Consider the following 144,179-nt stretch of genomic DNA (forward strand, 5'->3'; position numbering starts at 1 on the left):
TTAAAGAAATGAAAACTGACACACCCGCAGCACCCAAAAACATACTGTGGGAAAGAGTAAGATTGATAAGCAATCAATTTTGTCCATACCTTTTTTGGTACTCTACGCGAAATACTGTCATGTTCCCTTTCAGCTGATGAACAAAGGCATGTGACAAGCCCCAATATTCCATTTATGTTATCCATGCGAATAAAGGTATATAAACTATGATTCATAAATAAAGAGGGTCTGTGTAAGGCATACCCTGGAGGTGTAGTGGTTAAGTGCTACGGCTGCTAAAGAAAAGGGTGGCAGCTTGAATCCGCCAGGCGCTCCTTGGAAACTCTATGGGGCAGTTCTACTCTGTCCTATAGGGTCGCTATGAGTCGGAACTGACTCGACGGCAGTGAGTTTGATGTAAGGCCTGCACATTTCACAGCCTGTGCATCACAGATGTGACCAGCTTTGAGCAAGCCAGCTTCATCTCTCTCCTTGTCAACCACCTTCCTTGTCCAATACTACAAGAGTCCTAAATTAAAGATGAAATGGAGCCCAAGTAGTAGCATGGGTTTTGGACGTTTATGTGTTGAAATAAACACGACTCTTACAGTGTTATAGACTAGCTCAGAGACTTCACTTATGAAACATATCAAGACACTTTGGGGATGTCATTTTCAGTCCCAGAACTTTATTTCTAAACCAATTTTAAGGATGCAAAACTTGAAGCACAAAAAAAACAAAAACAAGAGCACAAACAGCTATGGTCGTCTATGTGCTGCTAATTCTAGTGGCCAAGAGGAATTCTACCAAATGCCAAAGGATGTCCCTAAACTATAGACAGTTAAAGGCCCTCTTGCCCTTTGACACTGTCATCGTCATTGTTTGCTTAGCGGAACCCACCTGTGACGTTCCCATTCAATGAGCCTCTGGTCTTAACTACCGAAGCATCTCTTTTCGTAGAGGAAAAGACTAGTAATAAATACTTTAATATAGTGAATTATCTAATATCCTTTACCACCATCCCAGAAAGTCTTAGTAAATATTAAAGGTGAAGTGAACTATTAAGACAGTTAAGTGAACAACAATGCAAACTTTAAGGATTTTTATCTTTTGTTTGCTGCCATGACCTCAGGCTTGGAATAGTGCCAGGCAGTGGTGACTCAATAATGGTGATTTATTGAATGATGTAACCCTTGAACTGCACCTTCACTTATTACTCTCCCATCTCAGAAACTTAGGACTTTGATCAAACCCAACTGGTTACTAAGGTTGGTGACTAATTCAAACAGGGCTCGCAGACTGTTAACTCCTAAGTCTTATGACATGAGGTACTTAGGCATCCTAAAGCCATTACCTAGACAAAGATAAGTTACCCTAAACTCTGTCCTACAGACTAGCTCTGGAAAATGCAAATTCATGAGACAGAGAGGAGAGAGACAGAGATGAGGAGAGATCGGCACCCATAACACAATATATGCCACTGCTTTTACACCTATTCTGAGGCCATACTCGGGAAAGACTTTATTTTTCAGCTCGTTTCACTTTTCCTTGATCCTCTACTTTCTTAATGGCTGCTTGGATTGCCTCCTGGTCGCCCAGGAACTGGTGAGGTCCAACAGCATGCAGGTTTTCATCCAGTTCCAGGAGAATGGGGACACCAGTAGGGAGAGTGATGTTGATAATGTCTTCATCTGAGATACCTGTCGATTGGGAGAGGAAGGGATAGGTGTTAGCAACAACCTAGGAGGAAGTTCTGTCCGGTTGTTTAACTGCCTATTTACTTAGTTCCGCATGTTTGAAACCAGACCAGGTATTGTGAGGGAGTCCAAGAACTTCCTAGAAATCCTAGATAGAGTGACATCATCAAGTTCTAAACCTAAACCTTAGGGCAGTAAATATCTTTTGAGGCCATCTGTTCCTGGCTGTTCCCTATCCTGGCTGTTCCCTATTCAAACATTAAAAGAATAACAAATGATTCTCCCCATGCCCACATTCATGTCACTGGTTTTCCACAGAAATCACTTAACCTTGAAAAATTTAAAAGTTAACCCCCCAGGTGTCTTTTCTGTTCTTTTTTTCCCCCTTTTACGTGTTGTCCCCAGGTTTATCCTAAAATTAGGACTTCTCCCAAATCTCTGAAGCTACCTCATCTGATTGGAATACCGTTGGTTTCCCAGCACTAGGTAAGCTTGGAAGATGCTGGGCTAGATCCAGCCAAGCCAGAATGCTCCCCCGGGATGCTTAGAATCGACAGCCAGAACGATCCAGGAAAGGAGGTTGTGGCACACCTTGTGAACGGACCTTATTCTCCTACTGTCCCAGCCCGACCACTAGGAGAGCGAAGGTGTGTGTAACGAACAAGTCACCTTCAATCCTTTTTGAAATATAGCTAAATTATACGTAATTTACCTTTGACCATGAGAGTTGGTATTGTCGTAATAGCGGCAGTAATATTGTTATTACCGTGACTACTATCAACAACAAAAAGCAGAGTATGTGCTACACGCCAGGTGCTCTTCTAAGCACTTTATCTGTAGTAATGAATTTCATCATCACTGTAACCCTGTGAGGATAGAAGCTTTTCCAAGATTGCACAGAGAGTAACTGGCAGAGCCCGGATTCTAACCCAGGTGTCCGTACCTAATACATATCACGCTGTCTCTCAAGTGCCTCAAAATGGGCAAAGGCAAGGTAGGTGAAAAGAGATGCTGTTGAGCAAATTAAAAGGCAACTGAAAGCATTACCTACTTTAAGAACACACTTTTGATACAGAGATTTCTGAATTCTAACCATATGCTTCTGTTGTATATTAATAGAAAGGCCCAAGGTCAAGCAGTTCAACACATTCTGAGGACAGTCCAAGGGTTCGTCTCTCCTTGGGGGATAACAGTGGCAGAATAAGTTATTACCAGTTAGTTATCAATGCACTTTGTCATTTTAATTGGTCACTGGTCATCCACGAGCCCCAACCAAGAGCCTCAGAATCACAGTATTGGATCTCTACCGCTAGGTGATTCTTTAACTAGAATTTCCTGTCTAGGCCCAGAGGAGCTACCAAAGAACTCTCACTTACCAACTATACATACCCAGACAGATGTGCAACAAGGGAAAGACTCAATCCTACCATGGAAGTCGGTGTTTCTTGTAAGATCACCGCCCCATCTTCTCCCTTAGCACGCCGTCTTCAATATACTAGCTATCTAACTTTAGGTAAGTAACCCTCTGGGCCTCCGTTTTCTCTATCTTGTTAAAGAAAAAAAAAAAAGAGAAACACTCTCCCACCACCACCATTGCAAAGGTTGTAGCACAGGAGGGATGGATTTAAAAGAGAACAAACATGAAAAAAAAAAAAGTGTAGCACTTAAGTGTTTCTTTTTTTCTTCTAGACAGAAAGTATTACCTACTTTAAAAACACCTCTTTCAGTTCTAGGGTAGGCTACTCAGAGATGACTCTACCCTGCCAAGCCCCTACCCTGTTTCCCCACAATTGTATTCAAGCAGGATTACCACCACAAATGAAAGCTGGTGAGAACAGATACATCCGGAGCAGACAGCCAGCCGTTTAGCTGGGATATGACTGCCTTGGATTCTGAGAGCCCTCATGGGCTCCATCAGGCCAGCCTATCAGCTGGCTGCTGGCAGCTGCCACAGCCTCCCCTTGGACGGAAGAAGGAGAGTTCAGCAGTGTGTGGTATACAACCAAGCGACCCCCAAATCCGGAACACGCTCTGGAAGTCCCAGGCCTACCTCACTTAATTAGCCAGTAACTGAGGCTCTATTATGTGACTAATACTCTGGGGAAGGATACTCGTGACCTTGGGCATGACTTGACCTCTACTGAATTATTTCTTTGTTTATAAAATGAGGAAGATGGTGTCTTCTAGCACCTCAGTTCCCCAATAATATTCTAAACAGTTTAGAGAAGCAGAGGCGCTTCAGAGGGCTGAGAAATAGAACTACTGCTTACATTCACCTACTGTGCAAGGACACAAGAATGAAAGTGATTCTCTCCATGGCCCATTTACATCACTAGGTTTCCACAGAATTATTTAATCTTGAAAAATCTGAAAGTGAACCCCAGAACACCCTTTTCTGTTTCCCCCACCCCTTTACATTTTTTCCCCAGGTTAATCCTAAAATTAGGACCTTTCATTAATGTATGTCCCCAGATTTTATCTGTCTCCCGAGTTTATAAGCATATTTGTTCACTGAAGGGTGAGAAAGAGAAAGATAAATTCTACAGATTTCTTCAATTAGTCTAAATTTCACCAAAAAATCAGTTAGAAAACAACTATTTTAGCAAAAATGACCATGTTTGACTACAGTTTGCTAAGGGAGGCAGCAGAAACCACAAATTAAACTCTATCAGCGTCTCACACTCACCACTTACAGCTTGTGTGACTTCAGAGGACCACCAACTGTTTATCCTCATAAAAGTACTAGGACTCTGGACATTATTTTAAGATGACTAACCAGGTCCCCCATTGTCCTCTCTCACCACTTCTATTCAACACTACTTGAAGTTCTAACTAGGGCAACTAGACAAGAAAATGAAATAAAGGCACCCAGATTGGAAAGAAAGGAATAAAACTATTTCTATTTGCAGAAAATCTTAGGAAGTCCATTAAAAACTATTAGAATAGACAGGTTCAGCAAGGTTACAGGATATAAGATCAATACACAAAAATCAATTATACTTCTATACAGTAGCAATGAGCAAGCTAAAATGAAATTGAGAAACAATTCCATTTACAATAGCACCTAAAGAAAAAAATACTTAGGAATAAATTTAAGCAAAGAAGTATAAAACTTATATTCTGACAACTACTAAACGTTACTGAAAGAAATTAAAGAAGACCTAAATAAATGGGAAAACACCCATGCTCATGGATAGAAGACAAGTTGTTAAGATGACAATATTCCCCAAATTGATCTACAGATTCAACGCAATCCCTATCAAAATCTCAGAACTTGCAGAAATTGATAACCTGATCTTAAAATTCATAGCGCACCTCCTCAAGGCACCCAGAATAGCCAAAACAATCTCGGAAGAACAAAGCTGGAGGACTCTCCCTTTCTGAATTCAACATTTACTACAAAGCTACAGTACCGAGTTTTTACTCAAAAAAGTGCACTTTCTATGTTTGTTTGCCAACCATGCCCCCCTCCCCACAAGGTAGTTTCATAAAGGCCACTATGCCAGTTGTTTTTCACATGTTGTTGTAAAAATAAATTTTAAAAAATTAGCATAGTGCACTTACAAAAATACCTTGCAGGTGAAGGGCACGGCTGGCAAACAAACACAGAAGACACATATTATTTGTGTAAAAATACAATAATCAAGAGACTGTAATACTCACGTAAGGATAGATTATAGATCAATGGAATAGAATTCCAGAGTCTAAAATAAAACCTGACATTTATGGTCAATAGGGCCAATACGGGAGCAGACTGCCACATCTTTCTCCCATGGAGCGGCTTGTGGGTTCAAACCACCAACCTTTCGGTTAGCAGTCGAGCGCTTTAACCACCGTGCAACCAGGGCTCCTTTATGGTCAGCTGAAATTCAACAAGGATGCCAAGACAAGTAAATGGGGGAACGAACAGTCTTTTCAAGAAATGGTGCTGGGACAACTGTATATCTACACGCAAAAGAGGGAAGTTGGGCGCTCACTTCACACCATATACAAAAATTAACTCAAAATGGGTCAAAGATTTAAATGTAATAGCCAAAACTATAAAACTCTTAAGAAAATATAAATCTCCACGGCCTTGGACTAGGCAATGGCTTCTTAAGTATGACACCAAAAGCACAGTAACAGCAACAAAAATATTAGATAAACTGGACATCATTAAAATTTTAAAAATGTTTATGCTTAAGGGATACTGTAAAGACAGTGAAAAGACAACTTACAGAATGGTAAAAAATCTGCAAGTCATATATCTGATAAGAAACTTGTATCTAGAATATATAAAGAACACTTACAACTCAGTAATAAAAAGATAAGCAACCAAACTTAAAGATAAACAAAGGATCTGAAAAGACATTTCTCCAAAGAAAGTAAACAAATAGGCAATAAGTACATGAAAAGATACTCATTAGCCATCGGGGAAACACAAATCAAAACCACCATGAGATACAATTTCACATCCAACAGGATGGTTATAATCAACAAGTGAGATTATAACAAGTGTTGCCAAGGATGTGAAGAAATTAGAATCCTCGTACATTGTTGGTGGGAGTGTAAAATGGTATGGACACTTTAGAAAACCATCTGGCAACTGCTCAAAAGGTTAAACATGGAGTTACCATACGATCGAGCAATTCCTCTCTTAGGTACACAGCAAAAAAAAAAAAATCAAAGCCATTGTGTCGGGTCGATTCCGACTCATAATGACCCTGTAGGACAGAGTAGAACTGCCCCATAGGGTTTCCAAGGAGCGGCTGGTGGATTCAAACTGCCAACCTTTTGGTTAGCAGTCAAACTCTTAACCGCTGCGCCACTGGGGCTCTACAACATATATACCCAAGGGAAATGAAAGCATATGTCCACATAAAGACTTGTACACAAATCTTCATAGCAACATTATTCGTAATAGCCCCAAATTTGAAACACCCCAAAAGTCCATCAACTCATAAATGGATACATTAAACGTGGTGTATCTTCTATACAATGAAATAAAAAGAAATGAAGTACTGATACATGCTACAACATGGACGATCCATGGTATCATTATGTTAAGTGGAAGAAGTTAGTTACAAAGGACCACATATAGTAATGATTCCATTTATATGAAACGGCCAGAATAGCCAAGTCTATGAGCTAGGAAGTAGATTAGTGGTTGCCTAGGGCTGGGGGTTCAGAGCAGGGGTAGGGAGATTGGGAGATGATGACTAAGGGATATGAAGTTTCTTCTGGGGGGTGATGAAAATGTTCTAAAATTGATTGTGTGGTGATGGACGCCCAGCTCTATGAATATACTAAGAGTCACTGAATTGTATACTTTAAAAATAAAGCTGTTCGAAAAACATGACTAAAAATGACTAAATAGACCCAGAAAGGTTAAAACCTGCTCAAATCACAAGACTATTAGGCAGTAAAATTGGGCTTGATTTTTTTTTTTTTTTACTTTTAAATCCCAGGACTTAAGGGCTGGCAATTTCCGCCAGTGTCAAGGGAAGAGGGGAATGTTTACAGGCACGCTCTGCCCTTGTAAAGGGCCAGGTACTAACTGGACAGAAAGACCCAGGGTCCCCATGTTTCTAGGTCTGGTAAAGGGCATGAACAGATTTGTCTGATGCCCTTGTAACAGATAAGACACCGGGATCATGGTGGAGCAGGTTCAGAGGTTACAGTCTGTGACCCTAGCAAAGAGCTCTCGGTCTCCAGCAAGGAGCTAGGGAAACACGTAGTGCTGACTCGAATGACCATGGCCTCAGAGCTAACCAGCTCTAACAGGCCCACTCTTAAGCTCACGCTTGTGGCTTAGCTAACAACCTACTTTTGTATGGACCCAATCAAAGAGTCAACTGAACAAAGGCCACCAGAACTTTAATAATTCACCTAGAAAAGGAAGGACAGCGCAATAAAAATGTTTCCAATAAATAGAGAACTTGACATGACTACTCAAGCCATTCACAAAGCAGACTAATTACTTACAAATATTTAACATACTTAGACTGGCTAATCATCAGTCAAGGAGACCCAAATGACTGAAATTTCAAAATAGCAAATTAGGAAAAACCACAATGAGGCCATTACTCATTATTCAATTTTGTCATAAGCTACATTCTTCATTCTAAGAAAGCTAAGCGAGCAGAACTCCTTGGGCTAGAAGACGCAGCTGCACTGGACTAAACCAGAGGGAATCAACGCTGTATTATTTAAAATCCTACTACAAGCTCATTCGCTGGAACATCATATGAAAGGTAAAATGAGGGGCCACATATCACACCCCCTGTCTGATAACTGGCCCGCATGTTTTGTACAGGGACCAAGAAATGTTCTCAAGGACAACATCACAGAGTTCTTATCCTGCACATACCCTTCCCCACCACTCCCCCTCTGTGGCCACCCAGTCATGTACCCCCGACCATTGTTTTTAACATGCTGAATCTTCATGTAGGGACACCTGGGGGTTAACTGCAATCAATCTGAACAACGGTGAGTTTTCAAGTAAGAAATAATTAAAGAAGCTGGAATTGTTGCCCTGAGATAATCTTTAAATCTTAAACCATAATATCCCCTGAAGCTTTCTTTAAACTGAACAATGGGTTAACTTATTTAGTAAAGAATGTTTGCCTTGAGCATTGTGCTCTTTAGAAGAGCCATCTATATGGGATCAAATTGACCACAGCAACTCGAAAGGTTAGATAGGAAGCTTAGGGGGCAGTGAGTTCGTGTTAATGGGCAACAACTTGGGAAAGGAGGTAGGAATGGTTGCGCACCTTGAATGTAATCAATGCCACTGAATTGTACGTGTAGAAATTGTTAAATTGGCATATGTTTTGCTGTGTATACTTTCAACAATAATAAAAAAAAGAAACGTTTAGATGGGGGTAACTCAAGGTCAAAATAGTGGAAAATTCAAACACCCTCATTTTCTGCATACAGGACTAACTTCAGAAAGTCAGATCTGTACCTACAAGTCCCTTCCCCCAAGTGGCTGTGGCAGGGAGAGGACCCAAAGGCAGACTGGAATGATCACACTACAGTGCTACTATAGCACTCATGCTTTGCCTCCTGCTGGGGGTGGCTGTGCAAGGACTTGCCTCTCCCATAATTATCAGAAGCTCCTTGAGGATCCAAATTCGTTGCCTTCAAGTCAGTTCTAATTCATGGCCACCCTATGTGTGTCAGAGTAAAACTGTGCTCCATAGGGTTTTCAATGGCTGTGATCTTACAGGAATAAATCGCCAGGGCTGTCTTCTGTGGCTGTACTGGGTGGTTTCAGATCTCCAACCTTTTACTCAGTATCTGAGCACAAACCGTTTGTACCACCCAGGAAACTTCCTTGAAGACAGGGACCATGTTTTACTCATCCCTGCCCTGGTGATGCAGTGATTAAGAACTCAGCTGCTAACCAAAAGGTTGACAGTTTGAATCTACCAGCCACTCCTTGGAAACCCTATGGAGCAGTCTTACTCTGTCCTATAGGGTTGCTATGAGTTGGAATTGACTCCATGGCAACAGGTTTGGTTTGGGTTTGGTATTACCCCTGCTCCTAAAACAGTACCTTACCCACTGTAAAAACTTAGCAAATGTTTGCTAAACTGTAAGTAATGTTATTAGGGGTTAGCTGCTAGGGTCCAGCAATCATTAATATAACATCACTGCATTTATTATATGAATCTATTTTTACATATAACTAAAGGCTATAAGGAATAAGAAAATAAATTCTAAGACATAAAGCCCAGATAGGAAAGCACTCCAAAGACGTGGCCAGAGCTGTAGGACTGGCCAGATTTCAGAAATATCAAAATGAAGATGTGAATGCCACAAACTAAGAACCTTGGGTGTGACTATTTCACCTGGAGGTGCCATTCCCCTCGCATCTAGAATAGCGCCTGATATAACGGGCCCTCAGCACAAAGCTGAATGGAATGAATTCTAACTCTCTGGATTTTCAGATTGAATCTAGTCTGTTACTGCTAAAGCCTTGATTAAAGACTCTGTTCCCCTTACTACCTTAGCCAGAAAAAAGGACTGAGAACGTTCTTAGCCTTGAATAAGTTAAGTCTAGTGCTCATCAAGAATTAAATTAAGTTTGTCTTCTACATATTCTTTGGTTTTCTCCAAAGTGTCTGCTCAAAATCACTGGACTTCAGGAAATACAAAAAGAGATGCTCAGGGTGGCAAAGAGCTCTGTTACAGGATAAGAGGAAATCCCGTTCTGTAATGCATACACTCATTCAACTGTGATACGCCATCCACTTCCCACCTCCCCTTCCCAATCAAGGAAGTCCCAAATCAAACCCCACTGACAGATGACCTCTGATAAGACTCCCATATTGCTGTCAAAATAAAAATTGAAACAAGGGATGCTGAGTTTCACAGATGATCTATTTTGAATGATAATTCTTTAAAGTTTGAATACTCTATACGCACAACTTAAAGGTATGGTAGGGGAACAACTGGAAATAGCTGACACATAAGTCCTTATGGAAACTTCCCCTTGCCCTTTGATGTTACGTAGATTTGCCCTCACTTTGAAATGACTGAATCAACTCCTAGTCACAACAAATTCTTCGTCACAATCACCTTCACTTGCTGCTCCTACAGCTTTTAAATAATTGAAAAGGTTTCCAGCAGAACCGCAGGCACCTGGCTCCAACTTTACAAACTCAACTTAAAGGCAGACTCAGGAACAGGTCTCGTTCGTAACCTGGGGACTGCCTGTATTTGAATAGTGTAACGTGACAGAACAACCTCTAACTTAGAATAGGGCAGGAGGAAGAGTCCATTCTACATTTAACTTTACAGTTAGAAAAGCCTATAATTTTTAAAAATTTGGTTTCTATAAATCATTTATAGTTATAATAAAGCTTAATCACACTACTAAGTATTTGCGTCTCAGAAGAGAGGCCTAAATTTACCACTCCTGAAAATGTCACACTAAAATACCAAAGGTGATGGCCTTGTCATCCTTGTCCCCACAGCTTTAGTGGGGCTTCCAGCTGACCTTTCCTCCCCAATTCTCTAATTTCAGCTCCCCACTTCTTGGACCCGTTATGTATCCAACTGCCCAGCAATTCTTCAGGGACCACTTCTGTCCTTCATGAGTCTCTGGCGTGCCACTCTTGTTCCAACCTTGAAACTGCCTGGTCCTGTACTTGAACCCAGACTAAACAATCTACTTCCTCTGGCAAGATCCAGAGGAATGCTTCACTTAGTACCTGGCTTCTCCTTCAGTGTGGGCCAGCAGAAAACAAACAGGAAGTGACTATGCCAACCACAGAGAAAGAAATACACGCCTGTCTGGAATCTGGCTGATTCTCAGCCCGTGTTATCATTTTTATGGTGGTGCTTTGTGAGAAGTGTATCTGAACTAGTCAGAGCTGGGCCCTTCCTTATCCTGCCCAATAATAGCACAGTAGAGGTAGTTTTTTACGTTTATGAAAGTCAGTAAAGCACTACCTAAAGTAGGAATTTTTTTTTCTTACTATATTTCACATGTCTATTTTAAGTCTTCTTTCTTAAGTGTTAAGAACTACTATCAAATTAAAAGCAAAGTGACTCCTAGAATTACATATAATTGAGAGCAGAGAGATGACATAATCTGACAGAGGAGAGGCCACCCTCAGCCAAGAAGCCTATCTTAGGCACTGGCCTGCGGTTCCTCCGTTTGCAATTCTTGCACAAGGGTGTTGTCTAGCTCTGAATGTTAACACTTGACTCTCACGGTTCCATCACCTGTGTTGGCTCCCGGAGGTCCCTGTTGACCCACTCCTAGACCAGGTGGCTGTAAGAAGGAATAAAAGCAGAAAGGCGTCCCACTAACCCAAACTGAAGCCACTGCTGTCAAGTCGATTCCAACTCATAGCTACCCCACAGGCTTTCCAAAGCTGTAAATCTCTGTAGAAGCAAACCACCACATCTTTTCCTAGAGGAGCCGCTGGTGGTTTCCAACTGCCAACCTTTCAGTTAGCAGTTGATCACCTGAACCACTGCGCCACCAGGGCTCCACTGAAGTCCCACTAAAGCTACAGAATTTGGCAGCGAATGAGCAGAGAGAATTCTGCTGATAGGGTGAAACAACTTTTACTAGAGGAACTCATAACTCACAAGTAACATTAGCAAGACTCTGTAATGAAACTTCACGTGCCAGCAACTGCTACGTAACCCCTCATGAAGAAGGCCTTTAAAAAGTTATTCTCTACCGTGACCGTGGCTTAGGTGCTAAATAAAGTCAAAAGCTCCCAAAACCTTGAGAAAGCACAAGAAATGCCCACCAGGTTAGTTTTCAAAGGCACAGGTATGTGTATGTAGCAGTCTTCATTTCATTCTGCTAATGCACAAACTAATCTAATCTACTATTTTCTGCAACAGAGGCCAAGGTTCCAGTTAAGGGTAATGATGATTCCACTAGAAAAAACACATCTTTTTAGTTGAGGTGCAGTTTACATACAGCAAAACGTGCCGTTTTTGGTATCCAGTTCTGGGTTCTGACAGACAGGAACAGTGGTATAACCACCACCACGATCGAGATACAGAACCCTTCTAGCATCCCCCAAAGGCCCCTCAGACCCCTTCGCAGTCTACCCTTCTCACCATTGATCTCATGTTTTCTGTCCTGATGGTTTTGCTTTTTTCCTGAATGGCTTAAATGGCTCATACAACACATAGCTTTGGTTTCTTTCACTTGCCGAGATGCAGTTAAGATTCATCCCTGATGAATCTCATCCACAGTGTTGTAGTGGGTTCAGTAGTTTGCTCCTTTTTATTAGGTCAGCTTCTTTAAGCAAAACAGATTAGGGATCAATGATCGATCAAATGAAATAAAAGCATGACTTAGTTATACCAAACAGTGTTAAACCACAGCCTTCTAGTGAGCTCAGAGCTTAGCCCAGCTTCCTAAGTTAAAGAAAATATGCAAAATGCCTAGAACTGTGCCTGGCACAGCATATGTGCTCAAAAACAGAGCCACCTGTGTGACAGTGCTAGGGAGCGCCATTCACAGACCACAATGTTATAACAGTTATAACAGTTTAAGACTCAATTATTTTCATCAAATTACCTTTCTACGGGTTACCTGCCAAGGATGCTCTTGACTCAGCTTCTTACAACACAGTATTCCAAACAGAATAGATGAAAGAAAGGACAACTTTTCAGAGAAAATTTAAAACAAGTCCAGGTGGTTATAATGTGTACCATGTGTGGAGGCTCGGGGAGCTGGGTTTTGGGCAGAATTCATGACTCCAACATGATCATGATCATGACCAGGTCATCTGAGGGCTCTCTGGGTTTCATTTTCCTTCAATAACACCTGTCGTCTTTCCCTCAAGTGGAAGAAGTGTCAGTCAGGGTTTGACTGCCTGTGGGGTTATGTCATAACACCAAACACTTGTGAAACAAGGTAACTTCTTAAGAACCCATACTTCCCATTGTTGAGGTATAGACAGTCTTCGTAGGAAGAGATCAGGCCCTTTAAGATTTCAGGATAGGCCAATATCTTGAGTTTTTTAACTAGGTCATTGTTCTTAAGCCAAACTTACAGTTTGTAAAGCTAAGAAAGTGTTTTTAGGATACTGATAGTGGGCAGTCATTGATCCTATCAGTTACCAGACTTCCTCCCAGCAGTAGGTAAAATGCTGTAAGTTTGTCAAGCAGTTTAAGGACAATATAGGGAAATCACTCCAGTTCCTTGAACAATCTCATTTTATAGGGAATAAACTTATGCATAGAGCATGACTAGGAATGAGATGAATCTACAACCATAAGCATTTTGACTTTTATAAACAATACAAAGAAATTTAGCAGCTTTTGTGTTTATAGGAAATATGGTAACTCTCTCCAGTCAAGCCTATTTCAGGGATTTCTCCTGAACACTAGCGAAGGCTAACACCCTTATAGTAAAGTGCTGCTGTAATTGTCCAAGCTGGGCATTTTTGAGAGTGAAAGGAGGTGTTAATAATTGCACTGGGACAACAGCTATGAACCAGAAAATGAGGTGTGTATGGTCATATAACTTTACAGTAAAAATACATTGGCATGTAGTCCTTCCCCAAAGAGGAAAATCTAAATTATCCCCCTAAAATAAAGATGACTGCTTAATTGTTGGAGTCTTGGAAAGTTAGCTTTTCACTGAATTTGAAGTGCTAGGTTTCGTCTGGAGCCCTGGTGGTGTAGTGAGTTTACCATATACCACCGGAAGCCCTGTAACTTGAGCTCCTGAAAGTTAGACAATAGCATCACCACTGGCGTTCCTATTCGGTGAGCCTATTAATTTGTAATACATTTTTAAAAGGCTTAGATCTCACATTTTTTTTTTTTAAGCCCTTTACGGCAATGGGTTTGGTTTTCTTTGGTTTAGATCTCCCAAAACTAATAGCAAGGACCAGGAAGAAAGAGCAGACGCTATTTCTTCGGCTCTTGGGAAGGTCACCAATGCTTAAGTCTTAATGGCTTTGACGTAGAATACTTGGCTTCTTAGGTCAAAATAAGGAATCACAGCAACATCAAATGCATCTTACCAGTTAATGCCACCAGGGGGTACTAGAGGCCAAAAAGGAACACAGTCGTACTAGGCAGGAGCAGCCAAGATTACAAGCACCCTCACGCTTTCTCCCATCTACAAATCTCAATCCTCACACGCACAGTTTTCCAGCCTGGGGGCCTGTTCCTAACTGCATGCTCTGGCTTTTCTACCCACTATTCTCCCTGAATGTCCGCCATCCTTTCTGGTTGCCAGTCCTACCATTTCCGTTCCCTGTCTCCCTCCCACACCTCCGACACCCTTTTTCCACAGACGTCCTACTCAAGTCTCTTTTTATAATTTACCTCTTCCTGCTTGGGCACCAGAGTTTTAAATTAGTCATCCCCCAAATAATAACATTTCCTATCAAGCCTGTTTATAGTGATAGGGTTAGAAGGAGTTATAATTAAAGAATTATTAATTACATCTTTTTAATATCGATTTACTAACTTCAATTTCATTCATCTCTGAAAGGTCATTTAGCTTCCTATATCTAACTTAAAAAAGACCTTTAGGAGCAAAGCTAGATCTGAGTCACAGGACTAATGCAAAAATCGCTGAAAAATAAGCAAGCCCACTTCCGCCCCAGTGGTCAAAGTGGTCTAATTTTTTTCCCCCACACACATGTATTTCTGCTTTGTTATTACTTCTATATTAACTCATGTTAATTCACCTTAAACTTCTGTTTTCTAGGCCAAACAATGCCAAATTCTCTAACGTTTCAATCCCATTGATTATTTTTACTAGCTTTATAGAGATGTAATTCATATACCCGTTCTCATCAAGTCAATTCTGACTCACAGTGGCCCTATAGGTCAGAGCAGAACTGCCCCCATTGCTGTCCAAGGAGCAGCTGGTGGATTTGAACTGCCGACCTTTTGGTTAGCAGCCAAGCTCTTGACCATTACGTAGCCAGGGATCGTAGTAATTCATATACTAGTTATTAATCCAATGATTTTTAGTATATTCACAATTCACTAACTTTGAGGTTCTTCATAGAGTTGTGTATCCATCACAATCAAATTTAGAACTTTCATTAACCCCCCAAAAATCCCTATACCCCTTAGCTGTCACTCTCCAATTTCCCATCCCCACCGGCCCTAGGCAACCATCAGTCTACTTTGCCCATTATACACGTTTACCTATTCTGGACAGTTCACTAAGGAATTCACTAATCTGACTCTACTGAGTGCCTTTGTTTCCTAAATAGATCAAGAAGTTGGCAGGTAAGCAAGAAGGGAGTATCCAGAATGAGCAATGATTCAGGCAGGGCTTCAAACCAGTTCTTCCTGGCTCAGTCACGGCCAAGGAAGCGAAACCGGAATAGACCCGAGTTTTCAAAATTTGGGTGAACTGAAATGATAACCAGAATGGGAAACATTAGGGATCTTGCCCGGCTACTACCACCAACTGCTCTGACAGGGATCACAACAGTGCCCTGGACAGAGCTGGAGAAAAATGTATAACAAAATTTTAACCCACAAAAAAAACAAAACAAACCAACAGACTTTCTGGTCTGAGACTGGAGAAGCCCCAAGAGTATAACCCCCAGACACACTTATAGCTTAGTAATGAAGTCACTCTTGAGGTTCACCCTTCAGCCAAAGACTAGGTAGACCCATAGAACAAAATGAGACTAAATGGGCACACCATGCCAGGAGCAAGGAAGAGAAGGCAGGAGGGGACAGGAAGCTGGTAATGGGGAATGCAAGGTTGAGATGGGCAAAGTGTGGACATGTTCTGGAGTTGGCAACCAATGTGACAAAATAATATGCGTATTAATTGTTTAATGAGGAACTAGTTTGCTCTGTAAACCTTCATCTAAAGTACAGTAAAAATACGAAAAAAAAAAATTAGATTCAAAGCCCTATTGGAAACTTAATCCCCTTCTTAGAAAACAAGGGCAGTGTAAGCATTATTACAGCAACCAAACCTCTTGCCCACTGTATTTTGAGCAGAGTCTGAAACAGTGGTGCCCCGCTCAAGTACGGCGGCCAACCACACCATTTTGAATGTGTGTCACTCTTCACAAACCTGCCAATAATCCCATCTCATGCATCATGCTCCTGAAAGGGCTCACTATGCCTCTTCTAAGTCTCCCGAGTCTCCCGTTCCAGGGCTTCAACCTGTTATTTTTCCTGTTCTGGTTATCATTCTGGATCACCCAAATTTTAAACATTCAGGTCTGTTCTGGTTTTGCTTCATCAGTCATAAATGAACTGGTTCAAACCGGTTCAAAGGCCTGGACTGGGGCTGCAGAATAGTTTTCAAGTGATCTGAAGCTAGGTGAAGAGTAAGTCATTCTAACGAGCAGGACAAGCTTTTTGTTTTGTTTTTTAAAGGGGGCTTTCCTAGTAAATAGGGGGAAGAGTACAGGATTCTGAGGAGCTGGCATTTTCTTTAGGGAAGGAAGCCTGGCCACAGGGAGATCTAAGTTTCACCTATAGAAATATGAGCTGGTGGGTAGGATAGAATTTCTTCTGGCAGTAACTTTGAAATTCTGAATTTTAGTTTGTTGCTGCCCTAAGAGGAGCTTCAACTATTCTTCAAACAAAGTGCTGTATTCCATTAACATGATAACGTTATATATCATTTAATCAAATATATGACTATTCTGAACAAAGAATAGAAGCCTTTATATAGTTGAGTAAATTATATATATATATATATATACAGATTAAATGTCATGTCTAGCCAGTTTTCAATTACCAGTAAAATCTGTACACTTCTCGGTCTTTGAACAAACTGATGTATGAATAACAGATGTCAGGTATGTGACTAACAATTTAGCTCTTGGCCATGTTACAGAAATTAGGAAAAGAACACACAGGCTAAAAAATTTACATTAAAATCTCAAAGATCACTTCATTTTGCTACGAACAGCCTATTTTCACTTATTTTACATACAACGCCAACCTTTTCGTTGTTTGCCCAGCCCCCTAGAGAAAAGTAAAGCAGAATGGAAAAGGAGTGGTGGAGAAGGTATTCAAATACCTGAAAACTAACTGCTGACAGTGTTAAGAGACAGGAAAACACTAGGCGGAGCAGATCATTCCAAAAGCAGAAGGCTCTGGGATTACGTAGTAAATTTTTTTTAGGGCAAAATCCCCTGAAGGGTTCACACTGCAATCACTGATGCCCAAATTGGTGAGCTTGAGTTCTCAAAACAATTAACGTAGCTCATTACTTAGGAAGAGGGTAGGAATGCAGGGCATTTTGGAACACACTTAGACATCAGGATAAAGGATTAAAACAGTGACTCTTAAGGATATTGATTATCTCCACAACTTTGGAATCAAGATAAACAGTAAAGTCTTCTTTTTTTTCCCCCTTCCCTCTTACTTTCTCCCAATCCATGACTAAACCTGATCTGGAAAAAGGACTGAACAAGAAAATTAACTCAGGAAAGCTCTGTCTGAAAACACAGCAATAATTGTTTAAAGTTGGAAGAAACTGAGCGAAACTGAAGTCTAAATAATTTACTTGAAAGACTTCAATAAACTTAATTTGGGCACTACTTCTACAGCTGCATCTTCCCTCCCTAAGCTATCATCTTTCTACAAAAGCCACATAATCCCACATAATCCTTTAGATCAGTGTTTCTCAAAAGTCGGGGCTCCCAAGCAGCAGCAGAATCGCTTGGGAACTTGTTAGAAATGCAGCTACTCGGAAGACTGACTGATTCCAAAACTTTGGGGGTGGGGCCTGTCCACTTGTGTCTTCAGGAGCACTCCAGGTGATTCTGAGGCTTGCCAAAGTTTGAGAACTACTGCTTCAGATACAGTCAACGCCGGTAAAAGGCACTGGCACTGGATTATGCTTTACAGAATGAAGTGACGATGAGAGATGGGGAAGGGAAGCCTATTAGGTAAAAGGTACATTATTAGCTTGGAAACTATGTCCTTTCTGGGTGGAGGCCAAACTACAACACTTAGCAACCTCTAATAAGTAGTAGGATGAAGATGGTACCTTCCAGATGCTTCAGGAGTGCCCTACTGCTATTTCCATGAGCGGATATCAGAATGGTTTTGCCACTTAATACTTCCGGAGCAATCCTTTCATTCCAATAGGGAAGGAGTCTCTCCAGAACATCCTTTAAGCTTTCGGACCGTGGCAGCTGATCCACAGGGACATCGCACACTTTATACCTTCGGTCACTGTAGATCTCCTGATAGTACGGATGGGACGCCTCAATGGGAGGTGGGGTCACATCGTAGCTTCTTCTCCAGATCCTCACCTGTTCTTCGCCATGATTCAAAGCCATTATCTCTCTATTGAGACCGATCAAGGCCCCATAGTGACGCTCGTTTAGACGCCAGGAGCTTTCCACAGGAACCCACTCCTGCCCTAGCTCCTCCAGGATCAGCCAGGCCGTGTGGATGGACCGATTCAGGACGGACGTGAATACGAGGTCAAACTCAAAGTTTAGCTCCTTGAGTTGCTTCCCACAGTTCCGCGCTTCCTCCAGTCCTTCGCTGTTAAGTTTTTGGTCCACCCAGCTACAAAAGCGGTTTTCCTTATTCCAAGCACCCTCGCCATGTCTTAACATAATAAGTTTATACTTGGACATGGTGGCTGAGCTTCCCTGGCGTTGCAAGTGGGCCAACGTTCAGTTGTAACAGTACATCTAAGAAGAGAGGAAACAAAAGAGTAAGTTATAGTCTTCATTCAACTGACTAGCAAGGAATGGAAATACAACTGTACAATGGCAAGCTTCCAAAATAAACTGGAATTCCTTTGAACGGTTTTGATGTCAGACATCTGGAAGCTCGTCCACTGCTGCCAGTCATATTCTAGGGCTAATTAGTTACAGGGAACTTAGTTGACTTAAATTTTCTGATGACTGGATAGCATGTTAATTGTATGATGTAAAATAATAGAATACCTACTTCATTCTAATGGCAGGCTGCATTTCCGCTAGATAAAAAGGCAGTTTATGCTTACGGCAGAGAGGATTTAATAGGATTTGTAGCTGTATAAAAGGATGACTAGGGGCTGGGAAGTCCCAGCTGACTCTGGACTGAAAGCATCCTCACATTGTTTTTCCTCTAGCGGAAAAGCAAAGATCTACCAGTCTCACCTTCTTGTTATACAGGATCATTGAACGTGTTAACTCAGGGAACCACCACACATATCTGGGATGTCACTGACCGGTGGCAACTAGTTCTTCAGTGCCACTGGCTGTACCACATTCAGGAAAATCTCAGGTCAGCGCAAGACGTCGGTCTGACATCCAGACAGCATTAACATGATTTAAAGTGCCACTGACACCAAATATGACAGTTGCCTAAACAATCTCTCATTTGTCTCAAGATAGAGCTTTCGGCTGGATTAAATCCGGATGCAAAACAAGCTATCAAATGCGGGCAGCTGAGAGATGCTGCTGGAGGAAACAGATTAGTACAGGCAGGTTCAGAGAGTGAGAAGAACCACGCTGATAAGGAGGCCCCACCCCTCTTCCCCAACCTCCAGGTCTCTATACACACCAGCTACATCCTTAGCAGGAGAAGAATCTAGCAAAGTGGTACAGGCCTTTCTGAACTCCCCAAGTTTATGGGGCTGGTCCAAAGATCTGCTGGTCCCCGGGAGAATCCACAGATCTGGCCGCACCAGCCTCCATTCTCCTGGGTGGACAGGTCTACAGGGACAAATGTTGCTCCGTGTACACACGCGATGCTCCCCACCTCCACCCAGGACGTCCGTGCTGGGAGTGAAGATTATGTGAGCATCTGGGCCTGGTCCTCTGCCACTGTTGGCAACTCCCATTAGCTGGAGATTTTCTGTCCCACTTATAGTGATTCACCCACAGTTACATAACACTCAGTGACAAAGTTAAAAAACCCCAGTGCCGTCTAGAGTCTAAATCTCATTCCTACCTTCCTTTAGTAACTCCTAGATATTCTGGGGGGAAAAGTCCTTCAAGAAGGTTTCCTATCTTAGTGGAAGGCAGACAAGGGTACTGAGAGAGGCAATCAGCTGGAAGGGGTTTGCAAGCAATTGAAAAGGCTACAGAGTTTCGGCTAATAACCCTTTCTCTTTAAGCATCACCTTTGAAGCTTTAGTTCATGTACATCAGGGAAGCACCACGTGTTGAGAGAAGCCTGGACTCAGCAGAAGGCACCCCACTCGACTGATAAATCCCAGTTGGGGACAGGGGGATCAGGGAGGCAGAAGCGGGAACAGGGTGACAGGCTGCTGGCAGTGTTCTGCTGGCTGACAGTTTGTGCCCAGAGGCACAATAACCCTAAAGCAAAGGAGGCTTACGCCTCAGGGCCCCATACCCAAACAGACCCTTCTAAGAGCCTGAAAGAGGCCAAGCCATGAAGTCACATGGCAAAGGATGCTCTTTTTTTTAATTTCCAAAAAGATGTTTCTGTATTGTTTTTCCAAAGAGCCCTAATCCAGCAAGTAGTAGAAGCTTCAGGCCCCACAAAAATTGGATTCACCCCTGTTTATAACCATTTATTGTTTGAGTTTTCTTGGAGGTGGGAGGGCGGAGAAGAGAAACTTTTCTGTTTCTCAGCTGTTCTTCTACCACAACCCTTAGCTTTTCTTGGCAAGCAAGATGCCTCCACAGGCTAAGGAAGCTCTCCTCTGCCTTAGATGGAGATGGGGAGGGTGAACAATGAACAATTTTGCAGGCAGAGGCACTCTTCATCTTTTGATTATGAGCTCTATCAGGACACAGGCAAGTGGAGCAATAACATCACAACACTCAGCCACCCACCACCAAGCTTTGCTGCGCCTTAACGTTTTGCAATATTTTTTTTAAAAATAAATCAATTTCTGTTTTCTTCTCAAAACACATATGCAGAGGAATAGTACTACAGGCACAAAAGATACACCCTTTCCCCACTCTGATGATCAGGGAATGGATACACTGGGAGGTGACCAATCGGTGTGTCTACCTCTGGTAAACAAGAAGCCACTTCCTTTCCTCCTCCTTGGTGCTATCATCTGGCTTTTCCCCTTTAACTGCTGAATAGTAACAAATACGCTGAAGTTGATAGATTTAAAGTTTGCGATCATTTTACAAAATTCCCATGCATTGTAGCTGGTATTCCAAGTGTTCACTAACTCCCAACCTGACTATAACACTGTCATCAGGTTGATTTAAGCTTTAAGGTAGGGGCTGCAAACTCAAATGCCTACAATGGCCGGACAGATGGGTGAAGAGGAGTGAACCTGGACCACAGGGAGCAGGGAGAGCTGTAAACTGCATAAAATGGACAGGCTGCTGACAAAGAAGACTTTGTGTATATGGACAACACTTCCATATGACCTGGTCCTGCTGAACCAAGAGCACCACTCTCAGAGCTTCTTGGAGAACAGAGATGAGGCTGCTGGAACCAAAGACTGGGAGAACGCAAGACTTAGAGTCAGACCACGGGAAGCCTGTAGGTTTTGTTTTTATTGTTAAGTAAATGTCTTTAAAAACCAAAACAATCCTTTCAGATCCTAAAAATTCCTATGATAAATAAAGGGGGTAGCCACTCCTCAGCTCCATATTGTGCTAGCAGACGGGAACACACATTTTGGGAACGCACGTTTTTATGTGGATCTGGTTTAGATACTGGCAATCAATTTGAATATATTTTGGAAACGCGAGCTAAATAAAACTTGTCTGCTGGCTAGATTGAATCTGTGAGGCTACGACTCCTGATTTAAAGGCAAATCTCCCCCCAGGCCACAGGTAAGTTCTGTGAGGCCACTATCACCCAGGAGATGGACAGAATCCAAGCCTCTGGGCCTCTTATCCTAGCTTTCCTGTTAGTATCTAACGTGGCCCTTTCAGAGGGCAGACCTTTGAACCCCCTGACATGCTTTGGGCTTCCTTCTCCCTGGCCCAAACTCACAGCCCTCCCTCGCCCAGCCCTCTGACCCTGCCTGCTGCGCTCCTAGCTCTGTAATCAACTCCCACTCAGCTTGGGAGCCTTCCCAGGTGTTTCAGGGTTCCAAAAGAGCTCCAGATGAACTGAGCTAAAAACTCACCCCAGATAACACTGCTTCTCCCTCTAGTGGGGAAGTTCATGCCTCACACCTTAGGGTCAGGGTCAGGTGATGGGGCAGGCAGGGTCCTGCTCTCTCAGTGGAACTTGCTGGACTAACTCTCCACCCCCCATACCACCATCTTGTTGGTGCTGTTCGTCGTTTTTGTTGGGTGCTGTTTAGCCGATCCCGAGCCCACGTGAGAGCAGAACTGCCCCACAGGGTCTTCTTGGCTGTAATCTTTACAGGAGCAGATTGCCAGGTCTTTCTCTGGGGAGCTGCCAGGTGGGTTCAAACTGCCAATCTTTCAGTTAGCAGCTGAGCTCTTATCCATTATGCCACAAAGGCTCCTTCCCAAATCCAAACATGTTGCTGTCATGTCGATTCCCTAACGGTAGTACTGCCCCCGTAGGTTTCCTAGATTATAATCTTTATGGAAGCAGACTGCCGTATCTTTCTTCCATGGAGCGACTGGTGGGTTTGAATCACTGACCTTTCAATTAGCAGCTGAGCGTTTAACCATGGCACCATGAGGGTTCCTTCCATGAGGGCTCCTTAAGAAAAAAAAATCCAAACCCGTTGCCGTGGAGTCGATTCCGACTCACAGCGACCCTTTAGGACACAGTAGAACTGGCCCACAGGGTTTCCAAGAAGGAGCTGGTGGATTTGAACTGCCGACCTTTTAGTTAGCAGCCAAGATATTAACCACTGCCACCAGGGCTCCTTAACCCGAAAACCCGCTGCGTCCAGGGCTCCTTAGGGAGGGGAAAAAGCTTTGATTCTGAGAATCACCCTATATCCCAGCTGTTGCTCTCCTGCTTTCCTTTTTTACTGCAAATTTCTCAAAGACGGAGCACATCAAAACCCTCAATTACTTCCTGTTGGTCTTAGGAGAAGATTTAAAATACTTAATGTGACCTGCAAGGCTTTGGTTTAGTTTCTTTGAGCATGTCTTGTTCTTTCCTGCCTCAGGACTTTTGTACATACTGTATCCAAACCAAACCCTCTCCCGTCAGCCCCTCCCCTCTCCACTGCCACCCTAGCTCACCTTGCTCTAGGTAATCTGTATTCATCCATTAGACCGATTCTGTCCAATCGGAATATAATGTAAGCCACAAATGCAAGCCATATATGTCATTTTCTTCTAGGCATCTTAAAGTAAGAACAGGTGAAATTTATTTTAATATATTTTATTTAACCCTATATCTATATGTCCAAAATATTTCAACCTACGATTAACATAAAAAATGTTAATGCAGTATTTTACTTTTTTTCCCCACACTGTCTTTGAAAACTGGTGTGTCTCTTATACTTAAAGCACATCTTGATTCGGACTAGTCACACTTCCAGTGCTCAGTAGCCGATCTTACTGGACAGCAAGCTTTAAAGCTCAGCGTAAATGCAATTTCCTCTAGGCCAATGGTCTCAAACGCTGACGTACCTCAGCGTCACCGGGAGAGTCGCTCACAACAGGTTGCTGCTGGGAGCAACCCCCAGATCTTAATTTAACAGATCTGAGGGGGCCTCAGAATCTGCATTTCCAACAAGTTTCTGGGCGATGCTGACACTGGCGGTCCCAGAACTGCACACTGAGAACCTGTTCTAGGCAGGCTTCTCTGCCCGTCCTTCTTACCCACCAAACGAGCTCAGGCTTGCTGGTTACATACACTTGTAGCTTCCCGCTCTATAACATTCAGCATAGTTGTGCTGGGTTACCTGTACAATGTCTGTGCACTGGTTAGACTGTAAGCTGCATGAAGGCAGGTCTGAATCACTGCTGTATCTCTAGAACCTAGCCTGATACCTGCCATATTCTAGGTACTTAGTAAGCACCCTGGCAGCACCATGGTTAAGTGCTTGGCTGCTTAGATGTGTTAGCTGAATCACAAGTCAGTTGGACCAAAATGACTAGATTGTGTTAATGAGGCTGAGGCTGACAATTGTAGCAGTAACTGCCAAATAAAAAGTCAGTTGGCAGGGCCGAGATGGTAGGAAGCTTTTAACTGAAGACTCTGGGTATGAAAAATTGTGAAGCAAGGGCCAAGAATAATTAATCACTATATTGTTGTGTCCTTTACAGTTTAGTATGTTCACGGCCATAATTACCAACAGAGACTCCAACTGTCTTGCTCAAAAACATGCGGCCACTAAGTGGCAAGGTAGGCCTGCTATCCAGGTCTTCTGCCTCCAGTACCTACGCCTTTCCACATCCCCACTGAAGACGGCAGAGCCCTGAAGACTGCAGCGCCCTGCTTTGAGGATCCAGGCTCACTTGGCTTCACTTCAGAGGAGCATCTCCAGTCACAATTTGTCCTGCCAACCCCAGGCAGCCGTTTCACAAAATGCACCCAAACGTGGTGAGCATGGAGGAGGGCTCCGTACATGCATGACTGCTGCTGAGAAAAACCTCAGGGCACAGAGTCAACTCGGGCCATAGTCACCCCAGCTTATAAAGAGGCAGCTTGCTAGGAATATATACAACTACACTTTTTAAAACCAAACCTCAAGCTTTTTTTTTTTTTTTGGTAAAGCCCACCACCCCAGAATTGGTTCTTGAGGTTCCTCTTGTATTCCTCAGCAAAGGTTACTGGCACTTGAATTCACTAATTTTAATCAATCATTTACTTAATACCAAAAAGAGCCAAATTAGTTACCTAAATACCATCCCCAGAGTTTCCTCCCTTATAAAATTTGGTCTGGTTTGAAGGAAAGTACACTATACAAATGAGTCTTTTACAGGACTCTAGCTCTCGTCTCCCGTCCCCTCCCTCTGCTGTTTTTGCTTCCATCTAGCCATTTTTTTTTTTTTTTAGCCATTACCTTTTCATCCCCTGACATCTAACTTGCCCCTTGCCCACTCTACTGAAGGGGGCTCTGGAGAGACTGCCCATTTGTTCTTACTAAACGAGACGATCTCTCTCAGGATGCACACTGCTTTGGCCTGTAGCATTTGATATTGCTGACTACTTCCGTCAATGGAAAAAATTCTTCAAGATTTCAGTCCTGCATATCTCCAGATTTTCTGTGATTATGTTCTGGTCTTGGGTCTCTGTATGTTCCTATTGACAAAGACAAATACTATGATGACAATGCTATTAGTCATTGCCACTAACATTCAGAGAGTACACCCGGTGTGCTTGGCATTATTCTAATCCTCAACCACTATTCTATTAAGTAGGTACTATTATTACCCCTAACCAAAGGGTCGGCAGTTCGAATCCAACAGGCGCTCCTTGGAAACTCTATGGGGCAGTTCTACTCTGTCCTATAGGGTCGCTATGAGTCGGAATCGACTCGATGGCCCTGGGTTGGTGGGTTATTATTACCCCCATTTTACAGATACAGGAACTTAGGAAGAGAGGTTAACATGACCAAGGTAACTCATGTGGTAAGTGACAGAGCCGGAATTCAGTCTCAGGCAGGCTGAACCCCACAGCTTATGCTGTGTCTTGAGCTACTCTGCTATACTGCCACATTGGCACCCAAGGCTCTGTATGCAGCCCTCAGCTCTCAATAACTGTTCCTATGGAAAACCCAACTATTCACTACCTTAACCAGCTTAGTATGTTCACGGCCACATGAATGATATCACCAAACACTCAGTCTCCGAAATTTGGTCCATTAACTCACTCTTTAAACATGTGTGGCAAACCCCCTTTGGGCATGGCACTATGCTAGGCCTGCAAGAAGCATGGAATCCAACATGGATTATGTCCTCAAGGAGCTGGTGGGAGAAGGGTGACATATATGTGTGTTTATCACTAAAGCAGAAAGTCATCTACACCATGAGAAAGCATTTCATTCATAACGAAGATGCACAAGGAAAGACTACTTCTGAGTAAGGCTTCTTTGTGGACATGGCATTACTTACGCTGGATTTAGAAAGAGGTATTAAGATTTATGTTTGCAGAAAGAAATTCTAGTCTAAGGAAACAGAGGTCAGGAAACTGGCATATTCAAAGAATGGTGTGCCCACTGAAAGTGGCTGGAGTGTAGGTGAGGTAAGCAAACATCCTGGTTCATTTGGGACAGTCTCACTTCAGGCCTGTTTCTCCAACATAATTATTACTAGGACCCCCTTTCACTCTTAAGTATCCCCATTTGGAAAATCATAGGTTCAACCTAAGTATAGGGTAAGACAGGAAGTAGGAGGAGACAAGCCTAGAAAGATAAAACCTTAGAGTGGCCCAACGGGGGCCTTGTGCCAAAGGATGTAAGTCCTTCTATAAATCTGGGACATTGGTAAAGGTTTAACAGCACGCATTTTAGGAGCATCAGGCAGTACTCACAGACACAAATGAGTGACTGGAAAAACCATGGCCGTGAATACTAGTTGTGAGGCTTTTGCAATAATTCAGGTAACATACATCTGCTCTTCCCTTACCAACTATATTGTTACCAGACATTTTGCATTTATGACAATAGTAGAAAAATCTACTAACTCTTTTGTGCATTAACAACATACATCCGGCAGCTATGATCACTGAGGTGAAAGTAACACTGGCTGTGATGGTTAAGGCTATGTGTCAACTTGGCTGGCCCGTGATTTTCAATGGCTTGGCAATTATGTAATGACGTAATCTGGCAGTTATATAATGATGTAGTCCTCCTCCATTTCTGCATAACACCGATTTCCGTATAACAACCTGGGCTTTGGAACCCAGCCATGTCGATAAGTGAGATGTAGGTGCATAATGAAGACCTGGACAAGGATAATGGCTGCTAAAAGGGGAGGAAGCAGATGACTGTGAAAAATGCTTAGCTTACTTCAGGTACTGGCCAACTTTTTTTTTGTATGAAGCCAGATGGTAACTATTTTAGGCTTTGCAGATCATGTGGTCTCTGTCACAACTACACAACTCTGCCATTGTAGCTGAAAGCAGCCATAAACAGTACTTAGATGAATAAACATGGCTGTGTTCCAATAAAACACTGTCCATGGACACTGGATTGACTATGCGAAGGCATTTGACTATGTGGATCATAATGAATTATGGATAACATTGCAAAAAAACAGGAATTCTAGAACACTTAATTGTGCTCAGGAGGAATCCATACATACATCAAGAGATAGCCGTTTGAACAGAACAAGGGGATACTGCGTGGTTTAAAGTCGGGAAAGGTGTGCTTCAGAGTTGTATCCTTTCACCATATTTATTTATATGTTGAACAAATAATCCAAGAAGCTGGACTGTATGAAGAAGAACAAGGCATCAGGATTAGAGGAAGACTCATTAACAATCCGCGTTATGCAGATGACACAACCTTACTTGATGAAAGAGAACTTGAAGCACTTACTGATGAAGATCAAAGACCCCAGCCTTCAGTATGCGTTGCACCTCAACATACAGAAAACAAAAATCCTTACAACTGGACCAATAAGCAACATTCTGATAAACGGAGAAAAGATTGAAGTTGTCAAGGATTTCATTTCACTTGGACCCACATTCAACACCCATGGAAGCAGCAGTCAAGAAATCAAAAGACACGTTATATTGGGCAAATCTGCTGCAAAATACCTCTTAAAAGTGTTGAAAAGCAAAGATGTCATCTTGAAGACTAAGGTGCTCCTGACCCAAGCCATGGGGTTTTCAATTGCATCCTACGTATGTGGAAGCTGGACAATGAATAAAGAAGACCGAAGAAGAACTGACGCCTTTGAATTGTGGTGTTGGTGAAGAACATTGAATATACCATCGACTATCGACTGCCAAAAGAATGAATCTGTCTTAGAAGAAGTACAACCAGAATGCTCCTTAGAAGCAAGGATGGGGAGACTACACCTCACATACGTTGGACATGTCAGGAGGGATCAGTCCCCGGAAAAGGACATCATGCTTGGTAGAGGGTCAGCAAAAAAGAGGAAGACCCTCAATAAGATGGATCAATACAGTGACTGCAACAATGGGCTTAAGCATAACAATGATTGTGAGGATGGCACAGGACCAGGCAGTGTTTCTTTCTGTTGTACCTAGGGTTGCTATGAGTTAGAACTGACTCAATGGCATCCAACAACAACAACAAATGGACATGAATTCAAATTTCATATGATTTTCACACACATGAAATAGCTATTCTTTGATTTCAACCATTTAAAAATGTAACAACCAATTTTAGCTTGTGGGCTGTACAAAAACAAACAGTGGGACAGATATAGCCCACAGGCTGTAGTTTGCCAAACCCTGGTCTAGCTCGTTACTGTCCTCACATCTAGTAATCACAACAGCATTCTGAGCTTTTAGCCACACATCTTTGCATGGGATGGTCCCAACATTATTAAATCACCAGATTTCATTCTTGGCCAGAACTGAGGGCACCACGAATAATGGAATCCCATTTATAATTGTTTCTATTCTCAGAGAAGACAACACTGAACACATTTAAATCAGTCTGAACACCTGACTTTTAACTGAATTATTGAGGAATGTGTTCAAGATAAAACTCTAGAAAAAAAGAAAATTCAACTTGTTAACCTCCTTCAAGAGTGCTGCCTGCCATTTTGACACATTTTCCCTCTATTAGACATCCTCATAAGTTATGTCATGGTGCCTCATGTTTCAGGTGAATGTATACTTGCTCAGGAGTAGGTATTATGCCCTGGCAATAAAGAAACAACAGGTGATGCAAAGGAAACGTGCTTTGCAGGCGACTTGTATTTCAAAGACTTTTCAATACATGCACGCATAGAAATTCCATCTAAACTGACTGCTGCCTCCTCCTCCTGTTCCTCATTAAACAATATAATTTCACATGCCCTTCCCACTCCCAGAACTGAGGGTCTTCCCATCTTCCGAACTAACACACTCCTAGAACTTTGCTTCTGCCATTCTTTAAGTGTTTTAAAAAAAAAAAAAAACTCATTGCCATTGAGTCAATTCCGACTCATAGCAACCCTATAGGGTTTCCAAGGAGCAGCTGGTGGATTCGAACTGCTGACCTTTTGGTTAGCAGCCTTAGCTCTTAACCACTGCTCCACCAGGGCTCCACCTTAAATGTTTAGAAATTAATAATGTTTGAGAAACTCTAGTATCCCAAGTCATGAACAAGGGGAGAAAATTACAGGATAAAGTTCAGCCTAAAAACTTAGCTTGTCTTTCATTTCCATAAACTGAAGAAGAAATTTGATCAATGACACAATGTTGGAAGTCATATAAAATGAAGAACACAGAACAAGAGTCACTTTAATCCAAAGCTCACCCTTAGATATTAATCAATCAATTGCTACCCCAGACCATCAGAAGTTTTCATTGGTCCAAATCCTCACTGCATGTTTCTGAGTAACTCTTAAGCCCCATTTTATTAGAATTCTAACCATAAAAGATGAACTGGCTATTATTTGAAGACAAAGAGAGGTTACCCATATCTCTGATAAAGTTAAAAAGAACAATGGTAAAGAAAAATGAGATCTGGGGACTCAGTTCCTTACAGCTTTTAACATCTTAACATACACACATATACCAAAATCAAGCTCGATATTTAAAGTTCAAATATGACTGTACCTAAAATAACCGAATGCTATTGTGCCATAGTCTATATCATTTTTGCTAAAGCTTTGCAGTTGTTTTTCCATTTGTATTTGCATTATAAGAACATCTCCTTACCACAAGCAAATGCTATCATTGACAGATGTTTTCCAGGCACTATTACCCTCTCATTCTCCAACCTTAAATCTACTAACATCCTCTACTGATCACCTGTTACAAGGGCTTACCAAACTGTAGCAGGTAGACCCTCCACTCTGGAGAAGAGATCTGTGCCTGTAATGGCATGCATATTTGCCTGGGGCGTGCCGCTTGTTCCAGCCTGCACGTCATCACCATTGTGCACAACACCTACTCAGGACACCTCTTTTCCATCTCTGGCTCTTTACTTCCCCAAGGTAGGAGCTTTGATCAACACAAACTATTTCTACCACATCCCAAAAGTTTGGAGTCAAAAAAACTTCAACATGAGTCCCAGCACTGCTACCTATTGACAATGTGATCTTGAACAAGGTATTTAAACTCTTTGGATCTTGGTTTCCTTACCCATAAAGATGAAAATAAGGAAACTACTGTTCTCAAGGAGGTATGAGGAAAATTAAATGAGTTATGGTGAAGCACTCTGTCAAGATTTAAAGGTATTCTATTTTGAAAGGAGCAGAGCTTGACTAACTCACCAAGACTGGCCCAGACCTCAGGCCCATTGGAACAATCCTACTTTGCGGATAGTATGAGTAGAAGCAAAAGCTGGGAATAAAGTAAAATGAGGGTGAGGTAGAAAAGAAGGGAATAACTCAGGTAGCAAAGAAGGAGTGCAATCAAAGGTTGGATGAGATGATGGCAAGATACAGTCCTAGAAGCATAACAAATGCTAAGCAATATTCTACAATCCAAATGTTTCAGTTATGTGGTTTTAAAATTAATTTGCATCTTACAAAATACAATTGTTGCATTCCTACGGCCAAGTTTCAATGAAAGAGTTTTGTTATTCAGTAATACTTTCAGTCCTGTTTCCCCATGTAAACATTCTCTCACACCAGATTTCATTCCAAGGATGTTCAGGAGGCCTATCAGTTCAACCATCTGCATGTCCTCTGTTCTCCAGGCACCAGACACACAAAGATGAAGGCACAGGCAAACCTAGATGCATCAGTCATTACTTAAAGTGAAACATGCTAGTTAATCTCAACCAGGCATAGGAGGCAAAAGAGGAAGAGCAATTGACAAATCCACCCAAACACTAACAGTGGTTGGCCTCTGGGCTATGGGATTAAGGATGGCATTTTTCTGCCACATGATATTTCTGTACTCTCCAAGTTTTCTACGATGATCCATTTGGTTTTGGTTTGATTTGGTATAAATATGAACAGAAAAGAACATGAACTATCCTTAAAGCTGGGAACTTTTATTTGCTAAACAGATTAGTACAGAATTTGCTGTAACAAGATTTTGCTGGCATATTCTGGTGGAAAAACATCTAATCTTTATTTTAAAATGGACTTTTAATACAATAATGGGCCTAGGAAATAATCTAATGCAACACCTAGTTTTTAAAGGTGCCAACGTTAAGAGCCAGAAAAGTGAAATGATTTGTTTAAGATCTCATAAATAGTAACAGCTTCCGGACAAAAACCCAGGTGTCTTGACTTCTAACTCAATGCTAACTTCTACCACATCATTTGATTGAATTATAGTTCTCTAAAGTCCACCACTACCTGAGGAGAATCTATAGCATGCAAGGCACTGTAGGAATATAAATATGGGTAAAACCTAGTCCCTGGCCTCAGGAAAGACATTATAAAAGACAAACTGACACGTGCTCTGCCTTCATTATAGAAGGCTTTACTAACTCTTGATGAAAGACAGCATTTGATTTTTATTCTCCTCCTCCTCCACTTCCTTACAATGAAAATAAGACCGAAGAAGAATTAACGCCTTTGAATTATGGTGTTGGCTAAGAAAATTGAATATACCATGGACTGACAGATAAGTGAACAAGTCTGTCTTGGAGGAAGTGCAGCCAGAGTGCTCCTTGGAAATGAGGATGGCCAAGATTTCATCTCACATGCTTTGGACATGTTATCAGGAGGGACCAGTCCCCAGAGAAAGACATTATGCTTGGTAAAGTGGAGGATCAGCGAAAAAGAGGAAGACCTGGACAAAACGGATTGACGGTGGCTGCAACAGAGGGCTCAAACATAACAAGGATTGTGAGGATGGCACAGGACCAGGCAGTGTTTCATTCTGTTGTACACAGGGTTGCTATGTGTTGGAACTGACTCAACGACACCTAACAACAACTACACTTTCCAGAGGGACTCTCTGCATTCCATCAGTTAACATTCTGGTACCACTCATTCACAAGCTATAAATCCCCCATAATTTGAAGGGGAGAAAGCAGGGGACTGTGAGTTATAATAAGTTAACTAACAACTTATTACCCTTCAAAACTTAACCGGGAACTTCAATCGAGCATTTCTATCGACCTTCTGCAGTGACTATCACTCTTGCCCCCAGAGAACAGAGGGAAAGCCACTCATTTTTTTGGTTTTAGTGGTCTAAGAACCTATGATTTTGCTGCAAATTTGTGTGCTACCTAAAACCACTGCATTTACACGCCTTCACTGGGGCTGTTCCTTCTCCTTGGGTGGCATTCAGGTTTTTCTACCTACTTACACTTTTGAGGCCAGGTCTGACAGCACCCTAAAAACAGTAGCATAGCCCTGAAAATACACAGAGCTCCCTTCCAGGGAACCTCACTACTGAAGAGGTTCTGCCACCCTGTGCCTGAGGCGCCCCAGGAGAGATGCGTTCATCACTCCTCCAACTTCTATTTGTTCTTGCCGTCAAGGCACCTCGACCAAGTCTGAGTCCTCCTTTCAGCTGACAGGACTGTGACTCCCAGAGAGGTTCACTGTGACAGGGGCAGTAAAGAGGGACCAGCGGGCTGAATGAGCGTCGGAGCCAGATTCCCACCAAAAAGGCTCTCCCGGGAGTAAAGGAACTTGCCTTCCCCGCACTCCAAAACCCCCCACAATGTCAATAAAAAATGGAAAGGTTCGCAAGGATAATATTCTAAAGACTCACCTGCAGAGAGGCCAGCGACAGCTCCTCCGGGCCGCCAAGGGGCCAACGCCTCCGAGGACTCATCGCTGCCGCCGGCATCAACGCTCTTTTCTAGCCGGGAGCCAGAAGGGGGCAGGTCCAAGGGCTCTTCCTATTGGAAGGTGGAGCTGTCACTCAGCCACCCAGCCGGCTGGGAGCGGCGGCCCCGCCCTACGCCCGGGGACCGCCGAGGTCTTTTCCGTTTCCAAACCCCTGGGGTAGGAAGTGGGGCTCTAATTGGCTTGCTGCGGAGACGAGCACTCAGCTGGACCAGTGAGAGGCTAGCTTCGGGGCTGGTGGGCGGGCTTGGCCCGGGGAAGTAGGGAGACCAGCCCGTGAGCGTCTCCTGGGCAAAGAAAAACCACAGGCCTGAGGAGTGTCTCAGCGTTTTGGGTTTTCAAAAGTGTCTTTTGCGTCTTGAGGGAGAGACCTGCCAATGAAGAGCGTGTCGGTGGGAGCTTGGAAATGATGAGGTGATGTTTCTTTTACTTCTGGCTTACTTAGGGATTGAAACCTGGAAGTGAGGCCCGACAGTCCTGTCAGAAGAGAGCGTCCTTTACATAAATGCCTGGTTTTACGCCTTAAATCTTGACTAAAGCGAAAGCTTTTAAAGAGTCCACTTTATTTATGGACAGCAATGTCTCCTATTCTCTTATGGCTTTTATAGGGACTCCCCTCAAGCAGTTTCCTGACACTCTTTCAGTCGGGGAAGAAAAGTGATGATTGTCATTCACTAAAAGCTTCTAGAACTGAGGGAGGAGGACGAGGTGGAGTGAGGAGGAGGATTGTAAATTAGGAGGCTACAGTTACGGAACGGGAGAAACCTGTGGAAATACCCGAGGGTTGGCAGGAGGCCCTATAATCTTCGAAGCTGGCTTGAAGGACCAGGCGAGGTTTTTTGAAGCATATATGTCAGAACTTTTGGGTAGGCGAGAAGGATAAGGAGTGGTGTGTTTGGTGACCACAGGGGAAATTCCCTTTCTGGGTTTCTAGAAGCTGTCCTAAAAGAAAAGTCCTACCTACTGTTCAATGGCTCCCTTTGAATTTTTTCTATTCCATCCTCATGGCAAGTCCAGTAGGCTTGTGACTACAAGGAGGTTCTCGAAATAATGATGTATAAGTTTGGAAAAGATGACCTTTTTACATTTTGAACTATGTCATACACTGAGTACATTAAGATTTAATCGTAGCTCATTCTATTTCTCGTTTATCCTTTCTGGAGGAAGATTTCTCCTGGGATCTCAAAGAACGGCCCATTACTTCTGAAAGAGACCTGATAGTTCCTTCCTCTAAAGTGATAGATGCTATTAAGTGCTAATTGAAGTTTAACGTGGTGCAAGAGTGGTAAGATTCATTTGTAAGGCAGCTCGAGGATGCTTCCAGTCTCGTCGGTTCTGAGGAATACAGCTTCCAAATCCTATCACTTGTCCACTTGCTGTTTTTCTCCATAGCAGATGAGAACAATGTGATGAGAAAGCTTTTGTCCTGCAGTATAAGGTCAAAGCTCTGTACTCAGTGCCCACACCATCCATACTCTGGAGGATAAAGGCAGCCATTCACAAGTGGCAGAGTCTGATGGCGTTTGACCTTTAGAAATACTTGCTCTGGAATTAAACACCTGCTTATTTGGATTTAGTTTTTAACTGTTTAATGGAGACCCAGGGAATGCTGGTTTGTCACATAGAATGTTAACAATATCAAACATCACCTCCTCTTCAGAATCACTCCTGAGAGTATTTGGTGTATGAATAAATGACTTTTATATAAGATGGAAGTAATTTAGTCAGTGATTCTGTCGAATAGAAATTAAAAGGCAATTTTAGCCAGGAATAGATGTGGTCTTTGTAGAACAAATAAGCGCAGACACTGTTGTCCTCTGTTTTCCAAGCACCAGACACACAAAGATGAAGGTTTTCAGCAGTCGTTACTTAAAATGAAATGTGTCACTTGATCTCAACCAAGATTCTGGAATAATTCCAAAACTCACTGTTGTCCTATGGCAAAAGTGTTTTCTGTAGATAGCTATAATAATAATACCACGTCCTGGACCCTACTTTCCGGTCTATTTGATGAACTGTCTCCCTTATGAACTTCTAAATAAAGAGATCTTGGCCCACGAAGATAACCATAGGTCTGTTTAAGACAAAAATGAACTCCAAAGTGTATTAGCATTCGAAAGGGATAGAAATTAAGCATAGCCTCTCAGTTGTACAGGCGAGGAAGCTGAAGCTTGAGGATTTGCCCAGAATTACATAGCTGGGTGGAGGCAGAGCTGGCACAAGAATCCAAGGTAGCTAATTCATAACTCTGGGAAAATACTTTCCCTTCCTGCTGCCTCCATTCTCCCACCCCCTGGCAATATATGTATATATTTTTTAAATTTAAGATTACTAGTTTTTAAAATTGACCTCCATTAAAACCCATCATGAGGAATTTAATTCTGATATAGCAAGTGGTATAGATACTATAAAAATAGCTCCTTGTGTGTCAGTTTACTACTTCAAACAACTTTTGGTAATCCTACTTTCATCTAAACAAGAAATAAAAAAGTATTATACCCATGTTCTCTTTTTGTGTCTTTATTTCTGTCATGTGTGTATTTTGAAAAGTCAATATTGTATTACTACAGTAAGGATTAGTGTAGCAGATTGCCCTATTCAGGGTCTGAATAAAATTCTATTTTGTGATAGCATATATACCTGGTCAAAGTAATTTCATGGGTATTTACACATAGGCCCTAGCATTTTCCCAGGGTTGAGCTGGTCCACCAAGCATCAAAACATCATCACCCACTGACAGTAGCTGGACTGCCTTTTCTTGGCCTGACAGAGCCCTTGGCTCCCTCCCTCTAGCAAACTCCAGAGTTAGTTGGTTCCATAGTCCATACACAGGACAGTCTCCTCTTAATAGTGTCAGGATAACATTATAATCTGGCTGTTAGCTGCTGGTATCTTTTCTCCCACAGCACCCCACCTTCTTCGGGGTCAGATTAAATTCTGCCATCCATAACCCAATGCGAGAGGGCTATGTTGGACCCCCACCGCTGACCTACTAAACACAGGACCCCTTTCCTGATACTAAGAACTGGAAATGCTCTGCAGATCAGCCATCCAGACCCTTAGAAAGGACCTTAAAGCCATCTTTTCTTTCTTTTTACAAGCTAAAATTTAGAATTATCCCTACTTCACAAAGTAGTATGAAGAATAATGGTGGCAACTTTGAAATAGCACTGAACTAAAACCTATAATTCTGCCACCTCCTAGCACCTTAGGCAAGTAGCCTGACCTCAGGCTCCTTGTCCTTCTCTGTGAAGTAGGGATGACATCTAAATGGTCAGTGTGGAAATTAGATGAGATGACGTAGTGTGGGGCCTGTCATATGAGAAGTGTTCAAATAAATGACAGCTATTAACAATGGAGTCCCTGAGTGGTGCAAACAGTTAAGTACTCGACTAGTAGCCAAAAGTTTAGAGGTTCAAACCCACCCAGAGGTACCTTAGAAGACAGGCCTGGCTTCTTCAAAGTTCACAGCCTTGAAAACCCTGTTGAGCAGTTCTACTCTGGACACATGGGGTCACCATGAGTGGGAATCAACTCAATGTCAACAAACAACAGCAACGATCACTGTTAGTCATGATTAAATGTGAAGTGTTTTAACGACTCCAAAGTGTTCTTATGGTAAGAACAAGAAGGTCTGGGCCTTGTGATTTTCCCCCTTTTCCTGCTCTCTGCTGAAGCAGACACTTGGACTTCTGCAGAGAATATAGAATAGGAATTTCCCTGTTTATCTTGTGCTTCCCAGAGAAGCGACTGTCAGGAAATGGAGACTTGAGGAGAGTAGAGACCTGGCAGGGCCAGGAGCTTCTGCTGTTGGGAGGTCTGAACCAAGGGAGATGTCCTACCCAAAACCTTGACATGAAGCACTTTGGGGTAGGAAAAGAGCCAGGTTGATTTTTTTTCCTATTCTCAATTCCAAAAGAAAACAAAACAATCCTTTGGAAAAAGGAAGGACCATTGCAGAAAATCGAAAGAGACACTTTCCCCTTTTGCAAATTCTTTACCTCACTGCTCAGGAAAACATTTCTTTAAATGCTTGATTTTATGCGGTACTGAACAAAGTGGTCCCAATTCCTGCCCTGTGAGGTTTTTTTTAAAGGCTATGTTATAACTTTTTATTATAAAAGTATTGCATTTATTGTAGGAGGTTTGGAAAATAAAAGAAGAAAAATTCTAAAACATCCATGATCCTATCATCCAGACAGAACTCACTGTTAACATTTTGTATATTTCTCCCCTATAAATCAGTTATTTTAAAAAGTCTGCAATCATATATACTATTTTATGGCAGAAGTTTTAATTTGTCATGGACACTTCCCCATGTCATTTACTCTTCCATCAATATACATTTCCATCATGTGAATATGCTTCCAGGTACTACGTCCGAGACTGCACAGCCAACAACAGAGCCCTAGTGCGACTCCTAGTCTTCCTACTAAACTCTGAATTCTTTCCACTGTGGATGCTAACTGTAAAAACTTACGGATGTAACTTCATTATTATTCTTTTTCTGTGGGGAATTTGTTGTTCATCTTCTAAGACGTTTCTTATCTGCTCCCTAAAAAAAAAAAAAAAAAATTTCTTCTGTCTTTGGGGTTTCCCTGCTGCTATTCATAAGGTTTTCACTGGCTAGTTTTTTTCAGAAGTGGACCACCAGGTCCTTCTTCCTAGTTGGTCTTAGCCTGGAAGCTCAGCTGAAAGCTGTCTGCCATGGGTGACCCTGCTGGTATTTGAATACCAGTGGCATAGTTTCCAGCATCACAGCAACACACAAGCCCCCACAGAACAACAAACTGACAGGTCAAACCCCCTGATGATCAAAGACCACAGCCTTCAGTATGGACTACACCTCAACATGAAGAAAACAAAAATCCTCACCACTGGACCAATAAGCAACATTATACTAAACAGAAAATATTGAGGTTGCAAAAGATTTCGTTTTACTTGGATCCACAATCAACACCCATGGAAGCGGCAGTCAAGCCATCAAAAGACGCAATGCATTAGGCAAATCAGTTGCAAAAGACCTCTTTAAGGTGTTGAAAAGCCAAGATGTCACCTTGAGGACTAAGGTACACCTGACCCAAGCCATAGTGTTTTCAATTGCCTCATATGCATGTGAAATCTGAACGATGAATAAGGAAGACCAAAGAATAATTGAGATGCCTTTGAATTGTATTGGTGAAGAATATTGAATATACCATGGACTGCCAAAAGAACAAATAAATCTGTCTTGGAAGAAGTACAACCAGAATGCTCCTTAGAAGCAAGGATAGGGAGACTACATCTCACATACTTTGGACATGTTATCAGGAGGGATCAGTCCCTGGAGAAGGACATCATGCTCGGTAGAGGGTCACCGAAAAAGAGGAAGATCCTCAATGAGACGAACTGACACAGTGGCTGCAACAATGGTCTCAAGCATAGCAACAATCGTGATGATGGCGCAGGACCAGGCAGCGTTTTGTTCTGTCGTGCATGGGATCGCTGTGAGTCAGAACTGACTCTACGGCACCTAACAACAACGACATGGGGTTTCCTCAAGGATCCCTGGTGGCACAATAGTTGAGCGTTCAACTGAAAGGGTGGCAGTTCAGACCCACCCAGCAGCTTCATTGGAGAAATATCTGGCCATCTCCTTTTGTAAAAACTGCAGCCTAAAAAACCCTGTGGAATGACGGCACTTTACAACAACAGCATGGGTTTTCGCAGCTGGCTAGCTCTTTGCCTAAAGAACATATCCTCATTCTTTGATGTAGAATGAGACTTGGCTTTTTCCCTCCACATACTTGCTTTTTTTCTTAAAGTGACATCACTGTATATACCGGAAGGTCAAACTCATAAAAGGAAGTTCTTATAAATGCTGCCTCAATTTAAAAACATGACTTAGGTTTGTTTTCTCAGCTTTAAGGATTTGTAAAGTATGACTATATAAAAAAAAATGACTATATATACAGCAATAATTCTGTTTTTCTTATTTGGCTCATAAACTGATTCTGAAGGAAGTTCTAAAAGAGGCTTTCAGAATTGTTTAGAGCCATGAAGCATCATTGAAACAGGTGTATAACCTCCCAATATGACACTTTGAAGGCAGTAATTTGGACGTGTAATTTCTGGATTTGTTTGTTAAAGCCACTTTATTTGATGGAAACAAAATCCACAGTTTCAGTAAAGGGTACATGTTTTAAAATACTTTTTTTCACCACCACCCCCGTCCCTTGACACCACGGACTACTGTCACCTCTGGCTTGGATTTCCTCAGTAGCCCTCTATGAGTCTCCCTGAATCCACTTTGGCTCCCCTCAGGCCAACCTGGGTGATGCTGGTAGAATGTCTTTGTGATCATGTCACAGCTAAACCTCTCCTCCTCCAGGCTTCAAATGCTGCAGAGGCTTCCCATGCCCCAGCATTGACATCTTTTCTCCTCCCTGTGGCCGTCAGGCCTTGCACGTGTGTTTTCCCTTCCTAGGCTGCTGTTCCGGCCATTTCCCTCTCTCCCTCCCCTACCCCTCTTTGTCCCCTTTGTCTCATTTACTCGTAGTCAACTTTGATACTATTGAGTGGTCAATTCTCCAGGAAAACCTGATCCCCCTGCCTGGGTCAGATCTCCTAGGTTAATTACATGTTGTCAAGATACCATGTGCACTTACTTTATACACTTAACATAAATTTAATTTTACATTGGACATTATATCTCTACTGGTCTGCGAGCTTCAGGAGAGCTTGGATTTTGATGCTTTGGCTTACCACTGGTGCAAAGTGACGGTAGTAGATGCTTAAGTAACTAAAAAAAAAACCCCAAACTCATTGCCATCAAGTCAATTCTGACTCAAAGCGACCTTATAGGACAGACTAGAACTGCCCCATATGGTTTCCAAGGAGCGGCTGGTGGATTCGAACTGCCCACCTTTTGGTTAGCAGCCAAGCTCTTAACTACTGCGCCACCGGACCTCTACGCAATTAACATACGTTCATCTTTCTCCCAAGGAGTGCCTCGTGGGTTCGAACCACCAACCTTTCGGTTAGCAGCCAGGTACTTAACCACTTCACCACCAGCAATGAAATAAGCAATGAAATTCCCTCCACCTTTTTCCCTACATAGTATTGTCATATATAACTCATACAAATAAGCATGTCTTTTTTTCTACCTTGTGATAATGTACACACCAAAACACCCACCAGCACAACTTCCATATTTACAATTCAATGACATTGATTATACTTTTCATGTTGAAGCACGGCTTTTAAAAAACTTTTAGGCATTCAGACCCTAGTGGTTTAGTCAGATAAAATGTGATATATATATGTGTGTGTGTGTATGTACGTATAAACTATATATATATATATCCGTTGCCTTCAAGTCGATTCCAAATCATAGTGCCCCTACAGGAGAGAATAGAACTGCCTCCATAGGGTTTCCAAGGAGCAGCTGGTGGATTTGAATTGCTACAAGTTAGAATCGACTAGATGGCAATGGGATATATATATATATACACACATTTATATATATGTTTAAGAATAATGTGACATTTTATACAAAGACTCTGAATGTTAGCCCTGAAAAACACTTTTTTTTTGGATCATATAATTCACCTCCCTTATTTTACAAATGAGGAAATTGAGGCCCAAAGTAAATGAGAGAATTTGTTAAGATTATAAAAGTACTTAAACACAGAACAAAAATCCAAGCTTCCTAACTCCCAGGCTGAATCTCTAATGCAAGTGTTTGGGGACAAATAACTGTCCAAGGGGGGAACCATGATTTTGGGGTGCAAAAGAAGTGCAACAGTACAGTGGATAAGAGTGTGGGCTTTGGAGGCACACCACCCAATCCTGGCTCTATTTCACACTAACCATGTGACCTTGGACAACCAGTTTCACCTCCCTGCCTTCTTTCTTCTGTCATATCATGGCCACAATAGTGGTACCTACCTCATAAAGTTGTTATGTTATTTAAACAAGTTAATACATGGAAATAGCTCAATAAACTTTAACTTTAAAAAGTCTCAGTGATAAAGGACCAAATACCATTTCTTATTTACAGGGTAAAATCAACCTTGTTGATTTTCTGTTGTTTTCTTCTGGAGAAAAACAGAGCAAGCAACTGGGAGGCCCTCCTGGGGCAGTGAAAGGCTGGTGCTGGAAGATAAGTGTCCAGGGGCTACGCTAGGTAGGGAAAGGCATGTGATCAGTGTCAGCACAAGTGCCTAGTGGCAGATGCCAGTTGAGTTGAGATAATGTGAAGCCTACAGGGTTTGAAGAATACACAGAGGGGGAGAAATTAATCTAAAACTCTTAGTATAAAAATACCACAACAGATGACAAAAGACAACCTACTTAAAGCTGAGATCATCTTAAGCAGCTGAACTAAGCCTGGTTATATAAAACACATTTCAGTTGGTGTTTTGGAGGCTACCTATCAACCCAGGTAGCACCGTTGTTAACAGAATGCTTTCTGGTGGTTTCTAGAGCTACTTCTAGGTGCTATTTTATGCCCTACTTAGAGAAGCTACTTGATGAGATCTATACTTTATGGAGATCTGTGACTCCAACAGGAGCGAGGCAAAGCTCCACATTCCCCATTTGAATCCTCACAGAATCCTTATGAAATAAATTTAGCAAATAGCTTGACTGGCTTCATTTATTAGTATGTCTTAAAGTGAGGAATACTGAGAATAAGACTTTGTGACCAGTCTTGTCACCACCATCAGTCAGTGCCAACAGCTCAGTGTTGGTCTCTTCATGCCAGGTGAGTGTCCTAACTAGTGTGACATCATCTCTCTGTAGGCAGCAGGTAAGAGTAATAGATAAATCCCCTGTGGGCAACCACAGGATGAAAACATCGGGAGGAGAAGAACGGTTACTGTCACACCTGGTGCTCTGTGTGCTAGCTGTGCTTTACAAGGTGAGTAATGGCAAAGGCTCCAGCGCTCGATGGTTCCAGGTGAGGTGAGGAGCTGGAAGGTGGGTGGTTGTGGCCCATGAGCACTGGCAGCTGAGGCAGAGAGCTGCAGCTTCAACTGGCCTGTGTCCCTTCACCATCAGAACCTTAAGCAATTGTATAATCTCTAATCTTGATAGAACTTCTCGGCTGTAAAGAATTGTTTTTTAGGACCAATAGGAAAGGACCTCCAAACCCAATGACTTTAGGCAGAATATTAATAAGAGATCAACTTTTAACAAAATAGTATGCAAAATGTTTTTACTTTTTAACTGAAAAAAAAAAGCTAAATGTGGTATAATTCCTCTTTGCTAAATTCATCTAATTCCTTACAGTTTGCATCACCACCTTCTTTAGAAAATGGAGGAGGAAGAAGAGTGAAAAAGGAAAAGAAGAATTGGAATATGAGTAAAATGTTCAGAAATGCATAGGATCTGGTCACAATTAGCAAATCAAACCAACAAGTAAGTAGCCAACTAGTCATTGGATGTCTCCTAATGTTTAAGACCTTGTATTAGGAATTTTGAAGGCAGTGAATTAACGACATCTTTTTAGTGCCTACCATCAAGGTACTGTGCCAGGTGCAAGAGAAGGAAAGAGCAGCGAAACCTCATCCCTGTCCTCGAGGAGCATGGCCCAGCAGGGGAGAGACCCAGTCATGAACTGTTGACTACAGTAGAATAAATCCAAGTGCAAGTGCAGTTACTGCAGCCTCACAGGGCGTTTTGGTGGCAGGGGGGTACTTAGGTGTGTGTATAGGAGGGGCCTGGGGGCAAGGAGAAGTAACCTGTAAAATAGGAATAGTGATAATCTAGCGCTGGGTTGTTAGGAAGATTAAATGAGATGGCCTATGTAAAGTGCCTGCTACGTACAGGTGCTCCATGTGTGATAGTCCCCTTTCTCTCCCGGTGGTGTTTAATGCGGGTTTAGCTGTATGCATTGTCCACCAAACACCTCTGTTTGCTGTGTTTTTAAAATGGTCTGTGAGCAGCTGTAGCATCTTATGACTTCCTCTCACTAGATCTTGACTCTGTTATGCCCTCTAATTACTCTGCCATTTCTCTTCTTTCTCTGCTAAGCACCTTCATCAGGCATCTTACTTAGACCTCTACGGTATTTCTCACCTCCGTGCCTTTGCATACCTGCTGTTCTTTCTGCCTGGAACATGTTTCATCCCGATTCACTGAACTTACCCCTAATTATTATTTATTTATTTATTTTTAGGATTTTAAAATTATAATGTTTGAAACACCCCAAGAAGAACTAAGAATAATCTGTAAACACTGTGCATCTACCATCCAGCGCAATCACATCTTCACGTTTTGCTGTATTTACTTCATGACTTTTCAATTAGACAAGTCTGTGGGTTAGTTTGGAGCCCTGGTGGCACGGTGGTTAAGCGTTTGGCTGCTGAACAAAAGGTTTGGCAGTTCGAGTCCACCAGCCGCTCCTCAGAAACTATGGGGCAGCCTCTACTCTGTCCTATAGGGTAGCTATAAGTTGGAATCAGGATTTGTTTTCTTTTGTGTGGGTTAGTTTACATTTTGATTTTGCTGAATGTCTCTCAACTTGAGTTTGTCTGATGGTTTCTCGTGATTGAACTGAGGTTGAGGTGAGAATCCCACAGGGAGGGTGTTGTGTGATTTCATCGAATCACGAGGCTTGTGTTATCAGTGTGTCTTACTACTGGGGGTGTTGACATTGGTCACTTGGTTGAGGTGGTTTATGCCCAATTTCTCCAATGTAAAGTTATTCTTTCCCTTTGTATTGAATAAATATCTTTGGGGAGATATCTTTTAAAATTTAAGTAGAATTATGGTTTGTTGTTATTGTTGGTTTTGTTTTTAGAGAAGTTTGGGATTTACAGAAAATTATGCAGAAAGTACAGGGGGTTCCCATATGCCCCCTTGGAGAGATAGTTTAGGACCATGCAAACTTTATTTCTCCTCAAACTTGCACCCACTAATTTTAGCATCTCTGTCTGGGTGGTGACTCTTGTCTACCACAGTCATTGCTGTGGTGTTTAATGGTGATTTTCTAATTTTCCCTGTTCTTTTACATTTATAATTGGAATTTTACCTTAAGAAAGACCTGCCCAACTCATTATTTGCTTATTTGATTATTTGTATCATCATGGACTCCTGGATATTTATTATACTTTATGGATTAAATTCCAATACTACGTTTATTTTGCTGCTCAGATTGTTCCAGCTTTGGCAACTAGGAGCTTCTTCAGGTCGCTTTTTTTTGTTTTTTTCTTCGGAGGGAGAGAGAATAGCATTTTCTTCCTTTCCAGCCCCACAAGACATTCCAGGGTCATCTGGTATATCCCTAGCTTGGGCTCAACTCTGTCCCAAGAGACCTGGTTCCTTTTACTGGAGAATGGCGTTTAGAAAACAAGACATGAGCACAAGGTGTGAGACTGGCTAAAATGTAAGTCTAACACTTTCAAGCTGGTGAGAATGCAGAGTAATGGGAACTCCCATGCTTGTGGGAATTGGAACAGTCAACCTGGAAAATAATTTGGCATTCGCTAGTAAAATTGTAGGTGGCACAAGCGCTGAAATAGTAATTTCACGTCTAGGTAAATACCTTGGCAAAACTCTTCTTGCACAGGTGCAACAGGAGTCTTATGCAGCTGTGTTCAGAACAGCACAAAACTGAAAATAACCCAAATGCCCATCAGTAGAATAGGTGAATAAAGTGTGGTATATTCATAAAATGGAAAACCCTAAAGGAGTGAAAATGAATGAACTACGGGTAGACACATCAACAAGGATGAAGCTCAGATATATAATGTTGAGCAGAAAAAAGAATACGTGTAGTATGATTCCAGTTATGTAAAGTCCAACAATATGCTAAAATTAAACAACATGTATATTTGTAGGGATGTAAGTTGTCGTTGCGTGCCATTGAGTCGACTCTGACTTATAGGACAGAGTAGGACTGCCCCCATAGGGTTTTCTAGGCTGTAATCTTTACAGAAGCAGACCGCCACATCTTTCTCCCACGGAGCCACTGGTGGGTTCAACTGCCAAACTTTCAGTTGGCAGCCAAGTGCGTAACCACTGCACCACCAGGGCTCCTTAGGGATGCGTAAGTGTGTGATAAAACCAGGAAGAAAAGGAAACAATAACTAAAAAATCCAGCATAGAGGTTACTGGTTGTGGGTAGAATGCAGTTGGGCTTCAGAGGCATTGGCACTATCATATTTCTTAACCTTGAATGATGGGTTAGTGGGCATTCGTTTTATTTAGATCACACTGGGTTTTTTGTGTGTGAATATTGCATAACGAAGAAGGAGGGGTCTGGGAGAAAGAAAAGAATGGAAGAAAAGAAGGAAGCGAGGGAGGAAAGACGAGGAAGAAAAAGAGTTGTACATGATGTCTTAAGATCTGGGTTGTAGTTCAGATTCTGACAACAGACATCTGTGTGGCTTTGGATGAGTCACTCAACTTCTCTGATCCTCAGTTTTCACACCAATTGAATGGGAACGATGTACTCTGTCCTATGTACCTCACAGTGTTATTGTGAGGATGAAACAAAATATTTACACCTATGTGCTCATACTTAGAAAAGGCAATGAGTATCCCAAATTTTTTTAAAGAAAATCAAGACTTCCAATCTACTTCCTAATGCCAGGAATTTAGCATATTTTGATATTTCTATGTATTTCAAATGTAATGACTGTGTAACTTACAGCCTGCTCACTGACTTCTCAGCTAATACAGAAAGAGGGAGGCAGATACTCTGTTTATGCCCTTCAGGAAGGTTGGTTTGCACTTTCGACAGGACTTATAGAACGGCTTGGCCAGAACGGTTCTGAAGTCTCAGGACGTGGGCAAGGGCTTTTCTTATGTGCGAAGGGCAGTGTTGGTCTGCTCTCTGGTGGTCAGAGGAAAAAGCACACGTGAAGGGTTGGCAGTCAGAGAACGCAATCGTCATCAAGGTATCAGCTACCAGCCATTGAATGTGAGCCTGGGTCTGGACTAGCTTTTTCATACTAATGATCTCATTTAACTTTGGAAACAGTCTCGAAAGATACTTCATAGGGTCCACGTTTTACAGAGGTGACTATGGGGCCTCAGAGAGTCGAGGTAATGGCCTGAGGTCACCAAGTGAGTGCAAGGGCAGATTTCTTCCTCAGGGCTGGCTGCATCAAAGCCTGCCTGGGGTGGAACCCAAATGCTTGTTGATCACCTGACCTCTCCTTAGCGACCTTACCACTTCACAGGTGCAATCCCAGGGCTGCTTGGACTCCTAGTCACCAGGTAACTGCACAGATAAATCTCTATGGTACTAATGTATTTCATGGCTTGAATAATTCATTCTAGATGGACGGAGTCTTCCTATGGTAGCTGAAGGGCCCCAAGGGGAAAAAGTAATAAGAAAGATCATCAGACATTTAAATATACAGACTCCGCCTCCATGGAGTCTTGGTGCTGCACTGGTTAAGAGTTCAGCTGCTAACCAAAAGGTCGGCAGTTCGAATTCACCAGCTGCTTCTTGGAAACCCTATGGGGCAGTTCTCCTCTGTCCTGTAGGGTCACTATGAGTCACAATTGACTCGATGACAATGGGTTTGGTTTTTGCCTCCATATTTTAATTTCCTCATTGTCCCTATTCTTTGCTTGGAATGATTATCTTCACTGTATTTAGTTCTGGACCCAAAAGGACCACTTCTTCAGCCTCTGACTTCTGCTCTAATTACTGACTCCTGGTCTTTTATGCTTTTATTCTTATTCTGCCAATAAAATTTATTAATTGATCATTTTATAGACATCCTAGTATTAACTGCCAAGGAGCCCTGGTGGCACAGGGGTTATTCTTTAATGTTTGACATAAAACCTTTTGGGGAACAGTGTATTTTTTTAAAATATGCGATTCAACTGTTACATATTCAGGATTTTTGCATCTATATTTTGTTGGAGAGGCTGATCTATAGTTTTGAAGGAGTCTTCATAAGGTTTTGGTTCCAGGTTATTCTCATCTTGTAAGACGAGTTGGGAAATTTCCTTCTCTTCTGATGCTTTCGGATAATTTGAAAATCATACGTAGTACTCTGCGTGTTTGATAGTGTACTCTTGCTAAATCATTTGAGCTTGAGTCTTGCAGACAGTAGATATTTTTACAAGCTTTTGACCCCCTCAATTCCACCTCAGATCACTGGTGCTACCTGGTCTATCCAGATTTTCAATCTCTTCCCAAATTGATTTCGGTAAGTTGTATTTTCTATAAAATAATCCACTTCATCTAGATTTTTAAGTTTATGGTACCAAAATATTATGTAGTGTTGTCTCATAAATTTTAAATATCTTTTTTCACTGTACTTATAACCTTCTTGTTACTCAAGTTGCCATCATTTCTCTGACTTGTCTGTGGCTGGTCTCCCTGTCTCCTCTCTAGCTACCCTTTCTCTAGGTACACAGACTCCATCTTTTATCACTTCTTGCTGCATGCATCAGTGGGCCAACAAAAGCTACCAGGCCTTACCTGCCAAGCACCACACACCAGAGATGGCTATTCCAGTAGTGAAACAGGTGTAGTGTCTTCCTGCTAGGTCTGTAGCACTAACCCCACCTGTGCAAAAGAGTCCTGTGCCCATTCTCGAATGCCCAAAGTTGTCATTATGGTACCTACATCTCTAGCTATCCTCACCTGTATTATACATACGCCTGTCCTTCACTGCTCTCTGCTCCACCCAGGCTAGTGGAATCTATCCTATACACCCTGTTGCCCGTCCTACCTCCATAGTTCACCTCTATTATTGGAGAAGGGAACAAGGATGTCCTGCAAACCTGATGATCAAGTTGGGGTCCCTAGTGTGTGACAAGCAAACCCCCAACCATGTGGCAACCTTCCGCTAAACAAACCACTAAAGAAATGTCAACCCAGTTATATGCAGCCCTTCCCTGAATATCAGCAAGTGGATAAGTATTGACAGTATGCATTGACCCTGATCCCTTTAAACACACACACATACCCCCACTGCCGTCGAGTTGATTTGACTCATAGCGACCCTATAGGACAGAGTAGAACTGCCCCATAGATTTTCCAAGGAGCGCCTGGTGGATTCGAACTGCGGACCCTTTGGTTAGCAGCCGTAGCACTTAACCACTACACCACCAGGGTTTCCATAACCACTACACCACCAGGGTTTCCACCCCTTTAAAAGCACCCCCGAAATCAACAAAGCATACCTATCTCTTAGAATTTCAGAGCCCAGCTTGGCCCTTTTCATACATGCATGGCTCTGTTTCTTCTCTCAGCCTCTTTCATCACGTTTACTATTTATACCCCTGTTTTAAACACCGGATTTTCATGCACCAATCAGCTCTCTCCTAGACGCCTACTCAAAGACAGTGTCCAACTTTAGCCACTGAGGTTAGGAGTTGAACTATTACAAAACAGGATTTTGTCCTTCTAGTGCAAATTTTTTTTAAAGCACAATTGAGCATTTATATTCATAAAGAATATGCTCTTCTTTCAGCACACAAAGTTATGTATGAAGTCAACAGTTCTGCCAAAGAGAAGGAAGGAACACAATTAGTCCAAAGGGCATTTCCCCTTCTTTTTGGTATGCAGTGCCACAGACTTGAACAAGTCTTATTGATTTGATTTGATGGTGCTGGAGCATGGTCTAGAGTCAGGAGGCTTTGGTCTGCTCCCACAATCTGGTACACTAATGGTGTAACCTCCAGACCAGTCCCCTTTAAAACCGTAGTCCAAGTTATTTGTCTGCAAATTGAAGCTGTAGAACTAACTACGTGGCCTTTAAAGGTCATTTTAGCATAGCAGTTTTAGGGCCCCGATGAGTACATAAGTGCTTATTCTATGTTGGGGTCCTAGGCAAAATGGAAGAAGTATAGACCTTACTTTCAAGAAGCATATTATTTCATGAAAATATGACATATTTGTCTATTTTTTATTGAGTTTTTGGTGAAAGTTTATAGAGCAAGTTAGGATCTCGTTTGACTAAATACAACATGTCTTAAGTAGTTAGATATAAGACAACATTTTCTCTTTTTAGGATGACCTTGGTTTAAGCCCATACTAGCACCAAGTATAGCTAACTTTTCTCCATCTATCCAGCTTTCTCTTTCTAGCTCTCAGAAGAGGCATGGTATAGTCATGGTCCAAGAAGCCAAATCTGTCATTCAGTACATCTAGATGGCGTATTTCTCACGTCCTCTTTTTTCTTCCAACATCACAACCTTCCACTGAAAACAGATAAAAATATTTCTTACGCCTCTCACTGCTAGATTATGATAGACCAGATAGAATGGCTTTCCCATTAAAGAGAACTAGAACATGTACACGTCTCAAATATAAATTTGAATGTATCGCTGACTTATGAGAAAGAAGGAAAATCCCCAGAAAATTGAAAAACAGCTAAAATAGGAATGATAAACAGTTAAACGAAAAGGCTAGGGCTATGTTAGGGGAAAATGTCAACACCTAGTACTCAGATTAGAAGATTAAGTCTTGAACTTTTTGCAAAATGGGAAGTGAGACTCCTGCATTAAGTGAGAACCTTTGAAGAGACTAGAGTGGCCCCAGATGCAAATGGGGAGTGACTGCTGAATGGGTATGGGATTTGCTTTTGGGATGTTGGAAATGTTCTGGAGCTAGATGGTAGTGATATTTGCATAACGGTGTGAATGTACCAGATGCCACTCAATTGTACACTTTGCAATGGGTAAAATAATGAATTGCATGTTATGTGAATTTTATCTCACACACACACACAATCTAAGTTCAGAGATTAAAAAAATAGCAAACGCACGTAAGTCTAGACATTGTATAATATGATAAATGATGATAATGTCTAATTTGAGTGGCTAAAAAAATGAGAGTTAAAATAGTGGATGACAAGGACATCAGAGTTGAGAGAAAGGTAATCAGAGTTAAAGGTTTTTAAGGTCCCCATTTTTATGCTGTTTAGGGGAAGCCCTGGTGATGCAGTGGTTAAGCACTTGGCTGCTAACTAAAAGGTCAGCAGGTCAAACCCACCAGCTACTCTGCGGGAGAAAGACGTGGCAACCTGCTCCTGTAAAGATTTATAGCCTTGGAAACCCTATTGGGCAGTATAATCTGTTCTATAGGGTTACTATGAGTCGAAATCGACTTGACAATGGGTTTATGTTGTTGGGGAATTCCCTCGGTGATGCAAATGGTAAATATATGCTCAGCTGCTAAACAAAATATTGGAAGTTCAAGTCCTTGGCACCTTGGAAGAAAGTCCTAGCAATCTACTTCTGAAAAATTAGCCATCGAAAACCCTATGGAGCATAGTTCTACTGTGACACACATGGGGTTGCCATGAGTCGGCATCGCCTTGACGGCCACTGGTATGTAGTTTGGAAGAACAGTGACTAATTTAGATTACAATTAATTTAGACAACTTAAAATATATAAGAAGGTGAACATGGAAGGAGCTATGGGCAGCATGTGGTGTGAAATGAACCACAAAGCTCCTTGCCCCTCCTCTCTTTTCGTTTCCCAGTTGTTTATCTGTGTAGCCGAGGGTTTGACCTCTGTACGTGTACGTGCCTAGAGAAGACCCGGTTCTCTATCCCCCTCTAATGTTATTATGGAGTAAGGCAGAGGCTGTCAAGTGGTTTGCCTGTGATCCACAGTAAGAACTTTTTACATTGCCACCCAGTGCACATACATTATGCATGTGACTGAAACAAAAATTTCACAAAATAATACTTGCTGTAACTATGTGCGTTTTATGCTGATATTTTCTAACCTATTTGATTTCTTTTTAAAAATGCTGATTGTGGCCTTTTAAGTAGATTTCATAACCCACTAATGGGTTGTACCCCACAACTTGAAAACACCGATGTAAAGAGTATGTGATGGTACCCAAGTAAAGAGAAGGGCAAGGAGGGAAAGTAGAGAACAGAGTTTTGAGCACTTCAGTATCTATGGTAATGCTGTGTCCACAAACATAGCCAAATGGTGAATTGGCAGGTGTCTTAGTCATCTAGTGCTGCTGTAACAGAAATATTGCAAGTGGATGGTTTCAACAAAGAGAAATTTGTTCTCTCACAGTTCAGTAGGCTACAAGCCTGAATTCAGGGTGCCAGCTCCAGGGGAAGGCTTTCTCTCTCTGTCACCTCTGGAGGAAGATCCTCATCATCAGTCTTGCCTTGGTCTGGGAGTATCTCAGTGCAGGAACCTCAGCTCCAAAGGACATACTCTGCTCCCTGCGCTGCTTTCTTGGTGGTATGAGGTCCCCCCTTTCTGCAGGCCACACCCCAGGGAGACTCCCTTTACATTGGATCAGGGATGTGACCTGGTAAGGGTGTTACAATCCCACCCTAATCCTCTTTAACGTAAAATTGCAATCACAAAATGGAGGACAACCACAGAACACTGGGAATCATGGCCTAACCAAGTTAATACAGATATTTTTGGGGGGACATAATCCAATCGATGAGAGCAGGATTTTCCAAAATCATTTGAAGGTGTTGCTCTGTTCCAGCACTGTAATCTCCATGGGGCAAGAGAGTATTTCTACTAGTGCAGTGGAAACATTTTACACAATTCTGTGTTTGTGTAGTATCCTGTGAATTCTGTTATGTAGTATGGATGCGGCCAATGGAAAGCATTCCATATTTGTGTACTTTGCAGAATAATACATCTCGACTCAAAGAAACCAGAAGGTCAGAGTTGTGGTCCTGCCCCTTTTCACCTTGGAAAAGGCACTTCCTTTTTCCTAGTTTCAATTCCCTGATGTGTAAACGAAAGGCCTGAACTATGGCTTTAAGTTCCCTTCCTAAAAAGAAATCCGTAATTCACTCTAACGAGTCTACATGGACCCCTGATTACAAACACACACACACACACACACACACACACACACACACACACACACAAGCGTTGTATTAAGATGACGGACATTTAATACACACCTTTATAAAAACACCCACAGCATTTGGCATTAATCTGTTTTCAAATAAATAGGGAGTGATGAGAGGTGATGAAGGGGATAATTATTAAGCATCTTTTTTGTGCATTTTCGTGCATAATTCTTTCCTTTAGAAGACATTTATAATTTTTTAAATTAATTGTTGGTTGGGTGTGGTGTAGTTCAGCAACTGCAACTTCAGGAGATTTCCCAAGTTCAGAAAGGGGATTATACTGGTCTGAACCTGTACTATTAAACATGTCCATATTCCATGGTATTACGTGGCTCCTGTTTAAATTCTTGTTCCAATTGAGAGTTGCCAGGTACCTCAAGGAACAATATCTGGCACGGTATGTTTATACGTGAGATGTAAGCGCCTGTTTTTCCTACCACAGTTATTCCTTTGTGTCAGCTAGTCATTGTAACCATCCATGCTGTAGATCGGATGTGACTAAGAGCTTGGGTGTTCCAGTTTACCACTGTCGGGAGGATTCCTGGGGGATGAAGGAGTGGAAAGGCCATTCTCTGCTCTAGCCATGCAGGACTATTTTCAGTTCCCGGAAAGCCCTTTGATGAGTTTTGCTTATATTGTCTTTTATAAAAACTTTTTTTTGTGTGGAAAATCTCAAGCATAAATAAACAGAATAGTATAATGAACCCCACTTACCCATCACTCAGCTTCAACTACTATCGACGTTCCGCTACCCTTGTTTCGTCTTTACCTCAGCCTACTCCACCACCTCCATTTCACGGTTGTAATTATGTTTCAGTTTTTAAGGTGAGATGTGCAGACATCGAAATGCAAAAATCTTAACTGAGCCATTTTGACAAATAGGTAAACCTGTTTACCCATACCCTTACCACATTGCCGTCTGGTGAGAAAGAGTCCTCATGCTTCCCCTCAACCCTCAAAGGCAACCACTGAGTATTTTCCACCTTCAATTCATTTTGCCTGTTCTGGAATTTCATATAAGCAGAATCATACAATAGATATTCTTTTGTACCTGACTTTTTTTTTGTTCAGCGTTATGTTTGTGAGATCCATTCATGGTGTTGCACGCACGGAACCATGATTCATCCCTTTCTACTGCTGAATGGCAATATAGCACACTTTGTTCACCAATTCTCCTGGTCCTGGACATTTGGGTTGTTTTCAATTTCTGAGCACTGTGAATAAAGCTGCTGTGAACAGTCTTGTACAAGTCCTTTTGTGAACATACATTTTCATTTATCTTATGTAATTGCCTAGGACTGAAATTACTAGATCATAAGGTATGTTTAACTTTATAAGAAACTGCCAAACCCTTTTCCAAAGCAATTATATGATTTTATACTCCAACCAGCAATAGAGGAGTCCCATTGCTCCATACCCTCATCAACACTTGGTATTTTCGGTCTTAATTATAGCTGTTCTGGTGGGTGTGAGTAATATACTTACTTCAGTATTAATTTACATGTCCCTAATGAAAAAAAATTTTTTTTTTTTTTTTTTAATGTCTAAAGGGAGCCCTGGTGGCATAGTAGTTAAGCGTTTGGCTGCTATCCAAAAGATCGGCAGTTTGAATCCACCAGCCACTCCTTGGAAACCCTGTGGGGCAGTTCTACTCTGTCCTATAGGGCTGCTCTGAGTTGGAATTGACTCGACAGCAATGGGTTTTTTAATGACTAAAGAAGGACCCCTGGTGGCACAAAGGTTAAGTGCTTGGCTGCAAACCAAAAGGTCCAATTATAACCCACCGAGCAGCTCCATAGGAGAAAGACCTGGCGATCTGCTCCCATAAAGATTACAGCCTAGAAACCCTACGGAGCAGTTCTACTCTGTCACGTGGGGCTGCTATGAGTTGAAAATCGACTTGATGGCACCCAACAACAACAATGACTGAAGATGTTAGGCATGCTTTTTTGAGCTTATGACTTTGGCCTGTTGTATTTTTCACATGCTATTCCCTTGCCCAGAACACTTACCATCACCCATTCCTCACCTAGTTAACTGGTATTTTTCATCACTTTCACTGGGAAGCCTTCCCCAACTCCCTATAAGAAGTTGTTCAGTGTCCCCTGTATGTGTACCTACCTACCAACCATCTGTTTTTTGTCGTACTGTGGTGGCTTGCGTGTTGCTGTGACCCTGGAAGCTATGCCATCAGTATTTCAAATACTAGCAGGGTCACCCGTGGTGGACAAGTTCAGCAAAGCTTCCAGACTAAGACTAACTAGGAAGAAATACCTGGCAATCTACCTCTGAAAATTAGCCAGTGAAAACCTTATGGATCACAACAGAACATTGTCTGACTCACTTGCTTAGATCACATCATCAAGAGGGATCCATCACTGGAGAAGGACATCACATTTGGTGAAGCAGAGAGCCAGTTAGGCGAGGGAGAGCCTCGGTGAGATGGATTGGCATGTGCAACGATGGGCTTGAACATTCCAGCGATTGTGAGGATGCTGCAGGACCAGGCAATGTTTCGTTGTATGGTATGGAAGGTTGCCATGAGAAGAGTTGACTCAACGGCAGCTATCTATGTGTACCCAAGCCACTCTCTACTTACCCTGTCGCACAGCATTTACCACACCGTATTACAATTAGCAGTTATCAATTGCATCTTCACACGTCTGTAAGCTTTGGTGAAGATAGGGACAGTGACTCTCAGGTTACTGTTGTGTCCATCCCAGCCACTGGCATAAAGCCTGATATATAGTGGATGCTCAAATGTTCATGGACAGAAGGAAGAAAGGCAGGCAGGCTACGTTAGGCAACAGAAGACCTTGGTTCAAGTACAGGCTCTGCCAAGTGTTCCATCTGTGTCATGAGGGGAATCACCATTTCAGACTCAGTTTAGACTCACTTTACACTCAATTTCCCCATTTACAAAATAGGACAATAAAACTTATCTCATGCATTTTTGGTGGAAATTAAAGCAGGTAATGTATTTGAAAGGGTTTTATAAAACAAGGTATTACTCAGACTGGCAGATGTCGAGGTCCAGTAAGAAGCTCAACATGCCACTCGGAGCTCTAGGTATAAATGCAGAATGAAAAAGATCAGGCCAGGAAATAAAATAAGTTATTTTTTAAAAACCACTTCATTGTTGTCATATTGTTTTCCTCCACGAAGGTTAAGCACAGGAAGACAAACCCAGGTCATTGATTAACTGGAACTTTGGTGATCAAAACATTTAATCACTCATGTTGTCTAACACCTATCACATGTCCAATAAAACCCGTTGCTGTCCAGTCGATTCCAGCTCATGGCAACCCTATGTGTTACAGAGTAGAGCTACTCCATAGGGTTTTCTTGGTTGTAATCTTTACAGAAGCAGATCGCCAGGCCTTTCTTCCATGGCACCACTAGGTGGGTTCAAACCACCAACCTTTCGAATACTGGAATATTGTGCCCAATACATGTTGACAAATTAAGCAATGAAGTAGTTACATATTTCACATAAGTACACGAATGTAGCTCTTATTGTTTTCTTTTAAGAAATGTACGATTTCTTTGAGGAGACACGTAAATAATCAATATATCTTTAGGCATAATCTACTAAAAAGTACTAAAAAAGCTGACCTATGTCCTGTTGCTACTTGGGCAAGGAGGCAGTAGCTCCCAGCTACCCCGCTACTTCCAACAGCATGGCTTTCTCGTATTTTCATAGCTTAATTAGTTACATTTCTTGGCTATCAGCGAAAAAGATAGGAACCACATAAAGACATTTTGTATGAAGCAAAATATTGTGTTACCTGTAGGCATTCTCATGGTGCATTCTCGTTCTTCATGCTTGATAGAAAGGAGTCCACCTTCCAGTGAAGCCAAGAGGTAAGGAAATTGGCCTAAAAGCTGCATGAGAACGAGTTTACTAGAATCAGTACCAATTGCTGCCTTTTTGTAGCTCTTGGGAACGTTATGGGAGGAGTACCATCTCCTCCTGCACACTCTCTTCCTGCCCTCTCTTTCATGCCCCCACTTAGGAAATACAAATTGACCAAGTCTTAGTTGCTCCTTCGGCTTGACATTACCAATTGCTGTTGAGTGGATGCCAACTCATTGTGACCCCGTGTGTGTCAGAGAAGAACTATGCTCCATAAGGTTTTCAATGGCTGATTTTTTTTTTTTTGAAGTAGATAGCCAGGGCTTTCTTCCAAGGCACTTCTGGGTAGACTTGAATCTCTGACCTTTGGGTTAGCAGTCAAGCAAGTTAACTGCATCACTCAGGGACTCCTCAATTTGACACTAAGAGATACAGAAAGCTTGTAAGGCAACTTGGGACTCGAGTGGAGCCAGGGGCACACCATAAAATCTAAAGAGAAAGTACTACATGGAAATGTCATCTGAAGAACAGTACGGACCTCAGCTTCAATACTTCCCTTTGAGGAGATAATTGTGGTTTTTAAGCCAGCAAAGAAATAAAATGATTAAAATGTACATCATGAGTCTGGGGTCTTAAAAACTTGAGAACAGCCATCTAAGATGCATCAGTTGGTCCCAACCCACTTGGAGCAAAGGAGAATGAAGAACACCAAAGACACAAGGAAAATATTAGCCCAAGAGACAAAAGGGCCACATAAGCCAGAGACTCCATCAGCCTGAGACCAGAACTAGATGGTGCCTGGCTACTATCAATGACCGCCCTGACAGGGAACACAACAGAGAGCCCCAGATGGGGTGGGTGAAAAAGTGTGGAGCAGAACTCAAATTCACATAAAAAGATCAGACTTAGTGGTCTGATTGAGACTGGAAGAATCCCCAAAGCTATGGCCCCTGGACACTCTCTTAACCCAGAACTAAAACCATTCCCAAGACAAAGATTAGACTGGACTCTAAAACATAAAATGATACTTATGAAGAGTGTGCTTCTTAGTTCAATCAGATACATGAAACCAAAGGGGTGCCTCCTGTTTGGAGCCAGGATGAGAACGCAGGAAGGGACAGGAACTGGTTGAATGGACACAAGAAACCTGGGGCAGAAAGGGGGAGCGTGCTGTCACATTGTAGGGTCTGCAACTAATGTCACATAATAATATGTGTATAAATTTTTGTATGAGCAATTAACTTGAGCTGTAACTTTCACTTAAAGCAAAAAAAAAATGTACAGCATGAGAAAGCAGTATAATTTTTTAGACTGTGGACATCAAGTTCTCTTAGATTAGGAAGAGTCTCATTCATTCTTTTGCCAGCTGTGCTTGATCAAGATCTTTCTCTGACCTGTTCCCAATGTCTTCTAAGAAGATAAGCAAGAGTATTTCTCAGGCCTCCCTTAGCCTGACCTTCAGTGTTTACCTGGGGATTGAGGAGAAGCATGCGAGGATCTTGGGTGGAAGAAAGTAGAATTGCTATCAAAGGGATTATAGTTTTTGCTTTCTATATCTTGCCACCCGGGATTCCTGACCTTTTGGTTTCCTTCCATTGAGAAGAAGCTTTGATAGTGTGTCTGTAATCAATTGTGCCTCTGAAGTTGGTGCTTTGGGGCCCATGCTCATATCCCCTTGGCAATCAACATCCTTCTACACCCGGATCACTTTCTGTTGTAAAGCCCTGTATCCCTTGGCCCAAAAACTTTGTCTGGCCACCGAAGCATGCTGGAAGCACCAGGGACTTAACACCCCTGGAGTCAGCCCTCCAACTAATGACAGATGGGAGGTAGCACCTAAATCCTCCTCTGGGTGGGACAACTCTGAGGCATGTTCTACACCCCCTCCCAGAGAAACCCAGTGGACATGAGCTCCAGCTCCCCACAGCAGTTGTTGTTGCTGCTGTCTAGTCAGCCCCGACTCATGACAACCCCACACGCAGTGGAACAAAATGCTGCCTGGGCCTGCACCATCCCCATGGCAGGTTGCAGATCAGGCCACTGGGATCCATTTGATATTCATTGGCTGATTTTCAGAAGATCGCCAGGCCTTTCTTCCTAGTCTGTCTTAGTCTGGAAGCTCTGCTGAAACCTGTTCAGCATCGTAGCAACATGCCAGCCTCCACTAACAGATGGTGGCTGTTTATGAAGTGCATTGGCCAGGAATCAAACCTGGGTCTCTTGCATAAACAAAACAAAACAAAAATAGAAGGTGAGAATTCTACCCCTGAATCACCATTGCCATTCATCCACAGGTATACCAAAACCCAAACCCATTGTTGTCGAGTCAATTCTGACTCATGGTGACCTTATAGGACAGAGTAGGACTGCCCCATAGGGTTTCCAAGGAGCAGCTGGTAGATTCACACTGCTGGACTTTTGGTTACCAGCTGAGCCCTTAACCACTGTGCCACCAGGGCTCCATCCATAGGTATAAAAAAAGAATTTCAACACATTTTATTTAGCAGAACACAATTAAATCCATAACACACGGCCAAGCCCAAAATCAAGGGGCAAGAGAAGTATATTCCTTTCAGGAAGTAAAAGGGGGAAGGGGAGAGTATTTTTGACAGTAATTTACCACAGGGGGTATGCAACAGAAAAGTCACTCTTGGAAGGGCGTGGTTTGTTAAAGCCAGGAAATTTTTTGTTTCAGTCCTTCTCTAATTCATTACAGGGGAACTAGAGTGACTTTAAAAAATATCAGGCTAAATTTTTTGGCATCCAGAAATGTTTTCTTAATATAGAGATCACATTGCCCTAGAAATAGAGGCATTTTTAGGTTTTAGATATTAAGCAAATGTTGTTACAAAGATTCTATTATCCGGTCAGAAGTAAACTGGGATTGCCCGACTTTGAGGTCTAAACCTAGCCTTGACCATTTTCTCCTCCCTCAAGGTCCAGATCTCAAAAGAATTACTGTCATCGGGATTCCGGGGTAAGATTCAGTCTATGCCTGTCGATGATCGTACAGCCTGGACATCTGAGAAGTGGCCAGGAAGTGAGTATCAGTCGTGGTTCTCCAGAGAAACAGAACCTTTAGGATGTAGAGAGAAAGAGATAGAGGGAGGTTTATTTTAAGCAACTGGCTCACACGGTTGTGGAGGCGGCCAAACTGGTAAATTGTTAAGCAGGCCTGCACGCTGGAGACTCAGGGAAGTGTTGATTTTGCAGTCCTGAGTCTGAAATCCGGACAGCAGACCAGCAGGCTGGAAACTCAGACAGGAATCTATGTTAGAACTTTGAGCCAGAATCCCTTTTTCTCTGGGAAACTTCAGTTTTGCTCTTAAGGCCTTTGACTGATTGGATGAAGCCTACCCACACTGTGGAGGGTAATCTGTTTTACTTAAAGTCAACTGATTGTAAATGTTCATCACATGTAAATACCTTCACAGAAACATCTAGACTAGGGTTTGACCAAAAAACCAGGTACCATGGCTCAACCAAGTTGACCATCACATGGTTCAAAACCAATATTTCCTTATCTGCACATAGTTTACTTAATTAGTTACTAATTTGTATGGTAACTGGGGCTTATTCAAACCAAACCAAACCGAGACCCACTGCCATCGAGTTAATTCCAACTCACAGTGACCCCATACAATTTCCAAGGCTGTAAATCTCCACAGAAGCAGACTGCCATATCTCTTTCCTTTGGAGGTGATGGTGGTTTTGAACTGCCAAACTTTCAGTTAGCAGTCAGCTGCTTTAACAACTTCGCCACCAGTGCTCCTTGAGGTTTATTCAAGAGTCCCTCAATTTGGAAGGGATTAGAGTTGGGAATTCCAGTAGCTCTCACCAGCTTTATATTAGCCTGATCTAGGATGGGAGAGGGGAGGGTTTACCCTGACATAGAACTGCCCTGGTGGTGAAGTAGTTAAGAGTTCAGTTGCTAACCAAGAGGTCAGCAGTTCGAATCCATCAGCCGCTCTTTAAAAACCCTATGGGGCAGTTCTACTCTATCTGTAGGGTCTCTATGAGTTGGAATTGATTCAACGGCAACAGGTTTTTTGGTTTTGGTATAGGGTTTCCTAGGCTGTAATCTTTACAGAAACAGAAAAGGAGCAAAAAATTCTTAGTTATCTTGGTCATCTTTAGGAAGGAAAAAAACTGGTTTAAATGGTGAACAGTAAAGGAAATAAATAGAATCAACAAGAAATCTCAATTATGCTTCTAGCACAGTGTGAGGCCGCTGATGGGTAGATCAGTTGATCTCGATAGAAACGTTAGCTTGGGCTTTCAGCTCTTGAGTGGCAGTATTGACACTCAGAACAGGGAGATCACAGTGTGGTTTGCTGTAATGACAAAACCCACACATCAGATGGGGTTTAAGTATAAAGTGGTTGGAGTATGTGAAGAGGAGTGAGAATGCACTGGGGACAGATGAAGAATGGAGTAAAAGTTTAGTTAGCAGTGAGCATGAATGTACAGGGGCCAACGAGGAGGCCATCTTGAACAAAAGGAAGATGTTATGGATTGAATTGTGCCCTCCCAAAATGCGTGTTAACTTGGCTAGGCCGTGATTCCCAGTATTGTATGATCATCCACCATTTTGACATATGATGTGATTTTCTTATGTGTTGTAAATTCTATCTCTGTGGCGTTAATGAAACAGTTATGTCAATGAGGCAGGACTGAATCTACAAGATTAGGTTGTGTCTTGAGTCAGTCTCTTTTGAGATATAAAAGAGAGAAGCGAACACAAGTACAGGGGGACCTCATACCACCAAGAAACAAGAGCCAAGAGAGTAGTGCATCTTTGGACCCAGGATCCCTATGCTGAGAAGCTCCTAGACCACGGGAAGATTGATGACAAGGACCTCCTCCCAGAGCCAGCAGACAGAGAAAGCCTTCCCCTGGAGTTGGCACCCTGAAGTCAGACTTCTAGCTACTAGACTCTGAGAAAATAAATTTCTCTTTGTTAAAGCCATCCACTTGTGGTATTTCTGTTATAGCAATACTGGTTGACTAAGACAGACATTAGTTGGGATAGAGAATATGGTGCCAGATTACAAAGGTCTCATTGACACAGTAGCTGCAACAATGGGCTCAAGTGTTATAACAATCATGAGGATGGCGCAGGGCCAAGCAGTGTTTCGTTCTGTTGTACATAGGGTCACTATGAGTCAGAACCAACTCGACGGCACCTAACAACAACAACGGCAATACGCTGAGGAATTTAGATGTTATGTGATGTATATTAAGAAGCTGTTGGAATTCCTTGGTGGGGAGACTAGTCAATGTCAACATATCCTGTTGTCAACAGATTGGTTTTCATTATTCCTCTTGGTCAGCTTTTGACTTGAAGATGGTAATGATTATGATGGACAAGAGAAGGGATGATTCATGTGCATTTTGACTCATTTACAAATTTAATTTTAGCCTGAATTATAGAAAGAGTCTGTAGCCTTTTCCCATGGTTTTTGTTGGCAGCAGCTGCACGTTCCCATGGGAATGCAGGCTCCTTACCCACCCAGACCTTCCGCTTATGTTTCTGCCCTCAGCTTTTGTCCACTGCTCCGTTTTCATCTTCCATGAAGCACATTTGCAAATCAGCTTAGGGTGAAGTCCATTTTCCTTCTGAATATTCTCAAATCCACAAACCCAAGTTTAACTCCTAAATAAACATGAAGGAAGGGGACATTGGATAGACTGTAGAATGATAACAACATTGAACTCCATCTGGTGGAAACACGTCAGCTCTCCACAGTGACCAGATGAAGGAAAATGTGGCTCCTTGTGCTTCTTCAGTGATTCATTCTGGAAAGCCTTTGCTGAGCCCTAATCCAAATAGGAAGGCCCTACCTCCTGTGTGTCCAAGAAACTTGCAACATGGGATGACACTGCCCTTGTCATCTCCAGGAAGTTTTCCCCCAACCATAACACAAAACAACAAGCTCTTCCTGATAATTCTTCACGAAGCTAGCCTCTTAGGTCCCACCGAAAGAAAAAGGAATCCAGTTGCCATTAAGTCGATTCCAACTCATGGTGACCTCGTGTTTGTCAAAGTAGAACTGTGCTTCCTAAGTTTTCAACAGCTGATTTTTCAGAAATAGATTGCCAAGCCTTTCTTCCAAGATGCCTCTGGGTTAGTAGCGGCACACTTAACCACTGGCACTACCTATGTAGGGCACACTAATTTCTATGCTATTTTGTTACTTTGCCAAATTCTAATGGCTTCAAATCTCAAATAGATAAAGTTAAATAATAGTTGTCCAATCTAGAGAAACTTCAGTTAGTGTAGATTTTCCAAGGCATTGCTTTCTTTAATTTATATAAAAAGCAGTTATTGAGCTATATTCCGGACTAAGTGCTACTGATTCAAACAGGAATAAGGGATGATCCCTCCTCTGGTGTCTTTCAGGTAAGATGGACACATTAAAAAAATAAGCCATAACAGAATTTAACAGGAGGTCTGCTAGCTCTGTGGAAACATAGAAGAAAGCATAATTGATTCCATAGTCTCGGGGAGGCCTTCACAGGGCAGAAAGCATTTAGCAAGTCTCAACGTTTCTATCAGGTTGACCCTGACTCGTGGCAGCCACATACGTGTCAGAGCAGAACTGTGCTCCATAGGATTTTTAATGGCTGACTTTTCAGAAGTAGATCACCAGGCCTTTCTTCTGAGATGCCTCTGGGTGGACTTGAACCTCCATCCAGTCAGTTAGCAGCTGAGTTCATTAACTGTTTGCACCATCAGCATTTAGTCCAGAGTATAGGAACTGAAGTTTCTCTAGACTGCACAACTATTATTTAACTTTATCTATTTGAGATTTGAAGTCATCAGGATTTGGCAAAGGAGCAAAATAACATAGAAATTAGTGTGTCCTGTGTAGGTGGTCCAAATGGTTAAGTGATCCTGAAGGAGAGGCAGAGACTTCCTGTGTGGGACAAGGACACTTAGGGCAGAGAACAGAATGAAGAAAGCACTGGTATGGTGTCTGCTGCTATTTCCTTTCCTTCCAGATGAGACAAATCAGAAACCCCAGGAGAGGTGGTATCCAGGGGCCCACCCTCCTCAGGCACAGATTCTCTGTACAGACCTGCTGCAAGAAGAAATTTCAGGACTTCAGAACCAGGATGACTAAGCCATAAGGGTATAACAGCCAGATGAGCAAAATCTTTGCAGACTTTCAAGGAAGCAGGACAGTAAAGTCAAAATAACTGCAGGTTGTCCAGACTTTCAGGAAACATGGTTTCTGAAGAAGGATCCACGTCCTTCTAGAGGGAACCTAAGGGAGCCACCCAAAGTGTCAGGAGCAACAAGTGACCCAGTCTCCTTCCCCAGGCCCAGCGATGCACCATTGTCTTTTTCCTGACTATTCTCCTGTCACTTTCCTAAACTACGAGCCCACCCCTTCCTTCCTCACATCCTGTGGCTTAGTGCTATGGATATCTTCTGTTGTTGTTAGTTGCCATTGAGTTGATGCCAACTCATGTCGACCCCATGTGTGCAGAGTAGAGCTGCTCTGTAGAGTTTTCAAGGCTGTGGCCTTTTGGAAGTAGATCACCAGGCCTGTCTTCCAAGGTACCTCTGGGTGGGTTTGAACCATCAGCCTTTCTGTTAAGAGTCCAGTGCTTAATCATTTGTGCCATCCAAGGATTCCTAACCCATAAAACCCATTGCCTTCAAGTCGATTCTGACTTACAGTGACCCTATAGGACAGAGTAGAACTGCCCCATAGGGTTTCCAAGAAGCAGCTAGTGGGTTTGAACTGTTGACCTTTTGGTTATCAGCTAAACTGTTAACCACCACACCACCTAGCACTGATAAATGGGCTGAGTGACCTTGTCCAGAAACTGGATACTGGGACAGAAAGACAACATCTTCACTCCCATTGGCCAGGGGTAATGGAAATGTCCGGATTATCCAGCCTTAGGTCTCCAGGAGTTTTCTTACTAGAATCTTTGACCAGAGGCTTATCAAAGGGTGTGAGCTCTAACATCAAAAGGTCCAGAGTAAGACATTTCTACTGGAGAAAGTTGGGACTATTTCACCTACACCTATTATGGATTAAATTGTATCCCTCCAAAATATATGCTGGGTCCTAACCTCAGCACGTATGGATATAATCTTGTTAGATATAGGGTTTCCTTTGTTGTTAATTAGATCATATCGATTAAATCTAACCCCTTCTGAGTTTAAAAAAAAAAAAAAAAGGCAGATTAGAGTCACATATACATGGGGAAGGCCAGACACAATATGAGGATTGCCAAGAAACCAAGGAACATCTGGGAATAGAAGGAATTAAGACAGCCAAGACCCTGATTCGGACTTTTAGCCTCCAGAACTGTGAAAAAATAAATTTCTGATTTTTAGAACCACTCATTTGTGGTATTTCTGTTACAGCAGCACTAGGAAACTAAGGCAGTACCTCTCTGGCTTGCTTTTTACAACCCTCGTGGTGTTAACTCCCAGAGTCCCGCAATGGCACTGAACTTCAGTTGCCCGCAGGAGTACCTTATCTCACCAAGCACCTTTTATTAACTTCCTTCCTTTTCCTGTCTCACTCCCCCACTTCTCTACCAGTAGTTCTTGGGTTTGCCTCCCATGTAAACTATTTGTACTCAAATCCTTGTCTCAGGATCTGCCTCCAGGGAATCCAAGCTAAGACAAATATTAGTGACATATCAATGATGCCAATATTTTTATCTCTCAGATTCCAGAATCATACATCCAATAGCTGTCTCCACAGCTCTGCTTGGCTGTCTGATAGACATTTCAAACTTATTGTGTCTAAGAGTAAGCTCCCAATTTCCCTCACCAAATATACACTTCTTGGTTGAAGTCATTTTTGATCCCTCTATTTTTCTCACACCCCTGCATGACCCAACGCCAATTCTGTTGGCTCTACCTTTAAAATACATCTAGGTTTCTACTTCTCAGCTACCTCTTGGGCCTTCCTTCAAACCACTGTTATCTCTTGCCTAGATCATTGAGATAACCTCCAAAGTGGTCTCCTTCTTCATCTCTAGTTCTAGTGAAGTCTGTTTTCCTCACAGGGATCCTTTTAAACCATAAGTCAGATCATGTCACTCCTTTGGTCTAAACTCTGCAAAGACTTCTCACCTCTGAGCTATAGCATGGAAGGCCCTACGCATAGGCCCTGCATGTAAGTTCTGGAGACGTGATAATATTCTCCTGGGCGGCGGGGAAGAGTCTCAAATGTTAGGAAGTTAACAGAGACTCTACTACCTCTGGTCAGTTATGTGGCTTGAGGCTATTTTTGTTAAGAAAACCACAGCTTATGCGTTTGCTGTGGTGTTTTGTGTTGCTATGTTCTGCTGCTAGAGGGGGACCCATGATTTAATGGTGCACTGGATTTATTTCTTTCAGTAATTTATTTACCAAGAATTTTTATATTGCTTACTATGTACCACAAATTGTTCTAAATGCTTTACAAATAGTGTTATTCAAAAATCCTCATATAACCCTATGATTTAAATTCTATTATTAGCTCCATTTTACTGGTAAAGAACCTGAAACACTGATTGGGAGGGAAATCACCAAGGTCACACGGCCAGTAAGTGGAGGATCCAGGATTTAAGCCCAGGCATCCATATTCTTATCCATATTCCTAATCACAGTCTACACTGCCTCTACGAAAATAGGGGTAATTTTTAGAAAACTTCTTTTTTTTTGAGGGGCAGGGCTGGAGACAGGAAATGCATATCAGATGTTGAAAAATACAATAGTCACAAAGACCGAGCCATTCCCAAGTAGATTTGTTTTCACTTTTGATAGAGTTTCTAGACTGGAAGATGGAGTGAATGTAGCATAAATTGAAGAAGGCATTGGGCAAGATCTTGCACGATTAGCAAAAATGCGTCAGGATGTGAACTGGATTCTAGATCAATTAGACGAATTCCTATACAGTTGAATGACCATACCCAAAGAGTACTGATTAATGAATTCCCTTTCAACCTGTTGCAAGGCCTCTTGTGGGAAGTCACAGGGCTTTGTTCTGCCCCCGTCCTACTTAAACTTTGTATCAACGACTTCTATAAGGGGCCTCAGTGGAAAATCAGCCTAATTTGAAGAAGATATGTAACTAGTTCTTGTGCAGGGCATAGGACAGTTAACACGCTAAAAGTTAGAATGGAGGCAATTAATCTAACAAGACAAGATGGCATTTAACAGGCATGAGAAGTCCTGTACTTAGGCCTAGAAAAACAAACAACTGTCCAAAACCTGGGCTGGGGAGAGATGGCTCAATAGCATCACATGGAAAACAAAACAAAACGAACAAAAAATGCATAGTGATTTCCGTTGGCTGGAAGCTAAATATGAGTCAACAGCAAGTTGCGGCTGCTTAACAAAACAAAACTCTAAGGTAATTTTAGCCTGGAAAAACAGAACTTTCATATCTAGACCAAGGTGACAGAACCCTCTGCTTCTCCTTCACTAGTCAGCCCATGCCTCCTGGGGAACTGAGTACTGCGTCACAGAGAGACTTCACAAAACTTCCGGTTCAGAAGAAGGGGACAGGATGAAACCATCTCACATGAAGACCTGGAGGAATGGGGAACTAGATTACAGGAGAATATAATACGTGTTTTCAGTTACCCAGGATGTGTCAAGAAGAGGCTTCGTACAAGAGAAATTACTTTGTGTTTCTGCCTTCTGTAGAAAAATGACAGAAAGGGAACTTGGGATTGAATACCCACCCATGCCAGGAAGTAACTACTTTATATCTGTTGTTACGTTGCATCCTTACACTAATCCTCTAAGGCAGTTGTTGAGGTCTTTCCAATACCTGAACAGCATTCTAATAACTCTCTTGCTTTTGATGACCGTGTGAGAGGAAAGCATCTGTTTGTTAATAGAAATCCAGTGTTTTGGACACTGGACTCCAGTATTCAATGTTAAGGTTAAAAGGCAATTCAAAGAAAAGAGCCTTCCTTCCCAGGGGCCCCACCTAGGGGTGCACACCCACTTCCTGCACTCAGACCAGGAGCAGCCTAGAATGGGGAAGTGGCTGGCTTAGAGGAAGGAGAGACTGCCTGAAGGCTGCCAAGTCTGGAAGTAGTGCCCAAGTAACAGGCACCTGCCTGTTTCCACCTGTCTGCTATTGCTAGCGGGTGGAACATAACAAGATCTCAGAAGTCTCCCTGCTCAGTAAGTTCCTCCCATCACAGAAGTGTGCTGTAGCTACTTCCAGTTGCTGCCCCCCTTTAGCAAGGCCTTGTCCACCAGTTCCTTGGTGGAGACTTGCTTCCACTGCTTTATCTTGAGTTTCAGTTTATCAAACGAGAACTTGTAGATCGTGTTCAAGACATTGTTTGGACAATACCAAAGGAAGTATTAGAATTTTAATCAATCATTGCTATGCCTACAAATGAAAATGCCTGATGTCCAGGGCTCTCAGATACCGATGTATTTTTGGCTTTGTTTTCCACGCCTCCCCACATGGGTTGTTAATTCCATCTCAGTCAGATTACTCATCCAAAATAAGGCTGGCATACCTTTCCCCATTGTTCTCTCTACTTGGAAATTCTTTCTGTATATCTTTCAAAATGGTACTCAGCATTTGAAGTTCATTTTAAGTATCACCTTCTTCATGAAATCTTCTTTGACCAGCCCTATGGGTGAGATTTTTTCCTTTGTAGAGCTCCATGGCACATTGCTAAAACTTTTGTATGGTATTTGTGTTACTCGTTCCCAGCCTTGAAGACTAGATCTTGTATTATGGAATGCAGATTTCACATATTTTATTCCCTGTGTTTATAAAGACAGAAATGTGCAGAAGTTTCACATTGCATAGTGGCTTATTGTAACCCATTTTCTAATTGGAAAGAATAACTCAAAGAAGTGGGAGGCAGCACACATTTTGTACTTCTGCACTTGTTTATAACCGGTTATTTGAACCAGGGCTTTGAATCAGTTCAGAACAGTTCAGTAATTACTGACATAAATGAGGGCAACACGTGGTGCATAGCAACAAAACCTGTTGCCCAGGGGATTTTCACCCGAGTAGGAAACAAACTGAGTAGGATTTTCACCCAAGTAGGAAGACCCAAAGAGATGGATTGACACAGTGGCTGCAACAATGGACTCAAACATAGCAACAATTGTGAGGGTGATGCAGGACCTGGCCCTGTATCATTCTGTTATACATAGGGTCACTCTGAGTTGGAAATGACTGGACGACACCTAATAACGTAACAAGGAAACCAACAGTGGTGCCCTGCTCAAAGATGGCGGCCTACTGCACTGCTTTGAATGTGTTTCTCTCTCCACAGTCCTGCCAATAATCCAGTCTCCCTCATCAGGCTCCTGAAACTTTCGGGATCCATGCAGGAGATTGGATTATTGGCAGGACTGTGGAGAACACATGGATTCAAAGCGGTGTGGTAGCCCACCATCTTTGATCAGGGCACCACTCTTTGTGAAAATCTGATGGGCAGCAGATTTGGTTGCTATGCAATGTGTACATTGCCGTCACTTACGTCAGCAATTCTGAACTGGTTCAAAGCCCTGATTTGAACCATCTGTAATTGGTAGTGTACAATGAGGAAACAGTTCTATTTTTCTTCCACCATTGCCTTCGAACACACTGTTGGCAGTCCCTTCTCTGTCCTTGGAGAAATCCTGGGCAGATCTGGTGACTTTCCAATCACTTTCGGGCATTAAAATAGTCTTATTTTTTCAAATATTAAAAATTAGTATGCAGCTAAAGACTTTAAACTGTCATCCACTCAAAAAGCTTTCCCTCTTTCAGCTCAGAACTAATTTATAGCTTGAGGAATTAACAGTTGGGAAATGGTATGTGGTCTGGTATTTCCCCCTCCTTGCTCTTCCCATTGTCCTCCCCTAGCTTGTCTTGGAAGAACACCTGGAGCTGGTTCTAATAAACTGCTGAGATATCTCCTTGAAGCTTGGAAAAAATGATGGCTACAGTAAATGAGTTAGAAATACTGGAAATTCCTTCCCAGAGTATTGAGAATGGGGCCAAAGGCTCAGAGAGGTAGGCATGTTAGAACTGATTTATTATGTAAGACCAGAGAGCCCACCAGACGACTGTGTTTCCCAGTACCACCCTGTCTTAGTCATCTAGTGCTGCTATAACAGAAATATCACAAGTGGACGGCTTTAACAAAGACAAGTTTATTTTCTCACAGTAAAGTAGGCTAAAAGTCAAAATTCAGGGTGTCAGCTCCAGGGGGAAGGCTTTCTCTCTCTGTCAGGCTTTTCATCAATCTTGCCCCAGACTAGGAGCTTCTCTGCGCAGAGACCCTGGGTCCAAAGGACATGCTCTGCTCCCGGCACTGCTTTCTTGTTGGTATGAAGTCTCCCATCTCTCTGCTTGCTTCTTTCTTTTATATCTCAAGAGAGTGCCTCAAGACACAATCCAGTCTTGTAAACTGAGTCCTGCCTCACTAACACGACTGCCGCCCATCCTCCCTCATTAACATCATAGAGGCAGAATTTACTAACATATAGGAAAATCACACAATATTGGAAATCATGGGCCAGCCAAATTGATACTCACATTTTTGGGGATCCTAATTCAATTCATGACACGCTCAAAGGACACTCTCTTCACTAAATCAATGAGGAATGCATTAATGAGGTAGGCACCAGCATTTTGAGACACTTATGTCTGCCTTCTGTGGGCCAGGATTGCCAATAAGAGATACTGCTCTGAGTCTGGATTCCTGGTGTCAGTGGAGATGACAGGATTATGGGATAGAAGATGCCCGGTGCAGCACTAAATTTTCAAAAAACAAAAAAATCAAACCCATTGCCATTGAGTTGATTCCAACTGATAGCAACCCTACAGAACAGAGTAGAACTGCCCCATAGAGTTTCCAAGGAGCCCCTGTTTGATTCGAACTGCCAGTCTTTTGGTTAGCAGCCATAGGTCTGAACCACCACACCAACAGGTTTTCCTAATTGTCAAAGAGAAGGTAAAATTGGTGGAATTAGCTGACTGTGTTAATCGCCACAATAATGCTGCAGGAAGACAGGTGGATGTAGTTATCCTAATAGGAAACAAAGCCAGAATGCCAACCAGGGTGCTTGACCCTCAGGAATTTTCAGCAACGACTAATAGCCTATGACATACTAGGAGCAAGATATATGGGCATGAGGGACATCTACATCAATTGGAATAACACAGTTCTTAAAGCCAATATTCTACATCCTATTTTGGTGAGTAGTGTCTGGGATCTTAAAAGCTTTCGAGCGGCTATCAATGTACAACTATTGGTCTCTTCCAGTCCTGAGCAAAGGAGAGTGAAAACAAAGATTCAAGGGAACGATTAGTCCAAAGGACCAATGGACCACATGAACCACAGCCTACATGACCCAGAGACCAGAAGAGCTAGATGGTACCCATCTACCACTACCAGCCACTCTGACTGGGATTAGAACAGAGGTCCCCAGACAGAGCAGGAGAAAAATGTAGAACAGAGAATGGGGGAACACACAAGACTATGGCCCTAAGATACCCTTCTCACCTGGAACTGAAGCTATTCCCAAAGATCACCTTCCAGCCAAACAATAGACAAGCTCATAAAATAAACAGTAACACTCAAGAGGAATGTGTTCCTAGAAAAATAAATTATAAGAGATAAAAAGGGCAATATTTGCCTAAAAGCAAAGATGAGAAGGCAGGAAGGGGTAGAAAATCAGGATGAAAGAAAATGGGGAACCCAGGGCAGAAAGAGGAGAGTGCTAACACATTTTTGGGAATGAAGCCAAGGCCATGGGACGCTTTATGTACAAACTATTGAATGGGAGTCTAATTTACTCTGTAAACTTTCACCTAACGCACAATTAAAATAAAAAAGTCTAAAAATAAAAGATAAATGTGCAGACAATGAGCGTATTGCTTTATTTGTATATCCAAAAGAGAGCTTGAGTGGATTAGCCTCCACAATAGAAAATCATGATCTCTTATCGAGTTTCAAGAACTGAGGCAGTTTTCAGACTATAAGACTATCTTATAGTCTCCAGGAATAGGAATTACGGAGGAGTTTATGGTAGGAAAAGCCAAGTAGAAAAACCCCTAAAAGTCCTCCCTGATTCCCATCCCTGGGCCAGGATAGTAAGTTGAAAGCATCAGAGCATTCTGCAGTGATTTATGTCACCCCTCCACAATAACCCATTCAATTCACCAGTATTCATCTAGTATTTATGCCCTTGCTTAAACTAGATAGATCGTGGCAGATGACAATGGACCTTGATCATCTGGACATTCTGGACACTGGTCCACTATATGGATGACGCCATGCCAATTGGACCTGGTAGCAGAAAGTGACTAGAGCTCTGAATGCCTGAGTAAGACATTGCGCCCCAGGTGTTGGGAGATAAACCTACAAAGATTCAGTGGACTGCCACATTCATGGAGTTTTAGAGGTACAGTAGTCTAGGCCAAGGGTTGGCAAAATTTGGACCATGGGCCAAATCCAGTCCACTGTTTGTTTTTTTGTGGTCCACAAGGTAAGAATAGTTTTCACATTTTTAAATAGTTAAAATCAAAAGAAGATTAATATTTTGTGACATGTGAAAATCACTTGAAATTGAGATTTTAGTGTCTACAAATAAAGTTTTATTGGAACACAACCATGTTCATTCATTTACATATTGTCTATGGCTGCTTTCAAGATTCAATAAGTGTTGAATAGTTGCAATAGTGATCATATGTGGAAATCTTGTCCCTTCATGCTTCTCAGCATAGTGATGCTTTTATAACTCAATAGCATTACAAGTACTAAACAAATCATTCTATTCTATTCTGTTCTGTTCTGTTCTGTTCTGTTCTGTTCTGTTCTGTTCTATTCTATTCTATCCTATTCTTATTACTAGTGCATATCCTTCATGTCAAAACAAGAAAAGAAAAGTGGATTTCAAACGTCACACTTGTAAGTGGAGTGTGGTTTATTTTGTTAGTGGATTAGATGGGAAGGCACTGTGTTTATTATACAATTAAACTATAGCAGTGCCAAAAGAATACAATATATGTCATCATTACCAGACTAAGGACTCATCATAATCTTCCCAACTCACAGAAAAGCGACAGTCAGAAAAACTAGAAATTTTAATATGGAATATCTCATCATGCAGAGTTTAAACTGCAGATGAGGCTACAACCAAATGGCTCATTTGTTAGCAATTAAAGAAAGCCATTTATTAATGGTGTTAATTAAATTGTGTTTGATTGCAGCAGCTGAGGTAATGTGTCTAGAGAAAATAAACTTGTTCAAGACTATTAGCCTTGAAATGTCGAGGACATTGGAAGCAACATCAGTAGTTAAAAAAACAAGGCAAATGATTTCATGTGTTTTTCCTTTTCTCTTGATTAGTCAACAAATGTTACTGATACTTCGCAGTTGTTGTTTATTCACGGGGTCAATGCAGAGTTTGAAGTGACTGAAGAAGTAGCCTCTAGGAAGAGTCTGCATGGAAAAACTACAGGGCAAGAATATTCTCAAAGAAGTTGATAAAATCTCTAATTACAAACTGAAGTGGAATTTGCTAAGATGTGTTACAACTGATGGTGGTAAAAATATGCATGAAGCAGAAAAAGGCTTAGTTGAACAAGTTTACAAAGCTTGTAAAACAGTATGGTATTAAAGCCTGCGATTATTGTATTATTCATTAACGGGCACTTTATAGAAAATAATTCAATCTATCATGTGTTATTGGACCAGTAAATGTCAAAAATGAACTTTATTCAATTTTGTGGACTTAGCCATCTTCAGTTCCATGAATTTTTGTCAGAAATGGAAGCTGAATATTCTGACTTTCCCTACCAAGCAGTGGCTTGATGGCTTAGCAGCGGTAAAGTTTAGCTGTGACTTGTTGAACTCAGGGCTGAGATTAAAATTTTTCTGAACAGGAGAACCACCCTCACCACCATTATTAAACACTGAAAGACTTTAGGAATTTTTTGCTAATTTTTAAGGGTGATGCGGTATGAAAAGTCCTTATCTTTTAGAGATATATACTGACATATTAACAGATGAAAGGCTATGACGTTCAGAATTTGCTTTAAAATAATCAGTGGAAGGAGTGGAAAGTGAGGGGGATACACATGAAATAATATTGGCAATAAAATGAAAATTAAAGCTGGATGATGTGTGCATTACATTCAATATACTATTCTCTATTTTTGTATATATTTGAAAATTTCCATAATAAAAGTTAGAAAAATAAAAAATATTAATTATTATAACTGACGGAAGCCCTGGTGACGTAGTGGTTAAGTGCTACGGCTGCTAACCAAAGGGTTGGCAGTTCGAATCTGCCAGGCGCTCCTTGGAAACGCTATGGGGAAGTTGTACTCTGTCCTATAGGGTCGCTATGAGTCAGAATCGACTCAGTGGCACTGTGTTTGGTTTTTGGATTATAACTGACAAGGAAATAAGTCACCTGATTGCAGGACTTCAAACCAGTTTGTTCCGGTATGAACCCCTCCTGAGAATTTGCATTTCTAACAAGTTCCCAGGTGATATTAATGCTGCTGGTTAGGAACCAAGCTCTGAGAACCACTAGGAGAGCAGTGGTTCTCAAAATTTATCATACATAAGAAAAAAAAATTTTTTTTATTTTATTTAAGAATCACCTGGGGATCTTCTTAATATGTAAATTCTGATTCAGTATATCTGGAGTGGAAATACAAATTCTCAGTAGGGAGTTGAACCAGAATGAACCAGTTTGAAGTCCTGCCTGATTGCAAGGTTGGCGAGTTGGTCTGCCAACAGGTCATAAGAATCAAGAGACAACCAGAGTAGTCAATGAAGTTCCCAAGTGGCAGCAAACCCTTTAGGCAGCTGGGAGGCTCGACAGCCCCTAAAAACTTTGACTCTAGAGCTAATGAGCCATATGGGAGTTAAAGAGTCAGCAGGAGTATGTCAAGTATATGATTTGGAGTGAGGTCTCAGGGTGCAGAAATGTAGAGTTCACTGAGTAAAAAGGAGTGGGAAATTCTCTGGAAATCCTCCAGCCTTTGGAGAGTGAAGATGCAAATTCCTCTGGGTTGGCCAAAGACCCAACTGAGAACAATGCAGTTGAGAGCCAAGTCACCCATGCCCTTCACTAATTTTCCTCCAGGAAGCAGATATGCAGGAATTCCAAACTTCCTGGGAGAAGTATATGAAGATGGAGTAACTAACCCCACAAATGTTTACAAACTCAGAAAAGAGGGAAAAGGAGGTGGGCTTTGGAGGGCCCAGAAACTTGACTGAGATCAAAGGAAGTCAAACTGCCTAAAGCAAGGGTTCTTCTTCTTCTATGGACCACACATTCCTTTAAGAATTTAAAAGGAAAATGAGAGAGAAAATAAGCAAGTGTTCACAAACACAAAATTTTTTATTTGATATCAAGGAATCCCCAAAGCCTAGAGCCCATGAACCCCAGAATAAGAACTAATGGATGAAAATCTTGCTTATAAAAAGTTCACAGGAGACTTTGAAATGGCAGAGGTGGTGAGAAGAGTACTCCTGAGGGCAGTGTGCCCATTTCAGGAAACAAGCCCAGAGATATCCATGCAACTGTAAAGTACCAGGTATGAGATTTGCCTAAATGAAAGATGTGTTGGCAACAGTCACTGAAAGGTTGACAATAGCTGCTTGGCTTGAGACAGCTAAACATTTGAAATTATATCTCATTTAAAAGTATACTCAGCACGCTCACAGCTGTAATCTTCTCTCCACTCTCTGCAGTCACCATCAGTGATATTTTCAGCATTCAAGTCAATTCAATCAACATTTTACAATGTACTGGGACATGTGAGAAATGAAACATGTTACTGAAACATGGACTCTAAAATGGAGGCACTTCTCTAGAGTGGAGAAGGTGAATGGCTCTTCCAGCAACCTGCCTGAATTCCTTGACCTTCAGCTTTAATGCTCTTCTTTTTCTTCTGCCCTCTATGTCAGCTTCAACAACCATGACCACTTCATTGGTATTCTCCGCATTGAGTATTCCTCTATCTTCAAGATCTCAAACTCTGAAACTTTCTTAGGCTGCAAACTCTTACTCGTCTGTCTTTCTCATACCTAGTAATTTTTTCTTTACCTTATCATAAACTCCAGACCTTGAATACTTATCTCTGACTCTTCCAACTCTGTCTTGGTTTCACTTGATTCCTTCCCAACCTAGACACTCTGGATGTGTGAAGTGACCGTGGTTCACTAGGTGACAGTACAGTCCCAACTGAAGTAACTGTCCACCAACTTGGGTACCAAGTCAGGTAAGGTCATGGATATTTATAACAGGGAACCTCAAGTTTGAAGAGGCAAGGAGTAGTGGAATTAAACAAGGAATAGAAAATACAGAGATACTGGTCTAATGAGGACAAGAAGATCTTGAGTCACATACCAGTGTAAACTAGTGAAAAAAAAATTTTTTTTTTTTTTAGTTGGTTAAATCTACGTAGCGGGAGAGGTGACAGGGTACTTACTCTCAGGTGCATTGTGTCCAGCCTGGTTGTACCTAGACAGGGGAGTGGTCTCCCTGCTTTAAAATATTTCCTCCCCAACAGCCCTGAAGCACTTTCTATTTAAGGGTCAGAGTTCTTTGATCTTTAGCTTTAATATCCTTCTGTTGCCAACAAGCCTCCTGGAAACCTTTGTTTTTAACTGCCTTGTCAATTCCCAGTGCTACATAAAGTCAACCTTGGGACTCTCTCCTGGGCAGCCAGAGACTTGTGAAGGAAGTTACAAAACTCTACACATGGTCTCAACTCTAAATTCATAGTATACCACTTTAGAGGTGACCTCAAAGCTGCTCAACAGTCCTTCTTTTCATCCTTAGTTAACTCCTGAAGGCATTCCTCATAGAAACAATTCTAAGCCTTCCCCACTGACTGAAATTCCTTACCACATTCCAGCTGCTCGAATCCTAGCAGATATCCTCACATCCACCTTTATCAGAAAGGCTGGCCTCATCCATCCTGTCCTCCTTTGAAGCCCCTCGCTCTAAGGATGAAGCAGGGATTCTACAGAGTCTTATGCACAGCATTTATAGAGTTGGATGGGGAGAACATCATAGGCTTCACCATCTCCAGTGGAAACTAATAAACGTGGATATCCTTGGTAGAATTCTCGCCTTCCATGTGGGAGACTGGGTTCAATTCCTGGCCAATTCACTTCATGCATAGCCACCACATGTCTATTAGTAGAGGTTTGCATGTTTCTATGACACTGAGCAGGGTTTTAGTGGTGCTTCCAGACTAACACAGACTAGGAAGAAAGACTTGGCAATATACTGCCAAAAATCAGTCAATGAAAATCCTATAAATCACACTGATCCAATTCACAACCGATCGTGGGGATAGTACAGGAATGGGCAACATTTATTCCGTTGTGCATGAGGTCATCATAATTTGAGACCAATTTGATTGTAGCTAACAACAACAACCCTACATCTCAGTTCAGAATTAACTTGTTGTTGTTAGGTGCCATTGAGTCGGTTCCAATGCATAGTGACCCTACATACAACAAAACAAAACACTGCCTGATCCTGCACCATCCTCACAATTGTTGCTATGCTTGAGCCCATTGTTGCAGCCACTGTGTCAACCCATCTTGTTGAGGGTCTTCCTCTTTCGCTGACCTTACCAAGCATGATGTCCTTCTCCAGGGACTGATCCCTCCTGATAAAATGTCCAAAGTATGTGAGATACAGTCTCGCCATCCTTGCTTATAAGGAGCATTCTGGCTGTACTTCTTCCAAGACAGACTTGTTCATTCTTCTGGCAGTCCATTGTATATTCAGTATTATTTGCCAACTGCATAATTTAAAGGCATTGATTCTTCTCCAGTCTTCCTTATTCATAAAATATAAGTTTAAATGTTGATAACTGGAGCGTTGCCTAACTCACAGGAAGAAGACTGAGTGATGGCTTTTACAAATCTCGTCTAGAAAGACAATGCTCTCAAAATATTAAGAAATTAACACGCTAATATAAAATATACTTTACTTGTTCAAATTGCAACTGACTCTATCCTATCCCAAGGATTGGGGATTTATTTGTCTAGCCTTTCACTTTGTGAATACTTACTGACTTCAGAGCCAAGACTCTTAACCATTATATATATGGCTAAATACAGAAATGGGATGACAGGAGACTTTCTTAGTTGATAAAGAATATTGATAAAGGAGAATCATTCATTCAGCACTTGTCAGAATCTCCCACCAACACTATCAAAAGAGAATCTACTCTTTGGCCAGCAGGTATGTACCAGCTTGCTCAGCTATTACACTCAAGTGAGACGTTAAGTGCTGCAGGCTTAATTTTTTAAATTATTCTTCTAATATTCAGATAGTTTCCCAATGTCACTATCCTAATGAAAAGGTAATGCATGACCAGTAGATACTCATGTTCTAGCTTCCTCTCATGTTCTAGCTTGCTCAGTGGGTGTTTCTCTTACAACTCCCACCTATTGCCATTGAGTCAATTCCAACGCATAGTGACTCTATAGGACACAGTAGAACTGCCCCATAGGGTTTCCAAGGCTATAAATCTTCACAGAAGCAGACTGTGACATCTTTCTCCCATGAACGAGCTGGTTGGTTCAAACCACTGACCTTTCAGTTAGCAGCCAAGCACTTAAGCACTGTGCTACCAGGGTTCCTCATCTCTTAGAACAGGGATGTAAATTAGAATTCTACCATACCTATCAGTTTGTTCTGAACTAGATGACTATAGATCATCTCCAGATCACTCCTCAGTGACTGAGTGAAAATGAATAATTTTAATTTGGCGACACTGTAGACTGGATCTCAGTCAGAAGGACCCCACCAATGTGCCGATATCCACTAAGGTACTTCAACCTTCTTGTCTCTCTCGAAAAGCTGCCAGGATTAACTTAAAGAAACATCCATTTAGAACTGTATCAATTGGAGGCACTGGTAATATTTGCCAAAATCAATTGAGTATAAAATAGGTATACAATCAAATATTTGGAGGGCTTTCATAAGAATAGGGTTAACATCTGTTCTGTGTTATCACAACATACGGCTTTGAGATATACAGGTGGAAGATACAGGAAGGCACATTTTAGCTTGAAGTAAAAAAAAGACCTTTCTAAAAACAAGTTTTTTTCTAATTATTGGAAGAAGTGAGTTTCTTGTTATTAGAGGTGTTGAGGAGTCTCTGGGTGGCACTGAAGCCCTCGTAGTGCAGTGATTAAGCACTCAGCTGCTAACTGAAAGGTCAGCGTTTTGAACCAACCAATGGCTCCACAGGAGAAAAATGTAGCAGTCTGTTTTCATAAAGATTACAGTCTGGAAATGCTATGGGGCAGTTCTTCTCTGTCCTATAGGGTCACTATGAGTTGGAATTGACTTGACGGCAATGGGTTGGGTAGCACAAACAATTAAACACTCAACTAATAACCAAAAGTTGGTGATTTTAACCCATCCAGAGGCACCTTAGAAGACGGGCCTGGCAGTCTGCTCCCAAAAAGTCATAGCCTTGAAAATCCTATGGAGCAGTTCTACTCTACACACGTAGAGTCACCATGAGTCAGAAGCAACTAACAATAACAACAACAACTGAGGTGTTGAAGTATTAGCCAGACTGTAATGTTGAAGATGTGGCATAAACTTTTCAGTACCTCTAAGGTACTAACCTTGGTCGTCTATGGTCCTAGACATGCCAAACTGCTAAGTCAACCACATCCTTTCTACTGCAACCCAAAACCCACGATGGTGCATTAGCCTGGAGGTTACCTCAGCTGTCTGCAGCCTTGCCTTCTCCACAGAAGTAGGGCTGGGCTTCAGAGCAAGCAGAGCTTGCAGCTACAAGTGGGCTGTTTAATATCTGGTTCATATAATGATAATTATCAGTTATTTGTGTTAGTCTGACCTTCATGATAATTATGATAAAGCAAGTGTTTAAAATCCTCATCCACAACTCAAAGGGTGGAAAAAAATATATCAAGCAAACAACAATCAAAAAAGAGCAGGAGTGGCAATATTAATTTCTGACAAAATAGACTTTAAAGTTATATCCATTAGAAAGGATAAGGAAGGACACTATATAATGATTAAAGGGACAATATACCAAGAAGATATAACCATATTAAATATTTATGCACCCAATGACAGGGCTGCAAGATATATAAAATAAACTCTATCAGCATTGAAAAGGGAGATAGACAGCTCCACAATAATATTAGGAGACTTCAACACACCACTTTCGGTGAAGGCCAGGACATCCAGAAAGAAACTCAATAAAGATGGAAGATCTAAATGCCACAATCAACCAACTTGACCTCATAGACTTATACAGAACACTCCACCCAACAGCAACCAAGTATACTTTTTTTCTAGTGCACATGGAACATTCTCTAGAATAGACCACATATTAGGTCATAAAGCAAGCCTTTGCAGAATCCAAAACATTGAAATATTACAAAGGATCTTTTCTGACCATAAGGCCCTAAAAGTGGAAATCACTAACAGAAAAAGCAGGGAAAAGAAATCAAACACTTGGAAACTGAACAATACCTTGCTTAAAAAAGATTGGATTATAGAAGACATTAAGGATGGAATAAAGAAATTCATAGAATCCAATGAGAATGAAAACACTTCCTATGAAAACCTTTGGGACATAGTGAAAGCAGTGCTCAGAGGTCAATTTATATCAATAAATGCACACAAACAAAAGGAAGAAAGGGCCAAAATAAAAGAATTATCCCTACAACTTGAACAAATAGAAAGAGAGCAACAAAAGAAATCCTCAGGCACCGAAAGAAAACAAATAATAAAAATCAGAGCAGAACTAAATGAAATAGAAAACAGAAAAACAATTGAAAGAATTAACAAGACCAAAAGCTGGCTCTTTGAAAAAATCAACAAAATTGATAAACCATTGGCCAAACCGACAAAAGAAAAACAGGAGAGGAAGCAAATAACCCAAATAAGAAATGATATGGGCGATATTACAACAGACCCAACTGAAATTAAAAGAATCATATCAGATTACTATGAAAAACTATACTCTAACAAATTTGAAAACCTAGAAGAAATGGAGGAATTCCTAGAAACACATGACCTACCTAAACTAACACAAACAGAGGTAGAACAACTAAATAGACCCATAACAAAAGAAGAGATTGAAAAGGTAATCAAAAAACTCCCAACAAAAAAAGCCCTTGCCCGGTCAGCTTCACTGCAGAGTTCTACCAAACACTCAGGGAAGAGTTAACACCACTACTACTAAAGGTATTTCAGAGCATAGAAAAGGATGGAATACTCCCAAACTGATTCTGTGAAGCCATCACATCCCTGATACCAAAACCAGGTAAAGACAGTACGAAAAAAGAAAATTATAGACCTATATCCCTCATGAACTTAGATGCAAAAATCCTCAACAAAATTCTAGCCAATAGAATTCAACAACATATCAAAACAATAATTCACCATGACCAAGTGGGATTCATACCAGGTATGCAGGGGTGGTCAACATTAGAAAAACAATTAATGCAATCCATCATGTAAATAAAACAAAAGACAAGAATCACATGGTTTTATCAATCGATGCAGAAAAAGCATTTGACAAAGTTCAACACCCATTTATGATAAAAACTCTCGGCAAAATAGGAAGAGAAGGAAAATTCCTCAACGTAATAAAGGGCATTTTTACAAAGCCAATAGCCAACATCACCGTAAATGGAGAGAGCCTGAAAACATTCCCACTGAGATCAGGAACAGACAAGGATGCCCTTTATCACCACTCTTATTCAACATTGTGCTGGAAGTCCTAGCCAGAGCAATTAGGCTAGATAAAGAAATAAAGGGCATCCAGATTGGCAAGGAAGAAGTCAAAGTATCTCTATTTGCAGATGACATGATCTTATACACAGAAAATCCTAAGGAATCCTCAAGAAAATGACTGAAACTGAGAGTTCAGCAGAGTATCAGGATACAAGATAAACATACAAAAATCAGTTGGATCCCTGTACACCAACAAAAAGAACATCGAAGAGGAAATCACCAAGCCAATACCATTTACAGTAGCCCCCAAGAAGATAAAACACTTAGGAATAAATCCTTCCAGAGATGTAAAAGACTTACACAAAGAAAACTACGAAACACTTCTGCAAAAAACCAAAAGAGACTTACATAAGTGGAAAAACATACCTTGCTCGTGGATAGGAAGACTTAACATTATAAAAATGTGTATTCTACCAAAAGTGATCTATAGATTTAATGCAATTCCAACCCAAATTCCAACGACATTCTTTAATGAGATGGAGAAAGAAATTAACAACTACATATGGAAGGGAAAGAGGCCCCAGATAAATAAGGCATTACTGAAAAAGAAGAACAAAGTGGGAGGCCTTACTCTACCTGATTTTAGAACCTATTATACCACCATAGTAGTCAAAACAGCCTGGTACTGGTACAACAACAGATACATAGACCAATGGAACAGAATTGAGAATCCAGACATATATCCATCCACATATGAGCAGCTGATATTTGACAAAGGCCCCTAAACAGTTAAATGGGGAACAGTCTTTTTAACAAATAATGCTGGCATAACTGGAAACCCATTTGCAAAAAAAATGAAACAAGACCCATACTTCACTCTGTGCACAAAAACAAGCTCAAAATGGATCAAAGACCTAAATATAAAATCTAAATCCATAAAGATCATGGAAGAAAAAATAGGGACAATGTTAGGAGCCCTAATACATGGCATGAACAGTATAGAAAACATTACTAATAATGCAGAAGAAAAACTAGATAACTGGGAGCTCCTAAAAATCAAATACCTATGCTCATCCAAAGACTTCACCTAAAGAGTAAAAAGATTACCTACAGACTGGGAAAAAGTTTTTCGTTATGACATTTCTGATCTGAGCCTGATCTCTAAAATCTACATGATACTGCAAAAACTCAACAACAAAAAGACAGCCCAATTAAAAAATGGGCAAAGGCTATGAACAGACACTTCACTAAAGGAGACATTCAGGTAGCTAACAGATGCTTGAGGAAATGCTTACGATCATTAGCCATTAGAGGAATGCAAATCAAAACTACCATGAGATTTCATCTCACTCCAACAAGGCTGGCATTAATCCAAAAAACACAAAACAGTAAATGTTGGAGAGGCTGTGGAGAGATTGGAACTCTTATACAGTGCTGGTGGGAATGTGAAATGGTACAACCACTTTGGGAATCTATTTGGCCCTTCCTTAAAAAGCTAGAAATAGAACCACCATATGATCAAGCAATTCCACTCCTTGGAATATATCCTAGAGAAATGAGAGCCTTTACACGAACAGATATATGCACACCCATGTTCATTGCGGCACTGTTTACAATAGCAAAAAGATAGAAGCAACCAAGGTGCCCATCAATGGATGAATGGATGAATAAATTATGGTATATTCACCATCGATAAAGAACAGTGATGAATCTATGAAACGTTTCATAACATGGAGGAATCTGGAAGGCATTATGCTGAGTGAAATTAGCCAGTTGCAAAAGGACAAATATTGTATAAGACCACTATTACAAGAACTCAAGAAATAGTTTAAACAGAGAAGAAAATATTCGTTAATGGTTACGAGAGTGGGGAGGGAAGGAAGGTGGGAGAGGGGTATTCACTAATTAGATAGTGGATAAGAACTACTTTAGGTGACCGGAAAGACAACACACAATACAGGCGAGGTCAGAACAACTGGACTAAACCAAAAGCAAAGAAGTTTCCTGAATAAACTGAATGCTTCGAAGGCCAGCGTAGCAGGGGTAGGGGCTTGGGGACCATGGTTTCAGGGGACATCTAAGTCAATTGGCATAACAAAATGGATTAAGTTTGGATTAAGAAAACATAGTGCATCCCACTTTGGAGAGTGGTGTCTGAGGTCTTCAACACTAGCAAGTGGCCATCTAAGATGCATCGGTTGGTCTCAACCCACCTGAAGCAAAGGAAACTGAAGAACACCAAGGACACAAGGTAATTACGAGCCCAAGAGACAGAAAGGGCCACATAAACCAGAGACTACAGCAGCCTGAGACCAGAAGAGCTAGATGGTGCCCGGCTACAGCCAATGACTGCCCTGACAGGGAACACAACAGAGAACCTCTGAGGGAGCAGGAGATTAAGGGATGCAGACCCCAAATTCTCATAAAAAGACCAGACTTAATGGTCTGAGACCAGAATGACCCTGGTGGTCATGACCCCAGACCTTCTGTTGGCCCAGGACAGGAACCATTCCCAAAGCCAACTCTTCAGACAGGGATTGGACTGACAATGGGTTGGAGAGGGATGCTGGTGAGGAGTGAGCTTTTTGGATTAGGTGGACACTTGAGACTATGTTGGCATCTCCTCCCTGGAGGGGAGATGAGAGGGTAGAGGGGGTCAGAAGCTGGTGAAATGGACGTGAAAAGAGAGAGTGGAGGGAGGGAGCAGGCTGTCTCATTAGGGAGAGGGCAATTGGGAGTATATATAAGTTTTTGTGTGAGAGACTGACTTGATTTGTAAACCTTCCGGGGTACTTGGTTTTTGGCTTATAGATGGAATCAAATTTAGTTACAAAACATTAGAACACAACAATCACAGCAGGATTCTCTGCTTTAGAATGTTAACTGTTTGTAAATAAATCAAGCAAAATTGACAGACAGAAAGCTGCACCCTTAGTGTTGGAATCAGGCAGGTGGAGAAAAATGCAAAGAGAGTTGATGCTCCCATTTACTCCCCTAGCAACTAATGTACTGAACAACAAATAAAAATAAGCACACACTGAGGTCTCAGAACTCCAGATGGCAGCTGAGGTGTTGGAGAATCGGAGTGAGTCCAGAAGTGGAGGAAAGGAGGAACAAGACTAGGCAATACCTCAAATAGGGAACACAGAAAGGAAGATAATCTGAGGAAGAAGTAGCTCAATTTTTTTAAGGCAGAGCCAATTGGCCTTGCGAGTTCGAGGGCCACGCAATTGGGGGCGTGAAGGGAGGCCGTGGCACAGCAAGAGAGTGCTGTTGAATCTCTCTGAGGCCCAAGACAGATGGACACTAGGACCAGGAGGAACTTCAAGGGCAGCAGGGTGAGGAGAATACTTCAGACTGACAGGTGACACAGAGGGAAAGGGCTGGGTCCCTGCCCACAGCAGAACAGTCTAGGAGAGCTTGGGCAAGGGGTGCCTGTTAGGGAAAAACATAGAGAGCCCCCCACCTTCGCCACAGGAAAGACAAGCTTTACTGCTTACGTCAGTGCCTGTGACCAGCTAAATCCACCGCCCACGCAGGCATATTGAATTCCTTAGATCAAGCATTCACAACTCCTGAATCGGCACTGAAAAAAAGCCTAAGGATAAGAGTGCCCTCTAGTGGTTCTCAGGAGAAGATACCAAGCCCACTGCCACTGGGCCAGTTTTGACTTATAGCAACCTTATGGGGTGGAGTGGAGCTGCCTTGTGGGCTTTCTAGGGCTGTAAGTCTTTGTAGAGATGGGTTCCTGTATCTTTCTCCTGTAGAGTGGCTATTGGGTACAGGCCCCGACCTTTCAGTTGGCAATTGGGTGCTTGGCTGCTACAGCACCAGAGCACCCAATCAGAAAGTTTTCCCCAAAAAACCAGAATCAAAATTTAAAATGAAAAAAAAAGGCAAAATAACCCAAGTTAACAAAAAATACTAAAACACACAAAATCACAAGAGAAGCACCAATCAAAAGCAAAACATGAAGAAGAGAAAATTTCTCCTATTTAAGCCCAGACTAATGCAAAGAATTGATAATTTTCAGACTACGGTGTTAAATATGTTTAAAGAAAGCACACACAAAACTAGCAGAAATCAGGAAACAAATAGAGAAACAAAATGAGAAACTCAACAGGGAAATTTAAAACATAAAAAAAGAGAGAGAAAACTACTGCAACCGAAGAATAAAGCAACTGAATTAGAAAAAACAAGAGAAACATTTCAACAGTAAAGTAGAACAGACAGAAGATAGAATAAATGAACTAGAAGACAAAATAACTGCACTTATCAAGTCTCAAGAGAAAAGAACAAAGTAAAGCGAACAAACCCAAATGGAAATACGGGATTAAATTAAGAAATCTAACTTTAGAATTATTGGAATCCCAGAGCCCTGTGACAGCAATGAAGGCACAGAAACCATTTTCCAAGACACAATCAGAGCATTTCCCAGACCTGAACAGAGAACCAATACTACAACTACAGGAAGCTAAATGAACCCCAATCAGAAGAGACACAGAAAGATCAACACCATGTCATATCGTAATAAAACTCTTGATAGACCAAAAACAAGGAGAGGATTCTGAAAGCAGCAAGGAAAAAACACAGTATAACATACCAAGTGTCTTTCATAAGACTTAGCATGGATTTCTCCTAGAAATTGTAGAGGCCAGCAGACAATGAAGCAACATATATAAAATACTGAATGAAAACAATTGCCAACAAAGAATTCTTTGCCCAGCAAAATTGTCATTCAAAAATGAGGAGGAAATCAAGACATTTGGACAAACAGAAGCTCTAAAAATTTGCCCTTACTAGACCAGCTTTGCAAGTATTCTTCAAAAAAAAATGGAAAGAAAAGAGCATTAAATAAATATTTGTATCTATACATGGAGAAAATAAATAAATAATAAAAGAGAGAGATCTCCAAAAACACAACACAGGCAATCATAAGGACCAAGTATATGATATTTTCAGGAATAAACTCAATAATTAAATCTCATAAACAATTCAACATCTAGTTTGTAAGAAATAAGTACAAAGTAAACTTACTGAATTTAGGTTGTATATCGAAGTTAATGGAAACACACCAACAGAAATGAGGGATAGAGAATCATATCAGGAACAGATTTATTATGTTAAGGTTGAATGTTAACTGCTTTTCATATGTTAAACATTATTACAATTGTAAGCTGTGTAATATAATGCATGCAGTAACCACTAAGAAATCACCCAGAAAAAACAATCAGAAGAAGGAAGAAATCTAAAAGGCTCATCATAAGAAAGCAGCCAATAACAGACACATGAGGAAATGCTCAAGATCGCTTACCATTAGAGAAATGTAAATCAAAACCACAATGAGATATCATCTCACCCCGACATTACTGCTATGAATCAAAAAACAGGAAATAACAAATGTTGGCGAGGCTTAGGGAGTTTGAAACTCTTATGCACTGCTGGTGGGAATGCAAAATGGTACAACCTTTTGGAAAATGATACGGCGCTTCCTTAGAAAGCTGGAAATAGAAATACCGTATGATCCAGCAATCCCACTCCCAGGAATATATCCTAGAGAAATAAGAACTGTCACATGAATAGACATATGCACACCCATGTTCATTGCAGCATTGTTCACAATAGCAAAAAGATGGAGACAACCTAGGTGCCCATCAACAGATGAATGGATAAACAAACTATAGTACATACGCACAAAGGAATACTATGCAAAAATAAGGAACAATGATGAATCTGCAAAGCATCTCACAACATGGATGAATATGGAGGGCATTATGCTGAGTAAAATAAGTCAATCACAAAAGGACAAATATTGTATGAGGTCACTACTATAAAAATTCATGAAAAGACTTATACACAAAAAGAAACAATCTTTGATGGTTAGCAAAGGAGGGGAGGGGAGGGAAAAAACACCAAATAGACAATAGATAAGTGGTAACTTTGGTGAAAGGTAAAACAGTACACAGTACTGGGGAAGCCAGCACAACTTGTCCAAGGCAAGGTCATGGAAGCTCCATAGACACATCCAAACTCCCTTAGGGATGGAATTCCTGGGCTGCAGGCTGTGGGGACCATGGTCTCGAGGGACATCTAGCTCAACTGGCGTAACATAGTTTATAAAGAAAATGTCCTATATTCTACTTTGGTGAGTAGTGTCTGGGGTCTTAAAAGCTTGTGAGCAGTCATCTAAGACACCCCACTGGTCTCACCCATTTGGGAGCAAGAGAGAGTGAAGAAAACAAAAGACATAAGGGAAATATTAGTTCAAAGGACTAATGGATCACAATTACCACACCATCCACCAGACTGAGTCCAGCAAAACTAGATGGTGCCCAGCTGCCACCACCAACTGCTCTGACAGGGATCACAATAGAGGGTCCTAGACAGGGCTGGAGAAAAATTTAGAACACAACTCTAACTCACAAAAAAAGACCAGACTTACTGGTCTGACAGAGACTGGAGAAACCCTGAGAGTAAAGCCCCTGGACACCCTTTTAGCTCAGCACTGAAATCACTCCTGAATTTCACCCTTCAGCCAAAGATTAGACAGGCCCATAAAACAAAATAAGACTAAATGGACACACCAATCCAGGGGCAAGGACAAGAAGGCAGGAGGGGACAGGAAAGCTGGTAATGGGGACCCTAAGGCCAAGAAGGGGAGAGTGTTGACATGTCATGGGCTGGGCAACCAATGTCACAAAACGATATGTATATTAATTGTTTAATGAGAAGCTAGTTTGCTCTGCGAAACTTCATCTAAAGTACAATCAAAAAAATGAAAAAAATTAAAAGAACGAAAGAAGCCAAATACAAACAAAAGCAGAAAAATCAGAATTAAAAAAAAAAAGAATACATGAAACACTCAAAAAACAAAGAGCAAAATCAGTGAGGTAGACATTTTGTTTTCAGTAACAATCTTAAACGTAAATGGTCTAAATGCCCCCCATGCAAAAGGAAAACCTTGATCCACTTTTTTGCTGTCTACAATAAACACACCTTAAACACAAGGACATAAGCAGACTAAAAATAAAAGGATAGAGAAAAATATTCTATCCAACCAGTAAAAAGAAAACAGCAGGGGTGGCTATACTGATATCAGATAAAATAGACTTGAAATCAAAATCTATTACAAGAGATAAAGAACATTACATAATAATAAAAGGGTCAATCCAGCAAGAAGACATAACAATTATAAATATATATGCACCTAACAGCAATGTACCAAAATACATGAAACAAACACTGACTAATATGAAAGAAGAAATAGACAATTCCACAATAATAGTAGGGGAGTTCAACACACCGCTTTCGATTATAGACATAACATATAAAAACAAGATCACTAAGGATATCAAGAACTTAAATAAAATCATAAGCCAATTGGACCTAATGAATATATGTATAACACTCCATCTATCATCAGAACAGCATACCTTCTTCTCCAGGGCACATGGATCATTTTCCAGAATAGACCATTTGCTAGGACACAATATAAGTCTCAACAAATTTAAAAAGATTGAAATCATACAAAGCATCTTCTCTGACTATAGCGGCATGAAGCTGGAAATCAACAACAGGAAAAGTAAGGAAAAAACCAAAAACATGGAAGCTAAATAATACACTGCTAAAAAAACTATTGAGCCACAGAAGAATTCAAAAGTGAAATTAAAAATTCTAGAATTAAGTGAAAATGAAAACACAACATATCAAAACCTTTGGGACACAGCAAAAGCAATACGCAGAGGGAAATTCATAACAATAAACACCTACATTAAAAAAGAAGAAAAATCCAAAATCATTAACTGAAACCAATAACTTGAACAGGTAGGAAAGGAAGAGCAAAAGATGCTGAAAGCTACCCCAAAAAAGGAAATAGTAAAGAACAGAGCAAAAATAAATGAGATAGAAAATAGAAAAACAATAGAAGGAATCAACAAAACCAGAAGTTGGTTCTTTGAAAGGATTGATAAAATAGACAAACCATTCACTAAATTCACAAAAGAAAAAAACCAGAAGAGGCAAATAGCCAAATTATGAAATGAAATTGGTGATACTACAATCTGTCCAACAGAGATAAAGATCATAACAGATTACTATGAAAAATTATACTCCAAGAAATTTGAAAACCTAGATGAAATGGACAAATTCCTAGAAACACACTGCCCATGCAAACTGACAGAGAGGTAGAAAATTTAAAAAGACCCATTACAAAAGAAGCAATCAAAGATGTCATTAAAAAAAAAAAAAAAACTGCCAGGAAAAAAACACCCAGGGCCAGACGGTTACACTGGAGAATTCTACCAAACATTCAGATAAGAGTTGACACCAATCCTACTCAATGTCTTCAAAAACATGGAAGAGGAAGGAACACTATGAAACTCTTTCTATGAAGCCAGCATAACCCTGATAAATAACCCAGGCAAAGATATCACAAAAAAAGGAAATTACACACCAATATCCCTTATGGACATAGAGGCAAAATTTTTCAACAAAATTCTAGCCAACAGGCTTCAGCAACATATCAAAAAAATCATACACCATGATCAACTGGGATTCATACCAGGATTGCAAGAGCGGTTCAACATTAGAAAATTGATCAATGTAATCCACCACATAAATAAAACAAAGGAAAAGAACCATATGATCACATCAATTGATGCAGAAAATGTATTTGATGAAATTCAACACCCTTTCCTGATAAAAACCCTCAGCAAAATAGGAATAGAAGGGAGATTTCTCAAAATAACTAAGGGTATATACGCAACGCCAACATTATACGCAACAGAGAAAGGCCGAGAGCCTTCCCTTTGAGAATAGGAACAAGACGACTATGCCCATTATCACTGCTCTCACTCAACATTGTACTGGAAGTCCTAGCCAAAGCAATAAAACAAGAGAAATAAAAGGTATCCAAATCAGAAAGGAAGAAGTAAAACTATCTCTCTATTTGCAGATGACGTGATCCTATACACCAAACCAAAAAACCAAACCCACTGCCGTCAAGTCTATTCCAACTCATAGCAACCTTATAGGACAGAGTAGAACTGCCCCAGAGAGCTTCCAAGGAACACCTGGTGGATTTGAATTGCCAACCTCTTGGTTAGCAACCATAGCACTTAACCACTACGCCACCAGCGTTTCCGATCCTATACACAGAAGACCTTAAAGATTCCACAAGAAAACTGCTGGAACTAACAGAAGAATTTAGCAACGTTTCAGGGTATAAGATCAACACACAAAGATCACTTAGGTTCCTCTACACTAACAAAGACTACTCTGAAAAAGAAATCAAGAAAACAATACCATTTACAATACCCCTCAAAAGGATAAAATGCTTGGAATTAACTGAGAACATAACAGACTTATACAATGAAAATTACAAAACACTACAAGAGACTAAAACCAAAAAACCAAACCTATTGCTGTCAAGTCCATTCTGACTCATAGCAACCCCACAGAAAGAGTATAACTGTCCCATAGGATTTCCAAGGCAAGAGACTAAAAGAGACCTACAAAAATGGAAAGACATCCCATGCTCATGGATTGGAAGATAATTAGAGAAAATGTCAGTTCTACCTGAAGTGATCTACAGATACAATGTAATCCTGATACAAATCCCAACAACATTCTTTACTGAAATGGGAAAACTAATGACCAACTTCATGTGGAAAGGAAAGGATCCCTGAATAGCCAAAGCAGTACTGAGGAAAAAGAACAAAGCAGGAGGCCTCAAACTCCCCAATATCAAAACATTTTATACAGCCACTGTAATCAAAACAATAGACACAGGGACCAGTGGAATAGAACTGAGAGCTCAGAATTAAACCTCGCCATCTCTGGATAGCTGATTTTCAACAAGGGAGGCAATGTCCATTCAGTGAAGCAGAAACAGTCTGTCTAATAAATGCTGGCAAAACTGAATATCCACCTGCAGAAAAATAAAACAGGACCCATACCCTCACGTCATACACAAAAACTAACTCAAAATGAATCAAAGACCTAAATGTTAAACCTAAAACCATAAAATCCCTGGGAGAAAACTACGGGACCTAATCTTTTGTAAAAATAGAACAACATAACAAATGCAAGAATAGAAAACAAAATAGATAAATGGGACCTCATAAAAATTTAAAACTTATGCTTATCAAAATACTTTATTAAAAGAATAAATAGACAGCCTACAGACTGGGAAAAAAATCTTTGGAAACTACTTATCCAATAAGGGTCTAATCTCTAAAATCTATAGAAAACTGCAACAACTCAACAACAAAAAGACAACCCAATCACAAGATGGACAAAGGACATGACAAGACCTTCACCAGAGAGGACATCCAAACAGCCAACAAATATATGAAAAGATGTTCATGATCATTAGCCATTAGAGAGATGCAAATCAAATGTGCAATGAGATACCATCTTACCCTGGCTAAAATGGCACCAACAAAAAAAACGATAACAAATGTTGGTGAGGATGTGGAGAAATTGAAACCCCTATCCATTGTTGGTGGGACTGTAAAATAGTACAACCACTATGGAAAATGGTATGGCACGTTCTCAAAAAACTAGAAGTAGAACTACCCTATGATCTAGCAATCCCTGAAAAAAACCATTGCCATTGAGTCAATTCCGACTCATAGCAACCCTATAGGGCAAAGTAGAACTGCGCCATAGGGTTTCCCAGGAGTGGCTGGCAGATTCAAATAGCTGGCCTTTTGGTTAGCAGCCAAGCTCTAAACCACTACACCACCAGAGCCCCTTGAGCAATCTCATTCTTAGGTATATACCCTAACCAAAAAAAAAAAAACCCAAACCTGTTGCTGTTGAGTCGATTCTGATTCATAGAGACCTAAAAATAATGATACAAACAGACATATGCATGCCTATGTTCATTGCTGCTTTATTCACAATAGCAAGTAAATGGAAACAATAGAAATATTCATCAACAGATGAATGGATAAGCAAAATTGTGGTACATACATACAATGGAATACTATGCAACTATAAAGAATAATGATGAGTCTGAGAAACATAACCTGGATGGACCTGGAGGGCTAAGTGAAATAAATCAAGCATATAAGGACATATATTGTATGACCCCTCTTTTATAAGATAACAAGAATATAGAGAGAGACCAGTGTTCAGTGGTGATAACCAGGGAGGGAATGGAGAGGGGAAAGTATGCTTTCAATCACAGAGACTTGTTTCTGGTGATGGGAAAAGTGGCATCATATGTGGATGTAGTGAACACAGCACAACCAAAGTAAAAACAAGTGTTTGAGCACCTATGGATGGGTATAGGCATATTGGTATACAGGTAAGTACAGTTGTGTACATAGGTGAGAACAGATAGAAGTATCTATATGTACATGTAAATACAAATATGTGGGTGCAGACACATATATTCACTGAAGACACAAATATAGATACCCCACTTACATAACCAAATACTTTCCATGATTGGTTTTCTGGATTTGAAAACTTGGGACCATAGTCTCATGGGACATCTCAGTCAATTGCATAACATTGTTCACAAAAATTATGGTCTGCATCCTAGTGAAGTGAGTAGCATCTGAGCTCTTAAAAGCTTGCAAGCAGCCATCTAAGACACAACTACAGGTCTTTACTCACTAGGAGCAAAACAATAAGAAGGGAACCAAAAGCTCAGAGAAGAAACAAGTCTACACAAGTCACATCCACCCTGAGACCAGAAGACCTAGATGGTGCCCAGCTACCACCACTGATTGTCCTGATCGGGGTCACAATAGGTGGTCCCAGACAGAATGTGAGAAAAATGTGGAGCATAATTCAAATTCTTATTTAAAAAAAAAAAAAACCCAGACAAACTGGAGCAGTAGAGAACAGGGGACTCTCTGAGACCATCACCCTGAGATACTCTTTAAACCTAGAACTGAGCCTATCTCTGAGATCACCTTTGTGAAATAGCAGGGTGGCACACAAAATAAAGCATAAAATTAGTGCTCTACTTAAAACCATCAGTATGAAACCAAAAGGTCAACAATTACTCAAAAGCAAAGATGAGAAGATAAGGGGGCAGGGAAACTAGAGCACTAGAAATGGAACAAACAGAGCACAATTACAGAGAATCCTGGCACACCATGATCAACGTAACTAATGTCGCTGAACAATTTGTGCAGAAATTGTCAGATGAGAACCTTACTTGCTGTGTAAACTTTCACCAAAAACCTCAATAAAACTTTTTTTTAAGATCAAATTCAATATACAAAATCATTTGTATTTCTATAAACTAGGAACAAACAACAGGAAAATTAAATTTAAAAATTTTCATTTTCAATAACCTTGAAACACCTAGGAAAACACACAGGATTTCTATACTGAACACTACAAAATGTTGCTGAGGGGAATTAAAGACCTGAATAAACAGAGTGATATACCATGCTCTTGGACTGAAAGGTTCATGTTAAGATGAAAATTCTCCCCAAGTTAACCTATAAATTCAACACAGGCTTAAACAGAATTCCAGTAGTTTTTTAAATAGAAATTAATGGGTTGATTCTAAAGTGTATATGGGAAGATGAAGAACCTAGAACAGCCAGAATACTCTTTGGGAAAAAAAGAGAGTTAGAGGACTTTCATTACCTGATTTCATGACTTTCTATAAAGCTACAGTAATCAAGACAGTGCAGTACTGGCATAAGAATAAGTAAGGAGATTGGCAAAACAGAATATAGAGTCCAGAAATGGACCTGGCCATATATGGTAATTGATTGTTGGCAAAGGTGCCAAGGGGGCAACTTAGAGAAAGGATTGTCTTTTCAACAAATAGTGCTGGATCAACTGGATAGCCATCTGGAAAAAAATAAATAAACCTTAACTTCTATCTTATACTATACACAAAAAATATTTTGAAATGGATCATAGACCTAAACATAAAGCCCAAATTATAAAGCTTCTAGAAGAAAATGTGGAAGAAAATCTTTGTGACCTAAGCATGTAAAAAGTGGCTCAAAATCAGTAGCCGGTAGAAAAAATGAAAATTAAAACAATGAAAAAGGATGAAACACTACCTCACACCCAATGGCTAAAATTAAAGAAGACAATATTAAGAGTTGGTAAAGATGTGGAGTATATGTGACTGACGAGAATATAAAGTAGTATAACCACTTAGAAGAAGATTTGACTTTTTCTTATACAATTGAACATGTACCTACTCTACAGATTCAGCAATTCTATTACTAAGTATTTACCAAAAAGAAATAAAAAACATACATCCATAGAACAAGTTGTAGGTGAATGCACGTAGCAGCTTTATTCATAATAGCCTCAAAACCTAGAGACAACCCAATGAACACATAAACAAATTGAGAAATGTTTGTAACATGAAATGCTACTCATTAAAATAAATAAATGAACTGCTGATAAAAGTAACAACATGGATGAATCTCACAGAGCAAAAGAACAGACACGAAAAATGGGATGAGGAAGAGCACATGCCCAGTTAAGGTGTTGGGCCCATGGCCAACAGTTTAACAAGTGAGCCAGATGTGTTTGGATGTGGAAGTGCAAAGCTCCAGCAGAAACCAACAGAGCTGTACAAAAAGTCGCACCTCAGGCAATGTCTAGAGATGGACGTTTATAACGTTTACGATGTTTAATGTTACTGAGACATTGGAAACTCAAAGCCATTGCGATATCTTTTACAAAAACCAAAAATAGCCGCTGTGTATTAATTGAATGTTCAATTCTAGGAGAAACAAGAATAATCAGTAAATAGTCATTGCTTATAAAATTGTAAAAACACAATTATAAACCCTGCTTATTGTTATATAAAGGAACTTGTTGATTCCAACTCATAGCAACCTTATAGGACGGGGTAGAACTGTCCCATAGGGTTTCCGAGACTCTAATCTTTATGAAAGCAGATGGCCTGCCAGGTCTTTTGGAACAGATATGTGGGTTTGAAATACCGAGCTTTCTGTTAGCAGCTGAGCACTTGATCACTGCGCGCCACTACAGCTCCTATATAATGGAAAGCTACTTTAATTCTCATCATAGCGACCCTATAGGGTCTGAATCCAGGGCATGGCTCTAAGAAGAGATCCTTCCTCGTCTATCAGCTTCTAGTAGCCGGCAATCTTTGGCGTTACTGGGCTTGTAGATGCATCTGTCTCTGTTGTCTGTTTTCCCCTCCCCCCTGTATGTGTCTCTGTGTCTATTCTGCTCTTTTTATAACTCATAAGTAATTAGGTTCAGGACCCACCCTATACTGGTACAACCTCAATAACATAACAAAAGAAAAACCTCTGTTTTCAAACAGGATCACATCCACAGGACCAGAGATTAGGATTTCCATAAATTTTTTTTTTTTTTTTTTTTTGGTGGGAGGACACAGTTTGATCCATAACATCATGTCTATTTAGTATTCCTCAATCTCAAACAGTTTCCCAATCTTTCTTGACTTTCGTGACTTTAACCACTTCAAAGATTACAGACCACAAATTTTGTGGAATGGCCCTCATTTTGAGTTTGACAGATGTTTCCAAGTGTTTAGATTCAGGTTGTGTGTCTTGGGCAGGATTGTTACAAATGTGATGCTTGTTCTTCTCACTGCATCTGACATAAGTCAATATGTCCTATTATTGGTAATATTGATCCCTTGATTAAGGTGGCCTGGTAGGCAATATTTTAAGATGGCACAGGACCTTTGCCCTGGAGTTGCTCCCATGATTATTCTATGTTACATAGCAAACAGGAGGTTACCTGGGTGGGCCTGATCAGATCACATCAGCCCTTTAAGAGCAGAGAGTTTTCTCTGGCTGGTAGCAGAAAAGGAAGTCAAAGAGATTTGAAGCATGACAGATTCCACTCTAGGGAGGTTCTATGTTGCTGGGATGGAGAAGTTCTGTGGCAAAGAAACACTAATGTCCTCCAGAATCAAAGGGTGGCCCCTGGTTGACAACCAGCAAGCCAGCAGGGACCTCAGACCTACAGCTGCAAGGAATTAAATTCAGCCAACAGCTTGTATGAGCCTGGAATCGGATTCTTCCCCCAGAGCCTCCACAGAAGAGCCCAGCCTGGCCAGCACCTTGGTTTTAGCCTTATGAGACCCTGAGCAGAAAACCTAGTTGAGCCACCTGGACTCCTGACCTACAGAACCATGCAATAATAAGTGTTGTTTCAAGCTGATAACTTTATGGTCATTTGTTTTGCAGTGATATAAAACTAACCCAGGTGGTGTCTGTCAGGTTTCGCCACAGTAAAGTTTCTCTTTTGTGAGGACGTACTTTAAGGCTAGGCAATATCCTGTTCCTCACGTGACCTTAATACCTCACAGCGTGTTTTCTCCTTTTCAAAATGGGTGATTTGAGAGCTTGACATAACTGACGCCATAATGATACTCTAAGTAACCCATAGGTTTTTTTATTGCACCAGCTGCACTGGTCTCTTTCCAAAAGGGTGCGGGGCCCTCTTGGGCTCTTGCGCCTTGGTCTCCCTTACCTTCTTTGTTCTCTTGGGTGCATGGCCTTCATCCTGCAAGATGGCAGCTAGGAAGGCTGCCTGGCGCTTTTGGTCTGCAACTTCCTTTCTTGCTCCTTATCTCGGTCAGAGTGAACTTGGCAAGGCAGATCCGCTAGCCGAGAGATTTTTATGTAAGTTTATTTTTTTTAGTTTTTTGCCTTTTACGAACATAAAGATTAGAGTCCAGATGTCTGGCATGCATAACTTTAGTTTAATAGAGAGTTTTCTCGTAGTTGTTTCATGATGTATACTTATCCGACTATCTGTGGGCTATGTGCTTAAAGACATGTAATCCTTGCAAAAATGATACATAAGCTCTGATGTAAAAATTGCTTTTCGGGACTTCATAAAGACAGCCTGCATTGCTGTCAGACTACCCATTGGTGTCATCTCCATATAAACTTTCTCTCTCCTTCTGACTTGGAGCACATTTCATTGGCTCGACTGCTCCAGGGCACGGACCCCAATCGGGTAACACTCATCACAGTTTCACCCACTAGTTTGACATTCATGGGATTAATTAATAATCTGATTGCCAAGATGATTCCACCATTTCTTCTATATTTATGAGTTTATTGACATTATGCTGTCAGGAAAGGTTTTCTATTCTCATTTATTCACGTCAGGGTGATCTCATGGATTAGAGCCCATTATAATCCACTGGTGCATAATTTTTTTTTACTGTACTTTAGATGAAAGTTTACAGAACAAGCTAGTTTCTCATTAAACAGTACACATATTGGTTTATGACGTTGGTTAACAAATCCACGACATGTAAACACTTTCCCTTCTTAACCTGGGGTTCCCTATTACTAGCTTTCCTGTTAACCTCCTGCCTTCTAGCCCTTGCCCCAGGGCTGGTGTGCCACTTTAGTCTCGTTTTGTTTTATAAGCCTGTCCAATCTTTGGCTGAAGGGTGAACTTCAGGAATGACTTCATTATTGAGCTGAGAGGGTGTCCTGGGGCCATACTCTCAGGTTTCTCCAGTCTCTGTCAGGCCAGCAAGTCTGGTATTTCTTTCTGAGTTAGAATTTTGTCCTACATTTTTCTCCAGCTCTGTCTGGTACCCTTTATTGTGCCATTTTACATTCCCACCAGCAGTGTATAAATGTTCCAGTCTCTCCACAACCTCCCCAACATTTATTATTTTGTGTTTTTTGGATTCATGCCAGCCTCGTTGGAGTGAGATGGAATCTCATTGTAGCTTTGATTTGCATTTCTCTAATGGCTAATGATCATGAGCATTTCCTCACACATCTGTTAGCTACCTGAATGTCTTCTTTAGTGAAGTGTCTGTTCATATATTTTGCCCATTTTTTAATTGGGTTATTTGTCTTTTTGTAGTTGAGTTTTTGCAGTATCGTGTAGATTTTAGAGATCAGGCTCAGATCAGAAATGTCATAGCTAAAAACTTTTTCACAGTCTGTAGGTAATCTTTTTACTCTTTTGGTGAAGTCTTTGGATGAGCATAGGTGTTTGATTTTCAGGAGCTCCCAGTTATCTAGTTTCTCTTCTGGTGTTTCTGCATTGTTAGTAATGTTTTTTGTACTGTTTATGCCATGTATTAGGGCTCCTACTTTCGCTTCCATTATCTTTATCGTTTTAGATTTTATATTTAGGTCTTTGATCCACTTTGAGTGAGTTTTTGTACATGATGTGAGGTATTGGTGTTGTTTCATTTTTTTTTTTTTGCAGATGGATATCCAGTTATGCCAGCATCATTTGTTAAAAAGACTGTCTCTTCCCCATTTAACTGATTTTGAGCCTTTGTTGAATATCAACTGCTCTTATGTAGATGGATTTATGTCTGGATTCTCAATTCTGTTGCATTGGTCTATGTATCTGTTGTTGTACCAGTACCAGGCTGTTTTGACTACTGTGGCGTTATATTAGCTTCTAAAATCAGGTAGTATGAGGCCTCCCACTTTGTTCTTCTTTTTCAGTAGTGCTTTACTTATTCGGGGACTCTTTCCCTTCCATATGAAATTGGTGATTTGTTTCTCCAACTCATTCAAAAATGTCATTGGAATTTGGATCGGAATTGCATTGTATCTATAGATTGCTTTTGGTAGAATAGACATTTTTACAATGCTAAGTCTTCCTATCCATGAGCAAGGTATGTTTTTCCACTTATGTAGGTTTCTTTTGGTTTCTTGCAGAAGCGTTTTGTAGCTTTCTTTGTATAAGTCTTTTACATCTCTTGTAAGATTATTCCTAAGTATTTTATCTTCTTGGGGGCTACTGTAAATGGTATTGGTTTAGTGATTTCCTCTTCGTGTAGAGGATTCCAACTGATTTTTGTATGTTTATCTTGTATCCTGATACTGTGCTGAACTCTTCTATTAGTTTCAGTCATTTTCTTGAGGATTCCTTAGGGTTTTCTGTGTATAAGATCATGTCATCTGCAAATAGAGAAACTTTTACTTCTTCCTTGCCAATCTGGATGCCCTTTATTTCTTTATCTAGCTGGCTAGGATCTCCAGCACAACGTTGAATAAGACTGGTGATACAGGGCATCCTCGTCTGGTTCCTGATCTCAAGGAGAATGCTTTTAGACTCTCTCCATTTAGGATGATGTTGGCTATTAGCTTTGTATATATATATATATAAAAAAAAAGAGTATAAATGCCCACTATTATGTTGAGGAATTTTCCTTCTCTTCCTATTTTGCTGAGAGTTTTTATCATAAATGGGTGTTGAACTCTGTCAAATGCCTTTTCTTCATCAATTGATAAGACCATATGATTCTTGTCTTTTGTTTTATTTATATGATGGATTACATTGTTTTTCTAATGTTGAACCATCCCTGCGAACCTAGTGTGAATCCCACTTGATCATGGTGAATTATTTTTTTGATATGTTGTAGAATTCTATTGGCTAGAATTTTGTTGAGGATTTTTGCATCTAAGTTCATGAGGGATATAGGTCTGTAATTTTCTTTTTTGTGTGGTATCTTTACCTGGTTTTCGTATCAGGGATGTGCTGGCTTCATCGAATGAGTTTGGGAGTATTCCATCCTTATCTATGCTCTGAAATACCTTTAGTAGTAGTGGTGTTAGCTCTTCTCTGAAAGTTTGGAAGAACTCTGCAGTGAAGCCGTCCAGACCAGGGCTTTTTTTTGTTGGGAGTCTTTTGATTACCTTTTCAATCTCTTCTTTTGTTATGGGCCCATTTAATTGTCCTACCTCTGTTGGTGTTAGTTTAGGTAGGTAGTGTGTCTCTAGGAATTCATCCATTTCTTCTAGGTTGTCAAATTTGTTACACTACAATTTTTCATAGTAATCTGATATGATTCTTTTAATTTCAGTTGGGTCTGTTGTAATATTGCCCATCTCATTTCTTATTTGGCTTTTTTGCTTCCTCTCCTGTTTTACTTTCGTCAGTTTGGCCAATGGCTTATCAATTTTGTTAATTTTTTCAAAGAATCACCTTTTGGTCTTGTTCACTCTTTCCATTGTTTTTCTGTCCTCTATTTCATTTAATTCTGCTCTGATTTTTATTATTTGCTTTCTTCTGGTGCCTGAGGATTTCTTTTCTTTCTATTTGTTCAAGTTGTAGGGATAATTTGATTTTGGCCCTTTCTTCTTTTTGGATGTGTGCATTTATTGATATAAATTGTCCTCTGAGCCCTGCTTTCACTGTATCCCCAAGGTTCTGGTAAGAAGTGTTTTCATCCTCATTGGATTCTACGAATTTCTTTATTCCATCCTTAATGTCTTCTATAACCCAATGTTTTTTGAGCAGGGTATTGTTCAGTGTCCAAGTGTTTGATTTCTTTTCCCTGCTTTTTCTGTTATTGATTTATACTTTTGTGGCTTTATGGACAGAGAAGATGCTTTGTAATATTTCAATGTTTTGGATTCTGCTAAGCCTTGCTTTATGACCTAATGTGTGGTCTATTCTAGAGAATGTTCCATGTGCACTAGAAAAAAAAGTATATTTGGCTGCTCTTGGGTGGAGTGTTCTGTATATGTCTATGAGATCCAGTTAGTTCATTGTGGCATTTAGATCTTCCATGTCTTTACTGAGCTTCTTTCTGGATGTTGTGTCCTTCACTGAAAGTGGTGTATTGAAGTCTCCTACTATTATTGTGGAGCTGTCTATGTCACTTTTCAATGCTGTTAGAATTTGATTTATGTATCTTGAAGCCCTAATCATTGGGTGCATTAATATTTAATATCATTATATCCTCCTGGTATATTATCCTTTTACTCATTATATAGTGTCCTTCCTTATCCTTTGTGGTGGATTTAAGTCTATTTTGTCAGAAATTAATATTTCCACTTCTGCTCTATTTTTGATTGTTGTTTGCTTGATATTTTTTTCCCCATCCTTTGAGTTTTAGTTTGTTTGTGTCACTAACTCTAAGGTGTGTCTCTTGTAGTCAGCATATAGACAGATCGTGTTTTTAATCCATTCTGCCACTCTCTGTCTCTTTATTGGTGCATTTAGTCCATTTACATTCAGCATGATTATGGATAGGTATGAATTTAGTGCTGTCATTTTGATGTCTTTTTGTGTGTGTGTTGCTGACGGTTTCTTTTTCCCACTTAATTTTTTGTGCTGAGTAGTTTATGTTTATATATTGTCTTTTCCTCTTATTCGTTGTTGTTGATTTTGTTTCTGCTGAGTCTTTATTATTTTCTTGTATTTTATTTTGACGAGTAGGATTATTAGTCTCCTTTGTGGTTACCTTAATATTTACCCCTATTTTTCTAAGTTTAAACCTAACTTTTATTTCTTTATATTGTCTTTTCTTTCTTTCCATATGAAAGACCTATGACTACATTTCTTAGTCCCTCTTTATTGTTTTAATGTTGTCTTCCTTTACATAATGACTTAGCTGTTTCCCTGTTTTGAATGTTTTTTTATCTTGACTTATTTTTGTGATTTCCCTATCTGGGTTGACATCTGGTTGTTCTCTCCTGTGTTCTAGTCTTGGGTTGGTATCTGATATTATTGATTTTCTAACTAGAGAACTCCCTTTAGTATTTCTTGTGGTTTTTGTTTGGTTTTTATGAATTCCCTAAACTTCTGTTTATCTGGAAATGTCCTAATTTCACCTTTGTATTTGAGAGACAGTTTTACTGTATATACGATTCTTGGCTGGCAATTTTTTTCATTCAGTGCTTTATATAAGTCATCCCATTGCCTTCTTGCCTGCACGGTTTCTGCCCAGTAGTCGGAGCTTATTCTTATTGAGTGTCCTTTGTAGGTGACTTTTCATTTATGCCTAGCCACTCTTAAAATTCTCTCTTTATCTTTGGTTTTGGCAAGTTTAATTATAATATGTCTTGATGACTTTCTTTTGAGATCTACCTTATGTGGAGTTCAATGAGCATCTTGGATAGATATCCTCTCATCTTTCACGATATCAGGGAAGTTTTTTGCCAACCAATCTTCAACAATTCTCTCTGTATTTTATGTTATCCCTCCCTGTTCTGGTACTCCAATCACTCATAGGTTATTTCTCTTGATAGAGTCCCACATGTCCTTAGGATTTCTTCATTTTTTTTAATTCTTTTATCTGATTTTTCTTCGAATATATTGGTGCCAATTGTTTTATCTTCATTCTCAGTAATTCTGCCTTCCATGTCCTTAACTCTGCTCCCCTGACTTTCTATTCCACCACTGCCGTCAAGTCGATTCCAACTCTGACTTTCTATAGAGCTGTTTTTTTTGTGTGTGTGTGTGTCTAATTCTACAATTTTATTGTTAATATTCTGGCTTTCTGATTGCTGTCTCTCTATGGGTTCTTGCAGCTTATTAAATTTTTCATTATGTTCCTGAATAACCTTTTTAATTTCTTCAACTGCTTTATCTGTGTGTTCCACAGCTTGTTCTGCGTTTTGCCTGATCTCATTCCCATGTCTTGAAGAGTTCTGTATATCAATCTTCTGTATTCTATATCTGGTAACTCCAGGAATACACCTTCATCTGGGAGATTCCTTGTTTCTTTGTTTTGAGAGCTTATTGAAGTGATCATGGTCTGCTTCTTTATGTGATTTGATATTGGCTGTTTTCTCTGAGCCTTCTATCAGTTATTTATTAGTTTATTTTGTGTTTGCTTACTGTATCCTAGCTTCTTGCCTTGTTTTGTCTTGATATGCCCAAATAGGCTCCTTGAGTGAGCTAGCTTGATTATTTTCACCTTTGAAGCTCTAACGTCCTGTCACCAGGTGGCTAGAGCTGTTACCAGGTATATGAACATAAGAGTCCATTCACTTTTCTTATATGAATTCAGCTCAGTTTTCCAGGTTGTTGATCAAGTGTGTGGTATGAGGCTCTGTCCTACAGTCTTAGAGGTACAGGGGTGATTTGTGGATGTACAGGTATCTGGTTGCAGCAGGGAGTCATGCTCTGAACAAGGCAGGGGGCTGACAACTGTGCCATGAGTGTCTGTGAGGAAAGTGTCTCTTTGTACCCTAGAGTGTGCAGGTGGGTGGCTTCTACAGCCAGACCATGGGCACCCAATGGTTTTGGTTGTAAGGACTGGGAGGTACCACTTGTCCTTGGACCCCTGTCGTGCGTGGCTAGGTGACATGGGTGGAGCTATGAGTCCTTAGGCCTCTGATGGGGATAGGTGAGGATCCTGTTTAAGACAAAGTGGTGTCAAACGTTAAACACCCACCTCTTCACCGCACAGCTGAAACAGTTGCACTCTGCCAACAAGTGCCTATTCTCCTGAAATTGGCCCACACAGGTCCATACAGGGGTGAGAGGTATTCAAAGTCCATGGACCATTTGTGCCTGGACAGGAGCCACTTCTGTCCTGAGCTCCCCAGCTTAGTGGAGCTGGCAGATTATCTTTTCCCACAGCTGTGAGTTTATTCCTAGAATGACTCGGGGTGCACAGGAGGACCTATCTCGGGCCCAGGGAAATGGACAGCCACTGAAGCCAGCTTGGGGGCTGGGGGTGTGGTAAAATAAATGCAAGTACTTAGCTTTTGCTGAGAGTGCCAGTCTTCTCTGGTCTGGAGGTGTGAGTAGGCTGTGTGGCTTGATGTCTATCCCTGAGGAAACCCTGTCCAGAACACTACCACCAGCCCCGCCACAGTTGCTCCAGGGAATGGTGCCTGAGGGTTCCGGGCAATTCAGGTCTGGCAACTCCTCACCACTTATGAACCATGTCTTTCTTCCCCTGCAGCTCAGTCCATTTTCTCATTTTGCATTTGAGGGTCAGGGCTCCTAGCTTGTCACATATATAACTGCTTCACTTGTTTCTTTTGGTTTTTGTTGTAAGAGGGATCAATGGAAGCATCTGACTACTCTGCCATCTTGGCTCTGCCTCCTTATTATGGTTTTTGATTTGCATTTCTGTAATGGCTTAATGGCTAGTGATCCTGAGTATTTCATGTGTCTTTTGGCTGCTCAGATGTCTTCTCTGGTGAATTGTCTGTTCACATCCTTTGCCCATTTTTTTTTAATTGGATTATTTGTCTTTTCATTGTAGAGGTGTTAGATTTTCTTGTAGATTTTAGAGATTAGACCTTTCTCTGATTTGTAATAGCCAAGTTTTTTTCCCAGTCTATAGGTTCTCTTTTTACTCTTTTGGTGAAGTCTTTTGATGAACATAACTGTTTAATTTTTAGAAGATCCCATTTATCTAGCTTAATCTTCTGGGGTTTGTGTGTTGTTGATTGTGGTCTGTATCCTGTTAATGCCATGTATTAGAGCTTCTAGCATTGATCCTATTTTTTCTTCTATGAACTTCATAGTTTTTGGCTTTATATTTAGGTCTTTGACCCATTTTGAATTAGTTTTTGTATATGGTATGACGTATGGGTCCTGTTCATTTTTTTGCAGATAGACATGCAGTTTTGCCAGCACCATTTGTTAAAAAGATTGTCTTTTCCCCATTTGATGGACTTTGGGCCCTTGTCGAAGATCAGGTGACCATAGATGGCTGGATTTACATCTGGGTTCTAAATTCTGTCCCATTGGTCAATGTATCTGTTGTTGTACCAGTACCAGGCTGTTTTGACTACCATAGCTGTATAGTAGGTTCTGAAATCAAGTAGTGTGAGTCCTTCTACTTTATTCTTCTTCTTCAGTGGTGCTTTACTTATACAGGGCTCCTTCCCTTTCTGTATAAAGTTAATGATAAGTTTTTCCATCTCTTTAAAGAAGGTTGTTGGTATTTGGATTAGGATTGCATTGTATTTGTAAGTCACTTTGGGTAGAATTGTCATTTTCACAATGTTAAGTCTACTTATCCATGAGCATGGTATGTTTTCCCATTTGTGTGGATTTTGTTTGGTTTCTTGCAGTAGTTTTTTGCAGTTTTCTTTGTATAGGTCCTTTATACCCCTGTTTAGATTTATTCCTAAGTATTTTATTTTCTTCGGGGCTATTATAAATGGTATTTTTTTTCACCTCCTTGTCCAATGGGCAGAGCCAGTCACCCAGTTATGGTGCAGCTGGGCAGATCTGGCTGAAGGGGAGGGACTTGGATGGGTTGTTTGTGGCATGTACTAGGGCTGACAGGACAGCGATGTAATCAGTGCTGGTCAAGTTCTGGTAGGCCGTGCCTTTGTTGCTTGGGGGTGTGATGTTCAGTGCACGGTGCAGTCAGGCAGGAAGGAGGGGTGATATTGTGATATGCGGAGTCAATATGGGTATGGGAAAGAGGAGAGAGAATCAGGAGCCAAAAAAAAAAGAGTGCTAAAGGAGCTTGCCATTGGAGTTGAGAGATGTGACACCAAGAAATGGAGAAAAACAAAAAGGAAAAAGAAAAAAAAAACTAGATAAAAATCTGGAAGAAAATAAAAGCCCCCAGGGGTCCCAGTGGCCCAGCTGCAAAAACCCTGGAAGAGGCTCTCAATCTGTGCAATATAGCCTGGCCAGAGGGGGTATAGATGTCACACAGTACCAGGTATTCAGGAGATGGTAAATATAGAGAGATGAGAACTGAAAAATGAAGGAAGAAAGAAAGAATGATAAAAGGAATGCTCCGAGGGATCCCACCTACATGGCTGCACAGATTGGGGGAGTGACTCCTAAGCCATGCAGTGCACCGCATCTAGAAGGGACTCCCAAGCTTGAAAAATAAAAAGAAAACAAATAAACAGAACGAAATAAAACAAAGCATTTAAAAAAAAAAAAGCCCCAGAGATCATGCCAGCATGGTGTCGCAGACCAGGGGAGTGGTTCCCCAGTTGGGTGGTGTTTCACAGCCTTTCAAAAGGAAGCAGAGATGGCACATGGAGCTGGGTGTTCAAGAGAAAGGAAGGGGAAGTGGTGGGAGGTGCAGAAGAAACCAAAAGAAACGGAGAAAAGCAACAGCAGCAACAGAAAAATGGCACTCAGGGAGCCAGCCAGTATGGACAGTGTGAATCCAAGTGGCCTGGGGCTGAAGCAGTTGCCTCCGGCCCAAGAGGCTGCAGCTGGTGGGAAGCAGATGAGGCTAGGGGGTGGGATGGGGGGGGGAAGAAGCATGGGGATTAGGAAAGTGTATATCGTTGGTTTCTGGGTGCTCTGTCTCCCGCTGGGAAATTTATGAAGCTGCTTTCCCATACTCCCTGTCCACCAATCTCCAATGTGGGTGGGGTGAATCCAGGCTTCACAGATGCTGCACTTCCCAGGCAGCCGAGCCACCACTGCCAGTCAGGAAGCACGGAGGTAGAGCAGTGGTGAGAGGATGGAGGGTGGGAAAGCATGTATCGCTGGTTACCAGGTGCTCTGTCTCCTGCTGGGAGCTCCGTGAAGGTGCTTTCCTGTGCTCCCTGTCTGCCAATCTCCAACAGGTGTCCAAGATGGTGAGTCAGTGGTGCATCAGCTGATAGGGGACTGCTGTATTTCTTCTCGCTCTCTGTTCTCTGTCAGTTTCTTATTCCATTTGGCACTTAGCTGAGTTCTTTATCTCTTCATTTGACACTTCAGGTTCCAGGACTGACGTTTGTTTCTGTTTTGCTTAGTTTTTTGGGTCTTTGTTGTGGAGGGACTGCATGGTGCTTCCATCTATGGTACCACCTTGGCCGGAAGTCTGCACTATTAATTTCTATGCTCTGATTGAGTTGGCTTCTGCGTCCTTCAGGCACAATTCCATCATTCCTTGAGCACTTCCTTTTTTTCAGGAGCAGTACCTGGCTGATGCAAAAGGTTAACATGCTCAGCTGCTAACTGAAAGGTCAGAAGTTCTGGAGGCACCTCAGAAGAAAGGCCTGGTAGTTTACTTCCAAAAAGCCAGCCACTGAAAACCCTCTGGAGCACAGCTCCATTCTGACACATAAGGGGCCTCCAGAAGTCAGAATTGACTGAATGACAACTAGTTGGTTACTTTCTAGTGGAAAAATCTGTTCAAGGCACATCTGTCCGTGATCCAATCCTGGAAGCAGCTGTTTCTCCAAGTAACCCTGGTTTCTTTCAATGGGGAATGGTACATATATATCTATGGTTACACAAATCTTTACACCTATATTTATTTTTACACCAACCTGTCTATATTGAAAAACATGCGTTCACTCTAATTCTAAGCAAGGTGTCAGCCAGGCTGAGTTCTTGTCTGAAGGCTCTGGGCAAAAATCCATTTCCAAGTTTATTCTTGTTACAGAATTCTCTTCCTTGCAGTTGTAGGGCTAGGGCCTGTTTCTTTGCCAGCCATCAGCTGGGGATTGTGCTCAGCTCTAGAAGCTGCCCGTGTTCCTTGCCGTGTGTCATGGATTGAATTGTCTCCCCTCAAAATATGTGTCAACCTGACTAAATCATGATTCCTAGTATTGTGTGGATAGCCTCCATTTTGTGATCTGATGTAATTTCCCTATGTGTTATAAATGCTAATCTCTGACTGTGGTTAATGAGGCAAGACTAAATTATGTTAAAGAGGATTAGGGTGTGATGCAACACCCTTGCTCAGGTTATAGCCCTGATTCATCTAAGGGGAGATCCCCTGCGGTGTGGCCTGCATCACCTTTTATCTTACAAGAGATAAAACAAGAGAGAAGCAAGCAGAAAGATAGGGGCCTCATACCACCAAGACCGAAGTGTCAGGAGCAGAGCACGTACTTTGGACCCATGGACCCTGGGCTGAGAAGCTCCTAGGCCAGGGGAGATGATAAGGACCTTCCCTAAATGCTGACAGGAAGAGAAAGCCTTTCCCTGGAGCTGGCACCCCAAATTAGGAATTCTAGCCTCTTAAACTGTGACAGAATAAAGTTCTGTTTGTTAAAACCATCCACCGTGGTATTTCTGTTATAGCAGCACTAGCTAACTAAGACACCATATGTCACCTTTTATCTTCAAGCCAGCAATGGTGAAGGGAATCCCTCTTGTGCTTTGAATCTCTGACTTACTTCATCTCTGCCTAGACCCAGATTGAAAGGGCTCATGTGATTAGATCAGGGCCACCTCAATGATCTCTCTGTCTTAAGGTCAACTGATTTAGGACCTGAATTATATCTGCAAAATCCCTTTTGCCATACAATGTAACATAGTCATGGGAGTGCTATCTCATCATATTCACAGGTTCCACCTACACTCAAGGGGAGGAGATGGAGATCACCTTAGACTTCTGCCAACTATATCTACCTTAGAGCCCTGGTTAAGAGATTGGCTGCTAAACAAAAGGTTGGCACTTTGAATCCACCGGCTGCTCCTTAGATACCATATGAGGGCAGTTCTACTCTGTCCTATAGGGTTGCAATGAGTCGGAATCTACCCTGTTCTTCCCCTTCAGGGAGTAAAGTGAAGACAACACAAGGAAGAAAACAGGGCCCTGGACTGCTGGGGGAGAAATGTCATAATCATGTATCTGGGCTGGGGTTTTGTTGTGCTTTGCAGCAATCTGCTTAATCTTAGGATCCCTCCAGCAGTGAAGGGTCTTCTGACTTGGCCTTAGAGAAAGAAAGATGGCAGGCATGAACAATCACCATGGTTACCATACATAGATGAGCATCCTTACCATGAAGACCCCAAGGCTGTTCGTCCCAGTCTCCTCCATCTGAGAGATAGGCAGGAGCACCTGAAAGCTTTGTCTTACCCTTGGGCCCATCATGGGCTCTGAACCTCACTTTGTACAGAGGCTGGTCCAGCTCTTTAGTGAATGAACGTTAATATTTGCAGAGGGACAGGCATGTTATGATTGAAAAAAATCCCATTTTTACCCACTATAATCCCATTAAGCTGCACAAAACACATTGTCTTAGACATATTATTCTATCCAGCGCTTTATAGACTTATACCAGTATTAACCAATTATCAGTCATTTTTTAAAGAGCATCAAGAGAAAGACCTCTGAGGAGCCTCACCAAGGTCTGTCTGGAGAGCCCAGGGGGCTATAGACAGTGACCACAATGCCCTTGGAATGGCAGTACTGGATCAGCTTCTCCTGTATGAGGTATGGGTGACACTTGATCTGCAAAAGCAAACATTCCCCATCACTGGGAATTTGGCCTGCGTTTGGAGTTGCTCATAGGGAGTTTTACACACAAAAAGGCAGCCAAGCAGAGACCAAATACTGCCCACTGGTACACTTGGATGCCGGACCCTATGACCTGCCTCACATCTCCCAAAATTGTCCTCATTCCTTACCCCTGAAAGGAAACTCCGTACATAACACTGAACTTGCCTCTGAATGTTTATGAAGCAAAATTTACCTGGTTAGTCACTTGTTTGTGTTTCAGTTCAGGTTTGTTCAAGAGCCTCTCAATCTGGAAATAGTTGAAGTTGGAGATGCCAGTGGCTTTTACCAGTCCCTCTCCTCCATGTCCTGTCATAAAGGCATAGTGGTGAGACTCACAGAGGTCAGAGAAAAAGGGGTTAATGTGGGTCACAATTGTCAGTAGAGGCTCCATGTGTGGAGTCTGAATGGGGGCTTAAGAATAACTCCGAGAAAAGAGGGAAGAGACAACAGCAGGTGGGGAAGCAATTAGGATTAGAGACTTGGAGGAGGGAACAAGGATAATGGGTTCAGGGGACATGTTATCTGTGGTTCTCAAACTTAGCTGCATTTTGCAACCATTTTAGAGAGCTTTAAAAAATGCTGATTCCTGGGTACCAGCCCCAGAGTTTCTTCCTGAATTGGGAGGTTGCCCAGGAATTGGGACTTTTAATACTCTCCAGGGTATTTTAACAAACAGCCAAAGCTAAGACCCACTAGGGTGGGTGGCAAAGGTCTTCACAGGGGCAAATTTGAAGTGGAGAAGTGATGGGAATGTAAGGGTCCTGGAACTCTGAAGATGGGCCAGGAGATGATGGAAAGGTTTTGTGTGCCATAGACCAGGTCTAGTTGGGTGGATGGTACATCTGGACGTCTTTCCCCTTTTTTTTTTTCGCTTCTGCTTAGGAGCAGTCAATGACGTTTCCGTTGATCTGCTGTAGGTCCATATGAACACATTTGCATTTCGGTCTTACCCATTTCACTCAGACCTTCTCATCTTGATCATCAATATCTCTTCATGCCTTTAGAATGCTTTCTATAGCAGTCATTGCCAAACTCACTCAGGGAAATCAGGGTACTTTCGGCAGACACCAATGACGTAATTGCTACCTTTAATGCCATCATAAAAGCTAGGGCAAAAAAATCTTGTGGAGCAAATATGAAAGGTATGCTGGTCTCCACATGTCAAAAAGGGTAATTCCTCAGATAGTTAAGAAGTCATGTTTTACCAGGGTGATAAAAATGACAGAAGCCCTCTTATGAAATGTAAGGCACAGGGTCAGCCTGCTGAAGCCTTAGGCTGTGTTACAGATATTGCCACACTCTTCACCCTCAGGAATAAAGCATTCACTGAGGCGAGTCCATGGAGGTGAACCATTCATCCTGAAATGTTTCTCTATCATGACAGGAAAATGAATTTGTTCTTTTTCTATAGTTAAGTATCAACATTCCAGTTTTCTTTGTATGGTTACCATTTAGTTGCTAGCAAAGACAGAGTGATAACTTTGCTTGAAGGCTCAGGCTTAATCCATTTGTTTTAGTGAATATATCAGAAAAGTATTTAAGACTACATAGCCAAACAATGGCTTTTGGGTTCATTAAGGCCAAAAGAGTATGTAAATCTAAAAACAAAAAATAAAAAAACTGGTTTCAACTTATAATTTGAACCCTCTGTCTAATTCTCAAGGAGGCCTGTTGGCGCAGTGGCTAAGAGATTGGCTGCTAACCCACAAACACGTCAGCAGTTTAAATCCATCAGCCCCTCCTTGGAAACCTTATGGAGGCTATTCTACTCTGTCCTGTAGGGTCGCTATGAGTCAGAATCGACTCAATAGCAATGGGTTATGGGTTGTACCTACGTTGGGTTAGAGGATGGCTAGGGAGCTTAGGAAGGTGGCTATTATGGCTTCCTCTCAGCCATAATCAAACGTTATTAATTCCACTTATGAATAAATAGAAGACAGTCAATACCTTTCTTTAATTTTCTGGATTATTTCAAAGTTGTGGCAATGGGGTACAATGTTTTTCCGATAGTTTTTGTTGTTGTTGAGAATATACACCACAGAACATACTCCATTCAACCATTTCTACATGTACAATTCAGTGTCATTGATTACATTCTTAAAGTTGTACAACCATTCTCACCCTCCTTTTCTGAGTGTTCCTCTCCCATTAACATAAACTCATTGCCCCCTAAGGTTCCTATCTAATCTGTTGAGTTGCTGTTCTCAGTTTGATCCCATATAGATAGATCTTAAAACAGCACAGTGCTCAAGGCTGACCTTCTTTACTAATTAAGCTAAAATATTGTTTGGTTTTAAGAAGAATTCAGGGAGTATTTTTGATTTAAGGTATAAAGATTTTCGCAGGCCAATGGTTTCAGGCATCTGATCATTTTTATTAAAAGTTTTACAGTTTTTATAACAGCTAAAGGCCTCTGAGAGGCTGACATACAGGCCATCTCTGCCCCTCCTTTTCCCTGAGATTCTGGCATCTACTGGCCACCTGGAAGGAGCACATGGCCACTCTCCCCTGCTCACTGCTTCTCTGGCCTCCAGAGAGCTGAGAGCTGGTAGAGAGTAGATTTTGGACAGTGGCCTGTGACCATGACCTGTTTGAGCCCCACTGAAGAAGGAATGGTTAACGAGGGAGATGTTTCTAGTATGGAGCAGAGCAAACAAAACCGAAGGGAGAGACCATTAATGCCTCCTCAATTCCTAGTAGACCCCTCACTATTAGACTTCAGGAGCCCTGGTGGCACAGGGGTTAAGCTATAGCTGCTAACCAAAAGGTCGGCAGTTCAAATCTGCCAGCTGCTCCTTGGAAGCCCTATGAGGCAGTTCTACTCTGTCCTATAGAGTTGGAATTGACTCAATGGCAAAGGTTTGGTTTCTTGGATTAGACCCGAGGGGCAGTGGTGGTTCAGTGGTAGAATTCTCGCCTCCTATGCAGGAGTTCCATGTTCAATTCCAGGCCAGTGCAGCTCGTGCACAGCCACCGCTCTTCTGTCCATGGGAGCCTGCATGTTGCTCTGGTGCTGACCAGGTTTCGGAGAGCTCCAGACCGACACAGACTAGGCAGAAAGTCCTAGTAACCTGCTTCCAAAAATCAGCCAGTGAAAACCCTATGGGGTCACAGTCGTCTGATCCCTCTGAGCATGGAGTTGCCATGAGTCACGAGCTGACTGGACGGCAGCCAGTAACAAGAACGATTAGACCTGAGTGAGGTCAGGTTATCCCTTGACTCTAAAGGACCATCTCAGTTCCAGCCTGTGGATGTTGTACAATCCCTGAGATGTATGACTGGTTGTAGCATTCTAGAATCACTTCAGATTACTATGGGAGACACCATGGGTTGTCACAATTAAGAGACCTGGTTTCAGTTTTCTCAACTGTAAAATAGGAATAAAAACACTTTCCATTCATTCATCCAACCATTTCAATAGATATAATTGAGGCCCACAGGATGAACATAGTGGACAAAAACCCCTGCCGTTATAGAGCTTGCATTCTAGTTGGTAGAAACAAACATACAAATAACAAATAAATAAAATCAATAGTGTGGGCCCTAGGTGATGAAAACAGTTAAGCATTCAACTACTACCCAAAAGGTCGGCAGTTCAAACTCACCCATCGGTGCCTCAGAAGACAGGCCTGGTGATCTTTTTGGAAAAGTCACAGCCTTGAAAGCCCTATGGAGTAGTTCTATTCTGTACACATGGGGTCGCTATGAGTCAGAATTGACTTGATGGCAACTAACAACAACAACAATGGTAGATGTATTCATTTCCTAGTGCTGCTGTAACAAAATACCCCAAACCGAGTAACTTACAAGAACAGAAATTTATTCTCTCACAGTTCTGGAGACTAGGAGTCTGAATTCAGGGTGTCAGCTGGGCCGTGTTCAATCCTCAGGAACCAGAGGAAGATCCTTTGTTATTTCTCACACTTCTGATAATGCCAGGCATTCCCTGGCTTGTAGATAAATCTACACTTGGTTGTCTTCCCTCTGTGTCTCTTCTCCTCTTTTACAAGGACACCATTTGTGTTGGATTAGGACTCACCCTGCTCCAGTATGACCTCATGTTAACGGATAATGTCTTTACTCCTTCAATGAGCAGTGGCACCTTTGTGCCTCTCACAGGCTCACAGAGTTGACTCTTTGGGCTCTGCCATTCAAGCCTGGGTGGCCTCAGGCTAGGTGTTGTCCTCCCCATGCCTCCACTTCCTCTTCTGTAAAATGGGAATGATAACAGTGCCCACCTCAAAGGGGGTTGTTGCAGGATTCAAGGAGGCACCCATACAAAAACCACCTCATGTAGTGTTGGCACATAAAAAACACTCATTAAATGTTGGTTACTATTATTTTTTATCTTTGTATTCCTGTATTCTCAGTGTTAGCAGAGTGAAAAAAAACTGCCATGTGCCTATCTGACTCGTACTTCCCTGTGATTATCTACTCCTGGTTGGATACACAAGCTGCAAACGATGTGGCCCAGACCCTGGCAGGCAGCATGCCCAGCTCGGTGTGATTTCAGATAGGCCCAGCTAAAGTACGGCTCCAGGGCAGAGAGTAACACTTCAGGAAAGTGGAGCCAGAGAATCTGCTGGATGGTCTCATCAGGATCCTAAAGGCCCGCCATCAATATTCTGCAGCAAAAGGATAATCTTCCAAATGGGCCAGTCTGCAGAGAGAATGAGAGAGAAGGACTGTAAGCAACAACACTGCTCCAAAAAGCGTTCTTCTCCAGGCTATCCTGTGGTCTTCATCCTTTCTTAGCCTCCCCGCAAGACTCTGAGAGAACACAGATAGGGGCCCATATCTCCACCTTCCCTCAAAGTGATCTGAGGGTGTGCTGGGAAGGAGGGCATACAAGCAGCAACCAGGGCACAAAAATAAACTTCGAGGTTGGTGGTTCAAATCCACTCAGAGGCACTTTGGAAAAAATGCTTGGTGGTCTACATCTGAAATGTCACAGCCATTGAAAACTCTAGGGAGCACAGCTCTACTGTGACATACATGGGGTCACCACAAATCGGAATTAATGCCATGGCAGCCAGTTAATGACTAATGGGCCTGAAGCTAAGCACTGCACTAAGTGCCTTCCAAGTATTACCTTGATTAATTCCAGGAGTTCAGTCACTGAGCAGCAATTAGGGATATTTCTTTCCTCATAATGAGTCTCACCCTGGTACTTCAATCTTAATTTTCAAAACTGCCAGAAGATAGTATTTGAAGACAAAACTAGTCCCATCTGCATTCTGAGTCTTTCAGCTAACCCTCTACCAGCTTAGAGAAAACCCTGACACTCCTTGCAGTTAGAGTGACCCAGTGTACTCACTCCTTCAGGATGTAGATCCTCCAGTTCTTGTTGAAGCTGAGTAGGGTCGCCATCTCTTCGCCACTCAACTGGAAGTCAAAGACCTGGAAACGGGGGGAGCTCAAGCCAATCCCTGGGGCCCCATTCCATTAAGGAAAGAGCTCACATTCCCAGCACTAACTGGCCACAGAAGGTCCTCATTATGTCCACTGGACATGAATTTTGCTTTAACCTAGGTTCATAAATATTAGCAAATTGAATCCAATAATGTATAAAAAGAATTACACAACACAGCCAAGTTGGATTAACCCCAGGTATGCATGGCTAGTTCAGCGTTAGCTTCCCACTGCAGGAGTGTCCCTAAAGGACATATGGGCACCCACAGGGAGCATGTCCTCCAGTGCAGTCCAAACCCCCTCTGCTGTGGGGGAGAGGTGGTGAGACCAGGACAGTCTGCTGTGAGTGTGGCTGTGATCTTCTGCTCAGGGGCAACCAAGCTTCTCCTTGGGGAGGTAAGGCCCAGCCGTGCTCACACCTGCCAGGTGAGACAGGTGGCTCCCTTGTGTGGGAGGTGACAGGGTGGTGGACAGGCGGTGGGATCCACAGACCATGAAGAGATGGGATGAACAGCATGGCAAAGAGTCTCCTCCTCCACTGACGAAAGCCAGGGTCTACCAGTGGGCTCTTACCTGGAAGTTCTCAGCAATGTGCGTTGGGGTCGCAGACTTGGGGATCACAACCAAATTCCTCTGAATATGGAACCGGATCAGAACCTGCACATGAAGGACATTATACTCTACTTACCCACCAATACCCTCCCTCCACTAAAGGGCAATGAAACCACCCTGCAGCTCCCTGCCATAGTTAGAACATCAACTGTGGACTGAACACATCCCTGTCAGACAATGGCAGCCTCCATGGGACAGTCTCCAGGAATCTTCACAACAGCCTGAAGTAGCAGATTCTAGGATTTTCTCATGAGGAACTAGAATGGTGGCTGGACCAGTGTTGGGTATCAAGGCAGCGTGTGGTAGAGCTGGATCTCAACCCAGATCTCTGCCAGCAAAGCCACTCTCATCACTGGGTAATCAAGCTCACAGGAAGCTGCTGGACAGAGGCCTTTCCTGTCTTGGTGATAACAGTGTGTCTCTTGGATGCCCAAGGACTTTCAGGAAGGCCTGACGGGGCTTCATCTCACCTGTTCTTCCTCTTCAGGGAATGAAGTTTAGACAACACAAGGAAGAAAACAGGGCCCTGGACTGCTGGGGGAGAAACGTCATAATCATGTACCTGGGCTGGGGTTTTGTTGTGCTTTGCAGCAATCTGCTTAATCTTAGGGTCCTCCAGGAGTGAAGGGTCTTCTGGCTTGGCCCTAGAAAAAGAAAGATGGCAGGCATGAACAATCACCATAGGTACCATGTGTAGATGAATATCCCTCCCATGATGACAGCCCCAAAGCTGCTTATCCCAGTCTCCTCCATCTGGGAGACAGGTAGGAGCACCTGAAAGCTTTGTCTTACCCTTGGGCCCATCATGGGCTCTGAACCTCACTTTGTGCAGAGGCTGGTCCAGCTCTGAGTGGCTGGACCTGTATATTTGCAGAGGGGCAAGCATGTTGCTACTTAAAAAAATCCCATTTTTACCCACTATAATCCCATTTAGGTGCACAAAACACATTGTCTTAGATGTATTACTCTATCCAACGCCTGATAGATTCATACCAGTATTAACCAATTATCAGACATTTTTTAAAGAGCATCAAGAGAAAGACCCCTGAGGAGCCTCACCAAGGTCTATCTGGAGAGCCCAGGGGGCTGTAGGCGGTGACCGCAATGCCCTTGGAATGGCAGTACTGGATCAGCTTCTCCTGCGTGAGGTATGGGTGACACTCGATCTGCAAAAGTGAACATTCTCCATCACTAGGAAGTTGGCCTGCGTTTGGAGATGCTCATGGGGAGTTCTATATACAAAAAGGCAGCCAAGCAGAGACCAAATCCTGCCCGCTGGTACACTTGGATGCTGGACCCTGTGATCCACCTCACACCTTCCCAAAGCGTCCTAATCGCTGACCCCCGGGAGGAAACGCCGTACATAACACTGAACTTGCCTCTGAATGTTTATGAACCGAATTTACCTGGTTCATCACTGGCTTGTGTTTCAGTCCAGGTTTGTTCAAGAGCCTCTCGATCTGGAAGTGGTTGAAGTTGGAGATGCCAATGGCTTTCACCAGCCCCTCGTCCACCAGCTCCTCCATGTCCTGTCATAGAAGCATAGTGGTAAGACTCAACGAGGTCAGAGAAGAAAGGGATTAACGTGGGTCACAGTTGTCAGGGGAGGCTCCATGTACGGGGTTTGAACAGGGGCTCGAAAAATAACTTGGAGAAAAGAAAGGAGAGATAAGAGCAGGTGGGGGAAGGGATTAAGATTAAAGACTCTGAGGCAGGGACAAGCACAGGGGGTTCAGGGGACACGTTATCTGTGGTTCTCAGACCTGGCTGCACTTTGCAACCACAGGACAGCTTTAAAAAAAGCTGATGCCGGGGTTCCTGCCCCAGAGTTTCTTCCTGAATTGGGAGGTGGCCCCAGCATTGGGACTTTTGAAACTCCCCACGGGACTTCAACGTGCAGCCAAAGCTAAGAACTGCTCGGGTGGGTGGCAAAGGTCTTCACAGGGGCAAATTTGAAGTGGAGAAGTGATGGGAATGTAAGGGTCCTGGAACTCTGAAGATGGGCCAGGAGATGACGGAAAGGTTTTGTGTGCCATAGACCAGATCTAGTCGGGTGGATGATAGATCTGGACGTCTCTACACATTTTTTTTTTTTTTCACTTCTGCTTAGGAGCAGTCAATGAGGCTTCTGCTGATCTGGCTGCAGGTCCACATGAACACATATTGCTTATGTTTCAGTCTTACCCATTTCACTCAGACCTTCTCATCTTGATCATCAATATCTCTTCATGCCTTTAGAATGCTTTCTTTAGCAGTCATTGCCAAACTCACTCAGGGAAATCAGGGTACTTTTGACAGACACCAATGACATAACTGCTACCTTTAATGCCATCATACAAGCTAGGGCAAAAAAATCTTGTGGAGCAAACATGAGAGGTATGCTGGTCTCCACATGTCAAAAAGGGTAATTCCTCAGATAGTTAAGAAGTCATGTTTTACCAGGGTGATAAAAATGACAGAAGCCCTCTTATGAAATGTAAGGCACAGGGTCAGCCTGCTGAAGCCTTAGGCTGTGTTACAGATATTGCCACACTCTTCACCCTCAGGAATAAAACACACTGAGGTGAGTCCATGCAGGTGAACCATTCGTTCTGAAATTTTTCTCTATCATGACAGAAAAATTAATTTGTTGATCTTTTCCTACAGTTAAGTACCAAAATTCCAGTTTTCTTTTTATGGCTACAATTTTATTGCTAGCAAAGAGAGAGTGGTAACTTTGCTCGAAGGCTCAGGCTTAATCCATTTGTTTTAGTGAATATATCAAACAAGTATTTAAGACTACATAGCCAAACAATGGCTTGTGGGTTCATTAAGGCCAAAACAGTGTGTAAATCTAAAAACTAAAAATAAAAAAGCCAGTTTCAACTTATAATTTGAACCCTCTGCCTAGTCCTTCAGGAGCCCTGGTGGCGGAGTAGTTAATCTCTTGGCTGCTAACCCAAAGAAAGATCGGCAGTTTGAACCCGCCGGCTGCTCTGCAGGAGAAAGATGTGGCAGTCTGCTTCCCCAAAGATTGCAGCCTTGGAGACCCCATAGGGTCACCACGAGTCAGAATTGACTCCATAGCAACAGGGAACAGGTGGAGTGCTTGACTCCATAGCGACAGGGAACAGGTGGAGTGCTTGACTCCATAGCGACAGGGAACAGGTGGAGTGCTTGACTCCATAGCGACAGGGAACAGGTGGAGTGCTTGACTCCATAGCGACAGGGAACAGGTGGAGTGCTTGACTCCATAGCGACAGGGAACAGGTGGAGTGCTTGACTCCATAGCGACAGGGAACAGGTGGAGTGCTTGACTCCATAGCGACAGGGAACAGGTGGAGTGCTTGACTCCATAGCGACAGGGAACAGGTGGAGTGCTTGACTCCATAGCGACAGGGAACAGGTGGAGTGCTTGACTCCATAGCGACAGGGAACAGGTGGAGTGCTTGACTCCATAGCGACAGGGAACAGGTGGAGTGCTTGACTCCATAGCGACAGGGAACAGGTGGAGTGCTTGACTCCATAGCGACAGGGAACAGGTGGAGTGCTTGACTCCATAGCGACAGGGAACAGGTGGAGTGCTTGACTCCATAGCGACAGGGAACAGGTGGAGTGCTTGACTCCATAGCGACAGGGAACAGGTGGAGTGCTTGACTCCATAGCGACAGGGAACAGGTGGAGTGCTTGACTCCATAGCGACAGGGAACAGGTGGAGTGCTTGACTCCATAGCGACAGGGAACAGGTGGAGTGCTTGACTCCATAGCGACAGGGAACAGGTGGAGTGCTTGACTCCATAGCGACAGGGAACAGGTGGAGTGCTTGACTCCATAGCGACAGGGAACAGGTGGAGTGCTTGACTCCATAGCGACAGGGAACAGGTGGAGTGCTTGACTCCATAGCGACAGGGAACAGGTGGAGTGCTTGACTCCATAGCGACAGGGAACAGGTGGAGTGCTTGACTCCATAGCGACAGGGAACAGGTGGAGTGCTTGACTCCATAGCGACAGGGAACAGGTGGAGTGCTTGACTCCATAGCGACAGGGAACAGGTGGAGTGCTTGAGCGCAACCAGCTCACGGCTTGTCCAGCAATGACAGTCGGTCCCATTTTACCATGGGGTTACATTTAATCATATGAGAAATGCAGCAGACACTTATGACAAATGGATGCCTTCATAAGATTTTCTCATGAGTATTTGTTTTGCTTCTATTTATATTCTCTTGCTCATGAGATGTGGTATTTCCAATAATTTATTATTTAGTACGGCTGTTGAAGGCATAAACCATTGCTTATTATTTTTATTATTATTATTGCTAATTTTGATGTGGAGAACCTAATTGCAAATGATATATCCTTGCCAGGCAAATCCATGGGTAACACTAATGATGGCTCTTTGTTATGGTGGTAATTTTTTAATTTTTTGTTTTTCTTTTTACGTACAACCCAGAAACCTTCAGGACAATCTTCAGGATGGGCTGTGGAGGGTAGATTCTAAAGTCAGAGAGACCTGGGACAGATCTGGCTCTGCCACACACTGGCTGTTGACCTAGACAAGCTAGCCTCCTCTCTAGGTCTCACTTTCCTCATTTGCAAACAGGGACACTAAGAGTGCCTACCTCCTCGGCCTCTGCCGATTAAGGGAACCTATGACTAAGGTTCCTGTGCTCCGTAGGTATTAGCTAGCTTAATCTTTCCCACATCCTAAAAGATGCATGTTATCACTAGGAATGCAGTAATTTTTTTTTTTTAAGATAAGGAAACTAAGGCTTCCTGGAGTTGAATAACTCCCCCCAGGTTACTCAGCTAATCCGTGCAAACCGAGGCCAACCCCCTGCTCAAATCCCTCTCCCCCAGTTGGAAAGCAGCATGTGAGCATCCCTCTAACTGGGGTAGAGATTATATTTCCATTCCTACTTGAGGATTCAGTCTTAGCCTTTGAAAATATAGTGTCAGGAAAAAAAAAAAAAACTCAAAGGTGATTTGGAAGGAGCTGGTAGAACTACAGAATGACAATGAGGAAATTAAACAGCAACAGGGACATGGGCACGGAGTGTGGAGCAGCATGGATCACTGAAGGAAAGTTTTCATTTAGAAAAAGCTGGAACCTACCTCCCAGGCATCCAAGAATGTTGTTTTACTCGGGAGGACATTGCCTTTATCATCTTTGGGGATAATTTCCTTCCCAGGCTGTAAATGCAGAAAAAAAAGCTTCAACTGGAGCCTGCCTCCAGGCACCTGAGTTCTTTTCATGAGGTTCCAGGATCCTGAACCATCCCCATCGGCTAAACGCCCACACATGCATGCTACCTCTTCAGGCTCTGAGCTAAAAAATTCAAGACTATGAGATTAAATCTATAAACCAATCTACTGTCAAATATAAATCCTCCTATTTTAGAAACTGCTGGTTGATGTTAGAATCCATCATTAGCACATTTCAAAAGCCACCACTGTCACCATGGGCATTACTTCATATACCTAGGCCCCATATACACTTGGGGACAAGCTATAATTTCAAGACCAGCAGACAAGGGTTAGATCCCAAGAGTGGGTTTTCTGGAGAAGATACTGGCACGCTTCTCTTCTGGCAGACTCACGAGGCCTGTTGGGAGGATGGCACCCACTCGTCACCTCACGGGTCATGAGGTGAGAGAGTTGGGTGTCATGTCACCCCTGCCTTTCAGAAGCTAGAGGCGAGCCCAGGAAAGGCCTGCTGGGTCATCAGTAAGAACAGGCCACCCTCCAGTGTAAACATACATGGGTTCTTCTCCAAGATGTCACACCCAGGGTATGGTTCAATTACAAGAGGGTTGGTTCCTGAACTACTGTTATGCAAGAGTCCAAGTGTTCTCCCATGAGGGGACCCTTGGCATGGACCCGAGACAAAGAACATGGCAGCAGCAGTCACCGTGGGCTGCCAGAAACCACGACCCCCTCAGACATAACAGAGAAGACCCAGCACGTGGCCAGCTCCTCAGCCATGGCCTTGGCCTCTCTCCCAGCCCAGCCCTCTGCTCCATCGTGGCCTCCGTCAGTTCACAGGTATGAAGGGCAGGAGTTCCCTCCTCAGCAGCCCTGCAGCTGGGCCAGTGGATACTCTCTGGCATCTGCTTAGGAACGAGAGACGGGATGAGTGCTAACCTGCAGCCCCTGTGGCCAGTGAACAAGGTAGATGTCGAGGTAGTCCAGCTTCAGATCCTTGAGTGTCTTCCGACAGGCTTCCTTCACCAGGGGCTTCTCGAAGAAGGTGGGCCACAGCTGCAGAGAGTGACAAGGAGGGTCAATACCAGGAAAGAAGGCTCCATCAGCCACATCGCACTGCTCCTGGGTCTAACCTGGGCATGGGCTCTGTACGGCCAGAGTGGTTCAGACACGTGACCCAGGTGAGCTCCACCACCAGGGTTCATTAAGTCAAGGACAGTCCCTAAGTGCTGAGGGCAGTTTATTTGCTCAGCTCCCCTAGCATGTTATATGTCCCTCATGTCAGGAAACATATCTGGTCCTGACTCTACCTATTTCCCTCGTTGCCCCCACCTTGGCTATAGGCACCCTGAGAGCAGAAATTGTGTCTAACACAAATTTCAAGCTCTCTCACACTCAGGTACAGAAGGTTCCCTTCCCTCAGCCCTGTGTCTCCAGCCTGCCAGGCCCCAGTGGTGGCTTCCACAGAGTCCATCCAGACTCAGCGCAGCACATGGGGTATGTGTGCTGCCCGGTGCAGGCTCTTTCCATTACCTGAAGCTCGTGTTTTAGCAAGCCGTGCACAATACCTGTCTGGTGATTCGCAACCCTACAGACCAGCACCCCCTTTTTTACAACATTTGTAACTCGCCTTTTACTATGCTGAAAGAGAATGAAACTCATATGTGACAATAAAAGAAATGCTCCCACACTTTTGCAAACATCCCCTGTTGAGAGGCTCAGACCTTAGCCATGGAGACCACAATCCACAAAGGCGGCCTCCAGGTCCATCCCTGACTGCACCCTCTGCTGCTGACCAGCACTGGACAGATGAGCCCCGTGGTGGGCATGGAGGCCATGGGCATCGCTGTAGCTCAGTGGACCCTCCCCACAATGGGAAACCCAACTCAGAGGAGGGAGCCAGCAGCAGCATCTCCTCATTCCAGTCCTGGGTGGGAATGTGGTTATGTGGGTAGTGGATGTGTCACAAAGCAGAGAGGAAGAGAGCTGGGGAAACAACTCTGTGCTTGTAGGAAAGGCTGGGGAATCCTTGGTGCTCACCAAACTGAGCCCTTCCCCTGCCCTGAGGTTAAGACCTCCTCCCACCCCATGGGCCTTGGGCACCTTGCTGACGATGAAGAGGTCCTCGCGTGTCACAGCCTTCTCTTGGAGCTTCTCCTGGATGGCCTCTCCCACCTTGCTCTCATTCTGATACACAAAAGCACAGTCGAAGTGGCGGTACCCCACATCAATTGCTGCCTTCACAGTCTCTTGGACTTGGCCAGGGGAACACTAAGGAGAAGGAGACCATCATGTGTTCTCATCCCCAGACCATCTCCCCAGGGCCCCCCTCCATGGTCTACCTCTCCAAACCAGAGCCTCACTGGGGCCCCTATTTCCAGGGGACCCCAGGGCAGAAAATATGCTTGGGAGAATGTTCCAAAGGAGAAGGATGGAAAGTGGATTGACTTGTAATCATGGCTTATATCTCATCCTAACCAGAGTCTACTTCCTTCCTCATCCAGGTTAACCCTCCAACCCTAACAGGGCCCCAGGTGTGTAGGGGTGACCCAAGGCTCTTCATGCACCCCTCTGTAAAGACTGGGGTGACCCAAAACTCCTAGTGTACCCTTTTCTAAAGACTGAGGTGACCCATAGCTCCTAGTGCTCCCCTTTGGAAAGATCAAGGTGACCCACAACTCCTAGTGCCCCCCTTTGTAAAGATGGGGGTGATCCATAGTTCCTAGTGCCCCACTTTGTAAAGATGGGGGTGACCCCATGGCTCCTCGTGACCCCCTTTATAAAAATGGGGGTAACCTATGGCTCCTATTACCCCCCTTTGTAAAGATGGTGGTGACTCATGGCTCCTTGTGCCCCCTTCAAAAAGACCAGGCTGAAACTGCCTCCTGAAATGACCCAGAAGAATAGGCAGAAAAGTTCTCCACACAGTGATAAGGCTCTGTAAGAAGGTCAGTCCAGATAAGTCCAGGCTCCACCACCTGCTTGGCGCTTTGCCTTGGGAAGATTAATCTCTCTATACCTTGTCCAAAAAATGAGAATACACCTACTTCTCACTTACCCACTATCTCATCATCTGACATTTTGTATTTACGGCAATAGTAAAAAACCTACTATCTAACTATTTTGCCCATTAATGACATACATCTGACAATAACCCTTTCATCACCAGTGGGACATAAAGCACCCACCTACATTTTCTGCGTCTCAGATCCAGTGGAACATATGTGTCCCACATAATAGTTTGTGATCTGATGTGGCTGTCGTCCATTTTTGCATAACACCACTTTTTGCATAATGACCTGATCTTTGGGACCTAACCATCTCAATAAGTAAGGAGTGGGTATAATAACAGTACCTGCGTCAGGGGGTGGTGGGGTTGGTGAAGGGCCACAGTGAAGGGAAAGCGTTTGGCACAGGGCCTAGGACCCAGGAACGCTCAGTGGGGGTGTGCTATTATATAATTATTATTTCAGAAAAGGGAGAAAAAGAAAACCTTTGAAAGAATTGAGGTTCTTTTCCCACCTTGAGGCAGCAAAGGAAACAGCATTAGAAGTATCACATTAGAAATATAACCTGGCCAACACAAGCCATATAAAGAAAGAAAGAACTTTGTACCGACCTTTCACAAATCTTTTTTAAACCTCTTCTGGTGCAAATAAGGACACCTGGTGGCACATTGGTTAAAGTGCTAGGCTGCTAACTGAAGGTCAGCAGTTCGAACCCACCAGCCACTCTGCAGGAGAAAGATGTGGCAGTCTGCTTCCATAAAGATTTATAGCTTTGGAAACCGTGTGAGGTCGCTACGAGTCAGAATTGACTCAATGGCAGTATTTGGTTTGGGCGGCAAAGTGGTTAAGCTCTCAGCTGCTAACTGAAAGTTCAGCGGTTTGAACTCACCAGCCACTCTGGGGGAGAAAGATGTGGAAGTCTGCTTCCGTAAAGATTTACAGACTTGGAAACCCTAGGGGGCAGTCCTATTCACTATGAGTTGGAATCAACTCAGCGGCAGTGGGACTGTGAAAAAACAGACATACCAAAAAGTAGGCAAAACAGAATGTATAGCTGCACCAGCAATGGGACAAGAAATGGACGCTGCAGCAGCTCAGATGCCCCTGGGCCCCCTCCCACCCCTGCACCCCGAACCTCCACTGATAAGTGCATAATCTTTAGAATGACATCATCCCCAGGTCCTGAAAGGGTTCTCTCCACAATCCTCACATCTAATTCTGATAACAGTGCTCTGTCATTTATCTGGGTGAGCAGAGTCCCTGCAGACCTGAAGCCATTATTTGTCAGGTTTGTAGGAGGCCAAAGCTCTGATTTGGGATAAAACACCCCTGTCCCAGCAAGAGAGGCTGGGGCTGAATCAGCTGGAGTTCATCTGCTCCCCCAGATGGACCCAGTGTACCTCCTGAGAACAGCCCAGCGCTGGGACCATAAGGTGTCCCCCTCACGGTAGAGGAGCCAGGAAGGTTGGTACAAAGGAGGAAAGTGACCCAGAGAAGAAAGAATAGGCAGAGAGAAGATGTAGTCAAGATTCCTCTTAGTATCTAATTAGGGTTTTTTTTTTTTTTACCGTTGATGGAAATGGGAAAGAAGTCAGAAGATGAAAAAACTTTCTAACTTATCTTAAAAGAGGCGCATGGACCTGTGTCACTGAGCCCTGGGGTATAGAATGAGTGTAGAAATTGGCCTAGCCCAGGGAGTCAGGCCTCCCTCCTGGGGAAGCAGCGATTCTGGGACTTGAACTGCATGGGGACCACCTGGGAGTCTTGTTACAAGTGCAGATTCCCATGCAGAAGGCCTGGGGTGGCCTGAGAGCCTGCATTTCTAACCAGCTCTCGGAACCACACAGCACACAGCCCACAGCCAGAGCCGCAGGATGGAGCTCCCACGCCCCCTCCCCTCAACCACCCACCCGGCTGCAACCCCAGGGCCAGGCTCCACCAGCGAGGAGCCCCTTTAAAGGTTCCAGAGCCGGGGAGAAGCGAGAAGAGGAAAGACTTCTGGAAGAGAAACTGCCCTGAAAACAACCGTGTTTCTCAGCCCAACACCTGCTTGAAACTAGATCCTGGCAGGAAGCTCTGGCCGCGCTGGGAAAAGCCACCCTGGAGCTTTGGAGCCTGAATCCACCAGAGAGAAGGGAGCCCCGGGTCCTGGCTCCAGGGCGGGACTCTCCCTCCCCAAGCCCCGCCGACGGCAGGGCTTCCAGCTGAAGAGCCCCAGAAGGGAAGCAGGTGTCCGCACACACGTGCTTATCTACCTTCCAGGTGCCCAGGCCCACGATGGGCACCTTGGCTTTGGTGCTGAGCTCCACGAAGGTGGCCATGGTCAGCGCGGACACGGAGCTGAGAAGCTGGGTGCTGCGCAGCGGGATCCTGAGCGTAGGGTGTTGTGTGCTGCGGTTATTAAAGGCTGGCCCCACCGCAGAGGGAGGAGCCGGCGCTGGGGCGGGAGGTTTCCAGCCCGGGTAGGACAGACAGCAAGTCCGTTCTGGTCTTGTCCTGAAGACCGATTAATGCCAGCGAAACTCACACTTGGCAAACTTGTGCAAAGTCCTCCCTGGTACCAAATGCACGAACAACTTCATGACAGAGACACCTAGGGGTCTTATCAACTCTTGTTTTTTTTCTTCTGCCAGTTTAATGTATGGAACTTGAAACCGTGCAGGTCTTGTCTTTTGTACCCATCAGACTGCTCCACAGCTGAACTTTCTCCCAAAGCACAGACTTGCCCGTTAACTACCTGGACGGCGTCTTTACGTATTGTGTTCTTCACGTATTAGGATGTTTGGCTTTATTCAATTCTACTTATAATAAAAAATGAACTTTTAAAATTCTTGTGCCTTCATTTAAAAAAAAAAACTTTGTGACTATGAAAATGACATACTCATTACAGAAAATTTGGGAAATACAGAAGATTATAAATAAGGAAATGTAAATCACCTGGATTCCCAGTAGGCACATGCCTATTGCCAGTTCTTTGTCCTCCAGCCTTTTTTCTATGCACCTGTATTTGTAATACCCTGCGTATACAGTTGTACATCATGATTCTTAACCTAAACACCATAGAACAAACTTTTGTATACGTTTGTAAAAGCTCTTCATAAAATTGTTTTACACGAAATATTTAATCATTCTAAAATTTCCCTCCCCAAAACATTGTAGCATGTAACGCTCCCTCCAGCAGTGAAAGTGCTTGTTTCTCTGCGTCCTCATCAACACTGAGTATCATCATTAAAAAAATAAAAGTAATTTTTTTTGATAGGCCAAGACTGGCGCCTTGTACATGAAGTTCATGCATAGAGCAAGGTGACTTGTGAAGCATCTCTGTTTTGACATTCACCTTTTTATCTCCTTGCTCCTCAATCACCCTGTTTTAATTACAGTAGTTATAGACCAAAACAAACAAACAAAAACCAACTCACAGTGCCTGTCAGGGGACAGCCCCAGCAAGGAAAGAGCCTCACTGTGTGCCCTGGCAGATAATCCAAAGAACTGACACATAGCCCTTTCCAGATTCATACGTCCAGGGAAACTTACTGACACGGGCAAGCAGCTGCTCTCCAGTGGTGGCCGGTGGGGGTATTTTCCACAACCACCTAGCAAGGAACCCAAGCTTATACACCATTCCAGTTGGGACCAAGGCTTATTGTTTTTCTCCCATGTCCTGGGACAGTCAGTGTTCCCAGGGACTTCACATCCTGGCCCAGATGTCTTCCTTCTTGTTGCTAAGGCATTCCTCGGCCTTGGCCACTGGCCCAGTCATACCGCTCCCGGCCTTTTACCTTAGCCTGAGTCCATCCCAAATTCATCCCGAGCATGCTTCAGGGAAGAGCAAAGCTGACTCCATTAGGGAGGGGATGCATGTAGGTGAATAGCATTACCCTACAGTGCCCCTATAGGACAGAGTAGAACTGCCCCACAGGGTTTCCAAGGAACAGCTGGTAGATTCTAACTGCCGACCTTTTGGTTAGGAGCCGTAGCACTTAACCACTGCACCACCAGGGCTCCTTTTAGTAACCACTAGTTATCACTGTAGATTAGTTTCATCTGTTCTCGAACATTATGTAGATGGACTCATGCAGTCTCTGTTCTTTTGTGTCTTGTTTTGCTGACCATTATGCCTATTATTTAGTTATAGTGTGCTTTAATAAGAAGTCGTGGTGATGTAGTGGTTAAGTGCTGGGCTGCTCATGGAAAAGTCGGCGATTCCAGCCCACCAGATGCTCTGCGGGAGGAAAATGTGGACATCTGCTTCTGTACAGATTACAGCCTTGGAAACCCTATGAGGCAGTTCTACTGTGTTCTATAGGGTCCCTATGAGTGGGAATTGACTTGAGGGTGCTGGGTTTGGAGATAGAAAAGGCAAGGAAGGAGCTACCCCTAGAGCCTTCAGAGAGAGCACGGCCCTGGTGACACCCTTTTTTCAGACTCCTAGCCTCCAGAACTGCGAGACAACAAATTTCTGTTGTTTTAAGCTGCCCAGTTTGTAGAGCTTTGTTCTGGCAGCTTTAGGAGACGAATAGTTGGAAATCTACATTTTTAACAAACATACAAGGTGATCCTTACACACAGCAAAGTCAGAGACCCACGGCATCGCGCTCTACTGCAAAGAAGTCAGTCAGGAACCAAAGACTGATGAAAAGGCCACTTCTGAAGGGAATAGTGGTTTTAGCTTCCAACGAGGCTCTAAAAAAAAAAAAAACCAAACAAAACCCATTGCCGTTGAGTCAATTCTGGCTCATAGCGACCCTACATGACAGAATAGAACTGCTCCATAGACTTTCCAAGGAGTGCCTGGTGGATTCGAACTGCCAACCTTTTGGTTAAGCAGCCGTAGCACTTAACCACTACACCACCGGGGGCTCTAGGGATAAGAAATAGTCCTGTTAAAAAATACAAAACCCTATTGTCATTTCATCTATTCTGGCTCGTGGTGACCCCACATGTTACAGAGTAGAACTGCTCCATAGGGTTTTCTTGGCTGTACTCGTCACAGAAGCAGATTGTCAGGCCTTCCTTCTGTGGCTCTGCTGGGGGGGTTCAAACCACCAAACTCTAGGCTAGTAATTGAGTGTAAACTGTGCCACCTAGGGACCTTAGGCATTGTTAATTTTGAGAGTTTGCTACAAGAACGGACATAGTTTGATAAAAAACTTTAAAAACTTTGTAACTCATGAAAAGCACTCTTGTTGGATTGTTGTCACTGGTGCTGATAGAATATGTTTCCTCACAGGAAGGCAGGCCAAGGTCAAGGTCAAGGCCATTCTAATCAGGGATGGAAGAAAAGCACATACAAGCTTTCTGCCAGGAACTATGTCCTGTTTCTTTGTGAACTACAAACAAGCACCAAGAGTACTTTCCAGGCCTGTCACTGTCTATTAGGCTAGAGTGGACACTGTCCCTCTGGGGACCCCGTGCCTTGGGGAACAGACTGTTCCTCTCTGTCTCCTCTGCTCCCCACCAGCAGAAACCCATTACCTGCCTGCTGTTCCCTGTGTAGTAGGTACCCAAAACCTAAGTTCCCCTGAGCTGGGCTTCCTAGTCAAAGTAGAAAACACCCTGGCTTCCCCCCAGCCTGCTCCCAGTCATGCAATTCCTAAGTTACTTTTTAATTCTTTGTGTGCAGCCTGGTTGCCCAACTCCTTTGTCATATAGCAGTCCCTCCCAATTGAACCCCAGCCATGGAACAGGCCTACACCCAAGTTTGCTGGATGCTGTATTTTACTTGACTGTCAGTTCGCTGTACTGTGGTGGGTTGCATGTTTCTATGATGCTGGAAGGAGCCCAGGTGGCTTAGTGGTTAAGAACTTGACTGCTAACCAAAAGGTCAGCAGTTTGAATCTTTTCCTTGGAACTGTATGGGGCAGTCTACTCTGTCCTGTAGGGTTACTGTAAGTTGAAATCAACTCAATGGCAACTAGTTTGGCTTTTTTTTTTTTAAGATGCTGGAAAGTATGCCACTGGTATTTCAAGTACCAGCAGGGTGACCCATAGTGGACAGGTTTCAGTGGAGCTTCCAACTAAGACAGACTAGGAAGAAAGGCCTGGCGATTTACTTCTGAAAATCAGTCAGCCAAAACCCTATGGATCACAACAGAAGATTGTCTGACATAGTGCTGGAGGATAAGCCCTTTAGGTTGGAAGGCGCTCAAAATACACAGTGACTGCAACAATAAACTCGGGCATACCAATGATCAGGAAGATGGCTCAGAAGGGGACACTATTTTGCTCTGTTGTACATGGGGTCACCATGAGTCAGAGCTGACTCCATGACAACTAACAACAAATATTTCACCAGGCACAAGCAGGGCCACATTATGGTTCTCATGAATTCCTTCCTCCATTAAAAAAAAAAAAATATATATATATATATAAAATGAGGCATTGGTATAGCCTGGATTCATTATTACATACTCATTAGTGTATATTACATTGTACTTTTATTATGTTCCTGTCTTCTTCTAAAATTTAAGAGAAATAAAAATTATAACATTTTCATGGGTCCCTAACAGTATTGTGGGCCCTGGACACTGCACCTGCTGTGCCTAATGCATGAGCCAGCCTCACTCTTTTGTTACATTTTTATTTCTGAAACCTGCATTTACTTTGTATGCCCCAGCCCACCTGTCTAAGGTACCTAAAAACTCAAACCATGGTTTTCTCTGCAAGTCTCTCGGAGTGGTGTGAGCTGGGTTCCAATGTTGGGAAGGTCTTCCTGCCTCCTCCACGCTCTCCTCTCCATCCTGCAGACAAGGCCACGGACCTCTAACTTTTCCCTGGGGACTGCTATTGTGCTGGTGAAAATAGGGCCGAAGTGAGCTTTAAAGGGCTCGTTCCTGTTCATTTGGCTTTTGGCTAAGAGAAAGGAGTTACAGAGCTGCAGGGCACAGGCACCATGGGAGTTTTTGTTCATGGTGAGTCAACAAATTAAACACAGCTGAAAGTCAGAAGGAGGAACTTCTTTTGTGTTAAAAGGAACTCAGAGGGGAAAGGAAAGGGAATTGGGGGCCTTGTTTCCCAGTGCTTGTTCCCTCCGAGATATGGGGTCCAGAAGAGGAGAGGAGAGCGCATCTCTCGGTTTTACAGCTCGTAATTCCAGATTCAGTTTACCCGTTGCTGTCAAGTCGAGTTCGACTCATAGCAATCCTATAGGACAGAGTAGAACTGCCCCCACAGAGTTTCCAAGGAGTAGCTGGTGGCTTTGAACTGCTGACCTTTTGGTTAGCAGCCGAGTTCTTAACCACTGCACCACCAGGGATCCAGGTTCACTTCAGAGATGACCAAATCCTGGCCTGGTTGGAGTTGGCTATGACTCATCAGCAGTGCAGGGGACAGCTGCCGCAGCCCATGACCACATGGCACAGGCTCCTGGCATGGCTCAAGTTTGCTTTTAGCCTGGAGGTAGTAAGCTTTCCGTCTTTTCTGTGTTCTCTGTTGTTGGCGAGTTGGCTTTGTTTGAATCTTGAATTGGATATGAACCTCCAGACTATGAATTATGATATGACTCATTGGGTCAACCGGCGTGATATTTTACACTTAGGAGTGGAAAATCTTAATGCACTTCATTAATTCCAAAGAAAAATTATCTACTTAAAAAAAAATTCTCCACTTCAATATTAGGCAACATGTGCCTATGTCTTAGAGGGTGGTCTCTAAGTTGTAGTAGAACGTCTCACAAATCTATACATGGGTCATTTTATTTTCCAGTTTATATTGGATGATAGGGCAAGGCAGGGATTGTTGAAGTAGTAACAATAGTTGAATTAGTAAATCCTTTGGGACTCACAGAACAGAGAAAGCTGTATTAGCCCTCATAGTATCTCTTCTAGAACCACTTAAATGATAAGTCAGTAAGAAAGGAGATCTTTATTGGCTCAATTGAGAGTAGGAAGGCATTTCGGTTAGCTTTTTTTTTTATTGTGGTCCATAGCGTTTAGCTTGGAGAAGAAACTGAAGTTGTCAACAACTCCATTCAACTTGGATCCACAATAAACGTCCATGGAAGGACCAGTCAAGAAATCAAATGACATACTTCATGGGGCTAATCTGCTGCAAAAGACCTCTTTAAAGTTTTAAAAAGCAAAGATCTCACTTTGATAACTAAGGTACATCAGACTCAAGCCCTGGTCTTTTCAAATGCCTCCTATGCATGCAAAAGTTGGTTAATAAAAAAGGAAATCAGCGAAGAATTAATGAATTCACACTGTGGAGCTGACGAAGAATATTGAATATACTGTACGAGTTGTCCGTAAGTGGAATGTTCATAACCCAGGGAATGCCTGTAGTGCGGACTGTCAGAAGAATGAACAAATAAGTCTCAGAAGAAAAGATAATAGAATTAATATATCACTGTTTTGCAATCCATAATTTTCCTTAGAAGCAAAGATGATGAGACTTCAAGTTGCTTACTTTGGAAACATCATTATGAAAGACCAATCACTAGAAAAGAGCATTATATTTGGTAAAGAAAAGGGCTAATAAAAATGAGGAAAGCAGGAGATGAATTGATACATTCGCTGCAAAATGTACTCAAACATACCAACAATCATGAGGGTGACACAGGACCAGGCAATGTTTCCTTCTGTTATACATAAGGTCACCCTGAGTTGGAGCCAACTCAACAGCAGGTAACAAACTAGCTCAGAACTTATTGGTTACAACAACCACTCTTTTGCTCATGGTTTTGTGAGTTGGCAGTTCGAGCTGGAATTAGTTGGTAAACTTGTCTCTACTCCATATGGTGTCAGCTAGGCTTGCTCCCATGTTAGGGCCTCATTTGTGTGGGCTGGGAAAACTGGGGCCTGTATCCACATACCTCTCTAGGAGGCTAACTTGAACTTGCTCACTAGACAGCAGCATTCTAAGCAACATTACTTCTGCCAGATTTGATTAGTCAAAGCAAATCCTAAGGCCAGTACAGATTTAAGGAGTGGAGAAATAGATTCCCCCTCTTGAAGGGACTGTCTGTGAAAAAGTGTGTGGCCATTTTTAACCAACCCCAGAAGGTTTAAAAAGAGCTGTGATAGGTACTTTCTGGCTTCACGAATTTACGGATGTATTCTTGGTTTTATACTTTTAAGAAACTATGTTTCCCTCTTATTTAGTCTGAGAAATTTATATGTGTAATGAGTTTTATTTTGTTTTAAAAAAAAAATTGAGGGATTATTTCATAGAAAAATGAACTAGGGTTTACCATTTTTCATCCCCTCTAAGAGCCCCATTTCAAGTCATCCAAGAGGGAGAGACAATAGTAACAAATGTATCTAATAGAAATAGGGAGAAAAAGACCCGATTCCAAGATGGTGGGTTGCAGAGAACTTTCTAGGCAGAGGAACAGGATAAGCCCAGGCCCTGTGGTGGGACAGACGGAGATACATTGTGGGAATGACATATGTATCCAATAGTAGAAGTACGTTGGAGCCAGATGGACCCAACAGTAGAAGTACGTTGGAGCCAGATGGACCCAACAGTAGAAGTACGTTGGAGCCAGATGGACCCAACAGTAGAAGTATGTTGGAGCCAGATGGACCACATTCTCGAAGCCATGCTCATGGAGCTAGATTTACCAGAAAGCCTGCAAAAGTTAAGTTTCCATCACCCCCACTTGTACAGGCTCCTTCTTAAGCTTTGTACCTAATTTTGAATCCTTAATTATGTATCTTTTTCCTTAAAAAGAAAACCCAAAAATGTATGTTAATATTTTTTTCTTTATTGCAGAGCAATGGAAAGCCATCAGTTCTTTTTTTTTTTTTAGCTCTTAAAGATTTCAAACACATGCGAAAGTTTAGGTTTCTCTCCTCTTCCTTTCCTTGTACTTGATTTATTTAAGAAACTGTATCGCTTGTTCTCTATCATTTTCCCACAGTCTGTATTTTGCTAATCACTCCGCCTTGGAGTTGTTTACCATGTCACTCTAACCCCTGAATATTCTGGGAACGTGTAACAACCCAGCAGCACCCAAACCCAAGGCCGGTCACATTTCCAAGGGACCGAAAAAAGACTCCAGAACCAGCTATCATGACATACGGTTTATCGGGAAGCTTACTTACGGGCGGCGGCTGGACAGCTTAGTGCTCTGCAACCACCTAGCAGGGGACACAAGTTTATATACCCTTCCGGCTGGGTCCAAGGCTCATGGTTTTTCTCCCACATCGGTGGGCAGTCAGTGTTTCCAGGGACTTTATGTCCAGGCCCAAATGTTTTTCTTCTTGTTGCTAAGGTGTTCCTTGGCCTTGGCCACCAACCCAGTCATGCCACGCCTAGCCTTGTACCTTAGCCTGAGTCCATCCAAAGCTCATCCCCAGTGTGCTTTGGGGAAGAGCAAAACTGACTCCACTAGGAGGGGATGCATATAGCTGAATAGTATTACTGTACAAACTAGTTAGTTAGATCTAGATTCTCGGTCAGATTCAGGTTTGACTGGGCAGTTGGGCACCCTATGTGACTTCGCCGTTGCAGCCTCAGTCAGATGTGAAGGAGGCGGTTTCAGATCTTTTATCCCAGATTTCTCAGAGGGAACGTCAAGACAATTAGACGTCAAGACAAGGGATCAGAGCATTAAAAAAAAAAGGAAAGCAAAATATGCAAGGGGCACCAATTTAGTCCTTAACTGTATGGATGTCTTTAGATGAGTAATTAAAAAATGGCATGCAAAAATGAAGAAATGGATGGAGTCCCCACCCATTCCTTGATGGAATTTTGTAGGAAGCAAGGGGGACTCACAACTGCCTCTACTCAATCTCCCTAATGTAACCGGCTGAACTGGACTAAAGCCCGGTCAGGTCCAGGTCCCCGCTCGGCGCAGCCTGTCTGAACAGAGAGACAGACGCGGTTATTAAGGCAAAGCGAAAGCATTTATTTAGTTGGCCAAGTAAAGGAGCGTGCCAGGGCTCGAGCTGCCAAGGAAGCTTCCTGAAACTGGACAGGGGTCAGCTTTTATGAGGTCATCATAGTAAGCAGAATCAGGAAGTTATACATATTCATGATTTTTGCTGATTATTCATCACGGGCAGGGCTAGGAATTGGCACAGAAGCAACTGTCGGACCCTTCACCTCTAAAACATGCTCGGTTTTTGCAGATGACATAAGTCCGGTGATTTTTTGTTCCTTGGCATGAGTCTTCCGGTTACTTGACATGAGTTTTCTGATTTATCTGCGCATGTTCTATGGTCTGGTGCTAGTTTTTCTTGGAACTTGTTTGTGACTTTTAGCTGTGGAATTGACCCTGAAGTTAAAACAATGTAAAGAGTAGGGAAGTGGTTAAACAAAGTTGGACAGTTCTGATCTAAAGCCCAGATATAGCCTGCCCCCACTGTGAAGGCAGAAATGTGGTCTAGAGACCACCTTACACACCAAAAAAAAAAAACCTATTGCCTTTGAATCGATTCCAACTCATACTCAATCTCCCAGAGATGTAAAAATCTCAAGGCAGATATGCTCAATTTTTCCAAGCTTAAAGAAATTCCAAAAAGAGAAAGGTTCTAATGAGCCTCAAACATCAGATGCAACACTATACCCACTTTTAATATTGAGGTGGTAATAGAGGAAGAAGAGTGGCAGGAAAGCCAGGGTCTCTTTACCCAACCCCCAGCAGAGGACCCAAGGGCTTTCACACATGTGAGGGTAAAATAGCCTGGGGCTGGAGAAGAAACTCTTTTGGGCCTATTGGATACTATTGGATACAGGAGCACAGAGCCCATCACTGCCCAGGCCTGGTAGGCAGCTGTTTAGGGGTGATAGTATGAATTTGGGGAAATATAAGATGCTACTGTGGAAGGAATAAAAATTAAAGTCTGGTTAGAAATTGGAATGTATGATTAAAAAATGTATGTTGTGGTGACATCTCCCTTACCTGAATATATAATTGTTATGACTCGACAGCACTGGGTTTTTTTTTTTTTTTTTTTTTTTATGGATATAATCTCTGAATGGAAATTTCTCCCCCTACTGGGTAAAACGAGAAAAAGAAAAACCTGATAGATTTACCTTTGGTCACTATGAGTCGGAATCGATGTGAAGGCAGTGGGTTTTGTGGGTTCGTTTACCTTTGGTCCAGTGTTGATTGGACAAAATGGGAGCCTTTAGAATTGCCTAAGGCAACTCCAATAGTGACTTTGAAACAATGTCAGAGGCCAATAAGAACTCACTACCCTAATTAAGGAAATATTAGCTGCAAGTGATTTTTAGCATCTACAAACTCAATGTGTGATAGCCTAGTGTGGCCAGAAAGGAAGGCTGACAGTCATGGAGATTAACAGTAGAATATCAGGGAAACAATAAAATAGTACTCCCAATAGCCTCACCAGTCCCTGATATGGTCCAGACTACTCAACAGATACAATAAGCCAAAGGTTACTAATGGGTGCAGTTTACTCAAGTTTGTTGTAGCCTGTTGAGAAATGGGATAATTTCAAGAGCAGAGTCCCTGGGTTGATGGGTGGGGTTCCAGGTAAAAATGGAAAGGCCACCCCTCCGTGGGACCATGGTCAAGTATCCCCTTGTGACACAAGGGATGCTCTGTGTGGGTGCAGGACAGCAGGGGTACGAGAGGCGGGACTGTCAGTGGAGGCTGAGGTTGTGCTTGCCTGTTTCCTCTATGCACCTGTTGTCTCAGTGTGCAGAGAGGTCATCAGCTGAAACTGAAGAGAAGGGTGTTGAGGACTTCAGGAGAAAGGAAACGGGGTAAGTTTCAATGGAAGTGGGCAGTAAAGGACAGACAGTAGAATTGGCCTCTTGGATTTTTCTTTTTTCGTATCTCTTTCTCCCTCTCCCTTTGTCTTTCCATCCATCCATCCATCCACCTACCCATCCGTATCTGTTTGTTTTTTCTCCTCTTTTCTCATTGGCTACCAGAAGCCACACTGTCTGCTTTTCTTTTTGACCCTCTTTTTACCATAATCGGAAACCCTGGTGGCAAAGTGGTTAAGAGCTATAGCTGCTAACCAAAAGGTCAGCAGTTCAAATCCACCAGGCGCTCCTTGGAAACTCTGTCCTACAGGTCGCTATGAGTCGGAACTGACTAGACCACAACGCGTTTGGTTTTTTGAGTTTTTTCCATAATAAGGTAATACTCCCCCTAGTGGCCTGTTGATGACTCTCTCTATTACCAGGTTACATACACAACCTGCTGCGCTAAGGTCACAGCTGACATCACTCTCCCTTGTAAGATGGAAACTGAAGGGATACTGCTTTTATTATTTACAAAGGGTGAAAGGACCCTCTTCTAATTTTGGGACTGGAACTTGTGCCCCGAAACGTTATTTATTTGGAACCTGGGTGCTATTCCTTATCCCTTCCCTCCTTGTCTTCCATTGTCATCTTTAAGTAAAAGTCCTGGGGCTTTAGTTCCTAGTCCTAGGTTTTCTAGTGATCATTACCAGCCTTGCCCTTGACAAAGTAACCCTGGAGAAAGCCATAGACGGGTTATTCCCAGAGTACTTGTATTAAAAATGATCGGGGATCACCAAACTATTTTCCACAGTGACTGTACAAGTTTACATTCCTAAGAGCAATGACCAAGGGTTCGTATTCCTCCACATTCTCACCAACAGTAATTATTTTTTATTTAATTGAATTCATCTTAGTGTCTATAAAGTGGAATCACACTGTGATTGCAGTTTTCCTTGTGGAAAAGTTTGATGGCTCCTCAAAATGTTGAACATGGGATTACCATGTAACCCAGCAATTCTATTCCCTGGTATATTGCCAAGATAAATCAAAACATCTGTCCACATAGAAACTTGCACACACAATGTTTATAGCAGCATTACTCATAATAGCCAAAAAGTGGAAACAACCCAATGTCCACCAACAGATGCAGGAATAAACAAGTTGTGGTCTGTATGTACAATGGAATAATATTTACCCATAAAGAGGAAGGAAGTTCTGATACATGCTACAACATGGATGAACCTCAGTAATATTATGTTAAGTGAAAGAAGCCAGACACAAAAGGTTACATATTGTATGATTCCTTTTATGTAGTCTATCCAAACTCTAACCTAACCAAACCCGTTGCCGTTGAGTTGATTCCAACTCATAGCTACCCTGTAGGACAGAGTAGAACTGCCCCATAGGGTTTCCAAGGCTGCGATCCTTACAGGAGCAGGCTGCCACATCTTTCTCCCATGGAGGGACTGATGGATTTGAACAGCCAACATTTCAGTTAGCAACTGAGTGCTTTACCACCATATGCCACCAGGGCTTCTTACGTAGATAGGCAAATTCATAGAGACAGAAAGCAGATTAATGGTTTCCAGGGGCTGGGAGGAGGAGGAAATGGGGAGTGGACTATACACGTGGACTTTGCCTGATGGAATATGCAGGAATCGAATCAATTACATCCGTGGAAAGAGACAATGGAGGACATCAATAGCATTGGTCAGAACAAGAAGAGGAGCCAATTGTGGAACAGACCATCAATTGCTCCTATGCAAGTTCAAGTTGAAAAGGAAGAAAATTAGAACAAGTTGATGAGAGTCGAAGAATGATCTTGATAATGTCCGACCTGAATTTGGAGACCATCTCAACAATAGATCTGACACACTGAACACTAATGACAGAATACCAGACAAGTCATGGAATGACATCAAAGACATCAAACGTGAAGAAAGCAAAAGGTCATTAAAAAGACAGGAAAGAAAGAAAAGACCAAAATGGATTTCAGAAGAGACTCTGAAATTTGCTCTAGAACCTAGAGTAGCTAAGTGAACAGAAGAAACGATGAAGTAAAAGAGCTGAACAGATTTCAAAGGGCAGCTAGAGAAGACAAAGTATAATGACATGTGCAAAGACCTGCACTTAGAAAAACAAAAGGGAAGAACAAGCTCAGCATTTCTCAAGCTTAAAGAACTGAAAAAAAAAAAAAATCAAGTCTCAAGTTGTAATATTGAAATATTTACGAGGAAAATATTTAATGATGCAGAAAGCATCAAAAGAAGATGGACAAAGGAGAATGAAGAACACCAAGGTCACACGATAACTATGAGCCCAAGAGATAGAAAGGGCCACATGAACCAGAGACTTACATCATCCTGAGACCAGAAGAACTAGTTGGTGCCCGGCCACAACCGATGACTGCCCTGACAGGGAGCACAACAGAGAACCCCTGAGGGAGCAGGAGATCAATGGGATGCAGACCCCAAATTCTCACAAAAAGACCATACTTAATGGTCTGACTGAGACTAGAGGAATCCCGGTGGTCATGGTCCCCAAACCTTCTGTTGGCCCAGGACAGGAACCATTCCCGAAGACAACTCATCAGACATGGAAGGGACTGGACAGTGGGTAGGAGAGAGATGCGGATGAAGAGTGAGCTATTTGTATCAGATGGACACTTGAGACTGTGTTGGCATCTCCTGTCTGGAGGGGGTTTGGGAGAGTAGAGAGGGTTGGAAGCTGGCAAAATTGTCACGAAAGGAGAGACTGGACGGGCTGACTCATTAGGGGGAGAGAAAGTGGGAATACGGAGTAAGGTGTATGTAAACTTATATGTGACAGACTGACTTGATTTGTAAACATTCACTTGAAGCTCAATAAAAATTATATATAAAAAAAGAAGAAGATGGAAGGAATACACAGAATCATTATACCAAAAAAATTGGTCAATGCTCAACCATTTCAGGAGGGAGCATATGATCAGGAATGGATGGCACTGAAGGAAGAGGTCCAAGCTGCACTGCAGGCACTGGTGAAAAACAAGGCTCCAGGAATTGACAGAATACCAATTGAGATGTTTCAACAAACGGATGCAGCACTGGAAGTGCTCATTCATCTATGCCAAGAAATTTGGAAGACAGCCAACTGACTGGAAGAGATGCATATTTGTACCTGTTCCAAAGAAAGGTGATCCAACCGAATGCAGAAATTATCAAACAATGTTATTAATATAACACACAAGTAAAATTTTGCTGAAGATCATTCAAAAGCTATTGCAGCAGTACATCAACAGGGAACTGGCAGAAATTCAAGATGAATTCAGAAGAGGACATGGAACAAGGGATATGGTTGCTGATGTCAAATGGATCCTGGCTGAAAGCAGAGAATACCAGAAAGAAGTTTACCTATGTTTTATTGACTATGCAAAGCCGTTCAACTGTGTAGATCATAATAAATTATGAATAACATTGCAAAGAATGGGATTTCTAGAACACTTATTTGTGCTCATGAGGAGCTACTACATAAATCAAGAGGCAGTTGCTCAAACTGAACAAGGGGATACTGTGTGGTTTAAAGTCAGGAAAGGTGTGTGTAGGGTTGTATCCTTTCACCATATTTGTTCAATCTGTATGCTGAGCAAATAATCTGAGAAGCTGGACTACATGAAGAAGAACTGAGCATCAGGATTAGAGGAAGACTCATTAACAACCTGTGTTACGCAGATGACACAACCTTGGTTGCTCAAAGTGAAGAGGACTTGAAGCACTTACTGATGAAGATCTAAGACGATAGCCTTCAGGATGGATTACACCTCAACACAAAGAAAACAAAAATCCTCACGACTAGACTGATAAGCAACAACATGATAAACAGAGAAAAGGTTGAAGTTGTCAAGGATTTCATTTTACTTGGATCCACAATCAACAGCCATGGAAGCAGCAGTCAAGAAATCAAGGGATACATTGCATTGGGCAAATCTGCTGCAAAAGATCTTAAAGTTTAAAAAGCTAGATGTCGCCTTGAAGATTAAGGTGGACCTGATCCAAGCTATAGTGTTTTCAGTCTCCTCATATGCCTGTGAAAGCTGGACAATGAATATGGAAGACGAAGAAAAATCGGTGCCTTTGAATTATGGTGTTGATGAAGAATATTGAATATACCATGGCCCATCAAAAGAATGAACAAATCTGCCTTGGAAGAAGTACAGCCACAATGGTCCTTAGAAGCAAGGATGGAGAGACTTCATTTCACATACTTTGGACATGTTATCAAGAGGGATCAGTCCCTGGAGAAGAACATCATGCTTGGTAAAGTAGAGGGCCAGCGAAAAAGAGGAAGACCCTCAACAAGATGGACTGACACAGTGGCTGCAACGATGGGCTCAAGCATAACGATGATTAAGAGGATGGTGCAGGACTGGGCAGTGTTTCATTCTGTTGTGCACAGGGTTGATATGAGTCGGAACTGACTCAACAGCACCTAACAACAACAGCAACAAATATTCCTTGTTTCAGATATGCAAGTACTTTTGAGAAAACTCTTAGAGTCATTCTGACACACCCACCACCCAATACTACTAAATGATCGTGAATGCCCCTTACAGATCTAACAGTGTGTTAGTCTCCTAGGACTGCTGTGACATATTACCACAACCTTGGTGGCTTAAAACAACAGACATGTATTCTCTTGCAGTACTGGAGGCCAGGTGTTCAAAATCGAGGTGTCGGCAGGGCAGGGCTTCCTGAAGAGGCCCTGGGGAGAAAGCTGTTCCTTGCCTTTTCTAGCTTCTGAGGGTTGCTGACTTTTCTTGCCTTGTGGCAGCATCACTCCATTGTCTGCCTCCAGCTTCACATCGCCTCCTCCTGTGTGTGTGTAATCTGCCTCTGTTTTATAAGGATACTAGTGATGGAATTTAGGGACCACCAGGATAATCCAAGATAACATCTCCATGTCCTGATCCTTAACTTAATCACCTCTGTTGTTGTTAGTTGCCATTGAGTCAATTGCAGCTCATAGCGACGCCGCGTGTACAGAGCAGAACTGTGCTCCGTGGGATTTTCAAGGCTGTGAACTTCCGGAAACAGATCTCCAGGCTTGTCTTCCAAGGCACCTCTAGGTGGGTTCAAACTGCCAACCTTTCAGCTAGTATTCAAGTATTTCAGCTAGTATTCAAGTGCTTAATCATTGGCACCACCCAGCGACTCCTAATCATCACCTCTGCAAAGAGCCCTTTTCTCTATAAGGTAACTTTTACAAACTCCACAGATTAGAGCCTGCAATCTTTGGGCGGCCATTGTTTAGTTCCCTACAAACAACATAGTCTGAAGAACTAACTCTGCAGAACCAACTCTAACCTGCGATGGAGCGCTGAAAATGTGGACATATAGAGGTTTGCCACAGAACAAATCTGCGAGGTTGGAGGAATGGAGACAACCCTTTTCCTGTCTTAGAACCACCTCAGCAATTTCAGGTGTGATCAGGGGGCAGATGACCCAGTCAGCAAGGTAAGCACAGGCTTACTTATGCTCACTTGCTAATCTGTAGTGACCAGTTCCATTCACCACATTTTTGATGGTTCACTACAGATTAGTAAGTAAGCACAAGTGAGCCCATGCTTACCTTGCTTACACGGTCATCTGTCCCCGTTAAAACCCACAGCCGTGAAGTCGATTTCAACTCACAGTGACCCTATAGGACAGAGTAGAACTGCCTATAGAGTTTCCAAGGAGAGTCTGGTGGATTCGAACTGCAGATCTTTTGGTTAGCAGCTGCAGCTCTTAACCTCTGCGCCACCAGGGTTTTGAAAAGAAGCTTTCATTCTGTAGGAAGTTGCTGTGGGGTTGGGAGAGAGAGAGATGACAGCCGTACCTAGAAGCAGAATCATTGATGTGGTGAAAAAGATGTGCAGTTGTTCACTACAGACGATCTGGTAAGCAAGGAAGCACAGTGCTTATACTGGATAATTCACCTCTGAGTGTGATCTGAAAACTACCCAGCACCAAGTCCTGGGTGGGGGCAGGTTGTGCATGTCAAGCCACGGCCAGAAGAGGGCAGCACAGACATACATACCTGGCTTTCTGGAACAGTCCAATACAAAACTTGCCCTGAGGGAGGGCTTCCTGAGGAAAAAGAACTGGCTTTAACAAAGCCTGCTTGGTCATATAAAATTAAAAGCCATTTAGAACACAATCTGGAACTCAAGCCCAAGGCCAGAGCTAGACCAAAGTGATCTACCAATGCTAGAAATTTGTCTTTGAAGCCCCACTGCTTCCTCCTCAGAGTGTGGTTAGGGGATTGGTATGGGCACCACGTGGGAGCTTGCAAGAAATGCAGAACCTCAGGCCTCACCCCAGACCCCTGAGTCAGAATCTGCATTTTAACAAGATTGCTAGGTGATTCCAGTTCACAATGAAGTTTGAGAACCACTCCTTCCTTTCATACACAAGCAGCTCTAAAGCCTACCTGTTCCCTGCCCCCAACCTCCCTCCACAGCCTCCAGCCTTGCACCCCACTACACCAGGAGAGGAGAGTCCTACTGGTTTCAGGGTGGTGTTATGGATTAAATTATGTCCCCCAAGATGTATGTTAAAATCCTAACCCTGCCCTGATAGTGCAGCAGTTAAACCCTCGGCTGCTAACGGGAAGGTCAGCGGTTCGAACCCACCAGCCGCTCCACAGGAGAAAGATGTGGCAATCTGCTTCCTTAAAGATTACTACCTTGGAAATCCTATGAGGCAGTTCTACTCTGTCCTATAGGGTCGCTATGAGTCAAAATCGACCCAATGGCAATGGGTTTAGTTTTTGGTTTGGTAAATGTAAATATGACCCTGTATGGCAATAGAGGTTTTCTTTTGTTAATAGGGTCATACCGAGTAGGGTGGGTCCTAAACCTAATCACTTCTGAGTTATAAGAAGACCAGGCACATGTATACATAGGGGGGAAGGTGCCCCGTGAAGACATACACAACGCAGGTGCATCTACAAGCCCAGGAATGTCAAGGATTTCAGCTACAAGAAGCTGAAAGAGTCAAAAAGAGCCTTCTCCTGGAGCCACACTCTGAATTCAGACTTCCAGCCTCCAGAACTGTAAGAAAATAAGTTGCTGTTCTCTCAGGCCACCCACTTGTGTTATCTTTCGTTACAGCAGCACTAGCAACTGAGACAGGTGTTAGCATGGCCTGAAGTAAGCAGATCTGAGTTTCCCTCTTCAGATAACTCAGAAACCTGGTAGTATGTTTCCAACCATCCAACTATACTTGTCTTTGGTGACTGCTTAGCAGGGGGGAAATGGGGATGAGATTCCCCAGACAGATTAAAAACCTGTTAGCACCCACAGTCGGCAGACCAGAGTTGGTTTGCATAAACACACAAATATATGACTTTGAGTGTAAAACGTTGTTTTACGTATTTGCATTTGGTAGGTAGTTCCTTCTGAGGACTAGAGTGTACCTGATCCAAGCCCTGGTATTTTCAATCACCTCATAAGCATGTGAAAGCTGGACAATGAATAAGGAAGACCAAAGAGGAGCTGATGCCTTTGGTTACAGTGTTGGCAAAGAATATTGTGTATACCTGGACTGCCAGAAGAACGAAAAAATCTGTCTTGGAAGGAGTACAGCCAGAATGCTCCTTAGAAGGGAGGATGGCGAGATTTGTCTCTCATACTTTGAACATATTATCAGGACAAACCAGTCCCCGAAGAAGGACATCATGCTTGGTAAAGTAGAGGGTCAGCATAAAACAGGAAAACGCTTGATGAGATGATTTGAGAGTGGCTGCAACAATGGGCTTAAACACAGCAATCAATGACTGTGAGGATGGTGCAGGAGCGGGCAGCGTTTTGTTCTGTTGTACATAGACAGGGTCACTATGAAAGGGGAGTGACTCAGCGGCACCTAACAACAAAGTTAGTTCCTTGAAACAGTGGCAAGAAATAAGCCAGCACTTTTTTTTTTTTTTAACGTCACCTCAGGGAGCATGTTCAGACCTCTGGCTTCTCCTTCCTGGGTGCTCAGGGCCACTTTGAGGAGGAAACTTTGTTCAGAATTATTCTTCTCCCCATCCAAGTCCTAACATCCTGTCAGGGAAGCTGCTGTTAGCTTGCTGTGGAGGGAAAGCCAGTATTACACAAGTGTAGTTGGGGAGTGAGTGAGGGCATGAGCTCCATCCATGAAGAGAGACTGCAGAATAAGGGGCTTCAAGCAGGAGCTTCTCAATCACTTCAGCAAGAGGAGGCTTTCCCAGGACCCTGAGGCAGTCCTTGGAGATAGCATCTGGGCCTAGGGCTGTGACAGGCCCTTTGGGAAGAAGGGCTTTCACCAAGGGAGCCTTGGATGACATCGGGTTCACTATGTCCACCTGCAAACCACATCCCTTTAAGAAGGCACCTGGAAGGGAGCTCCCTGTTCCCTCAGAAAACAGTCATCAGGGGCAAGGCCTGCTGATACCTCTCTGAGCTTTCTCCCCTCACTTCTCAGCCCTGCTTTTATTCCTGACCTCAATTGCCCTCTCCCCTTTTTACAGGTAAGAGAAACAGGTGAAGGGTACCCGAAGGATAAGGAGAGGACCTCAGAACCTGGGTGCCTTCCAGATCTAAATCTGGAGGTATTCGTGAGAGAGCTGCATTTTCTAGCATTCTCTTTCACTCCCCTTTCCTCTGTGTCCCTGCTGGCTCACACTGGGTACTTTTACGCTTCCTCTGTGCTCAGAAGCAATGATAATATAAACTCATATCAACAACAAACAGTTGTCGTTGAGTCAACTCTGATCATGACAATTCTTTGTGTATCGGTGTAAGAACTGTGCTTCATAGGGTTTTCAATGGCTGATTTTTCAGAAGCAGATCACCAGCTCTTTCTTCTCAGGCATCTCTGGGTGGACTCAAACCTCCAACTTTTCAGTTAGCAGCCAAGTGTGTTAACCATTTCCACCACCCAGGGACTCCTTATAGCAACAGGGCTTACAGTAGTCTGGGGCTTTCCCCAACCCCTCCTCTCTCCACTACTCACCTCACTATTTCAGGTTCCCCAAGGCTAGACCTGTTCCCATGGGCTCTCTGCTCCTTATTCATCTTTTAAACCCACTGAAAACATATTCCTATTGGGCCCTAAATGATTCATGGGCTACCTGTCTTAGGCTGAGTTCTCTAGAAAAGCAAAACCTGTGAAATGTATATATATATATATATATATGTATGTATGTATGTATGTATGTATGGAAAACCT

General features: G+C 42.4%; 2 protein-coding genes and 1 long non-coding RNA gene across 4 annotated transcripts; 1 reads left to right on the plus strand and 2 right to left on the minus strand.

The window, feature by feature from the left end:
• Positions 1-647: 647 nt before the first annotated feature.
• BPGM (bisphosphoglycerate mutase) lies at positions 648-32,834 on the minus strand. Its single transcript, XM_049894195.1, has 3 exons — positions 32,733-32,834; positions 18,145-18,802; positions 648-1,679 (listed from the first exon to the last, which is right to left on the minus strand). The coding sequence occupies exons 2-3, from the start codon at positions 18,743-18,745 to the stop codon at positions 1,501-1,503; spliced, it is 780 nt and encodes a 259-aa protein (XP_049750152.1). The 5' UTR covers positions 18,746-18,802; positions 32,733-32,834; the 3' UTR covers positions 648-1,500.
• Positions 32,835-33,067: 233 nt separating this feature from the next.
• LOC126081859 (uncharacterized) lies at positions 33,068-70,388 on the plus strand. Of its 2 annotated transcripts, XR_007518452.1 has the most exons (4): positions 33,068-33,223; positions 42,083-42,211; positions 58,413-58,515; positions 69,738-70,388. It is a non-coding gene; the product is annotated as an uncharacterized LOC126081859 (long non-coding RNA). The 2 variants fall into 2 exon arrangements; XR_007518451.1 differs by lacking the exon at positions 69,738-70,388 and having other exon boundaries at positions 58,413-60,438.
• A 39,785-nt stretch (positions 70,389-110,173) lies between these two features.
• On the minus strand, positions 110,174-124,713 carry LOC126081973 (aldose reductase-related protein 2-like). Its single transcript, XM_049894234.1, has 10 exons — positions 124,557-124,713; positions 121,397-121,564; positions 120,233-120,349; positions 119,204-119,281; positions 115,519-115,641; positions 115,172-115,278; positions 114,675-114,756; positions 114,074-114,157; positions 113,406-113,488; positions 110,174-112,748 (listed from the first exon to the last, which is right to left on the minus strand). Exons 1-10 carry the CDS (start codon positions 124,620-124,622, stop codon positions 112,706-112,708), a joined length of 951 nt encoding a protein of 316 aa, XP_049750191.1. The 5' UTR covers positions 124,623-124,713; the 3' UTR covers positions 110,174-112,705.
• Between the last annotated feature and the right edge of the window lie 19,466 nt (positions 124,714-144,179).

This window comes from Elephas maximus, chromosome 8, assembly GCF_024166365.1.
Source record: "Elephas maximus indicus isolate mEleMax1 chromosome 8, mEleMax1 primary haplotype, whole genome shotgun sequence".
NCBI lineage: Eukaryota > Metazoa > Chordata > Mammalia > Proboscidea > Elephantidae > Elephas > Elephas maximus.

Bases quoted from the DNA above. Each gene is read 5' to 3' on its own strand.
- BPGM (XM_049894195.1), bottom strand. From the start codon at position 18,745: ATGTCCAAGTATAAACTTATTATGTTAAGACATGGCGAGGGTGCTTGG. The intron at 1,680-18,144 runs GTACCATCTTCA...CCCAATCGACAG, and splicing joins ACTCCTGAAGCATCTGGAAG to GTATCTCAGATGAAGACATT.
- LOC126081973 (XM_049894234.1), bottom strand. From the start codon at position 124,622: ATGGCCACCTTCGTGGAGCTCAGCACCAAAGCCAAGGTGCCCATCGTG. The intron at 115,642-119,203 runs GTAGGTTCCAGC...CTTCTATGACAG, and splicing joins CATTCTTGGATGCCTGGGAG to GACATGGAGGAGCTGGTGGA. The intron at 115,279-115,518 runs GTAAATTCGGTT...TCACTTTTGCAG, and splicing joins ACAAGCCAGTGATGAACCAG to ATCGAGTGTCACCCATACCT.